Raw genomic sequence first — 144,179 nt, 5'->3', positions numbered from 1 at the left:
GGCAAATAATCTCTATTGTGCATGAAGTCCATGGTTGAGTATGTATTTGGGCAGGTTGCTCCCCCCAACGGGCCGTCTTCACCTGCTGAGGGTGTGTCTCCTGTACGCAGCTCGGCCTTCTGTTTTCTGATCCTGTGTCAGTCATCTTTCTGGATTGTTCATCCATTTTCTCTGGGTGAGCCATGAGTAACCTGACACTCCTTCCTTTACATACGCCTGTTGCGGTTGTCCTTTCTGACATCCTTGTCTTTGTGTGCTACTTTCGGCCTAGTTTCCAGTACATGCCGCCTGCTGCTGTGGCCCCTGCGGCAAGGGCCCACCAAGTTCCCAGATTCTACAACCCACACGCCTCCAAGATGCTCCTCCCTTCCTCCCTGCACCCATTCATTAGGCTGTCATCAGCTTGTCTGTGCCACTGTTGCGGCCACGCGGTGCCAAAGGCAGGACCGTCAGGGCATGCAACGTGCACATTGCACGACCCTCATGTCCTTGCATGACCCACAGCACACAACAGTCTCATGTTGCAGCCACCCTCCAAGCAATGTCCAAACGAAATTAAACCGCCTGCTCTCAGGCATACCCTAAGCGCACACACGTCACCTTCGCATGCTGAGTGTGCAACTCCAACTGCCTACACAGCGCTGCCCCGCCTTCCAGGCCCTGTCACACCAACCAGGTCATGTCCCTCCTACTCCACACCGGCTCCGTCCAACAGCACACCATTGGACTCTGTTATCTCCTCAACACAACAGGCCCACACATCACCTTCATGACAGTGACCTGGATAAAAGCATCCTCAGCACACAACTTCTTCATTGCCATCTCAGACGGATACAAGAGCACCCGCAGGGATGGCACTAACAATCCCAGAGGATGAATTGATATCTATTCACAAGTACGCACTCAGGGTCACAAATCTGGTTTGGCACAAACCCCCTGCAAACCCTCAGAGTAACACTCATCTACAGATATCCATGCCTACATCCACAATTCCGCAAAACCATCAACACGTCCATCGTCACGCACACACTCACATCCACAGGATACATGTGGCTGTGGGCCAGGAACTTCTGGCTGGATGAGAACCACACCAGCATCCATCATTGGTCCATCCACATTAGCATCCGCGTCTCTGACGAGCAACACACTGCCACACACCCCGCTACCAATCCTTCAAAGATGCTTGATGTAAGTCAACACAGACATACTGTGTGGGACACTGGAACCAATACCACCGCCACACCCTGCAACCTCACACACTGGATCAGCAACTGATCCAACAATCTAGCCACGTTGACGGACTTTCCTGTGACGCACATCAACAATTAAGCCACCTGGGACAAGGCAGACCTACTGGACTCATACACGTCTAGCAGGACTCTTGTGCACAGCTTGCAACACAAATAACCATCAGTGGCCTTACAACCCTGGAAAACGGCACACACAGCCATCACCATATCATCAGCAAGGACAATTGGAGATCCTTCAGATGGGGCCGAGGCCAAAAAACCGCACGACATCAAGGAGCTCATCAGCAATGTGAGTGCACTGACATCAGCTCTCCATCCAAAAGACACCCCACCCTTGCAAGGCTGAGCTAATCCCTTGCAACTTTCTACCACTGCAAGCTCATGGACATACACGCAAGCCTTGGCACACAGAGGCTGAACACACTATTATACGCGGGACCAACCCCACTCAGGTTTTGGACTTCCATCATCAGCAGATACAACACCCGGCTCATGTGCAACATCCCCTGGGGATCTCCATCAGGACCCTTCCCACACAACATCTCAACCACATCAGTCCCCATCCTTGTAGCCCCCATCCAGCACGTCATGTATGTATCATTGGAGTTACCCACATTCCATGGTAGATAGAGGCATGCAGTGACCCAGGCCCTTCTTAGACAATGGACGGCAGGAACGCAGGCTCTCAAGGAACATCACTGTGCTTCCCTAGCCAGCAAATGTCATGAGGAAGACAGTCAATGAGCAACTGACAAACTTCCTTCACGCAAAGAGCTCCAGGCAACCTGCACAAGACCGTCTTCCACAGTAATCACCCCACTGCAACCGTCATCATTGCCACCAACACCGACAACTTTGCCCTGCTCAACAATGGTGAGGCCATCCCCCTTTACCTCTCCACAGCATTATACACGATGTGCTCACACACTGTCAGCTCACACATCTCCAACACTGGTATCCAGGGGATGGACCAGGATGAAATCACCAAGTAGCTCACCAGCAAGGCCATGGGAGTGGGACTCAAGCCTTCAGCATGTAGTACAGTGGCTTCATCTGGCACATGGCCCAGGGCTCATCTCTCAGCGTGTCAATTTTCAATGTGTCCAAGACCCCCCTCTCCACCATCACATGCGCACACAACCTCCTCATCATCTCGTATGCCATTGACAGTCAGCTGCTCCTCACCCTCATCAAAGACACAGCCATTGCCAGTTCCAACCTTCAAGAAGGCATGAGGTCTTTTGATGAATGGCTGAACATCAGCCACCTGAGGCTGGACTTGTACAGCACTGAGGTAATCATCTGAGGATTGTCCCCTTACAGCTGGGTCAACTCTTTGTGTCCCACCCACCAGGGCACTGCACCAGCACCCAGTGGCCACGCACGCAAGATGGTGTACATCATGGACTCGTTGCTCACAATTGCCATGCAACTCACCAGCATCTGTACCTCATGCTGCAACACCCTCCGCATGATGCACATGATCCACAGAGAGATCCACTCCAAGGCAAGACAGACCGTCCCCCGGGCCCACGACACCAGCCGTGTCAACTACAGCCCTGCCCTCTACGGAGCAAGTACAGCCAAACTCCCGGAAAACTTGTCCACATCCAGGGTGCATCTGCACACCTCAGCTTCAACATCCTGCGCCCCAGCCACATCACCGTCCACCTGAGATAGCTGCAATGGATCACTGTCTGCTGCAGGATGACCTTCACACTCCTCACCCACACTCAGGAGGCAGTCCTAAACCCCAGACCCCAAAACCAACCTTGGACGTCTGTCATCCAAGACCCCGTTGGGCCAACTATGTGCATCCAACCTTGCCCTCGCCAACATTCTTCACATCCACCGAACTACAGCATGCAGGAGATAGTTCTCCCACCTGGCCAAACATACCTGGGACTCCCTCCCTGGGAACCTCCACATGAGCCATGACCTCTCCGCCTTAATGCTACTCTTCCAAATTGGTCTGTCCGCACAGTATTCCAAGCTCCCCCTCAGCAGCTTGAGGCCATCACGGGTGAGTATTGTGCTCCATGTCTGTTTTGGATGATACGTTGTGACCCATGTGTGTCATGTACTGGACTCAGATCCCAGGGTATGGATGGCTGGAGTTAGTTCAACTCTCAGGCATTGTTTGACATTTCCCCACACGTATGTTGTGGACTCATGCAAAATGACTGCAACATCTAATTAAAGAAATTTTGTTTTATTCTCGGTGGGGGGGCGTGTTTTGTGGGGAAAAATAGGTGCTATACAGTGTGCCTAGAATCCAAAGTTCACAGGGGGAGATGGGATCCTTGGCATTTGAAGTCATCAGAGTCCAGAACACAGTGTTTGTCATCATTGGTCAGACTGTGACCAGCAAGTCCATGTGGCAGAGCATGTCAGTGAATGAGGTGATGCTGTTGCGGATGAAGGCCAGGTGCCAGGCCAGGTGACCTGGGAGATGTGGATGGTCCGCTGCCTCTCACGGTCTTTTCCGTGGACGACCCACCTTCCTCGCAGGACCCTCAGATGCAGGCCTTGATGATGCTTGGGATGCTCCATCGGACGAATCCTCCTCCTCCTCCCCCCCTGTGGCTGGTGGTGGTCTTTGCCTTGTGGCACAGGGATGGTTGCCCATGTTGTCGGCGATCCGACGGAGTGAACGGCTTATGTCCGTTTGCACCGCCAGGAGCTCAGCCAGTCTTGCCTCCATCCGTCCTTGGTGTTCTTGTTGACTGGCGTGTTGCTCGGCCTGCTGGTTCTTAATCTCTGTGAGAGTCTCCACTACCTGGCTGATGGCCCTGGTGTCATGCCGGTATGCGTCCATGATGTTGCGTATGTGTGACATATCGGTCCCTTCAGCTGGCTGGTCAGGTTCTCGCCTCCGCCTGCCTCCACTCCCACCACCCCTGCCCACACGAGCCTGGCCTGCCGTTGTGGGCACATCGGGTCTACAGGACCCCTGAGGGATGGCAGTTGCGGGGTTGTCTGCCTCCTCCTGGGTGCCCGGCGAACCTTGTCCCTCCAGGTCAGACTGGCTCAGTTGTTCACTGCGGGCAGGGCTCCTGGGTGTCTCCTGGGATGTGGCAGGAATGGGGGTGGTGGTTGGCACAGATGTTCCTGAAGCAGGTGCTGCAGGGGCTTGGACACCAGAGGGTCCAGGTGGGTTGGGGCCATCCGCGGAGTGTTGAGAGGCGTCGCTGCCGGTGGGCTCAGGTTCCTCCCGAGCCTGGTACTGTGATTCTTCCCCCCATTGTTGGGGGGAGAGCCATGAGGTTGCCCTGTGTGTGAGAGAGAGACAATGTTAATGCTGTTTCATGCGACATCCATGTTTCATATTCAAGTTAGCACAGTTCTTCCAGGTAGTTGGATGTGCCTAGCATTCTCCTCACTGTTCACTAGTGGATGGGTATGTTGCTGGGGACAGATTCATATGTTCTCATGAGTGTTTGACATGTAGATTTTTGGCTTGGATGCTTCTTTGGCCATGGATTGATCTTGTTGTGTCACATGTCCATTGTGAGAGTGGGTAAATCCATTGCCTGCCCCGGGGGTGTATGCTTGTGTAAGGGGTGTGTGTGACAGGGCCTGCTGCTGGGTGTAGTGTGATTTGGCAGTGGGTCTCCCAGGTGATGTATCTGTCCCCCCATGGAGCATGCTGCTATGACAGTGAGTGTGAGTTCCTGTCCTAGATATCTGAGCTTGTTGAGTTGGTGTTTGAGTTTGCAGTGGTCACAGGAGGGCCCTGTGCTGCCTACAGCAGGGCCAAGTGTCAGCTACCTTGTCAGTACTTTGCCAGTCCCTGTGCATTGAGCATGGTGCATGGGTATGTCCCTGGGCCATATGGGCTGAGGGCAATGGTGTCTGATTCAGAGTTGAACAATGTGTTTTGTGAGCCCCACCCTCCCAGCATCCCGGACATCCAGTCTTGGGTTAGTGCTTCGTGTAGCCTGGGACATGGCATGGCCTTGCTTTGTGAATGGGGCATACACATGTTAGTGGCATGAGCGTTGTTTTTGAGTGTGGTTGTGTCCGGTGAGGGCTTGGGGGTATTTGCGTGCATTTGGTGTAGTCGGGGTGTGGATGCCATTACTCCCATGTTAGGTAAGTTGTTTGTGTACTCACCAGGCTCTGCAACTCCTTCGAGTCCGTGTACTCCCACCGACGGTAGCAGGGCCATCACCTTCTCCCCCAGGGATCTTAATGTACCGGTCTGCGGGGCAGCCCACCTTCAGTGATGTTGCTCTGGGCGTAGTCCTCGTTCATTTTCCGCTTGACTGCCCTCCGCAGATCGTACCACCTGGCTTGGCATTCATTCCTGGTCCTTCTGATGGGTGCAACAGCATTCACCCTATCGACGATCCTCTGCCACAGGCGTGATTTTTCGGCTATGCTGGTCTGTCTGACCAATGTTCCAAAGAGCTGTGGCTCGACTCTGATGACTTCGTTGACAAGGATGTCCAGCTCCTCCCTTGTGAACTTTGGATTCTTGTCTGTGGGCATGGTGTGTGGATAGTTGTGGGTGTGTGGGTGTGAATGTGAAGGTGTGTGTGGGAATGTGAAGAGGGGGTATGTGTGAAGGAGTTTGTGTGGTGTATATGTCAAGGTGTATGGGTGTAGTTATTGGGGTGTGCTCTGTAGCTGCAGTGAGTCTGTTGCAAAGGCTCATGGTTTGTGTGTGTGGGCCCTTTTTATTGGTCCATTTGTGGGTGTGCCTGAGTTTGAAATTTTAGTGGGTGTGTTATAAGAGGTGGTTTGTGAGTTTGGGCCTCTGTTTGCCTGTTTGGATGTGCCAGGTCAATCATTTTGATGTTTTTTCTACTGTAGACGTGTTTTGTGGTGTTGTGCGAGTCAAATTGACCCTCCTTGTGCTGTTTTACAGTGTCCTGGTTCAGTACGAGTCATTTTCGCTTATGTAAGTTGCGTACATACGCGATGTTGTTGTACCGTGCTCGCATACGCAATGTTGTTGTAAGGTCCATACATACGCGATGCTGGGGTACGGTGCTGGGGTATGGTGCGTCCAAGTAGGGGCTGGGGTACGGTGCTGGGGTACGGTGCATCCAAGTACGGGGCTGGGGTACAGTGCTGGGGTACGGTGCGTCCAAGTATGGGGCTGGGGTACGGTGCTGGGGTACGGTGCGTCAAAGTACGGGGCTGGGGTACGGTGCGCCCAAATACGGGGCTGGGGTACGGTGCTGGGATACGGTGCGTACAAGTACGGGGCTGGGGTACGGTGCGTCCAAGTACGGAGCTGGGGTATGGTGCTGGGGTACGGTGCGTACAAGTACGGTGCGTACAAGTACGGGGCTGGGGTACGGTGCTGGGGTACGGTGCGTACAAGTACGGGGCTGGGGTACGGTGCATCCAAGTACGGGGCTGTGGTACGGTGCTGGGGTATGGTGCGACCAAGTATGGGGCTGGGGTATAGTGCTGGGGTACTGTGCGTCCAAGTAGGGGCTGGGGTATGGTGCTGGGGTACGGTGCGTATAAGTACGGGGCTGGGGTACGGTCCATCCAAGTAGGGGCTGGGGAATGGTGCTGGGGTACGGTGCGTCCAAGTACAGGGCTGGGGTACAGTGCTGGGGTACGGTGCGTCCAAGTACGGGGCTGGGGTATGGTGCTGGGGTATGGTGCGTCCAAGTACGGGGCTGGGGTACGGTGCATCCAAGTACGGGGCTGGGGTATGGTGCTGGGGTACGGTGTGTCCAAGTACGGGGCTGGGGTATGGTGCTGGGGTACAGTGCGTACAAGTACGGGGCTGGGGTACGGTTCTGGGGTACGGTGCGTACAAGTACGGGGCTGGGGTACGGTGCATCCAAGTACGGGGCTGGGGTACGGTGCGTACAAGTACGGTGCTGGGGTATGGTGCGGCCAAGTACGGGGCTGGGGTACGGTGCGTACAAGTACGGGGCTGGGGTACGGTGCTGGGGTATGGTGCGTACAAGTACGGGGCTGGGGTACGGTGCTGGGGTATGGTGCGTCCAAGTACGGGGCTGGGGTACAGTGCTGGCGTACGGTGCGTCCAAGTACGGGGCTGGGGTATGGTGCTGGGGTACGGTGCGTACAAGTATGGGGCTGGGGTATGGTGCGTCCAAGTACGGGGCTGGGGTATGGTGCGTACAAGTACGGGGCTGGGGTACGGTGCTGACATACGGGGGGTATGGTGCTGACATACGGGGGTACGTGCGGACATATGCAGGGGGTTGGGAGGGCTGTACGACTCGTATCCCGGGCACAAGTTTACCCGGGATACGAGTGGCACAGAGTTCGCTATGTACGGGACGTTTTACATACGCTTGTGTATTCGGAAGGGCAGTACGGATCGTACTTGTGCGCTCGGACTTCAGTTTTACGATTTGTACGTAAAACTGTCCGGGTACGTCTCGTAGACCTTTTCCCGATGCGATTTGTATGTATCTTTAACGTACGAATCGTACTTCAACGGTGGGACGGGACTTGTACGATTCGTATGTAAAAATATACGGATACGAGCCGTACAGGAAATGTTTTTACCCGATTGGAATCGGCACCTAAATAAATATATGTAACAAATTTTAAAAAAACTTTTGAAATCTTTTTAGATTAATTATATACTACCTTAGCTAAAATAATACAAAGCATATTAGATAGTGGAGGGAATACAATTACTATTCCAACTCCAAACTGTGCAACAGTAGGGTAAATGTTGGATAGCGTAGGTGTTAAAATTACTATTCCCACTCCAATGAGTGCAACAGTAGGGAAGGTGTTGGATAGCGTAGGGGTAAAAATTACTATTCCCACTCCACTGAGTGCAACAGTAGGGTAAATGTTGGCTAGCATTGGTGTTAAAATTACTATTCCCACTCCAATGAGTGCAACTGTAGGGTAAATGTTGGATAGCGTAGAAGTAAACATTACTATTCCCACCCCAGAGAGTGCAACAGTAGGGAAACTGTTGGATAGCGTAGGGATAACAATTACTGTTCCCACTCCAATGAGTGCAACAGTAGGGAAAGTGTGGGATAGTGTAGATGTAAAAATTACTATTCCAACTCCAGTGAGTGCAACAGTAGGGAAAGTGCTGGATAGCGTAGATGTAAAAATTACTATTCCAACTCCAGAGAGTGCCACGGTAGGGAAAGTGTGGGATAGCGTAGGGGTAAAAATTACTATTCCCATTCCAGAGAGAGCAACAGTAGGGAAAGTGTTGGATAGCGTAGGGGTAAAAATTACTATTCCCACTCCAGCGAGTGCAACAGTAGGGAAAGTGTTGGATAGCGTCATAGGGGTAATAATTACTATTCCCACTCCAGTTAGTGCAACATTCGGGAAAGTGTGGGATAGCGTAGGGCTAAAAATTACTATTCCCAATCCAGAGAGTGCATCAGTAGGGAAAGTGTTGGATAGCGTAGGGGTAATAATTACTATTCCCACTCCAGAGAGTGCAACAGTAGGGAAAGTGTTGGATAGCGTAGGGGTAATAATTACTATTCCCACTCCAGAGAGTGCAACGGTAGGGAAAGTGTGGGATAGCGTGGGGGTAAAAATTACTATTCCCACTCCAGAGACAGCAACAGTAGGGAAAGTGTTGGATAGCATAGGGGCAGCGATGGCCGTATAGGGCGTGTTACCAGGGCGGTGACGTGGGGCAGAGGAGAGGCAGGGTGGGGGGTTGCAAAATGCGGCATACGGCCGATTGCAGGTAAGTTATGAAAAAATAAAATAAAATGAATTTCGTTGCGCGTGCAGCATCGCCAAATGCGATGCAGTGCGCACAACAAAATTTGTCTTCTTTATTTTTTCCGAAACTTACCTGCAATCGGCCGTATGCCGCATTTTGAAACCCCCCCACCCTGCCCCTCCTCTGCCCCACGTCACCGCCCCGGTAACACGCCCTATACGGACCGTCACTGCGTAGGGGTAAAAATTACTATACCCACTCCAGTGAGTGCAACAGTAGAGTAAATGTTGGATAGCGTTGGTGTTAAAATTACGAATCCCACTCCAATGAGTGCAACAGTAGGGTAAATGTTGGATAGCGTAGGGGTAAAAATTACTATTCCCACTCCATTGAGTGCAACAGTAGGGAAAGTGTGGGATAGAGTAGAAGTAAAAATTACTATTCCCACTCGAGAGAGTGCAACAGAAGGAAAACTGTTGGATAACGTAGGGGTCAAAATTACTTCCCACGTCAATGAGAGCAACAGTAGGGAAAGTGTGGGATAGAGTAGAAGTAAAAATTACTATTCCCACTCGAGAGAGTGCAACAGTAGGGAAACTGTTGGATAGCGTAGGGGTAAAAATTACTATTCCCACTCCAGATGGAGCAACAGTAGGGAAAGTGTTGGATAGCGTAGGGGTAAAAATTACTATTCCCACTCCAATGAGAGCAACAGTAGGGAAAGTGTGGGATAGAGTAGAAGTAAAAATTACTATTCCCACTCGAGAGAGTGCAACAGTAGGGAAACTGTTGGATAGCGTTGGGGTAAAAATTACTATTCCCACTCCAGAGAGAGCAACAGTAGGGAAAGTGTTGGATAGCGTAGGGGTAATAATTACTATTCCCACTCCAGTTACTGCAACATTCGGGAAAGTGTGGGATAGCGTAGGGCTAAAAATTACTATTCCCACTCCAGAGAGTGCATCAGTAGGGAAAGTGTTGGATAGCGTAGGGGTAAAATGTACTATTCCCACTCCAGTGAGTGCAACAGTAGGGAAAGTGTTGGATAGCGTAGGGGTAATAATTACTATTCCCACTCCAGAGAGTGCAACAGTAGGGAAAGTGTTGGCTAGCGTAGGGGTAATAATTACTGTTCCCACTCCATTGAGTGCAACAGTAGGGAAAGTGTGGGATAGAGTAGAAGTAAAAATTTATATTCCCACTCGAGAGAGTGCAACAGTAGGGAAAGTGTTGGATAGCGTAGGGGTAAAAATTACTATTCCCACTCTAATGAGAGCAACAGTAGGGAAAGGGTGGGATAGAGTAGAAGTAAAAATTACTATTCCCACTCGAGAGAGTGCAACAGTAGGGAAACTGTTGGATAGCGTAGGGGTAAAAATTACTATTCCCACTCCAGTGAGTGCAACAGTACGGAAAGTGTTGGATAGCGTAGGGGTAATAATTACTATTCCCACTCCAGTTAGAGCAACATTCGGGAAAGTGTGGGATAGCGTAGGGCTAAAAATTACTATTCCCACTCCAGAGAGTGCATCAGTAGGGAAAGTGTTGGATAGCGTAGGGGTAACATTTACTATTCCCACTCCAGTGAGTGCAACAGTAGGGAAAGTGTTGGATAGCGTAGGGGTAATAATTACTATTCCCACTCCAGAGAGTGCAACAGTAGGGAAAGTCTTAGATAGCGTAGGGGTTAAAAATAACATACTTATAATTAAAATAATTTTTTAAAATAAATAATTATTTAATTATTACATAACAATAAATTAATCATCAATACCAATGAATAATTAATAAAAAATAATTACCCATTAATAATTAATTAACAATAAATGTAATGATAAATAATTAATTACCAAGTACAGATTAATTACCAACAAATTAATTTTCAATACCAAAAAATAATCATTATTTAAATGTAATTACCAATTAATAATTAACAGTAAATTGATGATAAATACCAATAAATAATAATTGATAAAAATTAATTATCAATTATGATCAATAATAATTAATGAACAATAAAATATTTTCAATACCAAAAAATAATCATTATCAAAAATGTATTACCAATTAATAATTAATGAACAATAAATTAATTATCTATACCCAAAAATAACATTAATAATTACTTAATTAGAATTAAATTACTTCCCACCCTATTCCCCTATAAACTCACAACCTGCTCCAATAATAAATGAATACACTTAATTGAATTACCAATTAATAAAAATTATTACAATTAATACAAATAATTACCAATTAATAATTATTTAACAATAAATTAGTTATCAATACCAATAAATAAAAATAAATAATTACTTAATACAATTAAATTTCTTCCCACCCTATTCCCCTATAAACCCACAACCCACTACAGAACTAAAACGCAAAATTTAATTAAAAATAATCAATATTTCCTAAAAATTATTTATTAATTTACTATAATTAAATTACTTCCTACACTATTCCCCTATAAACCCACAACCCGCTACGGTTCTAAAATGCATAATTTAGTTAAAAAAACATTACTAACTTCTAAAAATTTTATATATATATATTTAAAAAACAGTACAAACTCTAACAAAAAATATATAACACAGACATATAAAATACATAATAAAACACATAACACTCATATAAATATCGATATTAGTAACATCGATATTTTTGCTATTGATATTACTAACTTCGATATTAAGAAAAACTATATTTCTTACCTTCAGGTCGATATTCTGGTTGTCGATATTCTTGATTTCGATATTCTATCCCTACGATATTTAAAACTCGATATTACTGTAGGTCGATATTTAAAACTCAATATTTAGACTGTGCACCTCTCTGAATATACCCATTTTTACCATTTTAGATGTTTTACAGCAAACTCACAAAGGCATACGATACCATATAAAGTATAACTACTGAAGTACTACTTTATGTACTCCGAAATGCTGTTGTGCATAGGCCCCGGAGCGCCAGTGCCGTTAGGAAGAGCCATGAAGAGTTTCACATAACCCAAGTGTGAGCCCACCCACGTTGAAGGAGAACCACACCAAAAGCATTAGGCAGAGTCTTACTGGTCTAGGGAGAATACCAGCCGAAATTATGAATTGCAGTGCTAACATTGGTCTATATAAAATATAACACTTCTCCTAGTACCTAGTACCACCACTGTCCTAATGTGATATATGTATCTGTGTTGGGGAGCAGTACTTAACCTAAGGGAGTTCCTCATTCAGTCAATATTCAAACGTCAAAAAAACCAATGCAATAAAAAGTTCAGTTCACCATGCTCGATGAAGCAGCAGTCTAAAGTGTTTCATTTGCATAACCAAGAGTTGAAGAAAACAAAAAGAGGAACTCAAATTATTGCATGACAGACAAAAGCATGGAGGAGGAGGGCGGAAAGAGTAAGAAAATTGAAGAACAAAGACTATTCTCCTAATAAAAAATCATTGTTTGCCCAGGATATTAATTCAAAAAATTGAAGTGGCGTTCCTGGATGATAACAAATTCAGCAACAGTTTCTGAATTTAGCCAATATCAGCATATGGTTGCATGAGTGCATTTCACGTATTTATTTTTCTCTCCAATTACAAACCAACTCCAAAGGTCAAATATAGGTACACTCTGGCGCTCTTTGTACTGCTGCCTGTGGTTTCCCATCCCCGACTAATGAAATATGTGATTAGTTCTCCTAAATACACAGTGATAGGAGAGTATAGTGTACGCAGAGGTTAAACCAGTTGCATGGGGCTTTCTACATTACAGAGATATGTCATTCAACATTATGCAAATATGGTTAAACTCTTAGCTCTGTTTTTAGAAATTAAAATAATGATTACATTTCTAAGAGTGCTGTTTCAGCTTTGAAATAATTAGAAAAATATGTACACTGGATTATGTGTGTGTACTTTCCAGTTAAGAGCATTAACTGAAGTCAGTAATCTAGTCACACATGAATAATGCATTCTTAAATTGTTAATTAGGAAAAGAAATTCTATAATTTCATTACTTTGCTGCACAGCAGGGTGAATATTCCCAGAGAGAAATGAATAAATGAATTCATGTTGTACTAGTTAGTAAGTTATACATTTTATTATGCTACCAGCTTGCTTTGACTACAGCAAAAGCAACTGAAGTGTATAACGTCGTCGTAAACATCGAAATTATGCGCATTTTCTTTCATTATCCGTCCTAACATATTCTTCTCTCATCCAGCCTTTTCCCCCCTGCTTCGTTTAACATAACCACAGCTCCACACATTGAAGCATGGATGCTGAATCACCGAAATATCTGGGGACGTGGAAGTGATGTCAACAACCCGTTGGTGCTCCATGACATCAAAGGGTTCACCTCTAGTTCCAGCGTTAGTCATACAGATGAAACCTGTTTACCTTCTATTCTCGTTGCTACCCTATTGGTCCCTGACGCCAGAGTATTACGGCAGTGAAAGCAGTACCACAATAGGAGCACGGGTCTACTCCTAATGCACAACACATTGTAGAGCAGATTGACACAAAAAATACTAAAGCATAGTGCTGTGTAGTGTTCAGAACATTACCCAAGTACCTATCACTTCCTTAGCCAGCATGACTCATTCAATTCCTTACTTCATGCTGTGCTAAGGCGCTGCCTCCTACTAGTCACCCTCATAGTCCAGATTTACCAATTTCTAGTGCAGCGCAGTGCGGCGCAGCAGCTGTAAATGCTGCGCTGTGTGAGAAGGAGGGAGCAGGAGAGGGACAAGTTTACTGAAATATGGCACCCCCCCTCTCTAGCGCCGGTGCTGACATCATTAGCTGCTGTGTGCCACGGAGACACCTTTGCCCATAGTGCAAGGGTGTCTTCATGAGTCAAGCGTAGGTTTTGTACTGAAAGAATACCCTTCCAGTACAAAATGCTATGCTTAGACAATTTTTTTTACAGTACAGCATACATGCAAAGTCCAAAAATAAAGGAGAATAAAGCATTTCTCCTTCATAGCTCCTGGTTCAAGAGTGCGCTATTTTCAGACGCTAAACCCTGTTTACTTAATTTAGTAAATTGGTTTTAGCGTCAGAACCATTGGGTTATTGCATGGGAATGCCCATGCACCCATCATGCGACCCCATTGGCGCTAAGTAATTCATAGCGCTGCTTCGCGTTACTTTCACGTTATTCTAAGCGCTAAAGAAGTAGCGCTGCAAAGAAAATCGGACAAAAAGATTTTGCGCCGATTTGCTTCACTTTTGTGACTTGTGACACAAACACGGCGTAAAATCTGCCCCATGTGTCTTTTATTTCTGTTTCTGAAAGTCCCCAGAGAACCCACCACCCTTACAAAGTAAAGGGAAGTGGAATACCATCGCTGCCTATGTATATTTTGTATCCATTCCAGGCAGACTGTTTCAGCACAGTGCATTGATTGATTGGCCTGTGCGAGATGTTAAACTTTTATTTGATTCAGTTTTCCTCTTAAATGAAGATTGTCCTCTTTATATCACAGGCAGTGCATGAGCCTGATCAGTGTGAACGCCTTGGAACATCGGGGGGCCAGTATGGCGTTTTGTTATCAGAGAGGGCTCCAATGTGCCCCTTCGATGAGGAGGAGGCAGGGCCCTTTGCACAGGCAGCACAAGGCTGCAAGTAGTGTGGCGGTTTCTGGGCAATAGTTAGCTTTGTCAGAGCAACGAGTCCACTTCAGAACTGAGCACATTCATAAAAGGAGTGGTGTAGAAGTGTCATTCTCTTTCAAAGTTTGATTTATTTATGGAGTCCGAGCCGGGTAAAATGCCTGCTGGAGTGAGAGAATAGCTGTGACCACAGGCATCGGAATAGACAAAATGGATACTGCCCCTGACAATAATTTACATAACAACGCACAAACACGATCAAAGCTATTGGCCAATTGATTCGTCAGTTATTCTAAAAAAAGCCTTCAAACTTATTTGCATGGTGCGATCACACACAATAGTCACAATGAGATATCGGAGACACAAGAGGTTGATCAAAAGGGGCATCGCTGCTGTGTTCCATCACCAATCAGCGGTCAATAATAAACCAAAGGAGAACAAAAGAAAGAACAGCACTAATTCATAGAGAGATTCATCAAAATGGAGTTACAGATCTTTTACACATATAGTACAGTCCGTGCCCCGGTTCCAACACCTAAGAGTCTAAAGAATCATCTTCGAAGGTGGTTGGACCCAGGGAGCGCGAGACCAACATCCCATTGCAATCTCCATCCCTGTCACTCCTAACTGCAGATGCAGCAAACTGACTGTCTGGAACAAAGTCAGGTTAGCTGAGAGATCTAGTACAAATATTCTGCTACCGCCAGGGAAGAAGCTTTTATCTCTCAGGGAAAGAACAATATTAAAGTAGATACACTAAGCATAGCTTCCCCTTGCCATAGTCCCTTGGTTAGCATGACTGGTGTTTCAGAGGATCAGCAAGAATTGTGGATGCAAGAATAGATCTGTTTGCAGATCACCACAGTGCTCTTCTTCTCTCAGTTCCAGGAGTCAGGTGAGATGGGAGTGGATGCGTTTTATGAGTTTTCATCGAAAAATGTCTTGTAAGTTTTCCCTTATTTCGTAAGAGTCCGTGAGTGGTTTCAGAGAGAGAGGGTGAGCAAAGTTGATTCAGATTGTCCTTACTGACCAAGGAGAAACACTTTTTAAAGGAGTGTTGATAGACGAGATGTGAATACTGCTTCTAGTTCCTTGTCCTCTCTTTTCTATATATCTACAGAGAATGGGTTTGGCGGTTTAGAGGTTCAGAGGGAAAGCGGTCCGCAGTGCCAGTGCTCGGACACTTCAAATGTGTATGTCTGAATGGCTCACCCACAATTCTCATAAGGCAACTTAGTCATAAGTTCTTAGTATATGGTACCAGTGTTGCCCAGGGCCTGAAAGTTAAAGTCTCCCTCGTAGACTTTAGTACTTATTGTGCCAGCTCAAGTGTGACAAAGCAAGGCAAGATGCCCAGCCTGCCATTGCAAGCAGGCAGAGTAGTTTTCAAACTGCTAACTTGACTTTGCCATTTAAACTAATGAAAAATGTCACACCTTCCTTTTAATTAATATGTATAAGTCACACCTAAGGCCATGGGCTTCGATTTCACAAAATGCCTGGGGTAGCGTGGGTGACATCTCATGCTCTTTCACTCCTGATGAAACGGGGTGACATCACAAGACCTTTCTCCCCTAATTACATCACAGGAAGTGATATCACAAGTCTGATTCCCCTTGTTGCTACAGGAAATTATCTCGCATGTCCTTGCACTTGTGGACACTCAAGTAGAGTAAATTTCAAGTGCAAGATCAATAAAATCAATAGAACGTTGTGAAAGCTCATAAAAGTGCATTTTAGTTTGTAACCACAGCTGAAATAATGGGATGCCAGACTATGCCCGAGGTCAGCCATTGTATGCACAAGTACAGCAATTGCATGCATACGGACAACTACATATAACTAGTTGTAGCCTATAATGCCTAGGCACACTCATCATATATTCATACATTGGTTCAAATGTCCACGCAACACTTTCAAATGTTCAGGCCCAGGCCTACCCCAGAGTGTTCCAGAAAGAGAACAGAGCTATCACTGATTGTACTCAGATCTCACAGACTTTGCACAAAAGGGCACCTATTACATATACTGTGCACTTTCACTGTTTGCACCACGGCGCACCTTAAAACAGGTGTACCTACCACAAAGAGGATAAGTGCACACTATTAAATTGTATGCGCTGCCTCCAGGGCATTTGCAAAGACGTGCTGCCTGGGAGCAGCTCATTCAAGTGTAAAATGGAGCGGCTTTGAAGCAGCCTCTCCGTGTTTCACTGTGCAGGCGGCAACCCACCTGCACTTTTAAAGACTTAGAAAGAACTGCTCAGAGATACAGGACTTTATGAAGGAAACTTTGAAAGACTGCAGGAAAGGGACTATGCTGAAAGAGTGATGAAGAAGGCCTAAAAGAGAGCATTGAATTGCAACAGGGACGCCCTATTGGAAAATAACGAGAAACCAGAGCATGACCAATGTGATCTCTGGCACTACCTACAATACTTGCTGCAGCATTAAATGATGGACAGACTGCTGAATGAATAAAACATTCACCCCAGTCAAGATATCTGGGTTAAATCCATCGTACATACGCTCACTATACAGCAAAGTGTCACCAACTGTAACATTCAAATTCAGCATTCATTATTCACGCCCACCATTGTCACCCTTATCCCATGTGACCCCTCAAAAAAAATTAATATTGGGAGGAGATGAACAACACCCTTAAATCGAAATTAAAATCAAATTTAAATTGACATAATTAGGACCCATTTCCATCCCATTCACAATAAATATTCCAGCATATCATATTCAATCCTTTATGGGACACATCACACTTCAGGCCTGCATTGGCTAGGTCTGCAAGAGTGAACTCATACCTAGATATGTATAAAGCCAGGATAACAGCCTAAGTGTTTTCCTACATGTACCCATAGCTCCTCGTCATTATTGAGTTCCCCGGGGGCCTTGGTTGAAAGCTCCACTATGTACCTTGATTCCAGAATCCTAAGTTTTGTAGTTCTGTCACCCCCTCTTAATCCCTTTTCTACTTTACCCAGACAAAAGAATTTCAGAAGGTCCTGATTGCTGTTGCACTCAATCTCAAAATGACAGGCTACTGTATGTGTGGTCCATATTAGTTATAGCCCGTATATATTTGAGCACCCTCTTTTTCGCAGGGTGTGTGGTACTCCCTACTTTTTGTTTCACACAGGGGCATATAAGGCAGTACATAGTGAATTCAGAGCTACATTTTTTCTGTACTCAATAAAATACAATACATCACTTACAGAAGACTTTCCACCTACCAAAATACACTCCACACTTGCTCGTACATCTGTAACTTGGCCTGACTGGGCAGTACTTTAAATGCAAGGCATCCGTTCTCTAATACTATTACTCTACTCAGCAAGCCAACCGGCATACGTTACACAAACCACTTCAAGAGATCTACTGAAAAACGGTCAACCTTTGGTCTCAGTACTGAGGAGAATCAGTGAAAGATTTAAATGTCAAGATGGTCACACTAGCCTCCAACTCACTGTCGCAGTCTTGTACCAAACTATCTTGAAAAACAGTCCATGGCGCTTTCAAGAAAGGCTGGCTTGGACACGGTCAAACCTAGCAGCTCTGCAGTTCTAATCGCAAAGACTTATGAAAGACCTGAGATGCAACCCTATTAGAGTGCTGCACTTAGCAAGCAGACCAGGCTTAGAATCCTATGAGCAAGACTTATGGTCCTTCCCAGCAATGAATTCCATTTGGCTTGGGCTGCTGCTCCTGGGTTTGGCCTTTTCACGTGTTGCAATTATAAAAGTGAGTGTATGCTTCATCTGCTTTGTTGTTGCCCTGAATTCTTACCTGCATGCACACTTTATTGAAGTCGTTGTTTTAAAGCATGGGATTTCAACTTGCAAGATGCCTTGGATTTCTGCTTGACCACCAGAACCCCTATGAACTTGGCTCGGTTTGGGAAGTATTTTGATTTGATATTTTCCACTATTAGACTGCAAAGGAAAGCAGCAATCATTCCTTGATCATGGAAGCATACTTACGCTTGATACATAGGCTACTTGTTTAAATGTTTTGTCAGTTTTTAGTGACTGTCTTTAGTGACTGTCTTGTCTTTTAACTTTTGTATGGACATATCTTACTTGGAAAACCTCATAAAATTACTTTTATCTCTTCTTTTGATGCACACGGTATTGCACCTTACATAGTACAGAGTAGTGCATGCATTCTGATTGAATTTTGTCTCACTATTAAGTATTTTATGTATTTTGTACCAATTTTAATTAATTGATGCAATAAATTAATTCATGCAAAGGCATTCATTCATTCAAGGAACAGCTGGGAGCAGATATTGATGTTGTGGAAGGTGATGGATGGGGCAACAGAGGGCCTTAAAAAGGATAAAATAAAAGTATGATAATATAAAAGTGTAATAGTATAAATGTAAAGTTTACATTTCAATACAATTAAAAGCTGTTCCAAAACACATAGTCAAATATAGTGTTAAGATTTAACAAAACAAGTGACACAAATCCTCTAAAGTATGTTAGTCTAATTGTTAGCATAAGGATATACCGGTGTGTGTGTAGGTCAGCTGTGTTGGAAGACTTGCTTGGTGTGTTGCCCTGCTGCACTTGCCCCAGCTTAAGCAACCAATCTACTTGAAAAAGTAAATGCATGAAAAGAGTGTAAAAAAATGATTAATTAAAAAGCATATGAATTTATAGGGCTTGTGTGAGAGGGTGTTTTTGAATGGTAAATATGTGATGATTGACTAATAAAAAAGGTATGAGTGAAGGACAGATATAGATTGGTACTTGCAGGTTTGCTTTTAGTGATGGAGAGGGTGATCAAGAGAAAGAGAGTGAAGGTTTTAGAATCTTACCATATTAGTGTTGGAAAGAAGCAGCCTTATGGAGGTGCATTGTCCTTTGAGTGGGATGAGATTGAGATCCAGTTGGCCATCCAGGAAGAACCTGGAGAACATCTCCTTCCCCTGCCTCCTCTTATCTTGCCTCTTCCCTTTATTACCCCCCATGGTGTGCGCCTCCTCCCCAGTGTATTAACAGTCTGTCACCTCATTCTATGAGCCTTCTTTCTGTGTTCCACTGAGGGTGAATGGAGGCAGCCCGTGCAGTTTTTTGTAATGTTTTACCACAAATGTAACTTACAAAGGCTAACTCACCCTCAGTGAAATCACTCTAACCTCTTCAGAAGTGTGTTCTGCATACTTCAGGCAGAATGTGGTGGATGCAGATTCTGAAGGCTGAAGGGGGAAAAAGCAGATCTTATGGTGTTAGCAGTATTTATAAATGTCAGAAGAAAATGCGTGTCAGGTGTGTCTCAGTCCCAAGTGCTGAGGTCCCACAAAGTGAGCGGAATGTAAAAAACTGTCATGGAGTTACATGTAGTAACTTTCAGGTCATGAATATTGTTCATTCTGACTCGTCCCCTAAATTGAGGGTGTGAAGTCATGTAATTGTGCACTAAAGTACATTTACACTTCGAAATGATGAATGGCCTAAAATAGAACATGTACTACAAAGTGTAAGAGTAGATTTTCATGGAGATTTACTCACGTCGAAAAGGCCCCTGTGTGTTCAATACAATTCTACGAATCAACGCCTGCCCTTTTGTAATGCCTTGAAGCCTCCTATCTGTGCTATCCTATGGCATGCAGATCGTACTCGTCACAGTGGCACATTGAGAGCTGAAACCTGTGGATCTGCCGGTGTTAACTACACTGGTCACATCAGCCGCTTTACATTCCCTGCTGCCTTTCTTTAACTCGTCAAATGCAACAGCGTGCTGCTTGCCACACTGGATAGTATGTTGCGTCTGTGCTCGCAATTTGATTAAGGGTGGGCGTAGTTCGCGAAGTAGCACTTCGCGAAGCTACGCAAAGTGAAGTTCGCACTACGCGAGCTACGCGTAGCACTTCGCGAACTGCGAAGTAACATGTTCGCACTGTGCAAGATGTTGTTTTCAATGATTGCACAGTGCGGACAAGCAACCGGCACTGTGCAATCATTGAAAATGGCATCTTGCACAGTGCGAGCTGTAGTTTTCTGCTGCTCGAGTAGATTTTTACTCGAGCTGCAGCTTTCTCAACGCGAACTGGTAGTTTCTCATCGCGAGCGGTCGCGAGCATACGCGACCCCTCGCAATGAGAAACCTGACCTTCTCGCGTTGGGAATCTCGCCGGGAGGTTTATTTTCCATGCTCGCGATCGCGAACAAGGAAAAAGTCTCGCCAGGATGTCATTTTGCTTGCTCGCGGTCGCCAACTTGACGTTGAGGACCGCGAGCAAGCAAAAAATGACCGCAGCACTACGCAACACTACGCTACGCGTGTTCGCACTGTGCTACGTGCAGTTCGCGTAGCGCGAAGTAGCGCGAACTTCGCAAACTACGCGAGCGTAGCGTAGTGCTTCGCCCAGGCCTAAATTTGATGACTCCCGTTGCTGTCTTTTGTAAAGAGGACCCTTTTATTGGCTCACTCGAGGTCACACATCTCAAGGTCTTCATTTCTAAACTGTGCGCGTGCATTTGAAACGCTGCAGCATCCCCGCCACGTCCTGCCCTTCAGAAGTGTAAGGGGAGCACACAGTGTACACCCATGTCTTATGCACCTAGAAGCCTGGTAAGGCATAAGGCCACCTAGGGGTTACTGATCTCGTCCTCACAGAAAAAGAGGAACAGAATAACACTGTCTTATTATAATTGCTCTCTTTACTAACATCATATTATTTTTTACGTGCAAGAAAACATGTCATAGATAACTGTGGGTCAGATACTGGAAGATGTAACAACGTGGCAACATGCTCTCGAATTAGATCAGCTGTTCAACAGAATGCTCTGTGGTGTAAGAACAGTAGGTGTGCTTTATTTCAGTGGGACAGGGCATTTTGTGCTGTAATTTCCACATTCCCACAGAGTTAATGGAGCTCTTAAGGGATTTACTGAATGCTCTTCTGCGCCGACGGGTCAGTGACCAATTTGGAGGTTCCTGCTGCTGTAATTTCAGGAGTGGGACACTGCTTTGAACTCACTCGAGGTCACATCCATTATGGTTTTTCACATTTAGGTTGGATTTCTGCTTCATAAGGCTGGCAGGGACTGAAATCGGCAAAGTCAACTGCATTGGCTGTAATTAGTTGACATATTATGAGGACGAGTCTTGTTCACCTAATAAAACTGGTACAAGAGAATGCAGAGTTTTGTGTTTTGTCCCTGATAAGCATGCTTTTCCAAATTAGCACATTATACTGCGGATGAAATGGACTGCGAAGCATACATAAAACAAATTTCATTGCCAATAACTAATGCTCGAAAAGGTAGTGGACACTCTTATGGGAATGTGTGGGGTAATTGTAGGAGAGGTTAATTTGGAGAAAAACGGGTTTCAATGGTTGTCCTACTCGGTCATCCAGGTTGTTTGCAGGGATGGAATGCAAAAAAAAAAACAATAATCAAGATAAAAACACAAGCGAGACCTCTACAGTGGAGACAGGTGACATACTGTGTGATATAAAACCTACACATGCTAAGGTGTAATAACCTATGTTTTGGTATTCGTAAAGAAAGATATGATTGACGCAGATTAATATTTGTCCTCTGGAAAATCAAGGAACGTTCAGGGTAACAAATGCAAAAATAACTACCAGCATTACAAGGGTGAAGGTGGTCTTATAGAGTGCAATATATATATATATATATATATATATATATATATATATATATATATATATATATTTTAAGACTTTTACATAGCATAAACTAGACCCAAGGATATCAGGTATCAGAGCGCTTTACATGAGCACCAGTTTCATTACAGAGGGACACATTCATTTTTGTTAGGCACGGGGAGATGAAGTGATTTGCCCAGAATCACAGGATGTTGAGCGTCAAGCTGACGAGACTCTGACCCAGTTGCCCAGTTTCGAGGTCGACCGCTCTAGCCGTAAGGCTACATCCTCTCCCCATTAATGAGTAATGGATCACAACAAGAGGTAGCTGGAATACCTCTATTCAACATATGCCACTGATTCGAGTAATTAGGGCATATTGGCTAAATAACATGGACACCTCGCAAGTGAAGCACGCAAGGAACCATATGCACTTGATTAAATGGTCCATGATAGTTTTGGACCTTGGATACTTTCCTCGGAATGGATGCAAAATTACTATCAATGTGTTTGGTCGGCGCCACAGGAGGAGAATCCCTGATTACATTCTAATTATATTTTATTGATGTGAAGACCCATATGAGCTGAACTTTAACATGAAGTTAGGATAACAATTCCTTTAGTAAGTAAGTGCCTAATATGAGAATGGGAGTGTATGATCGTCTTGTTATGATTGGTGACCTCTACTAGCATGTTACTATGTACAGTGGCAGGTACCATGATACATTCTTCACATCATTGGTCCCCATTGATATGAATGGCTATTGCGTTGTATGGTATTAAGTTCTGAGCCTGTTTTTGTAGTGATAGTACTCCTTCATTGAATATTTATAAATGCATTGTTTTCTATTTATATTTTCTATTCTTAGAGTCAACAATACTATTTTTAATAGATGAATCTGTCCTGAAGAAGGTGGTGTCAACCATTTTCAGGCCACCGACACGCCGCATCGACAACTGTTCTCTTTACATAAAATTGTTTTTAAAGTTTTAGAGTGATTATTGGATATTGTGTAGGCCTGTCTATTGCCTTTTTTCAACTTGTATATTTTGTATGCTAGTATATATAGAAACATTAATACATTTGTCTCAGTGGTATTTGATTGCTAACACCGGAATTTTCGAATATGATAACCTACAGAATTGTGTTTATTTTAATTTTAAAATGCACTGATTGAAACATGTTGTGTAGATAAATGTTTACGAGACATATGTGAGAGAGCTGATAATAACAGAATTGTGTCCTCTCCTTTAATGATATTTCATGTATTGATTTTGGTGTTTTCAAAAAGGTGTTTTTATATTTAAAAATAATTCAATAAAAGAGGTGATATTTTTACAAAGATACAGGCTCATAATCTGTATGGTGAGTATGAGTGAACGGGAATGATGTTGTAATAGGCAGTGAGTAGAGAAACAACAACATCGGGAACATTTTCGTGTTACTAGGTACTTAAACCCAGTTCCCTTTGCATCTGAAGGGTTTCTCTAGTTAGGTTTTATGATTTCATTCATACCCACCATTAGGGAATTACCATAATCCAGGTGGCTCACTATCAGAGTCTGGGTCAAGGTTTTTCTTTTTTAAATGCATCCCACTTTCCCCTAAGGTAAACGAGCTGAATTAAAAAAAAAGAACTGCTTTCTTTAAAAGCAGTCCCAGACATGGTGGTCTGCTGACCCCAGCAGGCCACCATACCTGGGAGTGCAAGTCATTCCCAATGGGGTCACAAATTGCGAAATCCTCATTAATATTCATGAGGTATACAACTTGTGACCACATTTGGAATCACAAACAGTGTCTGAGACACTGTTGTACATTAAGTTTAGTGAGTCGCAAATTGCGAGTCGCAATATTGAGCAATTTGCGACTCTCTAAACTTAATGGTCGTACCTCTGGCCCCCAAAGGTGCTACTCACTTAGAATTGTTTGCACATACATTCCAAGATGTAAATTACATATTTCGCATTGCAATTGATACTCTGTCTAACATTGTATTGTCTGCCATCTGTGCCTAGAAACTGTTTCTTTTTATCAACGGCCCATCTAAATGCCCCACAGTTAACACATCTATGAAAAACAATTGTAAGTTGACTCAGCCAGTTTTCAGTTAATATCCATCTAGGGTAGCTTGGGCTCAGTTGTAACCTCAATGTCTTGCCCTTTCTGTATGTAATACTGGGTTTTTCTGTCATGCAACCGTCCAATGACCTACCTGATCGCAATATGTGCCAGTGTTTATACATGCTCTTTCTGAGTACCTTTGACAAGTCTGTAGTCTGTAATACACCTTATTATCTCCGTGTCTGTAGTTCTGGTAGTTCTGGTACATTTATCGCTTAGAGTGTCAATTCTTTTAATTTTCTGAATTTTCCGTTCAGCAGTCCTAATGGTGTGTGAGTCAAAACCCATTGCCCTGAATCATGTTTTCATGTTTTCCACACATATTGAGAAATCTTTGTCAGTACTACAATTCCTTCTCACCCTGACTAGTTCCCAATAAGGAATAGCTTGGATCTGGTGTCTAGGGTGTGCACATCTTGCATGTAACAGGGCATTGCAAGTGGTGGGTTTCCGATGCAGCCTACTCTGTATCTGATTGTTCTCGATGAAGAGTTACACATCTAAGAACACAACCTCTGTCCGGTTATAAATACTAGTATGTGAATTTTATCCCCATATCATTGTTGTTCAAATACTCACAGAAGTAATTCAACTTTATCATTGGGCCTGACCAGGTCATAATACAGTCATCTATATATCTCCCCCAATAGATGATTGAGTTACACCATTCCGTTCCCTTGGGTCCCCAGATCCACTCATCCTCCAACCATCCCATAAAGAGATTTGCGTAGGGTGGTGAGAATCTGGAGCCCATGGCCACTAATTATTTTGTCTGTACCAATCTCTACCAAATAAGAAAACATTATTAGAAAGAATTAGCTCTATCAATTGTTTTGATCATTTCTGTGTATTCCCATTGTGTTGCTGGTCTTGTGTTCAAATAACGCTAATAGCTTGCATACCCAGATATGCTTTGATACTTTTATATAATGCAGTCATGTCAAGTGTTGTCAGAATCCTTCCCATATCACATCTGCTAGTAGGCTAAGGATATGTTTCATTTCCTTGATGTAAAAAGGAAGATTGTGAACTAACGGCTGTAAATAAAGATCAACATAGTGCAGCAATTGTTTGGTTGGTCCACCTATACCAGAGATAATGGGTCTGCCTGGTGGAAATGGCATGTTTTTGTGAACCTTAGGTAGAGTGTACATACATGGAAACCTAGGTCTCACCACTTTTAGGTACATGTATTCATCATTGTCAATCAGACATTTATCATGACAAGTTTTTAGATGGCTATTTATTTTGTCTGATAGTTGCCCAATAGTATTGCATCTCAATTTCTCATAACAAGTTGTATCCGACAAGTGTGATTATATTTCTTGGTTATATTCACTGGTATTCATGACCACTATGTTTCCACCCTTATCCACTTCCCTGATAGTAATACCTCCATCCTGTGTTAACTCTACCAATGCTAGTCATTAAGTCTCCCTCTATGAGTTAGTTGTCTCACATTGTATTTGTTCAGAGCACCCAGTACTAACACCATACCATAGCTACCTATATTCTGTACTATATAAAATATAGGGACACATTTATTTTTGGGATTGGTTATGTGGTGGCACAATAGACAAAAATAATTATGAGTGATGGTTTATTATTCGATCTGACATCCAAAGCTGATAGTAATAGGCAAGTATATTTTTATAGCCTTGATTCTGTTAAATCAGTATGGGAATATTGCCTACACTAGATCGCTTTGACATTTTTTTACAGGGCGCATACACTGACAAGAGTAGAAACCGGTTAGATAGGATGGGGGGAATACAACTGTAACACACCTAAGATGGCGCCTATAATGGGCCCAACTAACGTATATCACACCATAGAAGCTACCTCTCATTTCTGGGTTAAATATCACTTTCGATATTACCGCGCCAGAATGACAGGAGATACAACGCTGGGAGGACGATCAACAGGTATGAGCGAATTGGGTATTTGAGGATAGCTAGTCTATATATTGGTAAAAGTTGAAATACGGAATTGGATACAAGCTCTGATATTTAATCATTTTCTGATTTTAGATCATGGGAATGTAAAATACGGCCGAATCAAGGTTAATAATGATTTGGGAAATTTCACTTATGAATATTAACTGAGGAAGGATATTGGAAATTACAAAGTTGGAATACATACGTTTATACGTGAATGAAATATATTTACAGTATTGCAGGGACGGAAGTACAACTTGTGTTAAGGTAGGACTCCATAATAGATATATTTAATATATGGTTGTGGTGTCAGTGAGGAGGAGATATTGACATTTTGTAAATCATGAACTACCATATAGGTGTATTATGCGAAAGTCAAGAGGAAGAGAGGTGTGCGCCGTATCATATATTGGGCTATAACTGAGCAACTCCCCCTTTTTTGATCACAGATCAATCTTTTTAGAAGTATGGCATTCAGGCCCACTAGTAGGTGTTTCCTTTCTCACAATTACTCTAATTTATTATGGATAATGAATTCCACCGCGTCCCGCATAACTATGTGCATGCATTCTTAATATTGTGAGTGAACCACTGTAGATACATATATACACTCCGTATCAAGGATGATGTCTTACACCCAAATGAAATTGGTGATATGTGAAAGCATGAACAATGACAGTATAATTTGGGAATACACCCCTACACTTGGGACAACCTTCTCTGGTTTCTACCATTGTTATGAATATTGGTATGTGGTGTGTGTGTTCACACACTACAACCTAAAACATATGTTATTGTATTTTAGCCCCGAGGAAGTCATGGGAAAATACCCAATACGACGAAACATGTGCTGGCTGGGCACTAAAGAAAAAAAGAAAATAAAGAACAAAAGACAAAGAATTCCACAGTCGCTGTGTATTTTGTATATAATTGAATCCTAAGTGTGTGTTTAAGTTTTATGAAATTGTCATACGCATTCAATCAATAATAACATTATTCTACACAAAACAACCTTGAGATGAAAAGTATTTTTAGCAAAAGTAACTAACCAGTTCAAAGTGTTATTGCCTGTCATCAATAATTTGTGAACATCTCAAGTCAATAAATTTAAAATATATATGTAGTATCAAAATTGCATTTCTTGTCCCACTTTTTGTGGTGATGACACGATAAGTGTCTATAAGAGCTACTCTTGAGGATGTGCTCTCTACCTTATAGCAAAGAGGGATAAGCAGGTGGCTGCAGCACAGTTCATTGCAAAACCCTACACTTGAATGAAATCCCTCTAAAGTGGGTTTCTACATTGGTCCTTCAATTCCAGTATCCCTGGCAGTAAATGTTGACACGTTTCGACCCCTATGTTTTAGGGGATATCTTTAGGACTGGGAAGTGGGACAAGTTTTGGGAAATAGTAATAAAGTGCATCATTTTTAAGTAGAATGAAAATATTGTGTCACCCATGTGAAATGTGCTACTTAGTTGACACAATATCTTGACAGTAATTTAAGTATATGGAATAGTGAGTGATGTCTGTAACAGAGAAGCAAAAAAGGTGTTTATTAACAGTATGGCTAGTTCCATGAAGCTGTAGGAGGAACACGATCTATTCAATTAGATTCACTATCTTAGTGGTCATAGTCGTGTAATATGGCAGGAAATGGACTGTGTAGGAGTGGAAGACTGAATCACTTGCTGAATGCTAAAAGAGACAAACCCAATAATTACTTGTTTTGAATTATACATCGTCATGCTTGTTCCCACTGTTACCTTTTATATCACTGTAACTTGATAGAGCTTCATTGTTCTTTTCTCTTTCTGACTTGATTTGCTTTTGGCCTTCCATCATGGGACGCATCATCTAGACTAATTATCAGGAGACTTTAGCATTTGCTTAATGGCCTTTTCATATGAAAGTTCAAACACTTTGCCTCATGACGTCATTCCGGGAGTATGGGAGTTGTAGTGCAATCACATATGCTACTTCTCAATGTATTTAGATGCTTCCAGCATTTGAGCATAGGCAATGAGCATGTATGGAATTTCACTGAACAGAGCACATGGGTAGATGGTATAAGCTTTGCATTCTTTCTTCTATATCTCCTAGAATTAGACTGGAAACCATCTCCCACCTAGTTTAAAAACAACCTGAGTCAGGAAACAAAGTGTAGGATTAACAGCAGCATATGTAGCAGGTGTAATTTATCAACATATCTCTTGGGACAGGCTGCACCAATTGCTGGCCACTTGACTGAAGATGGAGAGATGGAAGCAATTTCTATCCTGATATGATGGTCCATGAAAAACGCCACACAAATAAATCAATCTGCACAGGAGGATTCAAGGAAACATTTTGGCCTCAGAGATTGGTAACATAATCTGTGGATGATTTGAACCTTAGAAAATATTGTGCTGGTGGCTTGTGGTAGCTTGAGCAGGTGGAGTGGCTTAGGACTAACTCTACTCTTAAGGCTTACATTCATTTAGGCGAGGACTGCATGTTTTGTAGGTAGTGCTCCCCCATATAAGGCTAAGTGGCTGCAATGGATAAGAGCATAATCTAGAATGATCTGGCACTGAGCATGATTGTAGTCGGCTAATAAGGATATTTGGGAGAGCAGCACCTATAGCTTCTAAAGTGTGCCTGCCCTGTGTGTTGGACTCCCACACCAAAGGCATGAGTACCCTACCTGGGCTACCCATTAAAGGGAATGGGTAGTGGAGAATTGTACCTGTTCCCTTCTACCAAAGCACTTTTGCTATTCCAAACACTAATGAAGGGAGACAAGAAAAAAAAGAGGCAGAGAAAGAAACAGGAAGATGGGGAGAGAACATAAGATAGTTGTAAAAGGAGACACAAAAGATTGAAGTAAATGCCAATAAGAGTGCTGGGTCAAGACATTAGAGAGGTAGGGGGTTTAATGGGATGGTTAGTCAATGGCATGTGAGGATGAAATCGCCTCAACTTATTTTCGATGATTACTGAACTCCTCTCTATCAGCTCCCAGTATTTAGCCTTGTCAGATCATAGCTTAATTATTTTCTCTAATTAAAGTGGGGAGAGGATGTAGTCTTACGGCTGGAGTGGTCAACCTCGATGCTGGGTAACCAGGTTCGAGATTCTGCAACAACGCTCAACGTCCTGTGAGTTTACAAATAATCTCAACCATGTAAAACACCAAGGCAGAGCACTGGATGGACATTTAATTAAAACAAACCTACTATCTCACCACACCACTTGCAGCGTATACTGTAGAGGTTACAAATCATCTTGCATCAGTGCTAAAAAATAATATTTCCAAATCTGGATTACTGAGGTGGATTATTCAACAAAAGAACCTTTTCATATCTACAAGGAGACGCTAACCCTAATCTAATGGCAAGCCTTTTTGTCAGTGGTATCTCTAGAGGAGGGAGCCAAATTAAGTCTGTGCCCCTGCTCTCTGTGGCCTGGCCCCCTTTGTGACCCACCACTGAATGTGTCAGAAGGCAACACAGGCAAAATAAACTGCACCTTGTCAGACACATTCATGTGTTCTTTCATTGCAAGGCAGTGTTCTTTGATTGAAATTATACATATATATATATATAGGACTCACATCTTTACGACAGGGAACAGAGACACACTCTCCTTCAAAGCGGATTTTAATCCAATTTAGCAGCAGTCCAGGTACAAAATAATCAATGCAGGCCCAACGTGTTTCAAACTAACACAGTCCTTGATAACGGGCCATTAAAGACACTGCGGATATGCCGCACTTTATAATCCCTAATTTGCATATCTTCAATCATGCTCATGTTAGCGTAGTACTATATTCTGGGACCATGAGTCTGCGGCAAGGAAATCAGTCTCCATCATCCTGAAATAGGTAAGTATAGTGCTTAATCAATAGGCATATTTACCCAGACTGTCTCTGCACTGACAAAAATCACCGAAGGTAACGTTCAGACGCTCTATTCAATGCCTCACGTACTCGCTACATCCTGTGATGGTGCTGTCTCTTGGCTGGCAACCGTTTTATATTAGGACTCACATCTCTACCACAGGGAACAGAGACGCACTCTCCTTCAACGCTTATTTTAATCCAATTGAGCAGCAATCCAGGTGCAAAATAATCAATGCAGGCCCAACGCATTTCTAACTAACACAGTTCTTGATCACGGGCCATTTAAGACACTGCGGACATGCCGCTGTGAAGAGGTGTCTGCCGACTCCTCATATATGCAAAGCAATCTTGTCTTTCCAATAAATGAAAGCAAGCACTGCACTCCAACGTGGTTCCCAAAGAGTTTTATTGTGGTATGAGCTTGTGTCAACACGTTTCGGTTGTCACATACAACCTTGTTGATGACAAAAGAGCGCATTACTCGTAATACGCACATCAAGTGATCAAACACAATTTCATGGAATCTAACAGGTGTAACTGCATTTTCATGCGCTATCTTTTAACATAAAACTTAATTCGCCATACACACTAATATATGTTTGATACTTATTAAAATCAAAATTGGGGCATATCCTTGCAACATAGCAAAAAAAATAACTGCACGTTTAGTTATTTCAAGGCAAAAAACGATTAATGATCAACATATGTAAAGTGCAAGTGCTTATATGGCTGGGAATTCCTCCTGGATGCTGAGGGACCTTGGGGGCCAAGAAGCCTTTCTGTTACCTCCAGTAAGTCCCTTACAGTAGGATTCCTCAGAGCTGGTGGGAGGCCCGCCCCCTTTTCCCACCACTCTGCAAATGCGACTACTATTTAAAAAACATTGAAATTCACACAAAAAAAAAACAAAGGTTACAGGTACATTATAGTTAGGAAGTAGAATTTGAAAAATCTGAGAAATTGACTTAAAACCAAAGGTTACAGGAACGTTATAGTTAGGCTCAGATTTCACTCGGACAAAGCCTGTGAAATTCAGCAGTCATAGTTACCTGAGCTAACTATAACTTAAGCCCCTGCAATGTACTTCTTATGAGCTGGCATATTACATCACGGATAACATGGTCTCTGACATCACAGATGACATCTCAAATGATATCACCGATGAAATCACTGATGACTTTATTCACAGAACCACTGACCCACTCACTCACATCCCCATACAACCTCTCGTATGCTCACGCACACACCCACACAACCACTCACAGACCCATACCAGTACCCACATACCCACTCACTCCTTCATAGAGGCACTCACACGCCCACTCTCTCACTCATACACCAAGTCACACAACCATTCACTCACCCATACAGCCACTCATATAACCAGTCTCTCACCCATATAGCCACTCACATAGCCACACACCCACCCATACAGCTACTCACACACCCACTCACTCACCCATACAGCCTCTTAACACTGCCACTCACTCACCCATACAAACACTCACACACTCACTCACACACCCACACAACCACTTGCATACCCATTCACACATCCGATCACTCAACCATACAGCCATTCACACAGACACTTACTCTCGAATACAGCCACTCACACACCAACTCACTTAACCAAATACCCACTCAAACAGCCACTCATGCACCCATACAGAGACTTACACACTGAGTCACTCACTCATATAACCATTCAGACACCTACTCACTCACCCATACAGTCACTATACACCCACATACCTAGCCATAGAGCCACTCACACCGCCACTCACTCACCCATACAGCTACTCACACACCCACCTATACACCCATACAGCCACTTACACACCCATACACACAAGGATACAGTCCCACAGTCCCTCACATAAAATATGATAGAAGTAGTATCATTCAGTAGTAGTGCACGTAAAATACTAATTTAACGTTTGTAGTAGGTTATTATATATGTTTAACACCCATAAAGTCATAAAAACACTTACACTCTCTTGATGATGTCATCAGTGATGTAATTTGAGACGTCATCTGTGATGTAATCAGTGATGTCACTGACCATGTCATAAGTGATGTAATATGTGAGGTCATAAGCAGTGTATTGTGGGGGTGTAATTTATAGTTTGCTCAGGTAACTAAAATGCTGTATTTCAATGGATTTTGTACGAGTGAAATCTGAGCCTAACTATAACATCCCTTATATAAATACGACAGAGTACACTTTGGTTTCACTGTATGATTCAAGGTGTAATATTGGCAATATATTATGGCAAAGCAATTAAATAACTTTGAATAAGCACACAGACAAGTAATGTGGTTTATCAAGATCGTTGTTTACTGACGATTTTACTTCAACTATGTACTCTGGCAACTTCATTTGATTTGTGTGATTGCTTGGTACTACAAAATGGCGCTTGTGTTCATGCTTTTAACAGGTCTGTGTGGAAAATGGCACTGTTTTCTATGTTAGCTATTGTGCTATTTCACTCCAGGTTGTTCTTTCTTCCTGTTACCCATGACAAAGACTACGGCCGAAACGCATCAGAAGAAGCCAGCCATTATTAAACAGAACTTTGCAAATTGCAGGCGCATGTGTGCATATCCTTTTTGTTGAAGGTACATAGGGTTGGCATTAACCAAATAAATGCACTAAACAGGTTTGGTGGTAGAAAGATGAAAACGCCTTGGTTGAGAGTGTGCTAGAAGAAAGGTCATAAACTGGTATTAGGCATTTAACCAACAGGTCTCAGGAAAGAAGAATAGAGCTAAACAGCAGGAGGGCTAGTCCAAAGCCACTGGAAGGAAAGCTTTAGCCATCTTTTGAAAAATAAAAAAAATCGGATTCCAATGTAGAAATAGAGGTAGAAGGTTCCCCAGGTGTCAGTGTTGTACATTTCCAAATAGCAAGACAGAGAGACGGACAGTAAGCTAAGACTGGAAGAGGTTAGACATCTAGGCCTGCATTAAATATATGGTCCTTGTTTGTGCCTTGGCACTCCTTATAATGTGTGCACCGGGTGCAACCTGAAACACCCCTCCCTATTACAGTAAACACTCTGCCCTCAGCACAGGTGACTGTGTGCCAGCCCTGGGGCAGTGCGTGAGTGAAAGCCATACTTGCTGTTTGAAGCTGCTGGTCCACCTTTCAGTCCTCAAGTGTCAAACCCGTCTGCAGTTGGGAGAGGGCAGAGATACTACTGCAGGTGAGTGCAGTGAGTGGCTGCACCTTCATGGGGAAATGCCTGGGGTGTCACACTGACATCTTTTTTCCCTTTTCAAGTAGCAACCTGGTGAGGCGCACTTACTGTGTGTCACCTCAATGTGACGCACAGTCACTGCACCTCCTGGCAGTCTTTTTGCTAGGTGCCAGTATCTGTAATAGGGGGCACAGAAGCAAATTGTACCCTTATTTTCATGGGGCCGGGTTTCCATTCAAATGAGTAAATATCCTCCTGAGATAGTGCACTATATGTTCACTGGAGCAATTTGTGTTGCAAAAGAGCCATGCAAAAGTCTCTGAGCTTATGTAATAACAAAGTGCTCTGGGATTGCAGAAAGCAGGCGTAAATGTTTGTTGCCACCTCCCAGGCACCAATTGTAATATGGCCCCTGGTGGGCAGCTGATGGACAAATGACATTGACATGTAATTCAGAGCTTGGCTATGCAAGACTTTGTGCATAGGCAGAAAAAATTGAAAATTCCTCTTTCCTTTACTGGGTACCTTTGAAGGGCCTTCATGGCAGTCTTGATATGCACATGGTTTTTAGGCCATAGTTCTGGATGTTTTGGAGTTTGCATATTGATTTAATAGAGTTTACGGATTCCAGTCTACAGGCTATTCCAAAAGTGAATGTGAGAAATTTTTGTTAAAGAGTTGGGGAATGCTTCTCTTACATCAAACAGTAGTGAACATTTTTTCTAAACATATTAACAATTCAGCTTAGAAAGGAAGAACATGCATATCAAGCAATATCTTCTATGTCTTTCTGGTTTAGCACGTCCTTCACTACTGTATCAACTGTCTGCATGCAGTACTGCATGACAGAACGTTCCTTCATTCTCCTGCAGGGTTTTTGCTGGGCAGGCAAGTAACCACAGCCTGCTTGCCCACTGGCCGCACCCATCCACATCACATGTTGGTGCTTCAGGTGGAATTTCATAATGCAAGAGTGGAGGGTGTCTCCCAAAACAAAGGTTCACTATGCCTTGCTCCTTAGTGCTCACCAGGCACACTACATGTGTTTTCATATGGAAAAATAAAACAAAAGGCTTTCTTCAAAGAACTGAGAAATATGGATGACACCGGACAATAACAAAGTTAACCTTTACACATCCATCAAATGTAATATCTAACAAAATAGCAACATTTGAACAAGATGTGACGACAAAATAACAGTTGCAGAACTTGACCAGATATGAACAAGCAGCATTGGAATCCGTGAGTATAGAAAAGAACATCATTATAAAATCAATAGACAACAGGGGAGCAATGGGGATTCTGAACCTCAATGATTACAATACAGAAATCCTGCAGCTGCTGGCAGATAGAAGGAATGATCAGATTTTGGAAGAGTATCCAACCCCGGGTCTTAGGACCAAGTTTCACACACTCGCAGAGGATGTAGAGACAAATGGCTGGAGAGAGGCTGACCACCAGCATTTTACACTTTACCTATCAAACATAAAGGGAATGTTTCTATTCCAGGCAATCTCATATTGTCTGGTATTAACTCAGTACTAGAACCACTCTTTAAATTCAGTGACATCAAGGATACCAAGGACCTCTTACTGCAGAATCGGGTTATCTCATTTGATCCTTTGTGATATGTTAAAGAATCAAAGTTTCTGCTAGTGTTGTGAACCACAGGGTATTTATTACGTTGTCATTAGGTAATCGGCATCTCAATATCCTCTCTTTAGGTGTGCCTTTTATAAAACATGCAGTAAATGGCTGTCGTGTTTTCCCATAGTTTGGAAGCAAAGGATACTGGCCAGGGATGGGGTGTGTTTTATAGTGTGATTTGCAGGTGTGTCCACTTGCCAAAACAAATCAGGTGTGTTAATTTTAATTCCATCCAATGGTCACTGTTTTGTATTTTATTTTGGTGTGTACTGCGGCGGTCAATCGTCGTTGGGTAACCGCCGCTTGTTGAGCACCGCTGTGAGACGACTGTGTAGTCATTATATGCTCAGTTGGTGGACTGCGGACCTGGTGGCATCGTTGGACGTGCAGCCGACATTTTAGACCACTGCGGTCCCACCAGGTAGACCGCTGTGGTCACAGTCAGTGTTTCAGACAGCCCAACTCGTAAAATGGCGGGTGGTAGAGCGCCTGCACAGCGGTGGGGTGAACGATGCAGTTCTCGGGCAGTTGGACAGCCAATCTCATATTATGTCCCAATGTGCTGTGAGTTTATTTCTTAGTAGTCTATCCAGTAAAAGAGCTTTTAGAATCAAAGGACAAGAGAAGCTGCGTGCGTGCAACTTTTCCAGCAGAAAACACTCTATTAACTTCACAAATGCATACAATAGATAAAAATATTCTTATTTCAAATTAAAATGAGCCGGTTAAAGACGAACATTTTTATATATGTTCAATCGTTTTTGCATGTCCGAATACATAGCAGTTGAATCAATTTGGAGAAAAATGTAAAACTACTGGATGCTGCTGATTAAGATGAAGGAAAACAAAAGGCAAAAAGTTAACACAAGGGGGCGTGGCCAAGCGGTCCAACATGGCGGACGCGCTTTAGACGAGCTCCGGAGGCCCGATGTATATCCTGTTAATATCCTGTGTCATCAGCCCATATTCTTCCCCCAATATCCCATACATATTGCCCCTATGCTCCCGCCATCCTGTGGAGGTGAACAATGGCCGAATTGAAGACGGAACGGCCAGATAGCGATGCCGCTTACCAGCCGGTGACTTGGAGCCCGGGCCCTCATTACACAGAACTCTGGCTCCTCCGACGTACCTAGGCACCTGGGAGTCGCAAGGACTGCACGGGGACAGCCTGAGCAGGGATCAAGCCGTGTAAGACCCGAGGATTATGGGGAGAGTGCACCAGAGGCTGCAAAGATACGCTGCCAGCCCCGTGCGGTGAGAAGATAATTGCAGTGGGCCCGCGATCGGATGCTACACACCGCCAGTACAACTCATCGTCTGCCCGTCTGGTAGATCAGGCGACAGCGGAAGAAAGTGAATACATTTTAAATAAATAAAAGCAGACCCCAGGGGCGGGGACGATGACACCGCGCTGGGCTGTAGCCGAGCGTCGAGCCACCGAGCCGAGACTCTGCCGGAGGACATCACTACCGGCGGGCTTGGAGGCTAGCGGCGCTGGGCCCAGCTACACTGATATGATGCGGCCTTCACTGTGCCGCAGGAAAAGGCGTGCAGCATCTTGAATGTGCCTCGTGGCTGCTGGAGGGGTGACCGACCTTTCATGGCTCTCCTAAGTTCAGTGATTGTGGTCCCATTCGGGCATACATTGCACTCAGGTATCCTAAAGCCAGTGACTGTGGCCCCCCCAGGCATAGATTACAGCCCAGGAGTCCCTGGATGCTTCCCTGGGCTGCCTCAACCCTGCCTGAGGCTCATGACTGCGCCTGATACGGGGCTGACTCGGGATCCTTGGTGAGCTTTCCTTCGTGCCCCCTGATATTGGCGAGGTGGTAGTGTGGGGCAACGGTATTCATGCTGGGCCAGCACAGTAGTACTCACATGGCCCAATTGACAACTAAGGGCCCTCGGTGTCTGTTGTGGACTGAAGTTGGCCTGCGCTCTATAGGGCCTGGCCCCCCATAACCTTGTGGCTCAGAGGAGGTGATGGGGTGGGTGTCTGCAACACACGCTGTGCCCTACACGCACCCAGCCCCCTTACAATAAGGATCCTGCAAGAGGACTGCCTCCTCACAAACTTAACTGGGCTTGGAGGAGCGCTGCTGCGGGAGTGAGCTGGGGACCACTACACTTTTATCACGATTAATGAGGAGCACCCCCGCATGCAAACTGCATGGCGCTGCAGAGTCTAGCTGGACAGGGGCACCCATTAGCGGGGTTGGGAGGTGCCTGCGTGCATAAGTGGCTGGGCTGGGTCCTGGTGCAGCCTGTGTGTGGGTAGCCTCCACGTCTGCCTTCCTGCCTGCCTTGTAGGCAAAAGTTATCCTGATTGCTTGCTGTGGGGAGTCCCCTCCGCCCTCCAATTGTTAATACCACCACGACTGCCGACTGGGGCATGATCTCTGCTTACTGACTCTTGCGGAACTGTGCCGGCGCCGTGAAGGCCCAAATACCACTACTTAACATGGCTCAAGACAAATTGCTGGGCACCAAACAAAGCACGTTGGACCGCTATGCGGATGCCGGGGCACAGACGGTGGATCCGGCGAATCAGACCTCTACTGGTCCAGACAAAGCTGCATTGATGGCGGCAATAACGCAGTCTCAAGATGCGCTGGAGGCCAAGATCGGGGCAGTAGGGTCAGATATTATGCTGATCCACCTACTGAATAACAAAATCCGAAATCCGGATATCACCCACGGACCACACAGTCGTATCCCTCCAAAAGGGGGTGTCCTCTCTGGAATAATTCCTCACCATGTGGATGGCGGGTTGGATCCCTCAGACTTCTCTGTCTCAATGTTTCATCATTGGACGTGCACACCGTGCCCTGATGCAAAAGCCTCCACGGGGTCCAGACCTCGGCCCATTATAGATTGATTCTTAAACTTTCATGACCGCGATGCAATCCTAATGCAGACCAGATTGGCGGGAAAACTTCAGTGTGACTCCCGTCATATTTTAATCTTTCCAGACTACACGAGACTGGTGCAACAATGTCGCCAATCATTCACGGCCCCTAAAGCCCAGATGCGGGACTTAAAAATCCAGTATGTATCGCTCTTCCCGGCCCGGTAGAGAGTAATCTACAAATCATGTACGGTTTTCTTTGACACTCTTGAAGAAGTGTTCGCCTGGATGGATGAAAGTCAGAAGCTCAAGTCGCACACCCCGCCACGCTTTGACTCGGAGTCGTCCTCTGGAGAAGCCGCACGGAAGCTTGCCAAACTTAAAGGGAAAACAAATCGCAGATCACGCTCAAGGCGCCGCTCAAAATCACGAGGTGCATCCAGCTCCCGAGTAAATGAAGGTCGACAAGTTTCGTCACCGTCACAATATGGAGACTGAGGGTCACAAACATGATCTCTGGGCAGGCCAGACTGGGTGGCAAACCCCAATTCGAACCTCATCATATCCTAATTTTTCTGGACTAAACGAGACTGGTACAGGGACGTTGCCAGTGATCTACGGCTGCTAAAGCTCGGCTACGTGAGCTCAGAATCCAGAATGCACTGCTCTTTCCTGCCTGACTGCGAGTTGTCTACAAGTCACGCACTCACTTCTTTGACACTCCGGAGGAGGTCTTCGCCTGGACAGATGAGAGACGGTGACCCAGGCCACATACCCCACCACAGTTCGATTCCAAATCTTCATCCGGAGAAGCCACGAGACAGGCGGTTAAGCCCAAGGTGAAGCCAGCTCAGAGGTCGTGCTCGAGGCACCGTTCAAAGTCATGGAGTGCTTCTGGCTCCCGGGTGGGGGTTGCCCAGCAAGACCCATCACCAGCGTGACATGGGGTTTGAGAACTTAGACTTACTAAGCTGATATCACCTTCCAAGGGCCTACGTGAGGCCTTCCCCTATAACTCATTTCTCAGTATCTGAGAACATTGTATCTGGGACAGTTTCATGGGGAACCTTAGTTATGTGCCCTGCTCATGTTGGGGCAGAGGTATGATGCCTACCGTGACAGATGCTTCTACTGTTTTGAGGTATTGGGTGGAGCGGGTGAGAGAGGAGTTGGGGTTGTTAAATTGTTTGATGTTATCTATTAATGCCACCATGTCTTCTGCTATGTGCGACTGTCAATGTCACTCAACTCATTACTTTCCTCTATATATGCCACAACCAACTATGCCGCAGGATTTAGCTGGGGTCGGGAGTACAGAAATCTGAGTCATTAGTTGGAATACAAACCGCCTGCTTGATAAGATCAAGCGGGGAGCTATGCTGCGCCAAGCTAAGCGTCACAGGGCAAGCGTCCTCCTCCTGCAGGAGACCCACTTAGCGGGCACTAAGACACCTTGCTTGGGAAGGTTTGGCTTTGCACACACTTATCACGCCGAATTCACTAGAGGATCCCGGGGGGTTGCAATCCTTATACACTACAGCGTCCCCTTTGTCCATAGTTGAACGTGGTCGGACCCCCAGGGTAGATTCATTGTGATATATGGGACACTGTATGGGGAACCCATTCTTCTGGGTAGTGTCTACGCCCCCCCCCCTCTCTCGTGGTCCCTGGTTGAAAAACTGACGACGCTCTGGCCTGAACATCCATCGGGGCTGACCCTGGTTGATGGGGATTGAAATTATGTTATGTACCTGTCGCAAGATAGGTGGCGTGCCACAGCCCGAGTTGTAGGGACCCTGGACTCTAAATTATTGCCTCTAAATCAGGGCTTTGGGTGGGTTGACTCGTGGAGGACCATACACCCCACCATGCGTGCTTACACCTATTTCTCTGGAGCGCACGCCCATAGATTGACCTCGGCCGAATTTCTCCCCAGGGATTTATCTGACCATTCACCGGTGTCCATCCTCTTTTCTCTAGATCACAGGCGCTTCCAGTTTCGGGGGCGTTTGTCACCGTGGCTTCTGCGGGACAATAACTATAGAGTGCATATTCATAAATCTTTAGCGGACTATCTATTACAAAACACAGGGACAGTGGATTCTCCAGTCATTCTGTGGGAGGCCAAGAAGCCCACTCTCAGGGGAGCGGATATTGCCTTTTGTAATGCGAAACGCCAACAGCGCCGTGACAAACTACTACAAATTGAGGCCCAGCTGCTCGATCTGGAGCGTGCAGGTAGGGATCACAGCGGGACGGGTCGCGTGCAGACAACTATTGAACAGACAACAAACGTACGCCAGAGAGCTCCTGGACGAAGCCCAGCTCTATTGGCTCGCCACCCATAGCCGGATATACCAATGGGGAGACAAATCTAGTGCCTTGTGGCATTACCTGTGTCAACAGACGCTGCTTCCCCAGATGCTCCCGTGCATACGCGGCCCCAACGAGACTGCTCCTACAGACCCGTCCGCCATTGCTGATTGCTTTGCCTCTTATTTCGCAGACTTGTATGCTTCCCATAAAGTTCTGCCCGCCGCCCTAGTTCAGAAATTTATTGACGACTTACCACTTCTGGACTTATCGGAGGCGGTGCTAAACACGTTGGACGCTCCCTTGTCGGTGGATGAACTGCTGACTGAGCTGCTTGCTATGTTTCTCCAGAAATATCTCTTGCAACTATTAAAACCTTACCTAGTTGTTCTTGAGGCTTCCTCAGAGAGTGGTGGTCTCCCGCTGGATTGGTGGCATGCTGAAATTGTTGTGTTCTTGTAGCCGGGTCGTCCACCCGAAGAATACTCGTGGTACCGCCCAATTTCTTTACTTAATGTAGAAGCTAAGCTTCTGGCCAAGGTGCTCGCTAACCGCCTGGTCCCGCATATTACAGATCTGGTTCACCCGGATCAGGCAGGCTTTATGCCGGGCCGTACTACGTGGCATAATATCAGGCGTACGCATAATGCCATAGTTGATAAGCTTAGTGGACATGAATAAGGCCTTTGATTCCCTCAGCTGGACTTATCTTTTTGCCTTGCTCAGCCTTCTAAACATCGGCCCCCGGTTACTAAATCTTATTCACCTGCTATAAACAGACATAACCGCCTCGGTCCGAGTGGCCGACTCGGTTTCCAGAAGCTTTCCTATCTGGCGGGGGACGTGCCTGGGCTTCCCACTCTCCCCTTATCTTTTCGCACTCACCATTGAGCCGCTTGCGGCTTGGATACATATAGACGCGCAGATGCACCGTTTCAAATGGGTACCAGGTGTTTCCGATCGCATAGCGCTCTATTGCAGAGGATGTTTTGTTTTTTCTCACGAATCTCGACCGGACTGGTCCACGTCTTCTTCGTATTATGCAGATCTTTGGCGAGACCTCCAGCCTCTATATGAATCGGGGAAAATCCTTTTTGTGGCCGCTGTGGGGCGGGGATCGGCTGGGCGACTGGTCGCAGGAAGTAGTACTAGTCCCAGACAGCTTTAAGTATCTGGGAGTATTTCTCTCAGCGTCCCAGACATTGGCGTGGAACAAGAACCTCGCCCCCTTATGGATGCAGGTGAGCGACCAAACGCGTGTGTGGTCCCACCTGCCCCATCTCTCTTTGGTAGGTATTTTTAAAATGATTTCCCTACCTCGTCTCCTCTATCAATTGCAGAATCACCCCTATCCAATAAACCCAATGTGGTTTCGCCAATTAAACACTATTCTAGCCTGCTTTCTTTGGGGGGGGGCAGTGCATCGTGAGTAGCCCAGACGACCTGCTTCCAGCCTACCTACTCCAGGGGAGTAGCCACTCCGGACGTAAAAGCATACCAAATGGCCTCACACCTGCTCGTCCTCAATGATAGGTGGTAAGGTGACCCCGATGACCCGGCGTATGCTGTAGAACGCTGGCTGCTGGGAGACAATGCCGTCCACATGGTTCTCTATTCAGCGGCACTGCTTGAGGGGCTACCGCCCGCTACAGCCACGATTTATAAAATGTGGAAGTCTGCACTCCATCTGATGGGTTGGTGGGGGAGACTCACCAGGGAAACTCCACTGTGGAAAAACGGACAGCTACCACAGCTGGTGCAATTGTCCGGCTTTCAGGGCTGGGGAGCCATCGGAATGAACATGAAGGGGGCAATTGTACGTGGATGCGTTCTCAAGTCCTTTCTTGACATACAAACGGAATATGATATGCCCTACACGCAATTCTACCACTATCTTCAATTCAGGCATGTCTTCACCCCATATATATCACACCTAACAGAGATTCCCAAATTTAACCCCATCGAGGCCAAAGTCTTTATGGGCAAATTGGAGGACCATAAGATAACCAAAATATACCGTACACTTATCAATAACACACCTACTACACAAAACTAGAGAGGCATGGCAGCAGGATCTGGGTCCCTTAGAGGAAGATGTCTGGGTAGAGGCCCTGGAATCCCCGCGCAGTGCAGCAATCGCAGCCCGCCTGCGTCTTATCCAGTTTAAGTACCTGCATACAGCCTATTATACCAGGCGCAGACTGTGGCATGTTGGGCTAATTGCATGGGGGGTGTTTGCATGTCTCTCTGAGGTTTTGGGGTGGGACGTTCCATCCTCACCGAGGCTGGCCATGTTGCATGTTAGGGAGGACCAGGGTGGAAACCGGTACAAGCGTCACCTCTTATTTCTAGGCCTCAAGCTGGCGAAAAGAGATATTGCCGGGCCTGAAAAGATTAATCCCCACCATCGATCCGGGTATGGAAGAGGGGTCTGGACTTTTGTATGGGCTTGGAAATCCCAGTCTTCAAAGCGTGGGGGTGCCCTCAGAAACAATACAAAATTTGGAAAAGGTGGGCTGATTATAGGGGACTATATCTGGAGCCTCCTCCCCCCCGTCTGATACTTAAGAACCATTGCAATGTCTCTAGTGGACTGGCGTTTGCGTAGTGCACATGCTGGATGTGACTACGGGTGGCAAAAACTCTCCCTATATCTAAGACTATTCTACTTGTCAAACAGAGGCAATGTGGCGAAATTGTTTATTTTATCTTTTTTCTTATCATTTTCCTTCGCAATCTATTCTTTGTATGATCAATATTATATCATTGTTGAAAATGTTGATATCCGTATATGTCATTTTTGTATGCATGCTTCGGGTACCCTGTGAGGCACTCTTTCTGTCTAGGCTGTCAACAATAAAATTATGTTGTGAAAAACAAAAAAATTAATACAAGACAGCATTCTTTGTTAAAGAAATAACTTCGTTCTCCAGGGCCTGAACTATTTCTTCTTTGACTAAATTTGTTCAGTGTGCAAAGGCAAGGGACAGCGAGGGCGCCCACACAAACCACAGCCCTCTATAGGACCCCTTGCTGATCGGAAATAAATTCTAGTCTGAACAGGAGGCAAGTGCACAGGGGAGACGTGAGTCAACAAGCCCCTTCCCGACAGCTAGCACTACATCTAGCAGCAGCGTGGCCTCAAACGAGTGTGAAAGTGTCCCTTGTTCTGCAAAACAGCGCATTGACCCTTTTTGATAGTTATTTAGGGGACAACGTGCTTTCCTGTGAAATTCGCACGCGCAGAGGCGATAATTTCCCACCTAACTGCCAGACATTTTTCTGCAACAAATCACACAATGTTCATTTATAAATGGTTGGCTAATTTGCAGCTCATTGTTTTACGGTCAGAGTCAAACACTTACGTGCCTCATTCAAAAGGAAAGAAGAAGGACTTCGGAATACTGATTCCTTTGTGCAGTATCCATCAGAAAACAATTTCCCTTTGCGTGCTAGCCTCCAGTGTAATCCTGCGAAACGCGTTTGGTGCTTTCACGCTCTATCTTGCCAGTCTATTTATGGGACTGCTGTAACCAGAATGTCAGATTTGTGTAGTCGAAGATATGACTCTGCCTATTGCCTGAGTGGTGAGATGCCACCGTTTACAGAGAGCTGAACCTTCACATTCAACAAAGGATGTATTCTGAGCAGCAATCTGTTTGGCCTGAGAACAGAATCAATGCCAGATTTTTCTATCACTTGAGATGTCGTAGGCAAAGCTGCTAAGATCTGTGTAACATGAGAGCTAGTTCATCTGTCTAAAGACCACAGTCGTGTGCCACAAGAGTGGTCGTGTAGCTCTGCTGGGTGAGATTTGAATCTGTAAGGTTTGTGAACCTCGGGATATAACTCTATTCTCTAGGGACTAATGCTTGTCTGACTCCTGCAACCCAAAGGATAAATCAGCTGTCTAAAGATCATGGGCCTGGTTCACAAAAGAAGGAGTACCTAACATAGGACGTGAGTAATACTACTTCCTGTACTACAAAACACAATTCTGATAAGGAAATGATTACTAGAAAATGAATGGGTTTAAGGGAGATTTAAGGAGGGATTTAGAGAGGGATATGCAAACACAAAACATACACACATAACAGCAAGACAATTGGTATTCATAAAATACTCCTCTAATTCTACAACATGCCTAATAGTGACTTACAAATGCACACTGACCCAGCATTGGAGTAAATCAAACTCAACACATGGCCAACCACTGGTACGGTATATAAGCACACAATTGTTTCAAGTTACAAAAATGTAAATATACTTAAAGGTCATTTAAAATATTTTTTTCAATATAATCATGCACTAACATGTAATACGAGTTAAATTAATTATTTAACTTAGGTATAAAATCCAAACAAAATGTAACATTATTTCCTAATTGATTTTATGTGAAATCCCTACCTCCATTATCCTGCAAGGGATTCATTAGGTCCCACTACCAGAGGCTGGGCATGTGCGGTGCTAGACCTACTACTACTTTGGCAAAAGTAACATCAACTCGTAAATTTCGCTGCCCCCTTTCTGAGAAGAAGTAGTAAACTTACTCAAAAGGGCAAATTACTCAAAAGCATAAGTTGCTTTTGTGACTCAGCCCCATGGAACATTGTCAAAGTAAATTTATTGGATGGGCAAACAAGTTGTACTGTAGAAGAAGATTAATTGGAAACTGAGACCACTAAAGTATACATCTTGTTGCTGCAGCATTCATTTTGTCATATACAGACTTAAATGAGAGGGGCACTTGTAAGTCCTTCAGTACTACTGGGGTTGTGGCTGGGAAAGTACAAAATTGTAAATCCAAAGCTGACCTGGCAAATTCGTCAAGATTCCACCTTGCATTCATTGTGGCTGCCGGGCTCAGATATATATCATTCTTTTGTTATTGACATTTCGTATAAAGGAATAGAGATGTGCCATCCATTGCATTGTTCACACATAGTCAAATTCGTAAGAATCATAGATGTTTCTGTTTCATTGTTACATTTATTTAGTTTCAGAAGAGTTTGCTCAATGCATTTCATGACATGCATGTCTCCAGGAGCATCATTGCTAAAAACAAATAGTAAAAATAAACATATTGATCATTGTTATATGCAGTTAACATGCACTTAATCTGCACATAACAATACCATGATTCTATTGTTACTCTTTTTATGATCATTCAATCACAAATTTATAATAACCATTGCTGAATTGGTAAGCAGGAATTTCATAGGTTTATTGCATCATGCTTAATAAAAACTGAATAGAAGGAAGGTAAACACAATGAGTACAAATCAAATTCTGACTTAAGACCATGATAACCTAGCCACTTTCAATGAGTTTAGAACGCTTGACCACCGGCTAGTTGCCAGGTTAACTCATGTATGTGGTACCTTTCAATGAGCAGCAGATTCATATAGATGAAAATGAAAAGCTGAGACGACAATGGACAGCGAACTCCTTAAGGTAAACTGTCCCACCAGTGAGGAAACCAGTAGAAACACAAGATCCACAACTATGCATAACCTCTCAAAGGGCCAATGTTTTTCCACTAGATTTAGATAGAACTAAACACATACATCCACTCATAATACATCCTGGGTTTCCCTGTCAAAGCTTGTTTCAAACAGTATGTGAAACGGACTATGTGATTTGTGAATTTGCACAAGCCCCATGATGTACAATAAGTGTTGAACAAACAGAGTTTGCTCTATTTTGTCCTACTTGCCTTTGTATTTTTAAACAATGACAAATGTGTCTTTTTTTATTTTGTTTACATCAATCAAGGGTTGTTTTCCTTTAAAAATATCAAATAAGATTCGTGCTCATTATAACAGAATCAACAAGTGAATTAGTTACTAGTCTGGTAGTGACTGCTATCAGTTTGTGATTGAATTATTGAACAAAGAGTAGCAGCAGCATCATGGTATTATTATGTGTAGATGAAGTACAGGCTAACTGAACAAAATGGCCATTTTAGGCTTATGTTGAATGGATTACAAACATCAAAGACATGACAGTAAAAACATACAGACAACCAAGCTTGAACAGGGTATCCTCCAGAGACAAAAAAGCTACTTTTCCATGTTTAAACCAAACACGTTGTTCAAATGTCCTTAAGAGGAATAGGCCACACTGCCCAACAACAGGTGAAGCTATCATACAGAAAGCATATGGTACTTGTGATACCTCAGGTTGCATATATTTAATCAATGTCCCTGTGGACATCTATGTGTAGGGAATACTACCTGAAAGATCAAGATTTCCATTGGAAAGCAAAAGAGCAATTTCAGAACTTAAAATCAGAAATCACCATTAGGGGTTCATTAAACAGAAGTGAGACAACACTGGAACCAACTTAGATTCCATGTTCTGGAAGTAAAGCACAAAATGGAAAGAAGTGTGGATCTAGCAAGAGTGGTTTTGCAAAAAGATCACTCCAGGATGAGGACACTCAACACCCTACCATACAGGTGAAATGACAAAAGTGGAAATTAAATATTTTTGTGTCATTTTTCTCCAGCTTAGTTAGGACAGTAAACAAATCTGTAGTTTTGCTGTTACCAACAAAAGGAACAATATATAATGGGATACTACCCAAGATATGTACTTAGGTCTGAGTTGAATATGATAATACGATCCAACAGATATGCATTGCATGTATTTGTTTTACAGTATCCACTTAGTTTATTAAGGCTATTAGAAGTTGAAAAGCACCACCACCATTTAGGTGGGTCAAGAAGGTAGCTTTGGGTCAAGGCTTTGACCGCCCATTCAGATGTGATACACATCTGGGGAATAATAGTCAGCAACACAATTTCATTTAGGACGTTTAATATTATCTTTGTATACCATAGCACAGTAGTAGAAGATGGAGGTTATATTTATATGTATAGAAATGCAAATTCCCTAAAACTGGTGATGATGGTTTCTTTTTTTTTTTTTAAGTTTTTAATTTTCAAAAATCAAGCAGCCTACAGACACTTGATCATTACATACTATCGTGCAGTTCCTGAAATCAACAGCTATACTGAAAGTGAGGTCACAGTCAAAAAAAATATCTAATAAGATGACAGTTGACTTACCCAGTAGAATTGGAGCTCATCATATTCGCGTAGGTAATCAAGTCCTGGTTCAAGAGAATTTGTGAATCTATGAAAACAAGCTGTCACTATTGCCTCACAGTAGCAGCCTCTATCAGACTAATTCAAAAGACAGGGTGAGCAATATTCTATGTGGGACTTGGGTATATATGAGAAGGTGCCATGGGAAGCATTTAAAAAAAGGTAGAATGCTTTGGAGCAATTGTGTTTGATGAGCCCACAGAGCCTATACATTCAATCCTAGAGATAGTCTGTGTTTAATTAAACATTAATTATATATATAAAATATTACCTACTGGGAGTCGCCAGTAGGTAGTTATAGTTAGGACCAAAGTGTACATAGGAAAAGTGTTTTTTGTTTTGCCAAGCGAGGGCCGAGGAAAAAGGGAGGTCCCGAAACACTTTTTCCCCATGTTATGTCTAGGGGGGTTTTCCTTTTTTCAACACAACTACAGGCCGAACCGCTGAACGGAATTACACCAAATTTGGCAGAAAGCTATATGTTGGTCCAGAAAGCATGCTTTTGTGATATGGTGTAAATCTGTTTAGTGCATTAAAAGAAATGAAAGTTTAAAAGATATAGATATCTGGGGACACGAATCCTTGCAGTGGACTCGCAAATCCTATTAAAATTTGATTGGCTGCCAACACATCAACCAGGAGTTGATGTTGTGGCCAACAAGCAATCGTGGGACTTGGCTTGAAGCCGAGTCCCAGAATAAATGTACAAAAGAAAGAAAAGGGGGCAGGGTAGGAATACCCTGACACCCCAGATATGGTGGGGGGGGGGACCACAGGGACCCTCCTGGGGTTTAAAACTTGTTTTTGTTTTTGCTGCAGACTCGCAGGTTGATCCACAAATCCAGAGCAATTTATCTTTTTTGTAATCCCCAGTAGGTAATCAAGGAGGGGGACTCCAGGGACTGCCACAACCCCTGGGCTCTCAATTCTGAAAATACGGGGGTGCTCAGCACCCCTGCACCCCAGGGATGCCACCTCCCTGGGGCACATATTATTTTTAAAACATGGCAGTGAGGCTCTACGGCCTCCTCCACAGTTCTGGGGACCACCACTTTCCTGGGGCAGTCATATTATGCGGAGGAGCCGTGTGGCTCCCCCGCTGCCCTGGTGACCGCCATCTCCCCGGGGCTCTGTAGTCTACAAATGCAGGGGAGCCCACTCGACCCCCCTGCTACCCCGGGGACTGCCACCTCCCCAGGGTAATTAAATGTTTTATTAATTAGAATGCAGAGGACCTCCCCGGGGATCAAATAACATATTTGCGGTAGAGCCTACCTCCTCTGTGGGGCTACAATGAAAAAATGAAGGCGGTCTGTTTCGGCCCCCCGGCCCCAGAGGTAGCCACCTCCCCAGGCCAAATTCAAAGAAAAGTGGGGGGCTGTACGGTCCCTCTCCTGGAGCCCTAGATGGCCCTGGGGACTGACACAACCTAGAGCCGGCTCCAGCAATGGCCCGGACTGCACACCCCCGGAACATTGAAATTTGCTGTGGCTTGACAGGAGCACCGCTCTCACCAACTTATAGCAAACTCAGCTGCTTTCAAAAAGTGAAAACAGAAAATGCTCTTGCTAGTTGAAAGCAGAGCATATCTGTTTCCATGCCCACTGTCAAGCGAACAGGGAAACCGCCATTGCTTTGAGATCCAGGGAGCTGCATTTGAGCAATTTAAAAAAATAAAAAAGGCTGGGCCCCGGGGACAGGGTCCCCGGAGCCAAAATCAGCCTAGGAGAGGGGCCGCACAGCCCCCTCCTGGTTTTTAATTTTTTTTTTTTTTTAAATGGGCAGGCCGCCGGGATAGGGTCCCCAGGCCCAAAATTGGCCCAGGGAAGGGGGGCTATGTGACCCCCCTTCCTGTAAATAAAAAGAAAGTTTAAAAAAAAAGTAGAAACACTGAGCCCCAGGTGAAGGGGTCCCTGGGGTCTTTATCGGCCCAGGGAAGAAGGCCGCATGGTCCCCCTCCCATTCCAAAAATGCCTGGCCGGGGGAATGGGGTCCCTGGGGCCAAATTCAGCCCAGGGAAGGGGGCTATATGGCCCTCCTCCCATAAAAAAAAATCCTCCTGCAAATAACAGGAGGCCCGCCCCCTTTCTCCACCACTCTGCAAACACACCTCTCGATGGACTGGTGATGGGAGAATCTTACCCCTTACCTCGAGAGGGCTTCAGAACGAAAGTAGACATCTTCCCCCAACCAGTAGTGCACCAGGGGGCATGGTCTTTGAAAACTTTGCAGCAAACCCACTTTGTGAGATTTACTGGAGGTAACAAGAGCGGTATATATATATATATATATATATATATATATATATATATATATATATATATATATATATATATATATATATATATATATATATATATATATATATATATATATATATATATATATATATATATATATATCAATAAAGTTTTCAGCTCCAGTAAGCAAAACACGCACTCAGAAAGGTACAGCTCGTTGGCGATTTATTCACAAGGTAACGCTACGCGTTTCAGCACAAAAGTGCCTTGATCACACGTTAACCTTCTACCAATCAGAAACATCTTATGTACAAACACCAGGACTCGTCAATTGAAAACAACATGGTGGAGGGACACTCGCAAGAAAAATAATGATTCGGCCATATTGAAATGGTTCCTTTCCATTAAATCCCTATTGCATCATAGAGATATGTAATACAAAACAATGAGTCCGATTAATTCAAGTGAAAGATCTGGACTACATCTCATATGAAAAATACAAGAATAACGTAAATATGCGCATACTGAGTAATATCGCATATATGCATCAGAAACAACATTGTACTCGGTCTAGTGCCCGAAAGGAGTCAGTTTCTGAATTTCGATCAAAGGCGAGTAACTAACGTGTCCAATATCAGTAAGGTGATCCCAATGGGTGTGACTGGGGATGTTCCAACATGGTAATTAGAGTGCATCTAGATCCGAGGATCAAGAAAAAAAAAAAATAAAATTTAATTAATTTTTTTTCAACAGAAAAGGGGGAAAAAAAAGGGGGGGTAAAAGTAACAAAAGTGACAAAGTGTATCTTAGCTTTATCGTGGTGAGGTGATAGTCTTCTATTCAATTCAGAATGTGAAGATCAGTGCAGTGCTCAGGTTTTCTAAGGAGTGACGTGCCCCCGGCTGACTCCTAGAAGGAAGTGACAAAAACATTGATTAAAATGGATTAAAAACAGTATCATCAGTTAATATTTAGCAAGAACAATCAGAGAACAATCAAGCATCATCTAGGACACATATGGACAATAATTAGATAAATTAATCAGTATGTAAATGGGTTGCAAGTTCTTCGTCCAAATTATGCCCCCCAGGGAATTTGGTCTCTAATTCCAATATCCATTTAGATTCTCTAGTCCTGAGGGCAAGTTCTCGATTCCCTCCACGCCTACCCACATTGACCTGTTCAATCGCATAGTATCTCAAAAGATCGCTGTTTGATTGGTGTACATTTTGGAAGTGTCTGGCAATGGGGTATTTGGGGTCTTTGTTATAGATGGCTCTCAAGTGTTCCTGGACTCTCTTTTTGGCCATGCACGACGTGCTGCCCACATACATTTTTTGACAAGGACATTCCAAAACGTAGACTACATAAGTAGAGCTACAGGTAAGAAATTGTCTGATCTGTTTTTTTGTTTGGGTCCCTGGTATTGCAAACTCTTTAACCATCACACTAGACCGGCAGGCCCTGCAATGTCCACATGGATAAAATCCACTGAGTCCTTGGATATGTTGGCCCCTTTTATCAGTGATGTCACTTTTCACCAACATGTCCCTAAGGTTGCGGCCTCTTCTGTATGTTATGAGTGGTCTATTGGTCAATTTAGGGCCTAAGATGGAATCTGATTTTAAAATTTTCCAATTATCGGCCACTATTTTTTGGACTTGTTTAGATTTTTGGTTGTAGGTAGTTATTATTCTAGGTGGTTGTGATGAGACAATGGGTTTGGGTATAGGGTTCAGGGTCTCTGATCTCTGGATGATCGATGCTTTGGAAAGGGCTTTAGTCAGTACCCACTCAGGGTATCCCCTGTCCCGAAACCGTTGGAGTATGTTGCTACTCTCGTGTATGTAATCTGTCTCTTTAGTGCAATTTCTTTTAGCTCTTAAGAGCTCCCCATAAGGGATGCTCCATTTGAGTGATTCAGGATGGGAACTCAGGGCATGGAGAAGGCTGTTGCCTGCCGTGTCCTTTCTATGGAGTTTGGAAATGAGTCTACCCTCTTGGATCGTGATGCTGGTGTCTAAAAAATCCACATGATGTTCACTAATGTTGTATGTCAGAAGTATATTGTAGCTGTTTTGATTGAGCTTTGCAATGAAGCTGACAGCCTCTTCAATGGTGCCCTGCCAGATGACAAAAAGGTCATCAATGTATCTTGACCAAAATTGTACCTTGGTAAAGTGCTCTTTGAGATCTTCATTGGACCTAATTTCTTCTTCCCACTTCCCCAAAAATAAATTCGCGAAGTTAGGAGAAAACGCCGAACCCATGGCAGCGCCACGGATTTGCTTAAAAAAGGTTCCGTCAAACGTAAATATATTGTTACGTAGACAGAGTTTCATCATCTCTATAAGCATAGCAGTATGGTCTCTAAATCCTATTTCACGATTTTTTAAGTAATAGTAACAAGCCTCCATACCCTGGGTATGATCAATGACAGTATAGAGGGCACTGACATCCATTGTGATAAGCATGGAACCTTCAGACAATGTAATGGTCTCAATTTTTTTCAGAAAGTCAGTAGTGTCCTTGATGAAGGAAGGGAGTTGGAAAACATATTCTTTCAGGAAGTGATCTACGTACACTGACAGATTTTCGTTGACACTTCCTATGGAAGATATGATGGGTCTGCCTGGGGGTTCTAAGAGGTTTTTATGAACTTTAGGCAGTAAATAGAAAATAGGGAGTTTAGGAAAATCACGTTTAAGGAAGCAGAATTCATGCCAAGAAAGGAGCCCTTCAATTTGCCAATCGTGAAGTCTATTCCATGTTTCCTCTATACTCATATTGTATTCGTTGGAGTTGGATTTGATGTAAAAGACATCACCTTCAAGTTGTCTGAGGGCTTCTTTGACATAGAGATCCCTGCCCCAGAGAACAATATTGCCTCCCTTATCAGAGGGTCTGAGTATAACAGAGTTATCGTCAGCCAGAGACAGGATGAAGTCACGGTCCTGTTTGGACAAATTTCTATTCCTGTTCTCTCTGTTGTATTGTTTATGTTTAAGCTTGGCAAGTTCTTTGCTTACTACTTCTTGGAAGGTATCTATAGGGTCATGTGGCATGATGGGGTAAAAGACTGATTTCGGTCTGAAGCTAGTACATGCAGCCCTGTTCATATTTGTTTCCCTCACACCCACAATAGAATCATCAGGTTGGCTATCAGATGATATACCTCCTAATACATACATATCTAGAAGAAGGTTTTGGTCATGAATATTAAGTTCAGGTGTATCTAATATTGCCATGGATTGAGGAGTATCTTTTATAGATCTTAATGAATGCCATTTCTGGAGTTTTAGTTTCCTGCCAAATTTGTACAAATCTATTCGGGTATCAGGATAACTAAACAGTTCACTGGGGCAAAAAGTCAATCCCAAGCAGAGAGTACGTTTTTCCTTTATAGTCAAAGTTCTAGACGATAAGTTTATGATTGTTTTATTTACCATGTCGTCATCCATGGTTAACGTCTTCGTCTGTAGCCGCCTCTTTTGGATCCCACCGGCTTTATACTCTTTGCGTTTTCTCTGCTGGAACTTGAATCTTCTCTTCTGTGATCTGCTCTTCCTCTTGCTTGTCCTCTTGGTCTCCCACGAGTTGGTGTTTTCTGGGAGGACTGTTGTTGTTGGTGTGATTCGGCTTCTTTTTTCCGTCTGGTCCGTAGAACCCTGAACTCTTCTAAAAAAGTCGCCGGTTTCTTAACAACTATTTCAGTCTCGGATGCAGTGCTGACAGAATTTCTCGAGATATCTGTCATTTAATACCCATACGTCTGCTACTGTTTCTCTGGCTACACAAACTATCATACGGTATCAGGAACTGCCAATTGTGGCAGGGAAAGGTAACAGCATCGAGACATTAAACGGAAATATACACCAATATTTCACAAGGTATAACCTATGAGTGCATCCCATGTCATATTCGCACAGAACAATCATATAGCAATATAAGCATGGAGGAAGAGGACGAAAGAAGAAGGGAGGCTGCCACATTATTTGCACGCGGACCGGGGCAAGCAGGAACCGGCCCCGTGACAATTGAAAAGACAGAAAGCAGTTTATTGATATTTCAATTGAGAAAATATGAGAAATTGAGGAAACAAGAAACATCAAAATGGTGGGAGGCTACATCCCTTCAGGATTATGTGGATAAGGGCATGGTACCCCGGGGACTGAGGATTTACATCACCCCATCGCACGAATCACCAAATGCGCAAATGTTAGAAGAATGGTCGCAGAACTCAGCCACCAGTAGCAAGAACATGTTGTGCATCCTTATTAAATATGCGTGGGAAGACCGTGCCACCATAATCAAACAGTTGAAAGATCTTGAGGATGAATTTAGTAAACACCCCAACCAAGATACGATTAACAAATTTAAGGACGAGCTCAAAGGGCGCTTAAAAAAGAACGAGGAGGACATTAAATATCGTAAACAACGCAAGCTACATAGAGATTGCGGGGACTATGATAGTGGACGGATACTCACCTATAGTCCAAAATATGATTACTTATATAAACAAGAAAATCCCCCAACTGAGATTCTTGATGTACACGACACTGAGGAAGCATGTTCTTCAAATGCCATGGTCAGTGAACCAGATTCGGATATCTCGAGAAATTCTGTCAGCACTGCATCCGAGACTGAAATAGTTGTTAAGAAACCGGCGACTTTTTTAGAAGAGTTCAGGGTTCTACGGACCAGACGGAAAAAAGAAGCCGAATCACACCAACAACAACAGTCCTCCCAGAAAACACCAACTCGTGGGAGACCAAGAGGACAAGCAAGAGGAAGAGCAGATCACAGAAGAGAAGATTCAAGTTCCAGCAGAGAAAACGCAAAGAGTATAAAGCCGGTGGGATCCAAAAGAGGCGGCTACAGACGAAGACGTTAACCATGGATGACGACATGGTAAATAAAACAATCATAAACTTATCGTCTAGAACTTTGACTATAAAGGAAAAACGTACTCTCTGCTTGGGATTGACTTTTTGCCCCAGTGAACTGTTTAGTTATCCTGATACCCGAATAGATTTGTACACATTTGGCAGGAAACTAAAACTCCAGAAATGGCATTCATTAAGATCTATAAAAGATACTCCTCAATCCATGGCAATATTAGATACACCTGAACTTAATATTCATGACCAAAACCTTCTTCTAGATATGTATGTATTAGGAGGTATATCATCTGATAGCCAACCTGATGATTCTATTGTGGGTGTGAGGGAAACAAATATGAACAGGGCTGCATGTACTAGCTTCAGACCGAAATCAGTCTTTTACCCCATCATGCCACATGACCCTATAGATACCTTCCAAGAAGTAGTAAGCAAAGAACTTGCCAAGCTTAAACATAAACAATACAACAGAGAGAACAGGAATAGAAATTTGTCCAAACAGGACCGTGACTTCATCCTGTCTCTGGCTGACGATAACTCTGTTATACTCAGACCCTCTGATAAGGGAGGCAATATTGTTCTCTGGGGCAGGGATCTCTATGTCAAAGAAGCCCTCAGACAACTTGAAGGTGATGTCTTTTACATCAAATCCAACTCCAACGAATACAATATGAGTATAGAGGAAACATGGAATAGACTTCACGATTGGCAAATTGAAGGGCTCCTTTCTTGGCATGAATTCTGCTTCCTTAAACGTGATTTTCCTAAACTACCTATTTTCTATTTACTGCCTAAAGTTCATAAAAACCTCTTAGAACCCCCAGGCAGACCCATCATATCTTCCATAGGAAGTGTCAACGAAAATCTGTCAGTGTACGTAGATCACTTCCTGAAAGAATATGTTTTCCAACTCCCTTCCTTCATCAAGGACACTACTGACTTTCTGAAAAAAATTGAGACCATTACATTGTCTGAAGGTTCCATGCTTATCACAATGGATGTCAGTGCCCTCTATACTGTCATTGATCATACCCAGGGTATGGAGGCTTGTTACTATTACTTAAAAAATCGTGAAATAGGATTTAGAGACCATACTGCTATGCTTATAGAGATGATGAAACTCTGTCTACGTAACAATATATTTACGTTTGACGGAACCTTTTTTAAGCAAATCTGTGGCGCTGCCATGGGTTCGGCGTTTTCTCCTAACTTCGCTAATTTATTTTTGGGGAAGTGGGAAGAAGAAATTAGGTCCAATGAAGATCTCAAAGAGCACTTTACCAAGGTACAATTTTGGTCAAGATACATTGATGACCTTTTTGTCATCTGGCAGGGCACCATTGAAGAGGCTGTCAGCTTCATTGCAAAGCTCAATCAAAACAGCTACAATATACTTCTGACATACAACATTAGTGAACATCATGTGGATTTTTTAGACACCAGCATCACGGTCCAAGAGGGTAGACTCATTTCCAAACTCCATAGAAAGGACACGGCAGGCAACAGCCTTCTCCATGCCCTGAGTTCCCATCCTGAATCACTCAAATGGAGCATCCCTTATGGGGAGCTCTTAAGAGCTAAAAGAAATTGCACTAAAGAGACAGATTACATACACGAGAGTAGCAACATACTCCAACGGTTTCGGGACAGGGGATACCCTGAGTGGGTACTGACTAAAGCCCTTTCCAAAGCATCGATCATCCAGAGATCAGAGACCCTGAACCCTATACCCAAACCCATTGTCTCATCACAACCACCTAGAATAATAACTACCTACAACCAAAAATCTAAACAAGTCCAAAAAATAGTGGCCGATAATTGGAAAATTTTAAAATCAGATTCCATCTGAGGCCCTAAATTGACCAATAGACCACTCATAACATACAGAAGAGGCCGCAACCTTAGGGACATGTTGGTGAAAAGTGACATCACTGATAAAAGGGGCCAACATATCCAAGGACTCAGTGGATTTTATCCATGTGGACATTGCAGGGCCTGCCGGTCTAGTGTGATGGTTAAAGAGTTTGCAATACCAGGGACCCAAACAAAAAAACAGATCAGACAATTTCTTACCTGTAGCTCTACTTATGTAGTCTACGTTTTGGAATGTCCTTGTCAAAAAATGTATGTGGGCAGCACGTCGTGCATGGCCAAAAAGAGAGTCCAGGAACACTTGAGAGCCATCTATAACAAAGACCCCAAATACCCCATTGCCAGACACTTCCAAAATGTACACCAATCAAACAGCGATCTTTTGAGATACTATGCGATTGAACAGGTCAATGTGGGTAGGCGTGGAGGGAATCGAGAACTTGCCCTCAGGACTAGAGAATCTAAATGGATATTGGAATTAGAGACCAAATTCCCTGGGGGGCATAATTTGGACGAGGAACTTGCAACCCATTTACATACTGATTAATTTATCTAATTATTGTCCATATGTGTCCTAGATGATGCTTGATTGTTCTCTGATTGTTCTTGCTAAATATTAACTGATGATACTGTTTTTAATCCATTTTAATCAATGTTTTTGTCACTTCCTTCTAGGAGTCAGCCGGGGGCACGTCACTCCTTAGAAAACCTGAGCACTGCACTGATCTTCACATTCTGAATTGAATAGAAGACTATCACCTCACCACGATAAAGCTAAGATACACTTTGTCACTTTTGTTACTTTTACCCCCCCTTTTTTTCCCCCCTTTTCTGTTGAAAAAAAATTAATTTAAATTTTTTTTTTTTTTTCTTGATCCTCGGATCTAGATGCACTCTAATTACCATGTTGGAACATCCCCAGTCACACCCATTGGGATCACCTTACTGATATTGGACACGTTAGTTACTCGCCTTTGATCGAAATTCAGAAACTGACTCCTTTCGGGCACTAGACCGAGTACAATGTTGTTTCTGATGCATATATGCGATATTACTCAGTATGCGCATATTTACGTTATTCTTGTATTTTTCATATGAGATGTAGTCCAGATCTTTCACTTGAATTAATCGGACTCATTGTTTTGTATTACATATCTCTATGATGCAATAGGGATTTAATGGAAAGGAACCATTTCAATATGGCCGAATCATTATTTTTCTTGCGAGTGTCCCTCCAACATGTTGTTTTCAATTGACGAGTCCTGGTGTTTGTACAGAAGATGTTTCTGATTGGTAGAAGGTTAACGTGTGATCAAGGCACTTTTGTGCTGAAACGCGTAGCGTTACCTTGTGAATAAATCGCCAACGAGCTGTACCTTTCTGAGTGCGTGTTTTGCTTACTGGAGCTGAAAACTTTATTGATTCTGAACTCGGCGGTGGGATTGGCCGAGTACAACACGCCACCTGACTATGGGAGATGGATCCCGGAAACGAATCCTGTTGTGAAATGATGGAATATATATATATATATATATATATATATATATATATATATATTACCTACTGGCGGTCGCCAGTAGGTAGTTATAGTTAGGACCACGTTTCCATAGGAAATCCGCAACATTCTATTTTGAATAACTTTTGCGCCGGTCGAGGAATCCTCGCGAATTTTTCAAAATAGGTGGGGCGCTACGCTCCGCTCCTACCCTGAAAGTCTCGGGGGGATTCGTCAAGCGGGGGCTGAGATAAAAGGGGGGTCCCAAAACGCATTTTTCCCATGCATTTTTCCATAGGATCTTTAGACACAGCTACAGCCCGAACGGCTGAACAGAATTACTTGAAATTTGGCAGAGAGGTAGTCCTCAGGTCAAGGAAGTGCCTTTTGTAGGTTTGGTGTAAATCTGTTCAGTAGATTCTGAGAAAATAGCCTTTAAATCAATATATATATCTGAGCCAGCTTACGGTGCGCTTACGGTGCGCTTACCGTACGCGTACGGTGGCGTGCGCGAGCGCGTTTCTGATTGGCCCTTAGATCTTAGTAAACATTCGAATCGGTCGAAACCAGGAAGTGGCGGCCGCCATTTTCTGTCTCGCACTCTGAGGGGGGAGCTGATAAACAAATGCCAAAAACATATAAAGGGGCTGTTTAGACAGCGCCCATGCACATAACCATGTTAGTTGAGTCTTCAAAGATCCCCCAAGGCAAAAAACGGTAATTTTTTATTTTTCGATAATTTCGCCGATTACGCTTACCGTACGCTTACCGTACGCGTACGGTAAAAAAAATTTTTAAAAAAAAATCCACACTCTCTCCACCCCGTGTGCAAAAGGTGGCCGAAGGCCACCATTTGTGCATGGCATATAAGAGCACAGCATTTCCCCAAAAAATTTCAACAGATTACCTATCACAAGGAAGCGCATAATATGTCCTCCATGTGCGCACGGTGCGCGAAGCGCATCGTGCGTACATGGCCCATCTAGCGAAACGTGGGCACGCGGTGCGCGTGGCGCACCGCGCGTGCACGGCACTAACTGCGTAAAGTGGGCGCGCGGTGCGCAAAGCGCACCGCGTGCTCACTGTGCGCGCACGGTGCGCGAAGCGCACCGTGCGCGCACAGAACGAACTGCGTTAAGTGGGCGCGCACGCCACGAATGGCGCAAAGTAACTTAGCATTTAAAAAAACGTACAAATTCACTGAAAAAACCATAGGTTTCACACACGTTATAGTTAGGAATTAGCATTTAAAAAACCTTGCAAATTCACTGAAAAAACCATAGGTTTCACACATGTTATAGTTAGCTGTACATTTTACTGATAAAAAACCAATGAAATTCCCCCGTTATAGTTACTGTAGGCAACTATAACTCACGCGACCGTAATCCTCTGCTGATTACATATGTGTCTTTATGAAAAAAAAATATTTGTAATATATGTATAGCTAAAATTTAATGGAAGAAGACATGGGCAAATAAGTGTCTAAATACAGTATTAGCATCAGCAGAGGATTGCGGTCGCGTGAGTTATAGTTGCCTACAGTAACTATAATGGGGGAATTTCATTGGTTTTTTATCAGTAAAATGTACAGCTAACTATAACATGTGTGAAACCTATGGTTTTTTCAGTGAATATATATATATATATATATATATATATGTATATATGTATATATATATATATATAAATAAAAAGTATTCCTTTTGGAGAGTTACTCCGCATTAAGAGAATCTGTAGCCAAGAACAAGATTTAAAGAAATGCACAAACGAAGCAATTACAAGATTCAGAGAAAGAGGCTATGATGAGACTGTCCTCCAAGAAGCACAGGCTAAAGTTAAATTAAGAAACAGAGAAGGACTACTTGAACCTGTATATGACAATGTCCAAACAACAAAAAATGACGATTCTGAGCCTAGACTGATTTTTACCTATAATCAGCAAGAGAGAAAAATTAAATCAATTCTCAAGCGCAATTGGCCCATAATCCTCACAGATGCGGTACTGGCACCTTATTTGTCGGATAACCCTACAATCACATTTAGGAAAGGCAAATCTATGAGAACACAGCTGGTTAAAAATAGTCCAGAGATCTGCCACAATAGAATGTGGTTGCAACTAGGGGTGGGCGGAATTTGCGAAATCCACTTTCGCAAATTATCGCGAAAATGTTTAAAATTATTGCAAACAAGCGGAAATATCGCGAAGATGCGGAAGTTTTTTTTCCGCATGTTCGCAAGATTTTCTGCATGGTTGCGGGTCGCCAACTTACCCATCTGGTTGCTCGCGGGCGCGGCCATCTTGTTTTGAGTTGTCTCGCGGTGCATGATCGCGAGAAGAAAGACGTGATCGCGCGACGCATGATGTCACTGCGGGCGCGAACTGTCGCGAGACAGCGCAAATGGCTAAAAAATACAACATCTCATGGAGAACGCGACCGGATCAAGAAAACTTGTCGGCAAACGCAGGGATTCAGGTAAGGCGATCGCGCGCGAGAATGTATTATTTTACAGCGCGAGCAAGAAACAAATTATCGCCAAGCTGCGGAAAGCGGAAATTTTGACATTTTCGCGCTCTCCGCGGAACGCGAAAATGTCAAATTATCGCAATTTCCGCAAACGGAACGAAATTTTAGCCCAGGCCTAGTTGCAACCACAACAGGGTTTTTTTAAATGCTCGAGTTGCAGAGCCTGCAAGTTTGGGATTAACACAACTAGTTATGTTACCCCATTCAACGTTGGGCCCAAGCGAATTATAGGCAACTACAATTGCAAAACCGAGTTTGCTGTATATGTCCTGGCTTGCACCTGTGGGCTGAGATATGTGGGCAGCACGAAACTGCAGGTGCATGTCAGGATTTTGCAGCACATCCGGGCAATTGTCAACAATGACGATGCTTACCCAGTTGCCAGGCATTAAACAATTCCACAATAACAATCTCAGTTGCCTAAGCTACTTCGTTATTAGTTCAATATCAAAGCCACGTAGGGGAGGCAACAGAGAACGGTCTTTACGACAATCTGAATCACGGTTCATTATTGAATTAGACAGCAAACATCCGAACGGTCTTAACAACACAGAAGACCTTCACAACTTTTTATAACTTCTTACAATTTGAGAAATTGATCCTACATCATGTTTCCATATAAAGCCTACACAATGATATTTTAATCGCTCGTGTACTGATCACCACGCAGCATAGCTAGCTTCCCCCAGGTTAAGATGCAGTACGAATACCACAACATTCAATACTATCAATATAAAAACATGATTTTATAATGTTTTTTTACAGTTCATTACTAGCTGCTATTCCCCTTATTTTCTCTTGTTTTCTTTTTTTCTTTGATGTTTACAGTTAAGCACCTGAACTTTATGCACTTTTGCACTAGCACTTTTAATCAATCAAGGCAGCACTAAGCACTTTAAATATAACATGCTATCATACCAATAGAGTCTGGACAGTTAGAAAAGATAAGCAATGAGACATTCATGCCCCTTACGTCAATTAAAATGGTAGTAACTAGTTGAACAACTAATAAATCACAGGAATTCTGTGCACTAAATCATAATCTACAAGTTTTCAAGCATTTATGCAATAATATACAGGCACATGCTATAATATGTGTTTTAACTAATACAAACAAATTATGTATTGGTAAATCTGTTTATATATGTATTTATATGTATTTATATTTATTTATTATTTTGGTTTTAACCCTTTGGGTGCCACGCCTTTTCCCCCTCCTGTGCCGGGCGTTTCCTTAGTGGGTGGGTGTCATGACGAGATAGTCTCGTCATGGGCACAGCGCGACTGTGCTCCATGACGAGACCATCTTGTCATGGGCACAGAAGAGGTTAAATTAACCATGATTTTAATAAACAGTATTAAAATATGTTGATGAAAAAACTATTGCACTTCTGCAAATTAGAGACATTTGAGTAGCATAATGACTGTGGTAGCAATTCACACTTTGTGCATGTATATTCAACTATGTTTACCTATAACAGTGGTAAAAAGAGCCACTACAACGATATCAATGGCATAATATCGCCATTGCCGACTCAAAGAGTATTGTGAATGACAGTATGTTGTTTATGTTTATCACGGGTGTAGTTCATTAAAAGATATAAAAACAGAAAGCGGACTGCGTTTCCGCATGTGATCAAGGGCACAATGTATGCCCGAAACGCGTCATATGGCTTATTGAATAAAACAGTTTCAGCCAAGTTTGGGTCCGTGACTCCTTGTGCGTGCAAACAGACAACATGCAAGAGTCGTCCTGCAGATATATATAAATATATATATACAACCGCACACTATCACAAGGATGATGTCATCAGTAATGTCATGAGTGATGCCACTGACCATGTCATGAGTGATGTAATATGTGACGTCATGAGCAGTGGATTGCGGGCGCGCGAGTTATAGTTATCTGAACTAACTATAACGGGGGAATTTCATTGGTTTTTTACGAGTGAAATGTCCACCTAACTATAACATGTGTGAAACCCATGTTTTTTTAAGTTAATTTGGAAGGTTTTTTAAATGCTAATTCCTAACTATAACGTGTGTGAAACCTATGGTTTTTTCAGTGAATATATATATATATATATATATATATTCACTGAAAAAACCATAGGTTTCACACACGTTATAGTTAGGAATTAGCATTTAAAAAACCTTGCAAATTCACTGAAAAAAACATAGGTTTCACACATGTTATAGTTAGCGGAAATTTTACTGATAAAAAACCAATGAAATTCCCCCGTTATAGTTAGTGCAGGCAACTATAACTCACGCGACCGCAATCTCCTGCTGATGCTAATACTGTATTTAGACACTTATTTGCCCATGTCTTCTTCCATAAATTTTTAGCTATACATATATTACAAATATTTTTTTTTCATAAAGACACATATGTCATCAGCAGAAGATTGCGGTCGCGTGAGTTATAGTTGCCTGCACTAACTATAACGGGGGAATTTCATTGGTTTTTTTATCAGTAAAATTTCCGCTAACTATAACATGTGTGAAACCTATGTTTTTTTCAGTGAATTTGCAAGGTTTTTTAAATGCTAATTCCTAACTATAACGTGTGTGAAACCTATGGTTTTTTCAGTGAATTTGTACGGTTTTTTAAATGCTAAGTTACTTTACGCCATTCGTGGCGTGCGCGCCCACTTAACGCAGTTCGTTCCGTGCGCGCACGGTGCGCTTCGCACACCGCGCGCCCACTTTACGCAGTTAGTGCCGTGCACGCACGGTGGGCACGCGGTGCGCTACGCGCACCGCGTGCCCACGTTACGCTAGATGGGCCATGTACGCACGATGCGCTTCGCGCACCGTGCGCACATGGAGGACATATGATGCACTTCGTTTTGAAAGGTAATATTTAAATTTTTCACACCTCTTCTAAGCCATGCACAAATGGTGCCCTTCGGGCACCATTTGCACACGGGGTGGGGAGAGTGTGGATAATTTTTTTTTTTATTATTTTTTTACCGTACGCGTACGGTAAGCGTAATCGGCGAAATTAGCGAAAAAATAAAAATTCCGTTTTTGGCCTTGGGGGATCTTTGGGGACTCCCTCAACATGGCTAGGTGTTTTGGAGCTGTCCAAACAGCCCCTTTACATGTTTTTGTGCTTTGTATTTTAATCCACACTCTCAGTGCGAGAGAGAAAATGGCGGCCGCCGCTTCCTGGTTTCGGCCGATTCGAATGTTTACTAAGGTCTAAGAGCCAATCAGAATCGCGCTCGCGTACGCCACCGTACGCGTACGGTAAGCGTACCGTAAGCGCACCGTAAGCTGGCTCAGATATATATATTGATTTAAAGGCTATTTTCTCAGAATCTACTGAACAGATTTACACCAAACCTACAAAAGGCACTTCCTTGACCTGAGGACTACCTCTCTGCCAAATTTCTAGTAATTCTGTTCAGCCGTTCGGGCTGTAGCTGTGTCTAAAGGTCCTATGGAAAAATGCATGGGAAAAACGCGTTTTGGGACCCCCCTTTTATCTCAGCCCCTGCTTGACGAATCCCCCCGAGACTTTCAGGGTAGGAGCGGAGTGTAGCGCCCCACCTATTTTGAAAAATTCGCGAGGATTCGTCGACCGGCGCCAAAGTTATTCAAAATAGAATGTTGTGGATTTCCTATGGAAACGTGGTCCTAACTATAACTACCTACTGGCGACCGCCAGTAGGTAATATATATATATATATTACATAGGTATTTTACATTCTTCATAAGGAACAAAGAGAGGCAGAACAACCTAAAACATATACTGAAAAAGTGCATGTGGTGCATTGAACAGTGGTGCCTAATATCTATTTATTTATTTTATTTATTTATTTATTTTGCAGGTTTTATATAGCGCGGGTATCAGAGCGCTTTACATGTCATATATTGGAAACAAGTATAAGCATAAAAACATACAATTAGAGATGATTTAGATATAAGGTGCTCAAAAGCACAAACTAGTAATTACAAGACGGTGCTCAATAATACAGACTTATCATTAGAATACAGGAATAAGTAAGTAATTCAAGTGAATTTAGCCATGAGAATCGCTTTCACTTCTTTTTTGAAGGAGGCATTGGAGGGGTTCAGTCTAGTTTCTGTGGGCAAAGCATTCCAGATCCCGGGAGCCATTCCAGAGAAGGATCGGTTGTAAGTTTTTTTTCTTGGCAAAACGTTGTGGTTTCAGTAGAAGATTCTTGGAGCTTCTGGAGGCTCTATTCCCAGCATAAAGTACCAGTTCAGTTTCTGAGCTAGATAAATCTGAGAATTGTAGTGTAAGGCCTTGTGTGTCAACCATGCAATTTTCAGATGAATTCTAGCTTCAAATGGGAGCCAGTTAAGGGCTCTAATTTCAGGAGAGATGTGAGAGGTTCTTCTTGAACCTGTGATGTGTCTCGCAGCTGAATTGATAGCGGCTCTTAGAGGGGCTGTCATCGACCTGGGGAGGCCGCCTAAGGTTACAGCCCCATATTCCACTCTTGGGATTACTAGGGCTTGAACTGCATGTTTGAAGTCGTTTGCTGGCAGGAAGGGTTTCAGTTTTCGCAGGGTGTTCATGTGGAAATGTGCTCCTTTTGTGGTGGCGCTGATATACTTCTGCATCTTTAAGTTACTGTCCAGTGTTACACCTAGCGATTTCGCTGATTCAACAATGAGAGGTTGCCCTTTGAGTGCTGCTAGGTGCTTCATCCATTCCAGGATAGTGGATGATTTGTTGGGGGGGCGATTAGGAGGAACTCCGTTTTGAGGGAGTTTAGTTTCAAATGGTTTTCGACCAACTATGTTTGAGTTGTTTGTAGCATTGTATTGAGAGATTTGATGTCCTCAAGTGAATGGATCTTGATGTAGAGTTGGGTGTCATCTGCGTACATATGGAAATAGATCTCGGAGAGACTGAGAAGTTCAGTGAGTGGTTCCATGAAAAGGTTGAAAAGTGTGGGTGAAAGGGAAGAGCCTTGTGGTACTCCTAACGTGACTGGTACGGGGTTGGATAAGGATTGATTGACCTTGAATCTTTGAGATCTATTTTGGAGAAAAGAAGTAAACCAACTAAGTACAGATCCAAATATTCCCATTCTGTGTTTCAGCAGTTCTAGCAGGTTGTCGTGTTTGACAGTGTCAAATGCCGATGACAAGTCGAGTAAGCTTAGTAAACAGGCTTCGTTTTGGTCAAGGATTTTTAGAGCGTCATCAATTATGTGTGTCATGGCTGATTCAGTACTGTGACCTGCTTGGAATTAGTTAAGCAGGTTGATTGTTCAATGTGGTTGCTAAGCTAGGTGTGAACACATTTTTCCAAGAGTTTGGCTAGAGTGGAGATGTTGGATATAGGGTGATAATTATTTAAGTCCGATGGGTCAGCTGTGGTTTCTTTAGGATAGGGGATACCTGCCCTGTTTCCAGGCTTTCTGGGATGATTCCTTGAAGGAGGGAGATATTTATGATCTTGGTCCAGAGAGGTAATAACAGTGGAATGAAGTCTTTTAAATAGTTAACGGGAAGCAGGTCTGTGCAGTGGTTGGAGGAATTCAGGACGGTTAGCATCTTTAGTATAGTGTCTTCAGTGTAGGGGTTGAAGTAGGACCAAGTTGCGTTGTTTTTAAGGTTGAATTTTGTGGAACATTTGACTGGGATACCTATCGGGGGCAATGTGGAGTTCTTTTGCGTGTTCATGAGGGATAAAAGGTCATTGAGTAGGTCGGTTTTTATGGATTCTGATATTGTAGTGAAAAAGGAGGCACATTTTTCACAGTTGGGGAGAGTGTCAGGGTATCCTTGGGGTGGATGGGTGCATTCTTGGTTTGGAGTTTGATTAGATCGAATCGTTTTTTGGCACGGTCTTGGCTTGGTCTAGTCGATTCCTGAAGAAGTCGGTTTTTGATCTTCTGATCTTTCTGAAGTAGGAGTTTCTGGTGGTTCTAATTTGCTTGAGGTGGTCAGCTGAAGGTGCGGATCTCCATCGTTGTTCGATTACTCTAAGTGAGCGTCTGTCTTCATTTAGCCTGCCATCATACCAGGGTTTTAAGTCTTTGTGGTGGTTCTTTTCTATTGTAGAGGGGCTATTTTGTCTAATAGGCTGTTCATGGAGTGGAAGTAGTGGTTGGTCACATCTTGTACATCGACTAGGTTTTAGTGGGGACATAGGATGTTTGGATTAGAGGATATTAGTTGGTCGGAGCCAATGTTTTTCAGATTTCTCTTCCAGATCTTTGTTCTTAAGGGTTGTGTCGAAGAACTTTTAATTGATACCATGATTTGGAATGTAATGATGTGATGGTCAGACCAATCAGAGGGGAGGATCGAGTCAAGCTGAGTGGAGTCAACTTTGGAGATTACTAGGTCAATGGTTGTGCCTTAGTCGTGAGTGGGGCTGTTACAGATTTGGTTAAGATTAAGGTCTGAAAGGGAAGCTTTGAGGATGTTGACCCCAGGGTCATTCTGGTCATCCCAGTGGAGGTTGCAGTCGCCCAGGAAAATTTGCATATTATGTTGGCAGTCATTTGTAGCTAGAATGTCCATGAGGTGTTCTATGAATGTGATATTATCTCCTGGTGGGTGGTAGAATGTGTGTAATGAACATATTTGTTTGTTATTACAAGAGATGTTTAAACAAAGGTATTCACAGGAGGATGGTGCTGGGGCATTGGAATTGATCACTGTTAGATTGCTCTGATGTATGCAAGTGATCCCACCACCAACCTATCAATTCTGTCAAGTCTGGTGATGTCATAATTAGGGGGTGCTAGTATGTCCAGGATGGGTGTAGATGATTCATTTAGCCATGATTCCGCAAGGATTAGAATGTCTGGTTCGTTAGTGAGTAGAAGGTCAGCTATATCGGCTGCGTGTCTAGATGTGGACCTGCAGTTTAGGAGTATACATTTTAGCCACGTCTTGTTGGATAATGTGGAGGGTTCGAATGTTAGAGGGATTCGCGTTAGGTTGTTTTCAACTATGCCTCTGGAATTGTGTCTTATAGCTCTGTGTGTGTTGATGGGGATAGACTGGATTAAGGAATCTATATGTGCATTATCTGGGTGCACAGAAATGTGTGGGATGTAAGATAGCTCGTAGGAGCGGAGTAAGGCACCTAATTCTTTAGATGATAACAAATCTTTCATCCTGATAGGGTGGGATAAGGCATTGGAGTAAGGCACTGTACTCCATCTTGGTGGCTCATGATGTTGGGGGCTTACGTGTAGATGTTGGGTGCGAATAGAATTTTTGAACTAGATAAGTGAAGCAAAGCTGATAATGTATTAGTACAGATATTCTCTTGTTCTTGTTTCTTTCTTATCCCTTTAAGAAAATAAATGCCTTTTTGTAAAATGATGATTTAAAGCTATAACTGAACTGTAGAACCTGACATTTTTTGTGAAATGTGCTGTTTGCAGCTAAATGTATTACTTTCCTTCCTCACATCATGTGACTTTATTATATTTTAGATTGCTTCCAATGCCATATGCTTATAATGAACACGTATATTAATGAAAGAAATCTATCAATCAATCAATCAAAACATTTGTATAGCGCACTACTCACCCGGTGGGTCTCAAGGCGCTGGGGATGGGGGGTCCGCTACTGTTCGAACAGCCAGGTCTTGAGCTGCTTCCTGAAGGCGAGGTGGTCCTGGGTCAGGCGGAGGTGGGTCGGGAGGGAATTCCAGGTCTTGGCGGCCAGGTAGGAGAAGGACCTTCCTCCTGTTGTGGCTCTTCGGATGCGGGGGACGGTGGCGAGGGCGTGGCTGGTCGACCGAAGCTGGCGGGTGGGAGTGTAGCAGTTGAGGCGGCTGTTGAGGTATCTTGGGCCTTGGTTGTGTAGGGCTTTGTGAGCGTGGGTGAGGAGACGGAAGGTGATTCTCTTGTTGACCGGGAGCCAGTGCAGGTCTCTCAAGTGTCCGGAGATATGGCTGTGTCGGGGGATGTCGAGGATGAGTCTTGCTGAGGCGTTCTGGATCCGCTGAAGTCTTTTCTGGAGCTTGGCGGTGGTTCCGGTGTAGAGGGCGTTGCCGTAGTCAAGTCGGCTGGTGACGAGGGCCTGGGTGACCGTCTTCCTGGTCTCGGTGGGGATCCACCGGAAGATCTTACGTAGCATGCGCAGGATATTGAAGCAAGACGAGGAGACGGCGTTGACTTGTCTGGTCATGGAGAGGGAGGAGTCCAGGATGAAGCCCAGGTTGCGTGCGTGGTCTGTTGGTTTGGGTGCGCTGCCCAAGGCGGGGGGCCACCAGGAGTCGTCCCAGGCGGAGGGTGAGGGGCCCAGGATGAGAACTTCCGTCTTGTCTGAGTTCAGTTTCAAGCGGCTGGTCGTCATCCACTCGGCTACATCTGTCATCCCTTCGTGTAGGTTGGCTCTGGCGGTGGCGGGGTCCTTGGTGAGGGAGAGGATCAGCTGAGTGTCGTCGGCGTAGGAGATGATGTTGAGGTTGTGTTGGCGTGCGATGGCCGCGAGGGGGCTCATGTAGACATTGAAGAGGGTGGGGCTGAGCGAGGAGCCCTGAGGAACGCCGCAGATGACTTCGGTGGCTTCTGATCTGAACGGGGGTAGGCGGACTCTCTGTGTCCTCCCGGCGAGGAAGGAGATGATCCAATCCCGTGCCTTCTCCTGGATTCCGACGTTGCTGAGGCGCTGCACTAGGGTGCGGTGGCAGACAGTGTTGAATGCCGCGGAGAGGTCCAGGAAGAAATGCTCATTGTAGATTTAAATTCCAGTATCTAACCAGGAAATGCTAGATATTAATGTTTCATTTCATAGCAAAATGGCCGCCGGAAGGTTGAGCCACAAAGGGGCTCCCAGGCTAGGCATCATCTTTTGATTAAAATATCCCTCTGTTAGCCTGTAACCTGCTTACCTGTTGCGCCTCTCGCTGTGATGCAGTCTGGTTGGCAGATCATTGCACTCTCCCGAAGTACCGTGGACCACGTCAGGACTCCTCCAGACTGGTGGGTCTCTCTCCCGGTAATGATTTGAGAGGGGGGGAGTGACCTCGATGACTCAACGACCTGCGTTCCTAGGTGGAACCTCCATTGACATATTGAAGGTGAATGACACCTTCACTCAGGAGTTTTGACTTTCGCTGGCACCTCTCTCCAGGGGATTCGTTAACTTTCTATCTTAGGGGGGAGCGAGCCGTCATCTTCCAGATTCGTGTTTCGAGTCTAGGTGCCTGTTTGGGGTCTGGTGCCATCCTCTTGATCCCATAGCTCTACAGCCCGGAGGGCCCCCTCCGAGCGACTTGAGTTCACATGCCCTGATGAAGCCAGTAGCTCTCTGGCCGGGCCCCACTGAGCGACCAACATTTCATAGGTCCAGGTGTCCTAGCAGGCTGTTGCCTCATGGGCAGCTTGCCTGAGCTCATCATTCGACCCAGATCTCCTCAGCCCTGTTGGCCCCACATAGAAACCTTGCCCTCATCGGACATCACCAGTGAGAGGTGGGTGGCTTGCTTGAGCTTGCAGATTCATCAGAGTCTGTAGACCGGAGGTTTTTGGGCTACACCGTAATCACAATACAACCTGCTGCCCTGTGACCTGACACCCCAAAAGCTGTAGCACCCCCACTTGCCTGCTCGGGGTTGCTTCTGTTTCACCAGCTGAAGGATTTGATCAGCATCCCAAGACGGGCTGTGGTATGTTAGTGCCTTTTATTATTCTGAATTTTCTGTTGTGGTCTATTGATTGAATTTTTTGGTTTTTGAAGGATGCAGTGACTATCGCTTTTATGTTGCATACGTTTTTGCTTCATTTTGGAGGGTCCTTTTTTACAAACCTGTACTTGCAGTCTGTTCTACTCAAGATATAGGCCAGAACAAGCTGACAGAAACAAACATAGGACTAGTTGTACAATCAGCCAGTTTATGAAAGGAGTGGAAAGCAGGACTTCTCTCATTAACAATTTGTAGCATACATTTTTGAATGGTGCATCTGTTTTAAGTCTTTGCTCTGTTAAGTTTACAGCATTCTTTTTTCAACAAAAAGGCTGTATATCTCTATAACGTATCTGTAGGCACTACATTCTCTAACCTATGCCTCACACATTACACCTTGTTGTTTACATCTCCACCATGACGCCTATTTTCACTTTCTCTAATTTTGGTTCATAATTCATTTAAGATTGTTTACCCCCCTAACTTATTGAAAAAAGCTGCCAAGAGCTTCAAACACAACCTTCTCAAAAGGTTCCCGGAATCGCTAGTATCTGTAATGTAATGTAATGTAATGTAACCCTAGCTCTACTAATTACCTTTCCACTACCCCTCCTGCTCCCCAAAGAAGGACACACCCTTCCACCGTTCCACCTTGTCCACAGGTGCTCTACTCCTCGTATCCCTCACTCATTCTCATCCTCCAGTACACCATCCTCTAGCACGCAATTACAGGGCTCCTTCCCTTCCGCACTGCTCCCCACTTATCAGGAACAGCAACTGCCCTCCATTAACCCCTTCCACGAGGGGCCCCATTTACTATCCATCCCTAGTCCTGCATCACACACTACTAACGTGCCCTCCATTGAGAATAAGCTGACTGACCTCAAGCATGATCTTCAACTTTTTATAGATAATCTGCAGAACCTATTGCACACCTTACTGAAGTTGGAAACATTTTGGAAGATCAGTTCGAGCCTTGAGGCCAATCAACCCTGTCCTCTGGCAACATATATGCAATGCAGGAGAGAAACCTCATCCAGGGGAAGCCCATTCTGTTCTCTTGGGAAAACAAGGCCTAATCTTAATCACCACTCCAGGCCCCTTAGGTGTACTTCATTCTGTCAGATGATGACATCCACTTCCTTCTTCCATCTTACAACGAGTCTCATAGCAATTCCCCCCCTCACCACACAGTATCCCTACTATTCCCTCCACCCCATTTAGAGAATTTAGTGTCAATCACAGAGCCGAGAACAAGGATAACCTAGTCCATATTCACACATCAAACCTGGAAGCAGCGGTTAAATCGATGCTCCTTAACTGCAGCTCAGTGGTCAAACACGCAGCTTATATTGCCGACCTCTTTCTCACACACAAACTGGACATCATGATCTTAACTGAAACCTGGCTTAATGACTCCTCCTCCCCAATTTTAGACATCCTAGTACCTCCTGAATAGGACATCATTAGACTGGATAGATCTGTTAAAGTTGGGGGTGGCATTGCTTGCAGCTATCGCTCCAGTCTAACCCTGAGACTTGTACACATGGTGCCGATGTCTTCCTATGAACACCTAGTCATTGAAATCTGGAACAATGACAAGATAGTTTGTTTGCTCCACACAAAATACCATCCCCCGGGGGACAATATTCTCTTCATTGAACAAATTATGGAATCCATAGCTTCAAACTCTGACCGACCATATCTCCCTTTGGGATTTCAATTTGCACTAGAATGACTCACCTGATCCCTCAAGGCCTTCCTCTCCAACCTAAACTTCTCCCAGGTCTGCAATGAACCCACACACAACAAGGGCTCCACCCTTGATTTAATCATAGCAAAAGATAACTTGATACAACTTGAAAGCATATCACCGTGTGACTAGTCAGATCACTACATAATCTCTTTTCACATCTTGGTAAGGATTCTGTTGAGACAAGGTCAATGCATAAGGCTAAACAGTGGTTGCATAATCTAAGGGACAGTAACATAAATGACCTAACATTTATTAGAAATAAGCAACTTCCCCCACTACCTAACATGACCGATCTGGACGATCTCACTGATCACTACATCCATACCATGACAAATATATTTGACACTGTTGCCCCGAAGCAACTCAAAAGGATGCCGATCAAAAAGTCCAAACCCTGGTTCAACGACCTTCTCATTGAGGAAAGATGCAAACTTAGGCTCGCAGAGAGATCATGGAGGAACGCTCCTTCCATAACAAACCTCAAACAGTTGAGGATGACTAGAAGCTCTTACAACAAACACATCCGTAGTATGAAAGCAGAACAGTTTAAGTCTCAGCTTGACAATGCCTAAAACAAACCCCAAAAACTTTTTGAAATCATCAAACAACAAGTTGACCACTCAACCAACCATCTGCACCCACGATATCACTCCCTAGCGATAAAAAGTTCTCAGCACACTTTATCGAAAAGGCGAGAAGGATTAAACTTGAACTGCATCTAGCTTCACGAAAACCGCATCATTAGTCCCAGCACATTGCTTCATCAGGTCAGACTTCTGAGAGTGCCCAGACTTCCTACTCCATGGATCAGACTCCGAAAAACATGCATCGTGGAACACCTTTATACTACAAGCGATGTTGAGCTACTGAGAACTATAGCTTCATTAAAACCCTCAAACCATTTAATTGATCCTTTGTTTGCCAAAGTCATCAATGAGCTTAGATTTGCCATTCTTCCTCTCCGGTCCTTGATTATCCATGAATCGCTGGTACAGGGTAGGATTTCTGATTGCCTAAAGATAGGACAAGTCACACCCATACCTAAATAGTTTAATGCAGATCCCAACAACTTCCGACCAGTTTCCACTATCAGGACTCAAGCCAAACTTCTTGAGAAAGTCGTACACAAAAAACTATGCAATCACATCAAAAAGTTCCAGCTCCTTGACCAATATCAATTGGGTTTTAGAGCAGGTCATAGCACTGAAACTGCTCTTACTCACATTGTTGATGATGCCCTGAGATTGCTGGACCGAAATGAACCATGCCTATTTATTCTTCTGGATCTGTCCTCAGCATTTGACACTGTCAAACACGAAAACCTGATTGATCTTCTTGAAAAAAGGATTGCTTTTCCTCGTTCCTACATATTAGAATGCAAGGAATCAAAGTTGACCATTCCCTCACAAACAGTACGTCCAGTCTCAATTGGAGTACCTCAAGGTTCAACACTCTCTCCCACGCTTTTACAACTTGTTCATTTAACCCGTCACCGATATTCTGAAGTGTTCAAACATACAATACCACATGTATGCTGATTACACCCAACTGTATATGAAAATTGCCTCACCGGATGACATCAAAATTCTGAACAGTGTACTTCTGAAAACTCAACAATGGTTAGCTCACAGTCACCTTTTGATAAAAAATACTCTCAAAACGGAATTCCTCCTGATTGCGCCCCACAACCACTCGGCACCCATCCAAGACTGGCTCAAACAACTTACTACTCTCTTTTGCGATACACATGTAGTTGACTCCTCAAGATCGTTAGGCATAACTGTGGACAAAGACTTGAATATGCAAGAACACATCAGTGCAACAACTAGGGTAGCTAACCACACTTAGGAAAATCAAGCTGTTCCTGCCTCCTAAAGACCTGAAACTAGCAGTCCAATCCCTAGTTATCTCCAGACTGGAATATGGAATTGTGACCCTGGCAGAGTTGCCCAAAGCTAGACTGCCCCCTTAAGGGCCACTCTGAACTCTGCTGATAGATTCATCATGGGCTCAAGAAAATATGATCACATCACTCCTGACCTAGTACAGCTCAATTGGCTATCGCTGGATGCTAGGATTCGGTTCAAGATGGCCTGCCTGATGCACAAGGCTCTCCATTATAGCACCCGCCTTTACCTGCCAAAAACAGTCAAACTTTCTGGTCTGAATCAGGACCTTAAAAGCTCTAACACGCTCTTGCTAAAACCTCACAAATTTAAAAGAAAAGAACCTACAACCTTCTCCAGTCATAGCCCGAGAATTTGGAACACTCTTCCTCCCGAAATCAGATTGAACTCTTCGTCCTACTCATTCAAGAAACAAGTCAAATGGTTATTAACTGAATAACCAGTTGCAACAATCGACCTGAAAACTCCATGATCACTTTTGTTACTTGTCTACAACATGGGTCTCTCATGCAATGTGTCAATTTTTGTAACTTTACAGGTACTACAAGTTTGATTTGCTCTTTTTTGTACATGTGCTTGTTGATTTACCTTATGTTTATTATGTACGCTTTTCTTGTCAATCTTATCTGCTTCTTTGTACAGCCCTCTGATACTCTTACGGGTCATGTTCACGCTATGTAAAACTTTTCAAATGTAATGTAAAAAGCATTTATTAAGCGCGCATACACCAACGGTTTCTTGTCGCTCAAAGGAGGATCAAGGCAGTGACAGGGGGATTGCTTTAATCAGTGTATGCTTGAGTAAACAACCAGGTCTTTAGCTGTTTCCTGAATTGGTCCAGAGAAGTCGAAGAGCTAATCTCCGCCGGAAGGGAGTTCCAAAATTGTGGAGCAAGAACGGAGAATCTTAGTCCGCCATGCTTTTTTCGCTTGGCTGTAGGAACTTCCAACAGATTCAGGTGAGAGGATCTAAGATTACGAGAGGGGGTATAGCGGTGCAGACGGGCCGAAATAAAGACCGGACCGATGCAATGTAGCGCTTTAAAAATGGTGCAACCCATCTTAAAGGCGCAGCGCATGCTCACTGGGAGCCAATGGAGGCTTTTCATTAGAGGACTGACATGATGCCATTTAGGCTGAAAAAGATCAGCCTGGCCGTCTGGTTCTGAACTAGTTGGAGATGCCTTAGTTGGTAAACTGGAATGCCAACATACAATGAGTTGGCATAATCCAGGCGAGAGATCACTAGAGCGAGAGTGGCTAGAATCATAGCTTCCCTGCTCAAAAAAATCTACTGATCTTCTTTAGTCTGCGCAGCTGAAAGAAGCCAGCAGAGACAACCGAGCTAATCTGAGCCTTCATAGAGAGATCATTAATAATAGTGATCCCCAAACTCTAGGAAGAGGCAGCAGGCACGGGGGGATTACCAAGTTTAGGGGGCCAGAAATTAGTATGCCATAGGTTTGCTGCCCCTCCCGTTAAAATCAGCTCAGTTTTATCCGGGTTCAGCTTCAACTGGTTGTTGTTCATCCAGTCACTTATGAAAACCATTGTGTCTTGGACGTTGGATTCAGATGAGGCAGAGGTATTAATATTAAACACCAGTTGAAGATCGTCTGCATAATTAAAAATTCCAACATTCTTTTTCCTCAATGAATGAATTAAGGGAAGGAGATAAAGATTGAAAAGGAGCGGGGAAAGAGAAGAACCCTGAGGAACCCCACAGGTAATATCCCTTTTTTTGGAAGAGAAACCAGCGAGGCGCACTGCTTGGAACTGATTGCTCAGAAAGGAGGACAGCCACCCCAGAGCCAGACCCTGAATTCTGGCATTGTTGACAAGGTTGATCAAAATATCATGATCGACCGTGTTAAAAGCTGCCGAAAGTTCCAAGAGAATCAGGGCCTGAGGGATGCCTAAATCCGCCCCCTCCCTGAGCACATCCATAACCGTAAGGATGACTGACTCTGTCGAATGTGCTGGTCTGAAACCGGCCTGGTGAGAGTCTAGGACCTGGAAATGTTCAACAAAGGAGCTCAGGCAGTTAGCTACATGGGTCTCTAGGAGCTTACCCAGATAGGGCAGCAAAGAAATAGGGCGATAGTTGCTAAGAACTGATGGATCAGCACCCGTTTTTTTCAAGATTGGAATAATTTCAGGCCTTTTGAAGGAATCTGGGACCATACCTTGCTTAAGCGAGTTATTCAGAAATGATCTAGGTGAGTCAGGGCATATGGTGAAGGCTTCCCGGCGAATATGAGGGGGACAACAGTCCAAGGGAGAGCCTGAGGTGACCTTATTTATAACGTTCACAAAAGTCTCCTCCGGGATGGGGGGAATTCGGTCGAGGCGATGTAGGCTCAGATCGCTGTTGGGGTCATGGTGAGCACACACCCCAGAAGGCATACTAGCCTTGATGGTGGCTATCTTCTCTATGAAATATGAGTTGAGAGAGTCACATAGAGATTGAGAAGGGACAGGTTTAGACGTGACTCTATCAGGTTTGGAGAGTTGGTCGACTATAGAGAAAATCTCTTTAGATTTATTAGAGGCAGTAATAATTTTTTTGCGAGAAATAATTAGCCTTGGTTTGAATAATCAGATTTTTATATTCTTTCCTCGGGGCTAAGTAGAAGACTTTTTTTTCTGAGAGATAATGACGACGCCATTGGCGTTCAGCTTGTATGAGTTCAAGTTTCTTTGATTTAAGAGCTTCTGAGAACCACCGTTGAGCGTCGTAAGGTCTCACAGTCTTAATTTTTTTTAAGGGGGCGACTTGATCGCTGGCCGACTTCAACCATAATTCAATTCTCTCTGCCTGGCTCTGGAAGTCTTCTAATATAGAGGGGGAAGTGCTTGTTAAGCATGACCGAAAATGGCCCATATCTGCTCGTCTCCAATTTCTGGACAGTTGGTTCTCTATTAGTTGGGGTTTAGGAGAAGGAATACATCAGAGAGTGAATCGAATCAGATAATGATCGGACCAGACACACGGGATATCAAAGGAGTAGAAATCTCTAAGTTAGAGTTCCATACTTGATCTAAGATATGTCCTTTTATGTGGGTGGCATCCCTCACGTGTGAGATACAATTCATCCCTAAGAGTAGGTCAGCGAATTTCCTCGAGCTAGGACTCTCCCGATTATCGGAGGGCCAATAATTAAAATCCCCAATTATGAGAATCCTGGCTTAGTTGATGACATGGTGAGAAATCATCTCTCCCAGTGCCTGAGGAAAGGTGGGCATGTTACCAGGGGGTCTATAAAAGAGGGCGCAGATAAAAGATAACTGAGGGGAATCAAACTTTAAAATCAGGAAGTCCGTTGAGGACAAACCAGTGGACTCTAAGCTGGAGAACTGATGCTCCTTACGTATTATGGCAGCAACCCCACCTCCGGCTGTCCCCAGAGGTCGATTAGCCTGAAGGATATAGTAGCCATCCGGGATAGCTGCTAGGATATCTGGGGCACAATCAGCGGTCAGCCAAGTTTCCGTTAATAGGAGAATATCTGGGGTTTCTGATTGTAGAAGCAGTAAGATTTCGGCTTGGTGCTTCACCAAGGATCGAGTATTTAGATAGCAGACTGTGAGTCCTGTAGGTTTCCGAACCTGAGGAGGGGAACGGGTGGGTCGCAATGGATTTTTGATAGGGTGACTATCTAAAATAAGTTCTGGGAAGTCAGTTCGATGTATATAAATTCCCTCTTGTTCAAGAATGAATTTATTTTCCTCAGTAATTTGAGAATTACCCTGTCACACTTTCAATACCTTTGGGGAATAAAAGTATTTAATAAAATGGCCATTAGGAGTGGCCCCTGGCCCCGGTCGGCCGCGGACAGGCGCAGACGGGCTTGCATTAGGCGCGCCATTGGCGCGCCGCCGGCACACCCGCTGCGTGCGTCCGCTGTGCGTCCGGGAAAGCATTTTGGTTTAAGCTTTCCAAGATCCCGCCAAGCAGCCCGCCAATCAACACGAAGTCGGGGTGGTCTGGAAGATAGAGGGAGTGAGCCTAGCGCGTTTCTCCGTGCAATCGGCACCATGTAGCTGTGACGGACCGGAAACGTGAGCACAGGCGAGTAAACAACTATGTGTGAGAGCGGCAGAAAAATAATACAAATTGTGCAAAACACGCAATTCTTTTTAAAAATAACGTTCTTTCAAAGTAGCAGTTAATAAGTTAAAACACAATCAGACACTTTTTAAGATGCGGTCCGAAATGCCCCAACCCTGCCCACAGACCTTAATCTAGATAGAATATAAATATAGAGCAGACTATTGTTACATAATGGGACACTGAACAGCTAACAACGTAGGCTTACAAAGGTTCTCATGAGAACCTTCCTAGATGTATCTTTTTGTAATACGCTGTAGCCACGTTCAAATAACTATATGTTGACATGGACATTTACCATGGGAATCGAGGGAGAAGGTGACGTACCATCCGAAGATCCTTCCTCATTGGCTATAGATGACATAACCACCTGTTTTTGCGCACATGTTTTGTGTTTTCTATATAGAATATGTTCCTAGCTAGAGAGTTAAGGCATTCTATGCACCTCTACCCTGTCATGTCCCTTAGCACTTTGTTTTGCTAACCTGAATTACAGTCAGCTACTACTAACAGTGATTTCTTTGTTTTCATTACAATTTGTGAGGTAACTTTCTATCTTATGCTGATCATAGCTACTGCTGTGATTAGGACCTGTTTTAACGGTTGCTACTGCAGAAGTTTGGGAACTCGGCTGAGTTTCCAGAACTACTCTCTATGGGGAGTACGACCTTTTCATAGCTATTAGCCTTTTCCTCTAATAATGTCACTTTCCAAAAGGAACTCTTTATCGGTTCTTACCTAGAATAGGTTAGGTTCATTAGGTTAGGATAGTGACTAATTCTTTATGGAACGCGCTGTAATTTTGTATGCTTGTTCTAACCAAATGTTGTTGAAAAATTGATTTCTTTGACTAACCTGAATAAAAAGACAAAAATTCTGACTAATATCTTAAAGAGAAAATAAACTTCTAAAAAGGTCACCAACTCTCTCATCATTGACTGAATATCTAATGTTGAAAACGCTGTTTACTTTAGAGATATGTTTTGGTTGTGCTCCATTCTAATACGGAGGCAAAGATTCATTGATCCAAAGAGGCATGGAAATTGGAAGTTCGCTTAGTGAGTTTGAAGTAGAGTTACTTATAAAAAATGTATGAGAATATTGCGCTCACACCGATAAAGTTACAAAGCAGCAGGTTTCTAGTGTAACCTAGAAATGTTTTGTGAATTCCTGAAATGGGTACATCTACAGCCATGGAAGATTGTGGATACCTGGCTCACATTTACAAATGTATTTGTGTTTAAGGTTCACTCTCCACTCTTCGATCAGACTCTGTTCTATAGCAGGAGAATTAAAAAATCCAGAATGTATGACCACTCTTTAAAGTACTTAGCATCCTCTGACTGGAATACCTTGCCTCTTAATCTTCACCTGACCTCGGATCAGCTATGTTTTCAGAAGATGTTGAAAACCTGTTGGTTACAACTTTAATGGCTTTGTAGTGTATGGAGTTTGTGTAACTGAGTCCTTGATCCAGGGGATGATGATGACGCGCTTTGTAAATACTATAAATCAATAAATAAATGTTCCTATTTTTTTATAATGTAGGCCATGTACGAACGCTAGTATTATTGCTGCAACTAGTACAGGACACTTCAATATAAAAGAGAGCAAAATAGCACAGTTCTTACAAAAATAACCTACTGGTTCAAATTAACAGATGTAGAAATATATGACAACACAGTGCTTCATGCCATCAGGCTTCAAAAATTAAATGGTGTTGAGTTTTGATATGTTCTTTATTTTTCCATGATTACCGCCTTCTTATGTTGAAAGCTGACTACCATGGCAATCATTATGGTCTGACTTTACTGCGCAGTTGTCATCGGACAATCATGTGATACTTACTGGATAGGGGTTTTGGCTCCACCCACATGTCGGCGGCCAGGAGTACTTGTTTTGATTGGATAGAAGTTGTGGGCTTCAACAAAAAAGTGCTTGTCCACCATACAGCTGTGATCATTTTGTTTATTTGTCCAGTTGCCTTAGCTTGAACCCTTAGGGGCACACACATAACATTGTAATGTTATTGACGTGTCTTAGATAGCTAGATAATTTAGTTTTTTTTAATCTGGCAGCAGCACGGATGGAAGGTGGGCACTCATTAACCAACATTAATTTTTAGGTCTGGCTTGCTAGTGAAACTGTCACCTGACCTTTTAACCTACACCAACAATATTCTACAGTTCTTTGTTTCCACACAAAATGTGCTTTTAGGTCATGTCGCTCCAGTGGCCTTGTTTGGGTTTTTTCATTTGCTGAACTGCGAAATAAGATAGAAGTACTTAAATCAAAGCATTTTAAGTAAAGCAAAACCACATGACAGCCATTCACATTGGGAAACAGATTTTCTTTAATCCTTATGTTTGCTTTGACGGTGAGAAGCCAGTCATGTTTGGTATTGTTTCTAAACTAGTTTAGATGGCTTTTATTTAAAACTGACCACCATAGATAGTTTGCCGTGACTACAGATTAAATTACTTGTGTGTGCTACCATACTTAGGGGCTTCCAAGACAAACCAGTATGAAGTTGAATAGAATCACTGAGGCGTACGTGACAGCCTAGCTTAACAAATCGCTGGGAAATATGCACGTCGCTGTTTTCACTTGTTATGAAAAATGCAGCAGACAGTTATACAAATCATGTGTGTTTTAAGAACTGTGTTCCTCTTTAATACATTATAATATATATGTGTGTCTGTGTGTGTACATACATATATATTCCCTGATAAAAACAAAAATAGGTCAAACTCTATAAAAAAAACTCACAATTTTACAGAAAAAACAAAAGTTAAAGTGGGGTTACAGTTAGGCAAAATGCATGTTAAAGCATAACGTTTTAAACTACAAAAAACACTTAGATTTATCAGTTATAGTTTAATCAAGTAACTGGTGAATTTCAGTGTTTTTTAAAAGTTTAAAGCGTGAATGTCTTAACTTACATTTTAACCTAACCATAACATCACTTTAAACTTTGTTTGTTTCAGAGAGTTACTGTGTTGTTTTTTTAAAGCCAGTGGTTAGACAAATTGCCTTTTGTGTGTTTCATAATAACTATAATGTCACTTTGCCCTTTGTTTTTTCAGTGAATTTCTAGGGTTCTTTTAACATAAAGAAAATAGTATTACTATTCCCACCCACCACAAGTAGCTTCCCCGCCACACACAGCCAAAAGCCTTACACGGTGTTGGGTTGGCCACTGCACCTGGTCTGTGACCAGGCCTTGTGTTCAAAAACCTCGAAGGCAGCCATTTGGCATGGGGTCGGGGACAGGGCCTGGCATGCAGCCAGGCCCTGTGTTCAACCCCCCACGGGCAACTGAAGCCGCACCAGGCCTGCGTCAGGGTGTATGCTGTGTATAGTAGGGTTTGGTGAGGGACTGGCCTTTATACAGGGCTAAGGCTCTCTGTGGCATCATTTTGTGTTTATTGTTTATAATTTGTTTGCGTCTCACCAGACTCCTGCTGAATGCCAGCAGGCCCACAAGGGCCCACTCTGAGTCCCCCCGGACTTTGACAACATTTTATATATAATTTTAAATTTTGTGGTCACGGTTATCTGAGCTTATATGAATTATATCCCTTTTTAAAAAACTTTTCAGGGCTGAGACTTGTAATGGTGGTCACAATATATTTCTCTGTTGAAGCCAGCCAATCACATTGGTCGGTCCTGCGAGACTCCCATGGCATAAGCCTATCACATCGCTTATGTAGGTGCAGGAATCCTGCAGGAGTACATCAGGAGTACTGCATCGCTAGACATCTATACATTTTGAACCATAATTACTAAAAATCTACTGAACGGATTTACACCAAATCACAAAAAGCAAGCTTTTTGAGTAAAATCAAACTTTCTACTACATTTAGTGCAATTATATTCAGCTGCTTTGGTTGTAGCTTTATCTAAAGTTCCTATGGAGATGGGAAAACGTATTTTAGAACTTCTTTATACTCAGCCTCCCACTTGACGGATCACCCTGAAACTTTTCAGAAAGGAGGTGAGGTGGATGAACCTTCTTTAGGGAAAATTTGGTGAAGCCAAGTAACTATAACTTGTGGCGAAAGTAACTATAACTCGTGCCCTTGGCATACAGTCCTAACTACCCCACATATTACATCACTCATGGCATTACCTATGATATCATTGTTAACATGACTGCAAAATTTGAAATGACAACATTGATGAAAAGACTGTGCCTGGTGAGGGCGTGAGCTATAGTTACTTTAAGACGCAATTATAGTTACTGGAGATAACTATAACTAGTGAATTGTATTGTTGTTTATTTGTTTAAAATGTTATGTTGTGTATTTGCACAGTTCGCTTTCATCCGATAGTGGTGAAAAATAGATCCGCTTCAGATCCAGCAAAGTTTAATTTTGGGCAGAAGACAGATAACTTGCTTTGGTCTATCCCAGATCTTGGTCACATGACCACAAGTTTGTTTGAGGGCACTCAAACTGCATAACACAGATGTGACCGTGAAGAAAACAGTGAAAAGACTACACATTTTTTTTAAACTTAAAATTACAGTTACACTGAAAATAAAAGAACAGTGTTTCTTTTAACCTACTGTCAGTTAATACGTTGTGAAGGCATAAAAATAGTTGGTGAGTAAAAGTACTGCACGGTGTATACAACATTTTGTGATACACGGTCATATGGTGGGATGACACTTTTAATGGCTGAAAGTTGCCAGAGACTACACAAACCATAATCACTCTGATTTGTGGAAATCTACAAAAAATGTCATAAAATGCATACAGTTCCTGATACAACTTTATTGCCAATGTAACATTTTTCTTGATCATTGCAGTGATACACAATTATAACATTTTGATTCTGTCTGTATTGTCACGGTTTTCATTTTTATTAATAGTCCTGGCAAACGCGTTTCAGCAATTTCACCTTCTTCAGTGCCTTTAAATTGAATTGTAATATTCACTCCACGTTTTAAACATCCCTGTCCCGTACCATTGGACAGGCGTGACGTCGTGATGGACAACAGACTACACATTCATTATTTCTTGTTTCTTTTGTGTCCTCCATCTTTGACCTGTCAATTGGACTCACAGTGAGTATTCCTGCCTCGTATTTTCGTTACTGTAACGATTTCTTTAGTGGAAATATATCATGCAGGAAATATTGTTTCTTTATGGCAGGTCAGTTTCCATCAATAAACGCGGGGCTCGTACCTTCGCTCTGCCGTGCTCTGAACCCTGAGGGGTCCCACATTCCAACTGAACAGAAACTCCAAAAGACAGAGAGAAGTCACGCACACTCCCAGCAGGTTAATAGTCCAAGTAAGTTTTATTTGGCAACACACTCAGTGTGTTTCGACATCAACAGTTTCTTGATCATGAGTGGTTAGTCAAAAGCGACAACATACATAAAAAATAACCAAGGTGCATAGATAAATGCAAAGGATAAAATGGTGCATAAGAATGTGGGTGCCATCTAGGAGTGCTGTCAAGAAACAGAATGTCAAAATAAATGAATCATTTAGAGCCAAAATACATGCATCCAAACTAGATAGTCAATTATATACAAACATTGTACCATAACATTGGAAGGTTCTGAGTCCATACTAATGCAAAAAGAACAGATGATGTCAGAATGCTGGGGCAATCAAACATTCTCCCCCTGTCACAGATCAGGGTTAAATCCATTGTTTATTTATATGCCAAGCCATTCCAGTTTAGACCAAGCCATATGCAAATCAGTCTTTACCCTGCTCACCATGGGAACAGTATAGCCCAAACGGCTAGGCCAGGTCCTCCCTGGACCAGAAACAAGGATACTGGCACCGGTTTCAGGGTTTTACCCCTCATCAGCCAGGCTAGCTTGAATCTGGTGGCATAGTGAACACGGGACCCATGTCTGGGCAGACCCTTTCCACTTAGGGAGACAAATGCAAAAAGAACAGATAATGGACAAAATGCTGAGCCAATCAAACATTCAGTTCTTTTTCTCATTTTTTTGCTGTGTTGTGTTATTTTTATTCTGAGATGCAGGTGGAAAGCGCCGGGACACTCTTTTCGAGTAGCCGTGCGCTATAAAAGAACGCTGTAACATAACATAACATAACATTCTCCCCAGTCACAGACTTGGGTTAATCCATTGTTTATTTGCATAACACGCTATTCCAGTTTAGACTCAGCCATATGCAAATCAGTCTTGACCCTGCTCCTCATGGGAACAGTCCAGCCCAAAGTCCTAGGCGAAGGTCCTCCCTGGACTGGACACAGGCATCCTGGGACCGGTTTCGGGGTGTCACCCCTCATTAACCAGGCTAGCTTGAATCTGGTGGCATGGCGAGTGACACTCGGCCCCTTGTGGTTGCTTGCTTTTCGCCCTAAGTTGGCAGGGTATGCCCAGACGTGGTTCCCTTGCTCACTTTGCCACTGGATTCAAGCTACCCTGGCTGATGAGGGCTGTTTTCCTGAAACCAGTCCCAAGATGCTTGTTTCCGGCCCAGGGAAGACATGACTTGGCAGTTCAGCTGGACAGTTTCCATGAGGCACAGGGTCAAGGCTGATTTGCATATAGCTGTGTCTGAACTGGGGTGGCGAAGTGAGCTAAAGAACGATGATGGATTCAACCCAGATCTGTGACTGGGGGTGAGTGTCTGAAAAGTTTAGCGCTCCGTCCATCATCTCCTTGTGTTTGCTTTGTTCGCCCTAAGTTGGCAGGGTATACCCAGACGTGGGTCCCGTGTTCACTTTGCCACTGGATTCAAGCTAGCCTGGCTTATGAGGGCTGTTAGCTCGAAACCGGTCCCAGGATGCTTGTTTCCCGTCCAGGAAAGACATGGCTTTGAAGTTCGGGCTGGACTGATCCCATAAGGCACAGGTTCAAGACTGATTTACATATAGTTGTAATTCAACAAGGAGCTTCAGAGGGAAACTGAACGCCAGGCCACCCACCAATCAACACATAATTAAACAACAAAGGCCTGGCATCGGCAGGCACTTTAAACAAATTGTGTAAGTAAATACGTAGAAATACATATAGGGCGATGTACTTATCTATTCCCCTAATAGGTAGTTCTTTTAATGTACTCTAACCTATTCCCCTGTGCCTTACTAAATACTTATTTTTATTATAAAAAAATCCAGCAATCGGGAGACGCACCAGTCAAAGACAAAAAACACAAGTCACTCAAAGTGGCACCAGTCAACATATGCATCTATATGTATCGTGTAGATAGACAGGTGCAAAAAAGTGTAGGAAAAATGAGAAAGTATCACATGTGCGCACCACCAGAGGAGCTACTGGCAGGTTCTCACCAGTTTGTCCACGTCTTTATCATCATCAATAACTTTCTCATATAAAAATAACAAAGTGTCCAGTGTAGGAAAGGTGTATGAATTGAAAGAAAAAAATAAGACCCCAAAAAAAGAAAGAGACCAAAGAGGTCTCAAAAAAACAGGGTTCCCCTCACAAACGCACTCATAGCTTTTTTATTCCACAGCGTGGTTTGGCCCAGTATTAAAAACACAATATGTTGTTAACCACTTTAAGGATGGCCAACATGTTTCATTGCCTTATCACAGGTAACGGCAAACTCATCAGGGCAACCGAGGTCAGCAATCACCTCCCTGGACCTTTGTACATCAAAAAAGAGTGACTGACCACAGAGACAAAACAAAAAACAAAAAATGACTATTAAATCGTGAGACACACCACCCAATTCTGTCTGTTGATTCAGAACAGGTAGTCACTAAAATATATACTGTACTCCAAAAATAGTCACAAGTACAATATTTACGGTAAACATTTATGACACATATTTACCTAGTGAGAACCACGGGCCCACATATCAGCTCTCACTTAGTCAAAGGGATGTGTATCATTTATACTTTCATACCTTCCAATAAGCACCTCTGTTGCTCACACCTTCATCTGTGGAGACAGATACATAAAATTCCACTCAAGACTGTGTATCATTTTGGATCTCTTCATACAGATTTAAATTATACCAGTCCCCCAACATGAAACCATACTTCATGTCACATATTATACTCATAATAAGTCATAGACACTTAACCTTCGACGGACTTCACTTGCAGATTAGCCTTTTATAGATACCAAAAGCACAAGGACCAAGAACAAACGTTATCTCTTTAATTCACACATGGCTCTAATCCGTGTCTTATTTCCCCCATTGCCATGTTCCTCGTATAAATCATGCTGAAAAGTGCCAGGTCATTTAAAAATACTGCGCTCTCGCTATATAGCGACATCAAACCCAACACAATTCCCTCACTTATCTGTGCCGTTGGGCTTTGTTACAACTTGTATTCAATCGTCATGCATGCAAATCTCACAGCATACCCTGACCGTTTAGAAAGTATCACTGCGCAGTCAATCATCCCGGTGTTTTGCCGAGCTGCACGCGTCCTCATTTTAAAACAAACCAAAGGCACTCCTCATTGCGTGCCGCGTCACCACGGCGGTCACTTGACCACTTTTTGCCAGCAAACAACAAAGCTTCAAGAACCAAGTTACTAACGACGTGGCCATTTTTAAATGAACGACTGCTTATACCACTGCTTATACTACTGGGCTATACCCATGGCACACCATATCATCAATTTGCCTCGTTTGTTTGAAAATAGGTCATATAAATTTTGCAAAATAAACCAATCATTTTTCCTCAGTGTCCTCCTTTCATTCCAAGAAATTAGTCATCCCTCATTAATCATGAATGTTTCCGGGCATATATATATTTTAAACAACTCTCAACAGGCACAACTATCTCGATCTTAAAAGTGAACATTTTTGAAAAAAACTTTATCAAATGTGTGGTCACAAAACCAATCATCACAGTGGCCTTATCAGATAGCCACCCATAGCAACATACACAAACACTATACCCAGGGACCGCTGGCATATAGCAAGTGTCATTAAAAACAAAGGACAGCCAAAATCGGTGACCATAAACTCCATGTAGTATGATTATATCTACTACTAAACTTTGCGTCTCAACGCAACCCCCCTATGTCCCTACAATTGGAGACCCAGGTGGAGTGTAAACCAGCCAAATATTGTCGTCCCCAAAGGAGCAGCACTAAACAGGATATTGATCACTGCCTACTAATCTTATTTCACTCGATTTGGTCATTAAGGCCAATCTGGTCCACCTTCTCAGAATAAATCCAGCGTGCCTCTATCATAGCGAGTGTTTTTTCAATGTTACAGGGGTCACTCATTACCTTTTCTAAGACCACCCATTTCACAGCTCTGGGGTCATGTTGTTCATCTCGGTAGTGCTGGACCAATCTAGTGGTCAGCTTCCCATTTTTAATGGTACTAAGATGCTCTTGCACCCTGAACGACTGCTTATACCACTGGGCTATACCCATGGCACACCACATCATCAATTTGCCTCGTTTGCTTGAAAATAGGTCATATAAATTTTGCAAAATAAACCAATCATTTTTCCTCAGTGTCCTCCTTTCATTCCAAGAAATTAGTCATCCCTCATTAATCATGAATGTTTCCGGGCATATATATATTTTAAACAACTCTCAACAGGCACAACTATTTCGATCTTAAAAGTGAAAATTTTTAACCCCTTCGCCGCGGCGCTGGGGGGTTTTGCGGTGAGCGCTGCGCCGCCATGCTCATGACGGAACCACACCGTCATGAGTCACGGGCGAGCTGTGCTCATGACGGAGTGGTTCCGTCATGGCGCCGCCCACTTACGTTGGACGCCCGCACAGGCAGGGAAAACGCCCCGCGTGGGCGGAGCGGCAGCCAACGGCCGCGGCATGACGGAACCACTCCGTCATGAGCACAGCGTGACCGTGGGTCATGACGGAGTGGTTCCGTCATGAGCAGGGAAGGGGTTAAAAAATACTTTATCAAACGTGTGGTCACAAAACCAATCATCACAGTGGCCTTATCAGATAGCCACCCATAGCAACATACACAAACACTATACCCAGGGACCGCTGGCATATAGCAAATGTCATTAAGAACAAAGGAAAGCCAAAATCGGTGACCATAAACTCCATGTAGTAAGATTATATCTACTACTAAACTTTGCGTCTCAATGCAACCCCCCTAGGTCCCTAAAATTGAAGACCCAGGTGGAGTGTAAACCAGCCAAATATTGTCGTCCACAAAGGAGCAGCACTAAACAGGATTTTGATCACTGCCTACTAATCTTATTTCACTCGATTTGGTCATGAAGGCCAATCTGGTCCACCTTCTCAGAATAAATCCAGCGTGCCTCTATCATAGCGAGTGTTTTTTCAATGTTACAGGGGTCACTCATTACCTTTTCTAAGACCACCCATTTCACAGCTCTGGGGTCATGTTGTTCATCTCGGTAGTGCTGGACCAATCTAGTGGTCAGCTTCCCATTTTTAATGGTACTAAGATGCTCTTGCACCCTAACTTTGATCTTTCTGGACGTAAGACCAATATAGTGCAGCCCACACTGGCATGTCAATCTGTAAATGACTTTCACAGAATTGCAATTACTAAACCTATTAAGGTACCATGTTCTTCCATTCTGCAGCTGCACACTCGTGGTTTTGTCTGTCAATTCACACACAGAGCACCCCCCACACGGGTAGTGCCCTGATGGAATGGAGGTCTTCACTGTCTGTTGCATCTGCCTCATGTGGACAAGCCTGTCCTTCAAATTCTGGGCACGTTTAAAAGCAAACCTGGGTTGTGGCATCTGGTAATCATTAGTAGACAAAAAGGACCAATGCTTCCTTATCACCTGACAAATCTCCGTAGATAAAGGATCATACGTCAATACCACTGGTAGACTTTCATTAGATTCTTTGGAATTTCTTTCAAATAAAGCCTCTCGTGGAGTATTATGTGCCCTCTTTTAGGCTCTATTGACAATCCTCCTAGGATACGAACGTTGTACCAATCTTTCAGTAATATTCTCAGATTGTTGCAGATAGTCAGCAGCCTCTGGAAGAGGTATATTGATGAGGTTTTTTGTGTATGATCAGGGTCTGAGAGCCATCTTCTTAAATTTTTTGAGTGGCTGAACGGTCGTGATGACTCTTTGAAGTTTACATGGAGCATAAGTAATGCAAAGGCAACGTATCTTGATTTGGATATTGGAGTGAATAATAACAAACTCACTTCAATTGTTACATCAGAAACCTACAGACAAGAATTCTTTGTTGCATTACCAATCATTTCACCCCAGAGCTTTGAGGGATAACCTCCCAGTGGGGCAGTTTCTTCATTACCGGAGGAACTGCTCCTCCACTGCTGACTATCTGCAACAATCTGAGAATCTTACTAAAAGATTGTTACAACATTCGTATCCTAGGAGGATTGAGTGAGTGCCGGTATGTGGGCCCATGGTTCTCACTAGGTAAATATTTGTCGTAAATGTTTACCGTAAATATTGTACTTGTGGCTATTTTTGGAGTACAGTACATATTTTAATGACTACCTGTTCTGAATCAACAGACAGAATTGGGTGATTTGTCTCACCATTTACCAGTCATTTTTTGTTTTTTGTTTTTGTTTTGTCTCTGTGTGTGTGTCAGTCACTCTTTTTTGATGTAAAAAGGTACAGGGAGGTGATTGCTGACCTCGGTTGCCATGATGAATTTGCCGTTACCTGTGATAAGGCAATGAAACATGTTGGCCATCCTTAAAGTGGTTAACAACATATTGTGTTTTTAATACTGGGCCACCTCACGCTGTGGAATAAAAAAGCTACGGGTGCGTTTGTGAGGTGTACCCTGTTTTATTTGAGACCTCTTTGGTCTCTTTTTTTTTGGGGGGGTCTTATTTCTTTCTTTCAATTCTTACACCTTTCCTACACTGGACACTTTGATATTTTTATATGAGAAAGTTATCGATGATGATAAAGACGTGGGCAAACTGGTGAGAACCTGCCAGTAGCTCCTCTGGTGGTGCGCACGTGAGATACTTTATCATTTTTCCTACACTTTTTTGCACCTGTCTATCTATGCGATACATATAGATTCATATGTTGACTGGTGCCAGTTTGAGTGACTTGTGTTTTTTGTCTTTGTGTTTCTTTGACTGGTATGTCTCCCGATTGCGGGGTTTTTTGTAATAAAAAGAAGTATTTAGTAAGGCACAGGAGAATAGGTTAGAGTTCATTAAAAGAACTACCTATTAGGGGAATAGATAAGTATATCGCCCTATAAGTATTCCTACGTATTTACTTACAGAATTTGTTTAAAGTGCCTACCGATGCCAGGCGTTTGTTGTTAAATTTTGCATATAGCTCTGTCTGAACTGGGGTGCCGAAATGAGCTAAAGAACGATGATGGATTCAACCCAGATCTGTGACTGGGGGTGAGTGTCTGAAAAGTTTCAGCGCACCGTCCATCATCTCCTTGTGGTTGCCAATTTCATTTCTTTTGCCAGCATTGAAAAAGGCAGTTTTGCCAAAACGAATCTGCTGTGAATAAAAGGAATTTCTTACCCAGTGAGTGCTCCGTACTGCTTCTTGAAGCCTGTTGATGAATATTTACGTGAACCCTCCCTTGCGCTGTGGAGGTACCCGCCAGTGAGTTAGACAGGAAAGGGTAGAATTGTGTTTGCAGTGTCTATTTGTTCCTGTCTGAACTGCCGCATTTGAAGTTAAGAAGGCACAGAGGTAGAAAATTATCGAATTTTGGTATGCACAGCGATTTGACAGACACCTGGGAACAGTGCAACGTGATGTTTTCAAGGTGCGGCAGGATGAGGGGTGCATTCTTTGAAATTATTCAGCATGAGAATGAGATAAGTGACAGCCCATTTCAGGGTGTAATTTTGAGGCAGGACTGTATTAATATTGCTAGCAGCATGACAGCGAGAAAATGCTTACCTAATGTTTTTCAACCAATCAAGGTGAAAGGAATTATTGGTATATTGGAACCTTTATTTGTGATGATTTGAAACATGGGTATTTCCATTGGGATTAAATATGAAAAACACTGTGCTGACATGGCGGCCAAAAATATTTGAACTCAGATGGCAACAGTCCTTTCTCACTTGTCACTCTACAATCTTCCAATGGGAGCCGTGCATATGATTTTTAAACAAACATGATAGTGTCAATTTCATTTATCATGACAGCATTGGAAAAGGCAGTTTTGCCGAAACACATCTGCTGTGAATAAAAGGAATTTCTTACCCCGGGAGTGCTCCATGCTGCTTCTTGAAGCCTGTTGATGAATGTGTGTGTGGGTGTGCGTGTGTGTGTATATGTATATATAACGTCCTAATGAAGCGGAAATGGACATGCGCGATGAAGGGATTCGGGCAGGTTGCCATCACGCACATTGGTATTATATTTGAGAACTTTCAGCTTGTTATTTTGAAAAGACTATACAATGCACTGTGGGAACTGAAGTTTAGACTTTCAGTCATGTGACTTTGCTTTTTTAAAGCACGCACAAGCGCACTTCTGTGTTTGTCTTTCACCCGTGAGCAAGGCTATTGTGCCGAAACGTTGGGATATGAAAGCAGACGCTGCTGAACACTGAATTAAACTATGTTGCCACTATTGGGCCTCAGTTTGTTGTTTTACACGGTGGTGTTTGATGGGCTGCTCCGTGCCCATTGTCCTGAGGCTGCCCTGTAGGGTCGGGGGCTCCAGAACGAGAGAACTGTGCTTAGTATATATGTATATATATATGTATGTATATATGTATGTCCAGGAGTAATCCCGATAATGTCAAACTTCATAAGAAGCGGGCACGGACTCCAAATGATGCGGTGCTCAAAATGATACATTTATTACATTTAGTTGAAGTGTCCATGACGCGTTGCGTCCGCACCAAAATGGCCTTGATCACATGATCACGCTACGGCATATCCGGTTTCTTAAAGCATACAAACAAAACCACATGACATGCATAAATGCACTTGAGGATAACAACAGACTAAATACTGGCTGGTAGTTCATATAACAAGAAAAGCAGGAAATGCAATGCACTCATAATAATTCCAATTGTAATTTACATAATGTAGAATAAAATAAAATGAACATTTGATAAAACCTAGGTAAGAGTTTAAGCAAAAATAGGATATCCCATCACATTAATTGGCAAGCACTGGTCAAGTATTAATTGATTAATCGATGTATATGGCCAGGTGATAGACATATCTTATACATTCCTAAGTGCATGTTGCATATGAACTATGCTAAGATAAAAATTGCATGAATTAAAAAAAAAAATATATATATATATATATATATATATAAAATACATGCAATTCTGTAATCTCATATATAAATATACATGTGATTCTGTAATCCCTGTATAAACTAATCACTAATTTCTTTATAATCGGCGACTTGTGACACACCAAGTCGTTGATTATTAATCAGTCAGTATTTGTAGAGCGCATCCCTAGGGGCATCGGGGTGCCGAGGTGCTCTGTCTCTGTCAAAACAAAGCCAGATTTTCAGCTTATTTTTTAACTCCGTCTGGGAGGGAGCTGTACAGAGGTGGGGGCTAGGGTGTTCCAGGTCTCTCTGGTGATGTAAGAGAAGGAGTAGCCCCCGCTGTGGCTGTGATGGATGCCCAGGGTGTGCAAGGGTGAGCGAGGTGGAGTGCAGGTGGAAGTTCAGTCGATGGTTGATGTAGGATGGTCCTTGGTTGTGTTGAACTTTGTAGGATTGTGTTAGGATCTCAAACTGGCATCCCTTCTTGATGGGGAGCCAGTGGAGGTCTCTGAGGTAATGTGGTTCTGTTTGAGGAGGTCCAAGATGATTCTGGCTGTGGTGTTCTGTATGGTTTGGAGTCTTTTGAGGCTTTGGGTGGAGATTCCTGCATGGAGAGCATTGCCGTAGTCAAGGTGGCTGATGACAAGGGCCTGCGTGACGGTCTTTCTGGTGTTGATAGGGATCCATCTAAAGAGTCTACAGAGCATGTCGAGGGTGTGGAAGCATGAGGAGCAAACAGCATTAACTTGTCATTTCATTGTTAGCTGGCTGTCGAAGATGATGCCAAGGTTACGTCCATGGTCTGTTGGTCGGGACGTTGGTCCAAGTTCTGCTGGTCACCAGATGTGGTCCCATACGGAGGTGTTCTTCCCCAAGATCAGTACTTTTGTTTTGTCGGAGTTGAGCTTGAGACAGCTGCCTCTTATTCATTTGGTTACATCTGTCATGGTTCTGCGGAAGTTGGTTTTGATGTTGGTATGGTCCTCAGTGGGTGAGAGGATGAGTTGAGTGTCTTCGGTGTAGAAGGTTATGTTGAGGCTGTGGGATCGGATGACGTCTGCGAGGGGGGTCATGTAAATGTTGAATAGGGTGGGGCTGAGTGATGAACCTTGAGGTTTGCTGCAGGTGATGTCCTTGGGTGCAGAGGTGAAGGAAGTGTGTGTGTCCTGAAAGGAAAGAAGTTATCCATTTGAAGGTGTATTGCTGTATGCCGACGATGGGAGATGGTGTTAAACACAGTGGATAGGTTGAGGAGGATCAGGGCCATAGTTTCTGCATGGTCAAGGAGAGATCTGATGTTGTCTGTGGTGGCGATCAGTGCTGCCTCTGTGCTGTAGTTGGCACGGTTTCCAGATTGTGAGGCATCAAGAAGTTGGTTGAGTTCCAGGTATTCGGGGAGCTGTTGGTTGATGGCTTTCTCAATTACTTTGGCTGGGAAGGGGAGCAGGGAGATCAGTCAGAGGTCTTTGAGGTCATTGGGGTCAGCCGAGAGTTTTTTTCAGGTGGAGCCTGACCTCTGCATGTTTCCATCCATTTAGAAAAGTTGCTGTGGAAATGGAGGTGTTGAGGATGCTGGTGAGCTCTGTGCTGATAAGGTTGGCTCCGAGGTTGAAGAGATGGTGGGGGCAGGGGTAGGTTGGTGCCCCAGAGTGGATGGATTACATGATGGTACAGGTGGTCTGTGCAGTGAGTGGAGACCAGGTAGTTGGCATTTGGCTGGTAATTGCTGGTTGCTTGAGGTTGTCAGGCTAGGGGTGGTGGGTTGGGGTCCAAATTTGTTGTAGAACATGAATATCTTGCTGTGGAAGTAGTCCAAGAGGGATTCACGGAGTTCTTGGGAGGGGTGGATGGTGTTCTCTGTGGCTAGAGAGTTGGCAAATTCCTTAACATTCTTGAATAGTTCCTTTTTTGTGTTTGGCCACGTTGTCCATGCAGTCAGTGGCAGCTACTCTCTTTGCTTCCTTGATGCACTGGTGGTAGTTGTTAAGGGCTGCTTTGTGGGCGGCTCTGTTGGAGGGGTCGTTGGAAGCACTACATGGCTTCTCGTGTCTGTAGCAGTTGCCCTTGGTGGTTTTGAGCTCTGGGGTGTACCAGCTGTTTTTTTTTAGGCTTTGTTGGTTTTGGCTGGTTTCAGTAGTGCAACTTCATAGGCGCATTTGCTAATCCAGTTGACAAAGTTCTGGACGACCTGGTTGAGATTTGCAGAGGTTTCAGGTTGTGTGGAGCTGAGGGATTGGGTCCAATTCATCTTGGCAACTTTTCCCCAACTGCAGTGGGTGGCACTGTGGTGCTTGGTGGTTGTATGATGAGTTCTGCAGGAGATCATAAAGTGGAATGATGGCCTGGTCGATCCAGGTGAGCTCTCTGATATGGAGGTGAATATGGCATTGAGTGTGTGTCTGGCTTTGTATGTGGGTTCGGTGACTAATTGGGTGAGGCCGATATTGTTGAGGTTCTCTAGGAGCAAGGCAGTGGTGGTGTTGTCGAGGTGGAAATTGAGATCGCCGAGCAGGACTTAGTGGTGGGAGTCAATGAACAGGAGGTCCGGTGCAGGCCGGTGGTCCTGTCCAGCATGAGGAGAGGCAGTGGTGGCAGTTGAAGGGTCCTTTGGATGATCACGTGGAGGTCGTGAAGCAGTTGTGGTTACGGCGTCCAGGGTCTCGGGCCAGGACATGCTTTGCAGTGTAGCGGTGGATGGTGGGATCAGGGGTTCTGGTACAGGGTGCCGAACAGGCATGGATGGCACAGATGGGCTTGCCCTTGGAATGCCATCAGACCACCAGTGGTGCAGCAGCCTCCATAGGTAATCTGTGGTGTGGGAGGGGTCAAGTGGGAGAAGGAAGATTGGGCGAAAACAGTGGGAGTGGGGATAGCAGGAAATGGCAGTGAAAGAACAACAACAGTGCACCTGGACAAGGGGAAACCACAAACAATGAAATACCAGTACCACTAGTTTAGAAACAGCTCAGTCTTAAGAAGCTTTCTAAATTTAAAGTAATCTGTGCACTTCCGTAAATGTATGGGTAGTTTTTTCCATTACCAGGGGGCCAAGTAGAAAAAAGATTTACCACCCAAACGTGATTTTCTAATTCAAGCAATGGTAAGAAAGGATTTGTCTGTGGATCTTAAGAGTCTGTCTAGCTGATAAAGTGTAAGCTTCATGGCCAGATTACTAGGTCCGATGCCATTCAGTGATTTATGTGTTATGCAGCAGATGTTAAAAATTTATTGTTTTACGCACCGGGTGCCAATGGAGTGAGCATAAAAGGAGAATAGAGGCTGCCCTGGAAGGGATATTTTGGATGAGGTGAGCCGCTGTAATTTGGACCACTTGAAGTTTGGTAAGTAGAGACACATTTGTAGCAGTTAATAGGGCATTACAATAGGCCAAGCAGCTTATAACCAATACTTGGACCAAAGATTTGCGCACTGAGAGTGGAAGTAAAGGAAAGACTCTTCGAAACAGATGCATCATGTGAAAGCAGGTGCCAATGGTAGCCACTACCTGATCTTTCATGGTCAGTGTCTGATCTAAGCGAATGCCCAGATTTTTTACTGTTACTTTAGGGGTAGGTGCTGTGTCTAATTCTGTGGGCCATCAGTCAGGGCAGGACAGGGCAGTTGGGCTCTGCCAAAGAGCTTCATCTCCATTTTTCAGAAATTCAGCTGGACAAAGTTCTCTGTCATCCAAGAAGAGATGGCTTTCATCCCAGCTGCAAAACAGGCTTTCATATTATGAAGGTCATTATCAACAGAGATAAGAATTTGAGTGTCAACCCCATATGAAAGAGGTGTGAAAACAAAAGCTCCGATGGTTTCGGCAAGGAGGGCTTCATAGATAAAGAAATAATGTGGGGCTAAGACAAGAGCCCTGGGGCACCCCCTTGCTGAGCTCTGCGGTGCGTGATATAAATAGATCTAGGTTGGTGGTCTGGGTTCTATGTGATAGAAAGCTTGTGAACCATTGAAGAGCCATGCCACAGATTCCCATTGTCTTTAGCCTCCGACTTAATCTATGGTGAGACACCTTGACAAATGCTGCTGACAAGTTAAGCAGCACAAGTAGCAATCACTTATTTTCATCCACAGAGCAACTAATGTAGTTCGTAACTGCAATGAGCACAGTTTCAGGGCTGTGCATGGGTCTGTACCTGGATTGGGAGGGGTCCAGATTCCTATTAGATTCTAGAAACTCCATAAGTTGACTATTAATTTGACCTTTCAGTAATTTACTCAATAAGGAAAGCAGCGAGATAGAACAATAACTGGACAGGTCTGTGGCTGGAAGATTAGCCTTCTTGTGAGAAGGGATAACCTGGGCGGCTTTCCAGGCTAGCAGAATATTCCCAGAGTTGATTAAAAGGTTGAGTAAATGACCGGTGTGAGCTGATTAGACAGAGCTGCTCAGATCCTGGTTTGAGCGACGTCCAGGGGAGACCCTGATTTTGCTGTTTTCAGTGCTTTACAAACGGAGTCTGGCCTAAGAGGTGTGAAATTCTCTAGGGTGCAGATACGATCAGCAGTTGAGGGGTTAATATTGGACTCTAGGTGCATTTGAATCGCCGGTCAGAGGTTGTTATAAATTACATTAGCTTTCTCTTCAAAGTGATTCGCAAGAGCATCACATAGCACTGGCGAAGGTTGGGTGTCAGAAGAGCAGGCATAAGGGTTTAAGAAAGTGTTGAGAACTTTGTAAGGATACAGGTATTGCAAGTCATCTCGGAGTTTCATAACTATATATTTGGTCTATAAACTTTCCTCATAATGCAAAATGTATACATGAGCGGCATACATTTTGATACTATAAATGACTACATGATGATTGTGCCTTAATTTGGGCAAATGGAACCGCTGACTACATGTCGATCAGTTTCCAACCTGCTGCCATGGAAATTAGGCCCACTGCATTCACATAATTGGAGAGCAGATCCTTTTTGATATCCCTTTAGATCGCTTTAGAGATTTTCACTCTGAATGCTTAGAGCAGTTTCCCTGGACATTGAGACGTTTGGACCTCTATATTTCCTTGATTCTTTGCTGAGTGTGGCTAGGCTAACACTTATCAATCAATCAATCAATCATAGCATTTGTAAAGCGCACTATATACCCGTGAGGGTCTCAAGGCGCCAGGAGGGGATGCTGCTACTGTTCGAAGAGCCACGTCTTGAGGGGTCTCCTGAAGGTTAGAAGGTCTTCGGTCTGCTGTAGGCGGATGGGGAGGGTGTTCCACGTCTTGGCGGCGAGGTGGGAGAATGATCTGCCGGCAGTCATTCTTAGGATGTGGGGGATGGTGGCGAGGGCATGGTCTGCTGAGCGGAGCTGGCGGGCAGGGGTGTAGAGGCTGAGTCGTCTGTTGAGGTACGCTGGTCCGGTGTCGTGGAGTGCCTTGTGTGCGTGGGTGAGGAGCTTGAAGGTTATCCTCTTGTTGATGGGGAGCCAGTGCAGGTCTTTCAGCTGGGGTGTGATGTGGCTGCGGCGGGGGATGTTCAGGATCAGGCGAGCGGAGGCGTTCTGGATGTGTTGGAGTCGTTTCAGGAGTTTGGCCGGGGCTCCTGCATACAGCGCTTTCTCTACTATTGTAGAAATTGGAGTGGGAATACTATATTTATTATTTATATAGTTTAATTTATTTGTTAATATTGTTTAAATATATTTTATTATGTGTTTGTGTATTTAAATTAATATTTTTATATATAAATGTGTGTAATGTTTAAGATGTTTTTAATAAAACGTATTTTTATATATTGTGTACTCCTATGTATAATTAAAATATATAGAAATATATATAATTGTTATATTGGTAAATGTAAAAATAATTATTACATTATAATAAAGGTATAATTAATATGTTTAAATATAGTTTTACATTATGTATCTTTATGTAAACATACGCACTTTGATTTGTATGTGTGTGTGTTTGTTTAAATTAGTATATATATATATATATATTTAAATATTACTTAAACATATTTAATTGACATCATGTTAATGTTATTTGTTATAATATTTTAGTTTTACTTATTTAAACTACATATGTAGTAAAAACAACTATTTTTATATATATTTTTTGATATTAGTGTAAAACAATATTTTCTTTCAATATTTTGTACTTACCATTATATGTATAGAAAAATGATATTTTTGTGATCGATATTTTTGACACAATATTTTGGTATCACGATATTTATGGTTTTGATATTGTGTCAGTGAACGCCTACCTTTCTCTTAGATCCCCAACCTCATTTAGAGAATGGGGGAATTTAGCGTTAAGGATGGTAGCACTATTGTCATACGCATCATCAGAAAAACTCTATTTGCAGAGCCATCAGGAGTGACAACAGCTTCCTCCCTGTCTTTGACACCGATGTAAAATGTGGCAGTCCCAGGCAGAATAAATGGTCCCCTATGCACTAGGAGAAAACTTCCCTTAAATAGGTACACGTTAATTAATAATTGTCCTGAACATGGACCCTGTTTTAATTGTGTCGCTTCAGAAATAGCTTCATTGATCTGTCCACCATACCAACATTCCATAGTGAACCCGCTGCCACAGTTTTTTGACCTAATGCTTTTCCTGCCCAGAATGCAAGAGCAGTTTTAGTGGGACATCCAATCCACATATCTGGAAATGAGGATGTTATTATTCGTTATATGGCAAGTCAATTACAAACATGTTCATATCAATCAATTGATACGAGCACCAAGTGACTTCTTAATTGCTAATCTCCATCAGGGGATGTTGTCTACAAGCTGTTCTGAATGACTCTTGAGATAAGTTCAGTATCAGCACTACTTCTACATGATCTAAAAGATCTGGGATTGTATCATTATGGGCTCTACTGGCTCAGCACAGAGCTGAGAGCTTGTGTTTCTGTCCCTGTAGGGTATTAAAGGGAATTTGTGCTACCCTGTAGTTCTTTATGTTACTGCATTATTTTTGACAGTACTGCTCAGAAACAGAAGAGGCAAATCCTGCTCACTGTTTCCAACCTGAACTGTATAAAGAAATCAAGCCCTAGCTCAGAGAAATATTGGCTTATGTGACTTTACTTTATGCACTGCAGGGGCAGAAAAACAGGTGTTGAGCCAGTGATGATATGGCCCCTGTACTTTCAATTATGGTTTGATTCATCATTTTTGTCAAACTACTGGAAACTGAAAGATAATCAATTCACTTACGTTATAATCTTTCATGAGATCTTTTAGACAAGCTCTGCCTTTGTGATTGTTTGTCTATCTGTAGTTACTTCTGTCCACAAGAGACTCGGTGGTTAGTTAAAGCTACTCTTATAATTCCTTGACTGTTCACTTAGGTTGCTGTCAAGAGGCAGGGCTTACTGTTGGGTTTTAGGAGCGCGCAGGAACTTTATGCGTTGAGTGTTTTCCAAAGACAGGGAGCTAACGGTTCCAGTGTCAATGTGGACTGGCGAAAGGCTTTTTGCTCATGGAGGCTGAATTACTCAACACCAGTAAATCAGAAATGACAGTTCTCAGGAGTCCACCAAGTCTCACAACATTTGGAGATGGCAACAGACATCTTGCACTACAGGCTACAACTTCCCTCCTGTTTCTTTCTAGGCAAACGAGTTTCTATGCTGCTGTAGCGTATCCCTTGCTTCCTGAACTTCAGAATTGTGAGGCAGAAACCATGAGGCATATCACTAAGGGGCCTATTACAAGTCTGGCAGTCCGAGGACCCCAGACTTGTGGTGGCGCGGCAGTGGTATTACGATCCTAGCGGTCGTGCCGCCCTGAGACCGCTGACTCTGGCAGGGAACTGCAATTCCCTGGTGGTGTTGCAGTGGTCCAAAGGCACCATAATACTAGGCGGGACCACTGCGGTCCCGGCAGGCATTTTACGACTTTCATTACCACCACTGTTTTCATGGAGGTCTTTCCTCCATGAAAACAGTGGCATTGAGGAAAGAAAAAGGGCCCTTTGTGCCTCACGCCTTGTGGATGCATACGGGGGGGGGCACAACATGTGCCCCCTGTGTGCATGAACAGAAGGTCCAGCACGGCATGGACTTTTCAGTCCATGCCCATGCCATGCTGGGACTTCCTTTGACATTCCCATTGTCGTGGAAATTACTTAAAAAGTAATAATTGGGTGGGCGGTCTCGACATGGATTTGGTGGGGTGGCTGTGGGGCGGTCCTGCCGCTGCACCGTCAAACTTGTAATTGGGCCCTAAAAGTGAGTGTTGGGAGTTATAAGTGAAAGCACAGTCTCTGCCATAGTTCTGGGATGACTGCTGCCTTAAGTAGTTGAAGATCTGGAGCAGTGCAATTTTACCACCAGAGGCAGTGGTAAATGTTGCTTGTCACATGAAATTTCAAGGCTTTTGGCTGAAAACATAGCAGCATTTATTGACATATCTAAAGTAAACAATGGAACATAATACTATAACTTACATTAAGCAACATAACAACACAATTAACACATAGTAGAGCATATCACAAAAAAACATTTCAAACAGAATGCAACGCAACGTTTGCAGTACAACTCAGGGGAATCATATTGCAATGATACTTTACAACAACGCAGCAGCACAAAAAAGCAATTGAACTATTCACCACCAAAACAAAGTACCACATAACGAATGTTCTTCTTTCACATTATTACCTTCAGAATCCTGTTTTCGTATTATGGTGGGAAGGGTGTTGGAACACGCACTGCCTTATCTTGCTCACAAGGACATGAAATAGGGCCAGTCAAAAATATTTTGGGTCCAATACCTTTAGAAAGGAGTTTCCTGAGAAGGCATCATTATTTACAGAGGAACATTCTGGAAGCCGAGCTACGTGTGAAAACTTGAATTTGTATTTGGTAAATACGCATTCGCTAATGTTAGAGGTGTACCTTCTATCATCATGTTGTCTTTCTTTTATTTCTTTTATTCATTTTATATTTTTATGTAGCACCAAAAGTCAGGTGCCAGTGTGCTTTGCATGAAAATGGCAGTAGACATCAAGAAGAAAATTGGAAAACATTTGTGATGTCCATCTTTGTAAAATTATCCAAAGTGTAAGGCACCTGCTTGAGAAAGAGAGGGCTCGCCCAGCATCTACGAATAGGAGCAAACAGTTTTATAGGTACACACTGTTTGAAACATGTATGTTTTTCGAACTTTAGGAGGTTAGTTTGACATCAGAGCTCTTCGGGTGATGAGTTACAAAGAGAAATGACCACCTATAAGAAAGAGTTAGCAGCCATCCAAGATTCGTTTGTTACAAGGAGTGCAAATAAGAAAGATGCTCGACTTAGCACTATATAATAGAACATTAATAGGTTTGGAAAACCCATTTCACATTTTTTACAGCAAAGAGGTATAAAAACGATCCATTAGACCCCACAAAAATCCTAATGCATCCTTGCTCATGGGCGTTTTGTTTCTCCTTGGGAGGTTTAGAGAGGAGATGAGGTAGCAATGACGAGCATTGAAAGTGATCCAGGCTAACTGGGATTTAATTCTGGCTTTGAGCATCAGCCAGTGAAACCCATAGCTGGGCAGGGGGTGATCCTGCTTTGTGATTTCAGACACGAATCTGGCAGCAATATGAAGCTCAGCTTTCTTAGGTGACAGGGAAGTGTTAGTGAGACCTATTAGTCAAGGTGACTACCTTCCTCAGTCATTATGGGCGCTGAGCTATTGGCCCTCGTTTACATGCACATTTCATTCCAAGGAGCAAAGTAAGGGAGCCTACCTCCCTAAAAAAGGAAAAACACGGGGTCAAATAGTACATTTTACAGCCCTATTGTCACTCAAACTTTCTAACAAAACAAAGGCTCTGACAGGGCACTCATGAACAATTTCAATATTTTCAGTGTTTGGATGTCAGTATAAATACCACGGAGCTCAGGACCAGGATTAAAAGGAATTGGCAGCGCTAAGAGCACAAATTAGTTGTTGTTCTCTAAGATGTGGGACCCACACTTACCTCTGCCCTGCAGAGAGCCCTTGTTGTTGAATACCCAGATGCTTAATTAGCATGACTTGATATACAGCCCTGACAACAGCTAATGGGCAATGTAGGGGTCTATGCTTAGGATAGGGTTATGGCAGCTCATCCTTCCCTGAAGCCACCTAGCCTGCAGCCCACATGTAAAGTGCAAAATGTCAAGTGCCGGGATAGCCAGTCCGGCCGTGAATGACCCCCAGTCATGATCTTCAGGATCGATGTCAATAAGTCAGTCCTGTAATTCACAGATTTCTGGAGATAGGACATTTTTCGGATCAACGGGTTTTGAAACTCCCTACATTAGGCACATGCTTCAAGTCAACACTGTTCGATTTGATGTTTTGAAATAGATTTTTCTGTATGCTTGGAGTCAAGCTTAGGTGCTGATACTATCAAGCTCGTAATTTTTCTTGCTACCTTTTGTGTTGATGAGAGCATCATGTAGGCTGGTTCGAACTCTACATTATCTCCCATTTAGAGGGTTTTTCCTTTTAGAAAACAGTTTGCCTCAGAAGCAAGGGTCACACATATTGAGTGTAGACTTTTTTACTTTAAGGGAGCTTTCTTTTATTCCAAAGAATGTTGAATGGTTTTGTAATATTTCTTGAAGGTAGCAAGAATCGAGTATCTGATACTGTAGATGTGACTTCATTTAAGGCTTGAAATTAGTATGTTTTCTAATGAATGACAAAATGAGCTTCTCAGTCATTGTTCGCATTGTTAATGTTTATCTCTCACATCTTGCCAGGTTCTGAGTATTTTCACTCTAGCATGAGCTTCATATCACAGCCTAACCCTAAAAACGACGCCAACTGGTCATCCTTTGCGACATACTCCGAAGAAGCCATAAGTAAAATACTTGGGGACATGAACCCTGCCAATCACTTTGCCGATCCTCTACCCGCAAACGCCGTTAAAGACCTAACTCCATTACTTCTGCCCCTCTGGACTAAGATCATAAACAGTTCACTTCAACAAGGCTGCATCCCGGACACCCTCAAGATGGGGCAGGTCTCACCCATTCTAAAGAAACCCACGGCGGACCCGACAGACCTAAACAACTATCGCCCTATCTCCAACATCCCTACACTAGCCAAACTCTTGTAAAAATGTGTACACCTCCAACTGACAAGGCATATTGACCACTTTGACTTTCTGAATAAATTCCAATCAGGATTCCGAGTCGGTTACAGTACTGAATCAGCCATGACACACATAATTGATGACGCGCTACAAATCCTGGATCAAAACGGAGCCTGCCTACTCATCCTGCTAGACTTATCATCAGCTTTTGATACGGTCAAGCACAAGAACCTGCTGGATCTCCTGAAGCATAGAATGGGTTTATCAGGTGCAGTGTTAAACTGGTTTACCTCATTTCTCCAAAATCGAACACAACAATTCAAGGCCAACAACACCATGTCAAAACCCGTACCAGTTACACTAGGAGTACCGCAAGGGTCCTCTTTATCCCCGACTTTGTTTAACCTGTTCATGGAACCCCTCACCGAACTTCTTCAAGCATCTAACGTGCACTATCACATGTACGCGGATGACACGCAACTATACCTCAAGATCAACACTTTAGAAGACATCAAACTGCTCAACACAACGCTTGGGGACACTCAGATATGGCTGGCAAAAAACCATCTAAAATTAAATGCCCAAAAAACCGAATTCCTGCTTATAGCTCCACCCACCCAAGTCCCTGTAATGCAAGAGTGGATAAAACACCTGACGGCACTCAATGTTCAACCTACCATCGTTGACTCAGCTAAATCACTGGGAATAACTCTTGACAATAGCCTCAATATGCAAAAACATATCAGCAATGCTACAAAGGGAGCTAACTACCAGATCAACACACTGAGGAAGCTGAAACCTTTCCTACCAAGCAAGGACTTCAAGCAAGCAGTACAAGCACTAGTTATCCCCAGAGTGGATTACGGAAGCGTCTCTCTCTGCGGCCTTCCCAAAGCAACTACGGCACCACTAAGAGCCTCAATCAATGCCGCAGCGAGACTTATCACCGGCTTGAAAAGAAATGTACACATCTCACCAGACCTCAAATCACTGAACTGGCTTCCCCTGGAAGCCAGAATTCACTTGAAGATAGCGTGTATGACGCACAAAGCCATGCACCACAACGCACCTAGATATCTAACACAGAAGCTGACTATCTCTGGTGGGCTCAGATCCTCCAGAAGTGCGGAAAAACTATTACTAAAACCACAGCGATTCAACAAGAAAAAAACATAGAACCGTACCTTCTCAGGAATGGCCCCAAGAATCTGGAATGCTTTACCAGCTGAAACCAGACTTAACCCCTCTACTGTCTCATTCAAAAAGAAAGTAAAATCAATCCTCATGGCCAAATTCACCTGAATAAGGCCCAATGTTTTGTGACGAACTACCACAGCGCGGCCATTTCCCTGACTAGGACAAGGGACCGGCTAAGCAATCTGGACATTCCATATTCCTGTTGCTTATCGCATGAGGATAGCGTGCTGTTGTACCTAATCACCTTGCTTGTGTAACATGTTTTCTTTATTGATGCTTCAACTCGTCTTTTGTTTATGTATAAAAACTTTACTTCTGTTAAGCGCTCTGATACCCGCAAGGGTCTTGTCCGCGCTCTATAAAACTCTCAAATAAATAAATAAAATAAATATAAGATAGTATCACCTCTTTTCTCCAAAAACGTATTATGTATAAATCACCTAAACATTGTGTGTGCTAAAACAAAATATAAGGAAAAAATATTGAAACAAGTACATATATGTGAATAGATTATAACAAAACGAAGGGAAATAATGTTGATACACTTAAAATAACTACCTCTCCAAGTTGAGATTAAAAGCCTCCTAATGCTAAGTACTGATAAAGAAGGAAAAGACTATGCATAAAGGGCCTTATTCAGAAGGCTGTGTGCATGTGTACGTTTTGCTACAGTGCTTGAGGTGGTGGTTGTAAAACAACACTTATTTTTCATCATCAGACTTTGATCCAGAGTAAGAAACACAAACACAAAGAAGAATGAAGAGAAAATGAGAAAAGCTTGTAATGAATCGAAAAAGCACAGATGACAAATAACCCTCAAGTGTGAGCTGAAGAGGTAAGGAGTGTCTGGTAGTTGATTAAAGAGGCATGAGGTGGATTCAAGATGGGCGTGGCTAGAGAGGCAAGTAAGTTAGATGCATCTTGATAGGACCCCCATGCCTAATGCTCATGAAAGCTGCCTTACCCTGCTGTATCCACCTACATGTGGTGCCAAGGTAGCATTTAGCTGTGGGGGACTCTGGGTTCAATGAGCCCCTGCAGGTGCAGTGGCCAACTGAGTGTCAACATAGCTGGTTTAGAGGCCAATCTCTACAGACCTCATGGTTGTGACCGCCTGACCGTTGTTGCAGGGAGGTCTAAAGTACCCTACACCACATCAAAACACCTCAAAGACCTGGCGAGTCTCTGGTAGCTGGGCCTGGCCTGTACTGCTTGAAAGAACTTGGCAGGCCCATTTTATTTTTAGGCACACCCGCATCGTGCGAGCACCCGATCTCCTCACACTGGGCCCCGCTGACAAGCTGACAAGTTGGCACACTTGAGGGGATGGTGGACCCCCGGGTGAGACCAGTTGTTGGACACTATTAAGACATTAATGGGCAAGGGCAGGTGAGCTGCAACAACCGGCTAAGAAGTTGGAGGTAGGGCACTGTTATACCGCCTGCTCAGCCTGTGTGTCTGTGGAGTGGAATGTTGGTGTGAGAGCTGGTTATGGAATATTGGATGAAAAAGAGTGTCAGTTGGAGGAAGGGCTGAGAAGCAGGGTCTTTACTACATATTTTGGTGACGATTTATGGAATAACCTGCCTCTGCTACCTTAATTGATTGTTTCTGAGAAGCTTTAAACTACTCCAAGGTAAAGAACCTCTTTAATCTACAAGCTATGGATTTAAAAGCAAACTGGCACCCCTGAGCCCCACCAGTGACTTCATCGGTTGCCCACAACTCAAGAGTGCCAGTTCCTGTGGATTTCAGCCTGCTGTCTTGGAAATATTGTAGAAGTGTCTACCCTGCTTCTTTGGAAGATCTGTTCCTGTCCTGCTGCTTTATCCTTTTTCCTGCCTGCCGTAACCTGCATTGGTAGAGTCTCATCTGTGACCTGGATATTAGCTGCCAGCACTAGAGTGTACTGTTTCTTTTGGACTTATTCTAGTGGTCGTGTCATCATTTCAGCTGTTTTGGTAGAAATTGACAATTTCTGATGACTGCTTCCACCGTGAATTCAAGACACTAGCTTGGAACATTTCTTCATATATCTACAAGTGTTTTACTGTTCTGCTGAGCAGCTACAAATTCAGCTGTGTGCCCTCATGTTACTTGATTTGCTTGTTCCCTGTCTTACATGTTTTACAAGCTGCGTGCTCCTGAGCAGTTCACTGAGCGTTGCCTTGTTGTCATCCTGACAGGAGTCAGATAATTGGCACCCCTGGTGAGTTAATGTGTCTGTTTGTGATGGGAAAGTTGATGCCGGTGTTCCCATCAGTAACTATGCCTACTTTACCATCAGTAACTATGAGGCCACAGAGTTTTTGGCCATTGCACTGCGCAACATTTGAAAGGCTGCAACATTCCATTTACCGTTCGCGCACACCTTACCTTTCCTGTGCTGTCGTGTGTCTTTCTTGTGGAGATTCATGCCACCTTGATGACGTCCTTGCTTCCTTGGTTTGTTGCTGCTTACGGCGGACGCCCATCTGCTTCAACGTGCCGTGAGCCATCTGCCGTAACGTGCAGTACGTGCTGCCATCTTTGGTTTGGAGGCATTACTTTTGTCACTTACTGTTCTGCCTTACAGATTTACGGTACATTTCTGACAACCATGTTTTTTTTCAATAAAGTTCATTGGAGATTTCATTGGGAAGAGTAACATCACTGTGGCTCCTTACGCTTCATTTGTTTCAGGATGGTTTTCTGGAGTACCGATTAATTTAAAGTACTCTCTCTTTCTTCATTCTACGTAATTGGAGAATCTGCTGATCGAAGTGTGAAATGTCAAACTTCAGGATCATATCGTCTTCACTATGGGACACTGCCTATATTTCAGGTGAGAGGTCGCTCAGCAGTGTTTAGTGCTCATTGTACTTTGTGTTTAAAAAAAGTTTTTCCACGGTAACCATTGTGCATTACCGATTTTAATGCCTATGTACTTTCTTTCATGATTATTTGTCACACTTTTGTAGTGTGTGTGCCTGTAGTACCTGATAGGACTATTGTTGTAGGCATTTTACAGTTTCTCTGTGTACATGTTGTTTTCCAGGCAGTTTTCTGAACCTGATTTCTAATTCTGCTAATATTTGAAGTTCTGCACTCGTTTTATTTGATACGTTGCATGTGTGCTGTGTTTTGTATCCCAGAGAGGTTTACCTTACATTTCTTGATGTTATGCATGGCTCATGATGTGCTGTGCTCATGATTCATGTTAAATGTGCATTTTGCAGGTGTTCCGTGTGGAGCGTATTTTCCACATGTCACAACCCAAACTTCAGTTTAGGTGGAGTTTCTGGTTGCTTTTATTAAGGTTCCGTGTGGAGTTTTTCTCTACACGTCACAACCCAGATTTCAGTTTGGGTGGAGTTTCTGCTTGGTGTCTGGTCTTCCAGGATATGTTTTTGGATGAAAGGTTTATTCAACCTTGCGGTTGTGTTGGTGCAGTGTGTTACACCCTTACAGGTTCCGTGTGGAGCGTACTTTTCCATACATCACAACCCACATTTTTTGTTTGGGTGGAGTTTCTGGTTGGTATGTTCATGTTCTGTGTGGAGTGTATTTTCCATATGTCACAACCCAAATTTTTGTTTGGGTGTAGTGTATGCTTGCTTTTCTTCAGGTTCCGTGTGGAGTGCATTTTCCACACATCACAACCCAGCTTTCAGTTTGGGTGGAGTTTATGGTTGGTGACTGGTGTTATGTGACTGGTGTGACCTTTGCGAGTTCCATGTAGTTAGTTTCTACACATCACACCCCATTTGTTTCGTGAGGGAATTACTGAATTCATTGTATCTGATTGATGTTTCCTGTTGAGCCTTTTAGTTGGGACCCTTCCTACCTCTTGTTGGCCTGGCCAGCCTTCTCGTTTGTTTTTTTGGGTTCAGTTTGTGTTTTGCTGGCGTGTTATTGTATATGTTGCTTTGGCTTGGTTTTAAGGGAGCGTGGATTTAGGTTTTTTTGTATGAGAAAGGGAGAAGTGGTGAGTGTCAGAATTGCTGGATTGCGTAATCTTTTACTTCTTCCAAATGTTTATCTTTTTGCTATTTTGTATACATGTATTTCGCCATCCACATGTATTGCATTTTGCCCCTCTCTTGCATGTAATTATTATTGCCATCTTATACATGCATCTATTTTTTGTGATTCTTTTGCTGTTGATTTTCATTGGTATTAAGAAAGAGAGATGTGTTATACCTCCTGCTCAGCCTGTATGTCTGCGGAGTGGAATGTTGGTGTGAGAGCTGCTTATGGAATGTTGGATGAGAGAGAGTGTCAGTTGGAGGAAGGGCTGAGCAGCAGGGAGGCTGCTCCTGGTGGGGCTCTGCATAGGATCTTGACTTGAAATAAATCTACATAAAGAAACTACATGGAATGGACCTACTTATTTACAACAGGCATGCTGGATTGTGGAGGTGGCCTGATGTACGGACTATTAAAACATGATTAGTTTGTCAAAGTGCGTTGCCTACTACCCTCTCAATGGAGTTGATCTAGACAGTAGATAAAGTTGAGTGTGCTGTGGTTTCTGGCTTCTCTAACCTTGACGAAAGCTGGTGGTTGCAATCAGGCCTGATGGAGGTCAACTGCAACTCTTTATTTGTGCTGTGAAGCTCCCCCCACTACATGCTGATTTACTTTAGGCCCCTCTACACCTAGCCATTAACACTACGCAACAAAGTCTCAAAGTGGGCAAAATAGACATGGCTAGGCTGAAGTAAGCCAGATCCAGTGCCCAGCTATCAGTGAGGTATCAATATCTCTCAGCAATGGAACCTTTTGCTGCCAAAGAGGACAAGCTTGACACAATCATGAAGGCTATATGGACAACCAGGGCATCCCTCAAGGTAAAGATTGATGCCGTCACCATCAATGTTGGTCTGTTGCTGGATGATCACAGGTGACTGACTTAAAGGGTCACCTAATCAGACATGGCACTACAGGAGGTACAGCCACAAATTATTCTAAGACCACGCAGGGGCTGCTGTACTCGGCTTAGCCGCGTTATGTTTCGGAGGACGGTGTATTGACATTTGACAACCATACCAATAGCCTACTGTGAATTTGACGTAGTGCGTGGAAACAGGAAATGAGAGAATTTTGCTATATCACTGTCCAAAAGTAGAACACTGTGTGGTCTGGAATTTGTACCACATTTCAAATTCATGATTAAACGAGGAATTTAGCCTTGAGGAAGTCGTGGGACCACAATCCCTACACGACAAAACACGTGTTGGCTGTGGAGTTTCTTATGAAGCTTCTTGAATAAAAGAAAAGAAGAAGACTTGACTCATGACTCTTCGACTTGTTTGGCTTGCTATGATTGTCATTAACAGACAAAGACTTTGATGTTTTTATATTCACGTGTGCTGGGGAATTAGAATAATTTGTGCTCGCTTTGCTTCCCTCTGTAGAGTTTGTGGTTCTCTACACCTTACAGCACCATCATAGAAGTGGAGAACAGGAAACTAGAGTGTAAATCTTTTAGCGGCGCCAACATACCTATGAACAATACCACGTTGCTATTTGTACAGCCACATACATCACACCTATAGCAGCAGATTCAAGATCTAACAGACCAAGTTTGATTTCCTGAGTGTAGGGCGGAGGATGTGGAGGGCCACTCCCACTCACCAATAACAGTGAGTGGTTGGTGTAGTTTTGACCAGTAGGTTGATGTGGCATTCCAGGAAAACTGGATAAAGAGCTATGTGGCTGCTCACAAGCTTTCCTCCTTCCTCTTTATTAAGAGAGCACAACAAGTCCCAGCATATCAATCCCATCCTGGTACCTCACCGCAGAAGATAGTCATTAATTTATTACACTTTAATGATTGAGACAAAATATTACAGGCCACATTGAAAAGGACAACCACAGCTCCTTGTCTTCCCAGATTACAAGCTGGCTGTTCAACATCAAGAGGAAACAGGGAGATGAGATGGGCCTGAAGCATTGGCTGCTATTCCTAGCCAAGCTCAAGGTCCTATCAGGGCAAAGCACCCTCTTCTTTACTGAGCTGGAGTTTCCTTGGGATTGGGCTCCATGTCAGGGCAATTTGTCACAGGTGGACACATTGCAAAGATGGGAAAATGAGTTAGCCAGATATTAACACCGCAAGGCAAGACCCCAGTTGCAGCACCTTCACAAGAACAGGCCAGAGACTGTAGGTGTTTGATGCTGGTGACTTCAGCCGCCTTTCAAACTCCGACTGATGCACCAACCTCCACTTCCTCTGAAGACTCCAAAGACAATGACAGATCATCCCTCTCGATGCCCTTCCAGGTGACTCCTCAATATGCAGAAGATCTCATCTATGGGAGGAGGGCCCCCTTCCCCACGGTGGCCTAGAAGGGGACACCCTTCCATGTCTCTTTATCTTGAGTCTCTTCATGCTGAAAAATATTGAACCAATCCTTGGAATAGGCCTGTCTACCGAGCGATTTAATGATTAACATACCTGCTGTGGGTGCTCTCTGCCCACACTCAGTGAGCATTCTCACATTTTTATGCTAACTGGTTGTGGCTTTATGATGGCTGCAATGGTGAGTTGTTTGAAACTGGCATAGCTTGACCTGGCAGGGGCCATCAGCTCCTTTGTTGATTAGATATGGGTGCACCGGGGCAAGTCTTCAGGTTAAATCAAGATGCTCAACACCCCACATGCTGTTTGTCAAATAGCTAATTTCCACTGGATGTTCAGCCATTTGTCCTCTGTCCTCAGTAGTGGTTGCTCTTACTTTTAAGTTTCTTTGGTTGGGGGCAGTACGGATCTGTACACTTTTTTATAGATGTCCTGGGAACAGAGGTACACCACCTCGGTAGGTAAGGCAATGTGGGGTTGGAGGCTCCTTATATTACAAGCACACACACTACTACCACCCTATGGTATGTTCTGGTGGCTTCTATTTAAAAATATGTCACATCCGAGAAATGAACACTGCCAACAATCAATACAGAATTCACTCATTTCTTAACTGGAAGGGGGTCCATATAGGTTTCAAGAACCCCATATAACATTGATGAAGGGAGCGGAGCTGCAGAAGTGCAGGTGAGGTCAGAACTTTGCTACTAATTTATACGCTTATGGTAGGGCCCTGATTTGAGCAGGGGTCCCATTTTAGCCATGGCAGATCGTGAAGGCTGATTTGTCCTGGTTGAGGGTATGATAGATGGTGAGCCAGTTGTCATAGGAAGTATTCATGCTCTAAACACAGAATAGCAGGCCTTCCTCAATCACCTGTTGGAACTGTTAGCAAGATGGTTAGAAATCCGAGGGATCTTAGAGGGTAGTGTACTGGATATTAAGCTGCACAGGTCAAATCCACAGGGCCAGAGGGTCCATAATGCAAAGGCATTGTCACTTTGGCTTAAGCAAGGGTCTCTAGTACATTATTGGTTACTCCACAATCGTAATGTTAGGCTCTCCTCATTTCACTCTCTTCTATATGACCTATCTTTGCGGTTACACAAAATTGTTCGCTCTGCTCAGCGGAGGCTGCTTATCTCCTCCTCTAACTACAGGAGGAGGGAGATTTGTTATCACAACCCTTTGCAGATCACTTTGATCTGTGGCAAAATCCTCTCTCCCATTCCTTCATGGCGCCACTTGGGCTCCCTGTTAGAAGATGCTGCTTTCCACTGAACTATAGCAGAGAGGATACAGGAGTATTTCAAGATGAATGATGGTTCTACCTTTACAGCTCACTAAACATGTCAACACTTCTGCCACTTAAATCCCCTTCCTCATCTATCTAAGTGCACTTTATAATTGGTTATTTGACCCACTGGGAAGCCCCAGGAATTACGCCGCTGGGTGATATTGTTTCATGCCGTCAGCTCCTGTCCTTTAAGTTGCTCAATTGCTCAAGGAACAGTGTGATATACACAGAGGACAGTCCCTGATCCACCAAGTTCAGATGCATGACCTCCAGACCAAATGGTCCATTACTGATGGAGAACCAGAAGCTCACTCTCTTCTCTAGACCTTTTTTATGATGGGGGCATCAGGAGGCACCTTAGTTGGTTGTACAAAGCCTTTCAGCACCATACACAATAGTCAATGCAGCCCCTGTAAGACATTGGGAAACAAAAACAGGGTTAGTAAGTCATGATAAGGAATTGGCCAGAGGCCCTGTCTAGCCACACTATTTGGGAGGCCTTTTTGCTATGGTTATCTAAAAGACCCAAAAAGAATAGGGTGCTGCTCACTCCTTAGATCCTGCTTTGCTGATGGCAAAACAAGGTATTACTATGAACTCGAAGAAAACAGTCACCCTGCATATGGGTTCTGGCGCCAGATCACTGAAAAATGGGCTGAGAGCAAATTCTTGCATAGGAAATAGTCCAGGAGCTACGTAAACAACCGACTGACAGAGGTTGGGTCAAAATGTTCCCCAGCTTGGAGGGTGAACCCAACAAATATGATGTGTTACTACCGTATATCCCTTGAGTCGCCTTTCTCAAGACTCCAGCGGATCCTCAGCCTTGGTGTAGGTATTTAGATGAATTAGACGCAAAGTGCCCTCTGGTTCTCCTGATGAGTCGGCCCTGGTTTCAAATGTTACCGCCTCCTACTACTTGTCTCCACCCTCAGGGGCAAGATAAGCTTTCATTAGCCTGGAGATTATATCAAACACCTCCCAAGTAGAGGTGATTTGTGCCCACTCCTTTACTAATTAATCTTTCAGTTTCAGATTTCCACCCGCCCCTGCTCCTAGTTACATTGTTTTGTGTTACCAATTGTAGTCACAGCACTCATGGCCTAGTCCTCTTATAATTATGAGCAACGAGCAGATACTTGCACAGAATGGTTGCTTTTACCTTTTGGAACAGGCACATGCCGTTTATGATGTGCATGACAACTACTTTACTGTTTTTTGCATCAGCCCTGCAGAGCGAACAGTGTTCATTATTTTTATGACTGTTTATATGATTATTAAAAAATGCCCATGAAGATGATTTTAAAAATGAGGTGGAATCAGGCTTATGCAGACTTGGTGTTTGTCACACTGACATTCAATAGAGCCGGCTGCGGGCTTCTGGTCTGGACTTTAGGCCTCTGCAGTTATTCTTTTTTTTTAATTCTATTAATGTTTTTCAAGCATATCATAATACAGAGCAGTCTGCCAATTACCCCATAGGCGCCTATTACATGCAGGCAATTGATCATCATGCTCTGTTGGCTGTACATCTCAGCGAGAAAACATCACACAATTGCAAGGGAGTATCTTCAAATGCTATATATTTCCCTTGGTTTTGTCTCAAGTTTGTGTTGAATTAATCTCCTCTCGTGCCACTGAATATTGTCTCAGTGACTCCCAGATCTCTGATTCTTTTCCATATCGAGCATCTATTTGCTTACACATCAGATTAGCCTTTTTACTTAACCAAAATCATTTTTGAATTCACAACACTCCGGTTTACACTTGTAAAATTATTTATTCACAGAAATATGGTCAGTTTGCAGTTGGAAAATGCCTTACTCACAGAAAAATGGTCAGCTCACACAGGCAGAAGGGCGAGATCCCAATTACTGAAGTGTACATGGAGTCAAAATGCAGTTGTTGATACATTCTATGATGCCTCCTCAAAAATGTCCCAATTTGTCTGTCTTCTAAGAATTTTGTGGGTAGAACCATGTATATTTCACACACCATGCCATAAACAAATTGACATAAAAGCACATCTGAAAATACTGAGATGTATTCTGTATTTTTTCCTGAGAATGGAACATTAGCTCCATGAAGTATTCTAGAATATTCCACATTATTGTCTTGGGTGGATATGTTTGATGATAATTACCTTTAAAAAGAACGGCACAGAAACAAACCTACTTTAGACATGCCCAATCTATTGATCACAACCCAAAAAGGAAAACACTCCTTGTGTTCTTCTCATTTTGAACATCTGTTTCAGGGTTCACTAAATATTCTAATCCTAAGTATAAAGCCTTACTTAATGTAAAAGATGTTGTTCTGCTCCCTGTAAAGTGCACTGACGCTGCTTTGGTTATGCTGTGCTATATAAAATCACCATTCTCCTAAGAAAAAACTATACCTTAGTTCTGACTTATAAGTGGGTCTGCGTTCTGATTGGAAACATAGATCATTCCCTCTGTCGTCCCCCATTATTCAGTACTTGTTTAGTTTTTTATGAGATTGGCCTTTGCTACTACAGTGGTAAAAGAGAGAGTTGTCATCCCCCTTTTACAGAAACCAATACCCCAGCCTCCCTGTTCTTACTTTCATCCAACCACAAGCATCCATATTTAGGCCAAGATACTACTGAAAATGATGGTTACCCACTAAAAGACATTTCTGATTTTCCGCAAATATTATCCCCACTTCAATCAGGATTTTGACCCCAGTGCCGAATGAGAACTGCGTTGATTTATTAAGCTTTACTGCTAAACCCCTGTCCACCACTTGCAGCAATATGGGAGAGCAGATAATCTTTCCCTCCGACAGACAGAAGTGGGGACACTGGGGGGAATTGTCGATTCTGGCGCTCTTGTATCCTTGCATCAAATTGTGCAATACTCGTTGTGCAGGCCTTAGACTCCATAAGGCCACACAATGGAGCTGTTTGATTCCTCCTGTGAAAAGACAAACCGATACATCTACCTGTGTAAAGGTATTCTTACAATTCTGAGTATCTTTACTACTTGTGGCTATTCACCATTTACATGTGTAAAGTTATTCAAACGTGTAGACTTACATGTCCCACCCACTGAAATAGGGGGTGGCGTCAGTACAATCATCAAATACAACCATAAAGTTACTAATAGCAGTGACTTTACGACCATATTTGATGTTCCACACACTTGATGGAGATCTCCACAATCGTTTAGAGATCTACCTATGGTAAAGGATAGGGAAATTATTAGTTAAAAGTTTATTAAAGTTTAAAAACACAATTATCATTTTTTTATGTTACATTTTAGGGCCCGATTACGATGTCGGATGGAACGATTTTAGCAGCTTACACAGCAACCCCACACATTTTCCTACTCCCTGCTGACGAGAGGCAACTACCTCGAAACACGTGTCCAGGGATGGCACACGCCACGCATACTTGCACGCACTCTTGAGCATAGGTGTATCCGCCGACGCTGACCTTCAGGGACCATTTTCATTGGGGGAACACGCCTGGTAGGTGTAGCAGTGTGCGACCAATCTGGTTTAACGATGTCGGATGGACCTAAGTCTGTCTGACATCGTTTGGGAACTGGGACCGACCAACCTCGTTTAGTCGGTCCCAACCCAACAATTAGGATGTGACCAAACACTGTTCGGTCGCAATCCTATACTTTACAATGGGAGCTTGCATTCCAAATGGAATGCATGCTCTCAGTGTAAAGAGACAAGGTGCAGTTCTTCCCTGCACCCCATGGCAGGCACCTCGGCTGCAGGGATCAACAGGGGGGCACCATGGGTGCCCCCCATGCCTCTATAAGGAGGCCTTGCACCCATGGGGGCCCTGCCGGGGGCCCCCAAAGTTGGATTCCCACAGCCTTTCGTAAAGGCTGACACAGAAAGGCTGTGGGAATCTGCCATCGTAATCCCTCGGGTGGAAAGAGCCGCCCTTGGGATTACAGGACCCTCTCCGAATGGCAGACGGGCTCTCCAAGCCCATCGTAAGCCATTCGGAAATCCTGTTTGGATTGAATTCGGACCGACTCCATCAAAATGGGTCAGTCGGAAGTTAATCCAAACAGGAGATTACGATGCCGCTACGGCATCATAATCGGCCCCTTAATGTTAAATAATTTTATATATCTATTTAAAATGTGTTTTAATACATTTGTATATTAAATTAAACTATTACATATTGCATTTTTGTAACATGTTCCCTTCTCTATATGTCCCGTTACCCAGCCCACTTGGGCTTTATATGTATATGATGTGATTATGAAGTATGATAAAATTGGTGTTCCCAGGTATGACATGGCTGCAATCAGTTTTCACACTCTTTGCTTTCTAGGTATACATGGTATGCGGTCCATATGCTCTATTGGTGTTAGATGTATTATATATGTATACACACAGTGTACTATTGCAAGATAACGCCCACGTTATTCTATTAGGCTGTGTCCTTTTATGTTGTTTATCACCTTAGGCAGTTTAGGAGAGGAGAATGTGGCACTACGGGTCATGTGATCAATGCCGTGTGGCCGAAACCCATCACGGGTGTTTTGCCACCAAAAAAGGTTTCGAATCTCTACACTGTACTTCTACCGACTTTTGATTTTGAACCTGGTTAATTGATAAATAGATAGATAGATATAGATATAGATATAGATATATATTCATATATATCATTATTTCCTATGGGGCTTAATATATTATTATTTCCCATGGGGTTTTATTTTATTCTACTTCTACTATTTTCTATGGGAGGGTGTTGCAGTACCAGTGAGTGGTCATGTGTGGTGCTGGAGTTAATCAAGCTCTGAGCTGAAGCATATTTACAATAGTTTTTGGTCCCTCTCAACTTTAGAAGTGCAGTTTGAGAATGGGAAGTGGCTTGCTGTTGTGTGGGTGGGTGAATGACCTTCCCTAAACCCCTCCCTAGCTCTCCCTTAACCCTTCCCCCCCAGTTGTAAATATTCCCCATTTTCCAGCCACTCCTGAGTCCCCCATACATTTATTACTAAAACGCATACCTATATGTGCGGAGACCTCTGAAGTGGGGAGGAGATCTCCTGTTGGAAATGGGGGTGTCTAGTTGGCAGGTTGTTTCCCTGTCTAGGTAAGGAATCTTCTTCCTAGTCAGGATAAGGGTGATTTCATGTCTAAAATAACCTCTGCTCCCCCCCTTGGTAGCTTGGTACGAGCAGTCATGCGTTTCTCGGGAGCAACGTGTAAAGCATTTGCACATAACACACATAAATACAGTGGAACCACTACAGAAGAACACTCCACCAATTCTAGAAAAATAGCCAATATTTATCTGTGTAAAACAAGACCAAAACGATACAAATCCAACATGCAGTTATTCAAAAATATCAACAAGCCAAAAATAGACTTTAAAACAGTCCCTTGAAGTCAATAGCTCCATCGGGGGCTATCAAGGCGTCGTGAACAAACAAACTGGCCCGTGACACAGCAGTGTCACGGGCCAGCTACGGTGTCGGGAAGAACTGCAAACAGTACCTTTAAAAATGTAGGGCATCGGGGACCTCGTGAAGAGTTCTGAAGAGCCATCATCGGCACCCGTTAGTTCCAGAGGTCAGTGCAGGAATCGTCAGGCCCTTGAAGTCACAAGCGTTGCAGATTGAACTCTGTGCGGTTGAAGGCGGGAGTGTCGGTGTTGGCAGGCGTCGGGGATGTGGTGCAAAGTGCAGCGGTGTGGGGTGTGGTGTACTCAGGTTGCGGTGCAGGCAGCTGCTCATTGACGGCATCCAGTGGCATCGGTGAGACCAGGGATGTGATGTGAAGTAGTACGGTGCTTGTCATGGTGCTGGCAGGTCACGTGCAGGCAGCGTCGTCATTCTTTCAGGTGCTGTAATTTGTTGACAAACTGGAGTCGATGGTGCCAATGTCGGTGGGCCAAGACTGCAGTGTGGGACAGGGCAGTGCATCGTATAACTTACAAGCAGTGCCCCCAAACCACAATGCAGGCAGCGGCATCGATGTTGGCGTGGAGTTACCTTTCTACTCTGTGGCAGCTGAAACAGCCAGTTCCAGAAGCCCAGAAAAAGTTGAGGTTTTTGATTTCCCTGAGACTTCCAACAGGAGGCAAGCTCTACATAAAGCCCTTGGAGATACTTAGTATGGAGAAAGAACAGTCCAGTCCTTTCTCTGCCCAAGACAGAAGATGCAACTGCAGGCCAACCGAACAAAGCAACAACAGCAAAGGGGCAGTACTCCTCCTGGCAGCTCTTCCACCTCTTCTTCCTGGCAGGTTCCTTAGTCTAGCAGTAATCTAAAGTTCTAGGGTCAGGGCCCCAATATGTATACCACATTTCCCTTTGAAGTTGGTACAGCCAAAGTTCCTCTGGCACACATAAAGCAGTTCTGCCTGATCCAGGCCAGGTTCCCTACAGAAGGTGGAGACAGCTTTTTGGGAGGCAGCCGCAGTCCATTCAGGTGTAAGTGACAACTCCTCCCACTACTCTAAATGCAGCCAGATCTATTCAGCCTGGCTAAGAGTCAGACAGGAAAGGCAAGACACCCCTTGCAATAGTGAAAAATGAAATGCACAGCATTTCACTATCAGGACATGTAATAAACACCAGTACATGTCCTACCTTTCCCCCACACCGCACCATGCCCGCAGGGGTGTCTTGGGCCTACCTTAGGGGTGTCTTATATGTGAGAAAAGGGACGATTAGGGACTGGCACGTGGGTACACTTAGTTAAAAACTGCCACTTAGAGGCTGATTATGATGCAGCCTGTTAATGCTCTGACAGACGGTCTGAGCTTTCAGGGCAGCAACATAATCGACCCCTAGGTTTACTTTCTGATCGGCACATTACAATGCTTGCCGCCGGAAACTAAACCGGCCGGTGTTCCGGCTGGCTTACGATGGGCGTCGGCCAGTCAGAACCTGCTTGCAATCCCAAAAGGCGGGCCTTTCCACCCTTGGGATTACAATGCACGGTTTCCTGTTTAGTTTCCATGCCAGCCTGTCCAACATGGAAACCATGTCGGAAAGCGTGTTTGGGGGCCCCCAGTAGGGCCACCTTGGTGCGCGTCCTCCGGTTGTAGCCCAAGGGTAATCCATGCACCCTGTGGCAGGCACCTTGAGGTGCCTGCCACTGGTTGCAGGGATAAACTGCACCTACCATTTCCCTATGGGGTCATGTATTACGGCGGGTATACGGCTGTAATGCATTCTCCCTTAGGGAAATGTAGAAATGCGCATTGGTTTGCATCCTAATTTGGCAGTTGGGACCACCGACCAGAGGTCGGTTGGTCTCAGGACCGAGACGGTGTCGGGCGGACCTAAATCTGCCCAACATCATAATTAGCACCTTAATGTTTACCTGCTTGCAAGCCAATGTTAACAAGCTATTTTGTTTGGTTGTGGTTCCACCGGAATAAACTAGCATCAGTGTCTGTAGGTGTGTACCTTGAACAGTCATTTCTATTTTTCTGTTCCTCCACTACACTGTGGCACTTTCAATAAAGATAGAGAGAAGTGACACCTCAAGAACTTTTCCTCAAATAACCCCCACTCTAAGGGGTGGCATGCCTGTCCCTTTAATTGAGGTATTTCCTGATGTTTACCTGATGGAGGTTGATATGGTCATGTGCTTCTTCACTTTCTTTGTGGCACTGGTACCTAACTTTGTTGCCTGGGACGCTGAAGCTAACTTCAGGTTGCTGGAATACACTCCTGTTTTCCGATTATACATTGGGTGGGTCAGTGTACATCCCCAATGCACACAGCTGGGAAAGTGCCTGTACTGAAGATAATGTAGCATTGAAAGATGCAGCAGTGGTTCTAGAACTAACACAGTCTTGCCTCAAACACTTCTTGCACATCATCCAGACCTGGATGACCAGCACCTACCTGAAACTCAAACTTTCTGCTATTTGCCAAGAAAAACAATCAAGAAACAGTCCAAACATGGGTAATGACATGAACCTTGAAGGCTTCTAACTCGAAATTTCACTGAACGCCAAGTCACTTAAATTCAATCTGGATATCAACCTTACCCTAAAGGAACACATTGTCAAAAACGTAATGATGGCCTGGTGTCAGCCCTCTCTTCTAAATAAAATGAAACGGTTTCTTCCAGAATGCACCTTTACAACTGCTGTTTAAGTCTTCATACTCTAGCATCTCGATAGTGATGACACAATGCTCTATGGCCTTCCAGACTCCACTTTGGCACACATAAACGGCGTACTACACTGCACAGCATGTCTTTTCTAGAGCTGGAGCAAATACGATCAGATCACCCTCATCCTGATGACACTCCATTGAAAACCGTTGCTGGCCTGCGCCATCTTCAAAACCATCGGCATTTCTTATAAAACCATCATGACCAGCACCCCCGCTTACCTTGCAGGCAAGCTTACCATCTCCTAGGACTCTCAGCACACTCACAAACAGGACATCATCAGACTGGAGACCAAGAAGTGTGAAAACTGGAAAACAAGACAGCTGGTGTTTTCCTTTGATGCAACTAGGATCTGGAACAACATCCACGCATCCATCAGGACTGCCCCAGAACTGCTCCACTTTAACATTACAATCCATTACCTGTCCACAACCCAACTTACTCTATGCTATATCTTTAACCATGACCAGCTTTCTGCTGCCTTTTGGCTTGGTTTGTGCTGTAGAAATACCATAAACATACATAGAAGCAGCCATATACACAGGTTTTCCAAAAGGTTTTTCATTACCACAATGGTGTGTATATTTTGTCTATTTACTTATAATTTTTCATTTTCTATTTACTTTTTATTAAGGGCCTAATTACAATAGCGGTCGGATAGCAACCAACAGCTATTTTATTGCAGTCTGACCGCCATCCGCTGCTGCGGTCTGACTGGCGCATTAGGATGCCTGCGGTCAGAGGGACCGACCGATATTTCCGACTTAGCCCATCGGTTGGTCGTAAACTCCTCATAATCCCTTAGGGACGCCATTTCTGTCGTCGGGATTATGATGCAGGTTTCCGACAGCCAATCCATGTCGGCCTTTCTGACATGGATTGGCTATCAGAATCTGACTTTGGGGCCCCTAGCAGGGCCCTCTTGCCTCCTGGCCCTCTGTATTTGGACCTGTATCCCTGTGCTGTGTGGCAGACACCGCGAGGTGCCTGCCACACGGTGCAGGGATGTTTACAAACTTCCATTTTTCATTGGGAGCTTGTGAAGTGGACGTTTTCAGCCCACCGCACAAGCTCCCATTGAAAAATGGATTGCATCCAAATTAGGGTGTCGGAACTGCCGACCTTTGGTCGGGCGGTTCCTTCTCCACAACAGTCATCGTAATGAGAGCCTATGTTTTAATGTTGTGATTTTTCATTTAAAATTTTAATTACATTAATTTAAATGTATTTTATTTATCTCATGTATTGTGTGGTTTTTTTTTTAGTGGGAATATTATTATACGTTTCATTTGTTAAATATTTCTTAATTTGATTCTATTTGATATTTTTTAATATTCAGCTTAGGAAATAGTAAATGTGATTTATTTTTAGAGTTCTAATCTTTTTCTACTGGTTTCACATTGGATTAGAATATTAACACTTTCTCTTTTGTTGTTTAGGTTGGAGTAGTAATAGTAAATCTGACCTCTCCAAAGTCCAACACTTATCCTACTGTTGCTTACATTGGAGTGGGAGTGGTAAATCTGACTCGACCAAAGTGAATACGTTCCCTAACATTTACTAAGTTGCAGTTAGAGTAGTACATTTTAATTTCTTTATGTGTTTTAATATCTTCTTGTTTGTATGAAGTTATAATAGTACATTGTTTTTTTATTGTGTATTGTGTATCATAATTAGTTTTTTAATGGAATGCTTTTAAAGATTCATATTTGGTTTAGTATGGTCAAGATATATTTTTGTTATTGAATATTACATTTTCTTTTTGAAGTAATACTTTTATTTACATTTTATGTGCTTTTCTTTGTGTTTTATTTTTTTGAGAAATGCTACTTTTATATATATATTTTTATATTGAATTGTTATGATGTAATATTAATGTCATAATTTTGATTTAGTCTATTTTAATATATATATATATATATATATAATTTACCAGAATTTATATGAAATATAAGAAGTTATATTAGTATATTTTTCAGTTGAAAAAGAAAACTAATATCAATAACTTATAAAAAAACTACATGTGCGCACATATATATGTATAGATACAAATGTGTATCTGTTTTTATAGTTTATATATGTACTAGTAATACGTATACATTAGTAATATGTATATATATATATATATTCATATATATTTATAGTTTTTAAACTTATGCTTTTTTAAATTTTTTTATTTTTAATGTTCAATAGTTTAAAATATATTCACTTACCTATGTATTTTAGATATTTTTGTCCATGATATTCATGTAGTCAATATTATTGCACTTTATATAGTAAGTATGTAAAGTCAGTATTTTCTTCCTCAATATTTTTACTGTGATTTGTTTGTATTTCAACATTGTTAACCTCCAAGTGCTTGTGGGGGGTGAGAACATGTGTACCACAATATGAATGTTTGGGGTATCTCTTGTCACGTTGGATGTACAGCACATACTATCTACTAGTCTATCAATACTTTATCTTATTCTGTTAAGAAGAATTTCACCCAGACCGATGAGGCAGTGGTGCAAAATGTGGTGGGCCAACCAGAGAAATGACAACAGAGTAGGTTCAGCTGAAATTACTGCTTGTGTAGCTTAACTCATTGCTCCCGTACTCTTTATTCCTACTTCTTCCAAAAACAGGTGTCCTAGTTTTGACATCAGAGCAATACATCTAGGCCTCTTGACAGTACATGATCATCATTCAATAGGCCACAAATATGCAAGACCATATGATCCTGGGACCTACAGCCATGTTGCATACATTAAAATGAATAATATATTCTTGGCAATGGTTTTGGCCAATAGATGTCTTAATAGTGCATTATTGGTCCACAAAGACTAAATTTGCTTCATTTAGGAAGAAAGCTTTTAAATATGAATACTATTGACTGCTGTGGAGGAATAGGGCACTGGTAAAAAACATTAAAAGGGCACAATTACTTTACAAAAAACAATGGCTAGAGTTTTTGGTATAGCCATGGAACCTCTGGTCAACAAAGTTACCTGTATTTGTGCAGAGTGAGCCCTTAAGCATCAAGCTACAGTCTTCTGCCAATTTTTCTTTTACCACGAGTCCCTGCTTGCCATCCCCCAACATAAAATGGTCGAGAGAAGTGGCATAGGATGGGTAAATGAGCCCTGTCCTCCAGTGCCGAGGCCCAGACAGTTGTGAGAATACTTTTCAGCGCAGCATAATAGAAATCGAGTTTGAACCGTTGCATATATAAGCCCTAAAAAGGAAGAAGTGTTGCAACCCATTTGAAAGAACCTTAATTTTTACTCAGCTTCCCAGGAATATATAGGTTTAATATGGTTGTCTTGAACACCAGTAATAAAAAAATAAACTCTGAAACTCTAAGCTTAATATAAGGAAAATGCATTTAACCACATAAGTTGGAGGCTTCTTAGAGCCTTACTTTCCAAGTTAGGCTTCAACTAAGGGCCTGATTTAGATCTTGGCGGTTGTGCCGCCATCCCCCCTTGGCGGCGGTCCCAAGTGCTCCGCCAAGTTGATGGCCTTTTGCTGCCATATTTAGATGCATACAGGCTGGCTCACCATCCGTGTTGTGACTCTCACCCAGACCACCATCGACCAAGTCTTGGGAGCCTATCATCAGTTCCAAGACATGATGGGCCAGGTACTCACGAGCTCTGGGAGATGAAGCAGTTGCAGAGGGAGCATAATTATTAGATGGAGGCTCACAGCTCCAACATGGGCTCCTTGACTGGGTACTGCAGGACATTTTCACCAATATGTACAGGGCTTCCCCAGCACCATCTACCCATTCCTGTGGTCCTGCATCATCTGGCCCATCTACATCTGCCACAGGAAGGGAGGCCCTGTCAAAGGAAGACCCTCCTGCAGCCACCCCAGGCCCTGCAACTGTGGATCCCCCCTCACCCACAGGAGGGAGGTCCACCCAGATTATCAGGAGGTGAGGATGACAAGACCTCTACCACCTCCAGCAAGAAACCCCTACCCTACATTCCTCCAGTCTGTGATTACCATTCACTCTGTGGACTATTTCTGGACACATTTACCTTTCTGATGCCAGTCATATTTTAGACATGGACTTCAAACAATATTGGCTCTCCAACTACGCTTCCTTCCTATGAACTGTAGGAAGGCAGTGGTGCATGCCCTTATCACCTCCCAACTCGACTACGCCAACAGCTTGTACATTGGCCTTCTGGATTACTTGATGGGAAGACTGCAGCGTATCCAAAACGCTGCAGCCAGGCTTCTGAGGAATGTGCCTTTACGGTATCACATCTCGCCTCATCTGCAAAGCTTGCACTGGTTACCGGTAAGGAAAAGAGTGCAGTTTAAGGCCCTTGTGTTGGCTCATAAAGCAACGAGAGGGGTTGGCCCCCGATATCTGAAACAGAGACTGCAGAAATGTTCTCCCCCTAGAACTCTTAGATCCTGCAATCAAAATCTTCTGATCATTCCGCGGTTTAGAAAGGCTAGGACAGGTGGACGTGCGTTCTCAGTGAAAACGGCAACGTTATGGAATACCCTACCCAATGATCTCAGACAGTTTGCCTTAGAGACTGCTGCTATCCTCTCCTCGCTTTATCCCCTGTGCCTGTAGGACGCTAGCGCCGGGACACTTCCGTTGGAAGTAGCTGTCGCGCTTTATAAATATTAATAAATAAAAAAACTATGGCTTCATTGACAATAACTGACTTCTTCACGTTTTCGTTTTCTTTTTTCATTTTCACCCTGTTTAATTTATTCATGTTTAGTTCAATAAATTCACAGCTCAAAAACTCATAGACGGGTGTTGTATAGCTCAACTCTATCAATGCATTTGTTTCCTTCGATCATAACTTTACTATAACAAAAATCAAATGATTGTGTAAACATTGATAATATGCAAGCAGGTAATGTTTTTCTTAAGTTCCCAACCATGACTCCTAAAAATATAAAACATTAAATCATCTACTACTATGTTTATTCCTTTTCACCAATAACTGTCAACATTTTCACTAACATAACAATCCATACATGACACTAATACTCAGTGCCAGTTTTCACATTTCCAGTTCCAGACCTGCCAACATGGAAGAAGGGGATGTATAAAAAATATCAGGTTGAAAAGGCATATTATCATTGACTCATGTCATCATTTGGAGCCAGATCTTCTGGCTCACATAAGGAATCCCGCACAAAAAACACCAATAGACAGAAACATGGCAGTACTGCATTTTATAGATACAGGATCGTTCCAGTCCACTGTTCTGGGTTATTTGGAAGGCAGTCGTTAGGAAGGTGCAGACCCTGGTGGTCTACAAGTAGCACAGCATCCATTGCCGCAAGAGATGGGAGGCACTGCGACGCTGGACCAGAAATTCAATTGTAGTCCAACTGAAGCAGTCCTCCCAACATGGGAAGTGCATGCATCGCACCTTTACCCCCCAAATGGCGTGCATTCTTTCCGCTGCCTTTCCGGAACTTGCTGGGCAGTTGACTGCTCAAAAGTGCAAACAACAGGGGTATACCCAATTGACCCTTTATAAACCTGGGTAAGTTACGTAATATCATACAAAGCAAAATGGTCTAAAGGAATTAATACTCAGAGAAAATTTTTGAGTAGAGCACGTTTAATTACTCTCTCTTAGGTAATTACTCTAAAAAGATTCTATCAAAATATTTTTCAAACTACATAGAAAATGACATCTGCTCATGAAGAAGAACATGTATACACAAAAAAAAAAAATGTACATACACAATGACATGACATAAATCAAAACATACAGTAAGACATCAATACTAACCCTAAAACCAACTGTTTTCTACTAGTGTCCTCCTTACAATTTCTGAGAGGGCCACTAGGAGGTAGTCTAGATAATACACTGAGGTCTCTTAACTAGTATAGACCATCCTAGTGTACCATTAAACAAAATCAACACAATATTATATTTCCGCGACTCCTCCTTTTGAAGTGTCTACGCAATCGCGTTTCGGCCTTACTCCTTCTTCGGCCTCCTCAGGACAGGGTTAACACATAACTGCTGACATATTCAAATAAAGAAATCCCACCGCCACAATTTGAAAATAAGGCGCTAAATCGAATTGACAGGGTCCTAGGCAGTCTGTAGTACCTCCCTAACTCAAATGACGGCTCACTGCCAGCCCACAGCGCAAAGGGTCGCTATCAGTATTCGTTTCCTTCGCTGGAAGAGAACGTCACAATCACTTGGTAAAGCACGGGTTGGTTCACAATTCCAAACTCCGATGTCCGCCCACCATCCGGAAGCGGAAGTGATTTACATTTGAATCTTTGAAGTATTTATGATATATGAATCAGTGTATGTAATAATTACTGTAAAGTTCTACACATAATTTGACTGCAGTGAAAGCCAACATAAATAGTGGATCGATTTCACAATGATGAAACAAACTTCAAATAACTAGAGATATTTAGGAGTCAAATGTGAAAACCTGGTTGCTCTGTATTGAAGTGTATTAGAAATGTTTCAATTGTTATGTATTTACTTATGTTGTAGTAGTCATTTTTCAATCCACCCAATTATGTGTTTCTTACTGTCTTCAACAGCATAGGTATCTACATAGTATGTGATGCAGTGCTAAGCTACTTCAGTACAGAATTCTGTTATGATGTTTGACATTGGACATGTACGTTAGGGACTTAAAGTAAGTGTTACCATTGTGAAATGTCCAAACAAAGGTAACCTACTTTCAGTTTATGCTAATATTGGTACAATGTTTCAGTATTTGTTAACACACATGTATTCATATTTTACTTATTGAGAATAAAAAGTATGCAGATTTAAGAGCCTTGTGAACACACTTGCAAAAAAGTAATTTTGGCTGATATTCTTTTTGGTGATATCAGTTCACTATTCTAAACTACAAAGACCAACCATTCAGAGGTGTGAAACAGTTCCTGGAGAGACAAAATAATGGATAAGACACAGAGCTATCATGGGGAATTACATAACTGTAACCAAATGTTTTCTGACGATGCTGCCTACATGCATGGGCTTATGCTAATGTAAAACCAAAGTCTGAGAGCCTTGAAGCAGGTGAAATCTGAAAACTTGGGAACAGTTTTGTGATCAAAGGTCATGACCAGTTGTGTTTACACAGATTCACCTGGCCACTGTGGTTTGTGTGCAGACACCACTGACACCAAGGGATCCTGGGACAAAGAGGATGAGGGGAGTGCAATGAATGTGTGCAACTCCTCAACATCATCTTTGGAGGCCTCCTCCAGCGAGCACTTTCTACTAGTGGTGGACCCAACAGGAAGTCTACCACCTGCATCTTTCTCTGCCACCTAAAGTACCATCTTCACCCTTCCTCTTGCTCCCCCAAGTTGGCCAAACCCACCCCCCTAAAAGGGGTGGCTTCTCCTTAGATGCAGGCACCTCAGCCCCGCCACTGTCCTTACAGCTGCACTAAGTGAGGAGGCTATTGGCCTCTCCAAGAACATTTCCGTATGCCAGACTGCACTACTGAATGCCATCCAGGGGCTTGACTGACAATTGCAACAAATCATAGCCTATCTGGAAGGCATTCACACTGAAATGTCTGGCCTACAGAGGTATTTTCAAGGTCTAGCCTCCTCACTGACCACATCCACCCAACCATCCTAATCTTGTGCCTTACCTCCTGCCCCTTACCCATTCAAATTCCCTATTCCCAGACCTGTCCCAAGAACACTCACACACTTACACACCCCCACTCAAACACACACAAGCAGCACACCCACATAGAAATACAAACACCACAAAAAAACACAGGCACACAAGCAAACATAGAGCCAGCGAGCCACAGCAGCCACCACCACACCCACATGCACCTCAACCACAACCAGCATCTCCACAGACACATCATCCACCACCACCCACATTCACCACTGCCACCACAGACACCACAACCACCACCACACACACACATGCATGACCGCCACCACCAGCACACCCATAGACACCACACCCACATGTACCACAACCACACCTAGCACCTCCACAGACACTGCAGTCACCACCACCACCACATCTAGATGCACCACAACCATACCCAGCACCTCGACAGCAAACCCATCCACTCACTCACCTCAGAATGCATACCTAAAAAACTCAAACGACCACACTCAAGCAAACTACAGACACCTAGTAAGTACGACACACCCAAACACCAGACCCACAGGCACCTGCAACCTCAACAGACACATGCACAGCGGACACTGCCTCTCCCTCTACCTCCCAAAACCAACTCCCTGCTGAAAACCCTACCCATTTTCCTATAGAAGATGTCCTTTTTATCCTTACCCTAACCCCTTCCAAACCCCAACCCACCCCTAGCAAAGCCAAATGGACCCCTTCCTCACCCCATCCCATCCCTTTTTTTAATTAAAGATATTTCTCTCACTGGAAGGATGAATTCACTGATCCAGAAACAGGATTTGCAGCACTTGCAGCTGAAATTTACAGCTCTAAAATGTTTTCTAAGAACAAGGCATTTTTTGCATTTGTTATGATGTCATAACTTTTGGGTACTCCAAATCGTTCTAGTTATGTATCACACAAAATTACCACACACATAGCTTAAACCAGGGTGAAATAAGTTGCACATTCAGGGCCAGATTTATAAGTTGGTGGACGGATTAAATTACTCCATTGCTCTGATGGTCAAATTATAAAATGTCCATTGGCCAGGTGAACATTTCAAGCATTGACAAGAACCGCCATTGTGGTGGTTCCAGCCAATGCATTTTAACTTTGCCAAACATCTCCATCAAATATGACAGAGCCTTACAGCAAAGCTATAATTTGCAAAGTGGGGTTATTTTTAAAAATAAATGTCCCTCCTCGTCATTGGAGTTTCCTTTCATAGCAAGGGGGGCATTGAGCACATTTCAGTGCCCTTGCCACCAGGTTTTTCCTGGCAGTGACAGGCATGAAAGACGGCATTACATCTGCCCATCTAATTTAGGTGGGTGCACATATAGCCAGGGCCCGGGCCAAGGGCCCGACAAAGTGGTAGGTTTGACCGTGGCGGACCATGGCAGAGATACAGTAGTCACCACAGTCATCAAACTATGCGAGAGGATCATATTCTTGGAGGGAAGGGAACTCCAGTTGCAAAGTTGAAAAAGGAATGGCATTTTTTCTAAACTGACAAATAAGACTAAAAAAGTAAAACCATCAAATGTCTGCCAAATATATTCCGGCTAGTGGTCAAAACCACTATGCTAATTTGTACAGCTTCACAATGGACTTCCCTACTCTATACGTGTGTGCATATTGGCTGGAAAATCTTGCAAATGGTGTTTTGTAAGCGGTTTGACAGTCTATGAAGCCTGGCAGCACTAACGTAAACTACATTTAAATGTAGCAAAATAAATATATGGCCTTTAATTTACAAAATCGCTTTTGACACCAGTAGTGAGCCAAGTGCAGAAATGTTACCTCCATGGGAAAGGTCATATTAATTGTCTGATTTTACCTGCGTTTCCAAAGAGGCTGCTAATGGATTGCCCAATGTGTATGTATTTCTAGTTGTAACTCGATGACTTTTCTTCATGAATGCGCCATTCAGCAGCAAGCAAGGCAACTTAACTGTTGACATGAGCAGTTTAGACTAGCGAAAATTCCCATCAGCATGGTGAATATTAGCATTGAAGGCTCTTTTGTAGCTGTTTATGGGCTATCACATACTTAAGCTTGTCAGCCAGGGAGGTATGCTCGACCCAGACTCTGCGCCGGAGAGGAGGTGCCATGTTTGTGCAAGAGGCAGACGTTTACTTTCAGTAAATACCAAAAACAAACACTGCCACAGAGCGCCTTGCCCTGGTGGCATCCACGCTGCTTCTTAGCAAGGCGTGAGGGAATTCTCGAATGCCTCGTCTCGAGAAACAATTCATGTTTACGATATTTAAATATGCAATAGAAAAGGTGCGCCCCTGATAACTGTAAAGCCACACAGCATCCAACATCACAACAACTCTTTAAGTCGCAGGTACTTTCATCTTCAACTACACATTAAAATTCATTAAGATACGGCGGTAAGCAGGTCGGCTTTAGAGGGCTCCTTTGCATTTCCTGTTGATGTAGAAATTGCTAAAAGAATTAAACATACAATTTATCAACAACACAGATACCCGCCCCCTGCTTCACATCGTATGGAATCAAACTATATGGGACCAAAGTTCATTCCCACTCCTTTGCTTGCCAGTGTCTTTTCTGTGAACATAGGCCTCAGGGCCTAAATAGTTCTATCGTCTATTTTAAAACCAAAAATACTAGGTTGGTGAGGCAAATGCTTCTGTCACACGTATACTGGTATATCACCATCACTGACCACACATGGAGGAAGATTACGAGATATCAGGGGTGTCCAATATAGGTCGAGAAGGGTCGATTCCCTAAGCTTTCTGGATACCCACAGTATACTTGTGCATTCTATTTCAGAGAGGTAAACTCAATGAAGTAATGGAAAGTCAGGTGTTTTGGGCCTCATCCTATTACACCATGATGCAATGAAGCCATAGTTATGCACACTATAGGCCTCCCACCCCCCACACCCCCCAATACCCCTCAGGTCCACTGCTTCTCTCCAGTTGTTAGAGACCTCTGGGGGAAGAGAACAAGAGAACGAATGAGAGCTACTGATTCCCTCACAAACTGTGATGTCACATCTTCACGTAAAATGGAAAAATACATATTTTGCACTGTGACAAAGAAAGACATCCAGTGTTTAATAATGATCGTCAATGAGTCCAGTTAAGCTTCAACCTGTTTATTAACCATACATGACAAGCATCAATGAAGAACTCGAAATAAATGCAAATGCAGAATCTAACATTGTAAAACTCTGCAGAGGGTTATACTGGTTTTAAAGGCCCTGAGTCCAAGTTGCGACTCTGACCTATAATGATGGTGAGGGCCTTTAACAACAGGTACATCCGGAGGCAGGGGGGCTATATGGCTCTGATTTACAAAGGGAGAAGCAGAAAGATAAACTTGGAATGTTGGAGCAGAAGGCTTGCATCACCCATTACAAGCCCAGAGTCCCTTCATTGTCTTCAATGGAACACTCAATACACCAATGTTCTAAAATAGAATTCAATAACTGAGCAATTATCAACAAAATACCCTGGTACTAGCATGCTTCAGAACAGGGAAGGCAGTAAATCAGGTCTCATTAAATGTAGCCTGTGTAGAAAAGCATGCAGTTAGATTTTAACAAATACATCTTCATCTAGGAATAACCCTTTCTTCAAAGACTAGAGCCGCCTTGTTTAACACTTACTCGGCTAAGACAAGACAGGACCAGGACATAACGATATAACCTCAAACATAGCCCATATTTCACAATGGAATTGTCCCCACTTTTATTTCATGTAAATAAAATAAAAAGTAGTGAGTCAGGTTATTTTTTGCAAATATAGCAATGTGTTTGAAATTGTGATTTCGCTGTCGTGTACTGGTACAATGTTTGGTGATACAGCTGCAGATATTGACATCTGCTTAGGATGCAGCAGTCCGTTGATGGTGAGGAGGGTAGAGGGAAGCATCGATTCCTAAACTGAGAACCTTTTCTATGTCACAATTGAGATCTCCGACAGGAACTGTAAACATAATACATTAAACCTCAGTCTCTTAATTTGATTCCTGCGGTTTATCTATATGGGTGTAGAAACATAGGACAGGTATATGTAGCGGTTACAATATGTTCTTTTCTGATGATGAAAACTGGAATGAATGAAAAGTCATGAAAATAACATAGAATCAATTACACTTCTCCCAGAAGAATATTTGGAACGGGAAGAAGATGGGGGGAGTAAAAACAAAGAATATGAATATTCTGAAAATGTATATATAAAAGGTAGAACTAAATTAGGCACATGGAAGAGTGGACGACACTGCGCTTTTCTTCCTGTGCAAATCATTAGATATCACCTACAGGTCCTCGTATCTTGTTTAATTTCTGTTATAAATGTAGACTATTCATAGTTGGATATAGTTGTGGAGATTTGAATTGTGTTGTCTTGTAGAATCCCATTTTCAACATTTGCTCTATTCTTAGAATTCTGCAATTGCCGGTTGTCCTCAATAAAAGCAGGATTCGAGTTGTAAGGTTCAGGTGAGGTTATTTACAGGGCGCAAGTCCAAAAAAAGAAGTGGGGGGACTGACCAAGTCAGGCAGCATGCAAGTGACATCGTGACGCCTGCTATCAAAGCTCATGACGTCACGGCGCGTGACATTCCATGTGGCATCACAGGAAATGACATCACTGGAAGTGACGCTCTAATATGTGTATGTTATAATATATGCCAACTGAAAATGCAATAAAATATCTTTTTTTTTAAATGTCTCCTGCAAAGCATATCATGTAACATGCAGATCACTGATTTTTGTGTTCAAAATATTTAATTGAGTTTTCATATTTACAATAAACAAAGACAATACAGAAAAAATATTATTGAACAAATCTACCTAATCACAATATGGAGATACAAGGATATCAAATGAATTACAATAGGTAACAACAGTACAAATATTCATTGAAAAATAAAAAGGGGAGGGAAAGGAAACAGCTATAAAACTATTGCATTAACTATAAAATAGAGCTACTTATACCGTGGATATTTGTCTATTATAATAGCAATGAAAGAAAAAAACTAGATATAAATATATAATTAAGAAGATAAATAAATATCAACAGGTTTCCAAAAAGAGTGATGAGAGAAGGAATTATGATTAATACCAGACAAGGATAACTGAGCTCCTCTTCTTGTAAAAATCACCCATGACCACCAAGCATGAACTGATAATAGCGAAACATCTTTCCAACAGAATGTAATGGATTTTAAAGCAACTGATATCAGAAAATAAAAAAGTTTACCATCTAAGTCATTTAAGTTTTGCAAAAGAACAGCAGATTTACATATTAACATTTTGAATGAAACATCATCATGAATATTTAATATCTTTTTTATAATATCCCAAACTTCAGTCCAAAATTGAAAAATTAAAGGACAATCAAAAAACATATGTTGTAATGTACCAGGATGTCATTTACAGAGCCAACAAGATGAAGATTGAAGAAGTTTAGCTTAAAATAAACGTAATGGAGTCCATAAACAGTTGAATAAGATATAAGAATTAGTTTGATAGAGCGAGACAGGTAACCAACCAGAAATACTGCTAAGCCAAATATCTTTCCATGCATCAACAGATAAGGAGATTGAAAGTTCATTATTCCACAATACTGAAATCATATTAATGTTGGATCCTATAGAATTAGATAATTTGTTGTATAAAATAGAAACACCATGAGATGATGTGGAAACAGTATGAATATAAATTGAAAAATCGGCTTTAACATTGGAAGGAATAACATAAGGAAATGAATCTAAAATAGAATTACACAAATATTCATATTTGGTAAGGTCAGACTGAGGTAAACGAAATTTTGTTTGTAAAGCCTCAAATGATACGAAAGCATTGTTGTAATAGACATCTTTAAGATAAAAAATACCAGCATTAATCCATGAATACCAGAAACATATATTTCTATTTAATTTAATAACTGTGCTATGACATAACAACATGCCTTATGTGTTAAACATGGGAGATTGAACAATTGAATCTAAATCATTAAAAATCATTTTAGTGGATTTAAGAAGAACAGATTTATGAAAAAATGGTGATTTATTAGACATGGTTAACAAAGTGGGTAATGGAGATGGTTTAACTATTGATTTCTTGATAAGAAGCCAATTAGGTGGATTATTTAAAAAGGAATGGTTAAACCATATCGAACTTTGTTTTAAAATTAAAGTTGTATGGTAATGAAAAAAATCAGGTAAACCAAAACATGAATTACTTTTGGGCATTTTTTATTTTTTATAACTAATATGAGGTGACTTGTTATTCTAAAGAAATTTGGAGAGAAGTTTGTCAGCAGTCTTATAAAATGTATTGAAAATTGTGTACGAATCATAGCAAGGGTGTAAAAGGTTTTAGGAGCAATAGTCATTTTAATACAATCTATTCTTCCCCACCATGAAAGGTGAAGTGAAGACCATTTGGATGCTTTATCTTTAATATAATTTAAGATAAGGTCACAGTACAATGTTATTGTTGATTTTAAGGATGAGGAGAACAGAATACCAAGATACTTCAATTTATCCTTTTGCCAATTAATTTCATTCATAGGTATCATATCAGGAGCACAATAAATATTTGAATGAAAAAATTCAGTTTTATTAGTATTCAATTTATGTCCAGACACAGTGGAATACTTCAAAATAATCTCTAACAGGGAGGGGAATGAGGATAAAGGATCACTAACAAATAAAAGTACATCATCCGCATAAGCTAAGGTTTTAATAATGACGTCCTTAATATTGATTCCTTTAATATTATCACATTTTCTTATGGAAGTAAGTAAAGATTCAATACCTATAAGAGACAAAAGTGAGGAAAGGGGGTAACCTTGTCTTGTACCTCTAAAAAGGGAGAATTTGTTTGAAACTTGGCCATTAATAATTAAACAAGCAGTAGGAGCAGAATACAAAGCAGAAATCATGCGAATAAATGTGTCACCAAAATTAAACGATAATAATGTATGGAATAAGAATTGCCAGTGAATTTTATCAAAAGCTTTCTCAGCATCTACTGTGAGAATTCCTGATAATAGAGTTAAAGTGGAACCTTGTTCAATATCATGTGGCAACGTTCTTGAGGTAATTCCTGTTGAACCAAAAAGGTAAAAAGTTTAAATAAAAAAGGAATAAGCTGTAATTGAATTTCTTTTTAAAACTCAGCAGGAATACCATCGGGACCAGGAGACTTATTTTTTAAAGAGATTTTATGGCTGATAGAATTTCATCTTGAGTAATGGGTGAGTCAAGCCCAATTTTATCTGATTGTGAAATCTTGGGTAATCCACATTTAGTTAAAAAAGAATCAATTAAGGAGACATCATCAAAATTGGGTTTGTTATAGAGAGTGGAGTAAAAATCCATAAATTCATTAACAATATCATTGTGGGATAAAGCAATTTTACCATTAGGGCCATGAATTGAGTTTATTTGAGTTTTATCTTTTTTAATACGCAAATAATTAGCTAAAAGTCTTCCAGATCTGCTGGCATTAAAATGAAATCTGGATTTAGAATCAGAAATTTGAATGCCAGCTCTTTTGCTAAGGGATGAGTTAAACTCATATCGAAGTTTTTGTAATTTGATTCTATATTGAGGATCATTAGACGTAATAAAAAGTCTCTCAAATTTTGCAGTTTGCTTTTCTAAATTTTTAAAGTTTGCATTAAGGGTTTTCTTTTCGTGGGCCATAAGAGAAATAGTTACACCTCTAATATAAGCTTTAAAAGCGTCCCATCGATTAACCATAGAAGTAGAACCTTCAGGGTTAAGAAGGAAATACTCTTGAATGGCATTTAAGAGCTTAGGTTTTTCAAGTTCATTAAGAACAATGCCAGTATTCATTCACCATCTAGATTGCTTTGTAAAAGTTGCATTTAAATTCAAAACAAAAGAAATCAAAGCATGATCCGAACTATCAATGTTACCAATCATAGGAGTAATCACTGAATTAATTAATTGCTTAGAGACTAATAAATAATCAAGACTAGAATGAGAATTGTGTGGGTTAGAAAAGAATGTAAAACTTTTTTCTGTAGGGAAGTGTAGTCGCCAAATATAAACTAACTTTGTGGTTTGAATAAATGATTTGAAAGCATAAAAAACCTCAGGAGAACAAAGTTTTATAAGAGATAATCTATCTAATAAAGGATCAGATATAACAGTAAAATCACCTCCAACAATTAGATGAACTTTACCTAACTTTAGACCTTCAGTTGTAAGATTAGACCAAAAAGCAGGATCATCCGCAGTAGGACCATAAACATTTAGTAAAAATATAACTAAATCATGAACTTTAATTTTAACTATGACATATCTCCTGTCAGTATCTGAAAATGTGCTCAACATATGACAGTGTAATTTTTTAGCAAAAAGAATAGCCACACCATTTTTTCCCATTTGCAGGAGAAGAGACAATATTATCAACCCACTTTTTTTCATATAATCTAAGATTTTGTCCTCAATATTGGTTTCCTGCATAAAACAAATATCTGCTTTGCAACTACCTAAATAATCTAAAGTTTTTGTACGCTTAACTGGATGACGTAAACCTTTAACATTTAATGAGACTGCTTTAATATTATGAACATTAGCCATGATAGAAAAGAAAGAGAAAAAAGGTCAAGAGGAGGACAGTATGAAAAATATTAGCTCCAGAACAGGCAAAAAGGAAAGAGTAGGAAAAAGAATATGCAAACTAACATACAAAAGACGACAACAAAAACGACAACCACAAAGAAACATCAATAACAAATATGAAACGCACACGCACTTAACAAGCATGACCGATCCGTTGGAGCCCAGCGTGGAGAGAATTGCAAAATTAGTCAGAAATACAAGTTAAAGTATTATTCAAGTAGCAGAGTCATGCGTATCCATAGAATGCTGCGAATGATGTGATTGCTGCTCCAGAACCAATTTTAAATCTTCCAGGCATTGGAAGGACTTAGAAAAATTATCTTTTCAGATTCGCATTGTTGAGGGATCAATTAATCCATACTTAAAACCAAGAGTTCGCAGTTGAGGACGCATGTCAGAGAAATCTTTGCGAATCTTAACAGTCTCTTTGGCAAAGTCTTGGTGGATAAAAATGTTATTGCCATTAACCATTAAGGATGGAATTTCACGTGCCGCTTTCCTTATCAAAACCAAATGATGATGACGTAGGACCTTAAAAATCATTTGTCGTGGCTTGGTATGATGAGGATTGCGATGGGATGGAATCCTTTGCGCTTTATCTATTTCAAATTTCTCTGGAAATTTGATATTTAAAAGACCAGGAATCAAATTCTCCAGATATAGTCTGCAATTGGAGCCTTCAACATCCTCTGGCAAATTAGAAATACGTAGATTGTATTGCCTGTTACGATTTTCCATTTCCAACAATTTAGCAGATATAGGAGAAATTTTAACCACAAGAGGTGTAAAGGCGTTGATTTTAACTTTGTTATCCTGTATTTTAATGGAATTATCAGAAACCTTCATTGACATACTAGCCATATCTTTACGCAGATTTTTTGTTTCTGACGCAATAGTATCAGTGTTGGCACGTAGCGCATGAAGTTCGTCAAGAATTAATGTCAAAGAAGGCTCACTTGACTCCACCACTTTAGACTTAACAGGAGGAGAAGAAATCTGTTGTTTCCTTTTATTATTGGGATTTTGTGCATTTTTAACCTCCATTTTCGTATTATAAAAAATGCAGAAGTATATAACTTCAAAGCACAAAGAAAGAGGATAAATGCAGAAAAATGCAGCAAAGAAAAGGCTGGTTCAGTAGCTAAAGTAGACTGTGGGAGTGGTTAGGCCAAAGCCAGGCCCTTTCCTGAATGCTCCGCCCCCCTGACAGGAAATCTGGGCAGTGCCTTATGAGGAGCTCCAAGCAGACACCAGAGGAAGAAAAGCACTGTTCCCGATATCTACAGCGCCGGAAAAACAACACCACAACAACAGGTAGGCTCCATAGGGCTGTCAGCACACTCTCTGTAATCTCTTCACACAAAATTCGCAGTTCGTCGGCAAAAAATGGGCCCCCAAACGCAGAGCTCACATCGCGGCTGCAATTTTGTTTTCGCACACTCGCGCTAATCTGAAGATCACTGATTTTTATTTTACGTAGATAGGTAAGTGGATTACTTCTTTGAACACAGAGATCCTTTTGTTAATTTGCAGTTAGTAAATTGTAATCCTTCGAGTAGACCACAGTGAGCTATGAAGGACATGTGACTCCTACACCTTGAAACCCTGACTGTCTCATGTACCACATCATGTACATTAATTTACACACTTACATGATCTATTTGGAATGGATAATGTGTATGTTATGTAAAGTGCTCTGATACTCTGCATTGGGATGAGTAGCGCTATAAAAGAAATAAAATAGTGCTATTTGAATTTTTATTTGTGTAAATACTGAGACAGACCAACCCATCTGACATTTTTACAGTGCATGCACTTATATACAACAAAGTAAAAATCATGCATCTCTTAAGTACCTGTGAAGAGATAACAAGCAGTGTGCTTTTGTTTTCTCACCTCCGGTCCCAAACTCGATCAAAAGAAGGCCTGATGGCCCCTTAACGTCTGTCTTTATCGTTGCCCAGCTGGAGGTGGGAAAAAAGCACACTTGCTGCCTGCACGTTGCTGCTGGGAATCGAAAGCAGACAACTTGCAGGAGCTGATGAACGTTTCCGGTGTTTCAAAATTACACTGGGACAAGTTCAACATATATCTGTGGGACCCAACTTCTTAGCAGAGGGGACGGCGTCCACCCTGTGAAAAGAGTGGGTGGATGCCTTGTACCCAGTGCTTTAAATGGGCCGGTACTCACCGGTACTGTGTACCGGCACTTTTTATTTTTTCCAAGCCGAGGACCGGCACTTCTCCTCTATCAAGCAGAGTACTGGTACTCAGGGTTAGATTGATGAGTTGGGCACTAGACTGGTGCGTGCCCTTTTTTTGGCAGCATGTTGGCCGTCTGTCTATATTATTCAGCTGTGGCAAGCTGCCAGATGGGGCCTGAATGGCCTATTGGATGCCTACTGCAGGAGGAAGAGGGCCTCTGCTCCGTTTCTACCGAAATGGAAGCTCTCCTTGTCCTCACCACCCCCCTGCCCAGCGTCAATGCTAGGTCGTGTTGTTAATGTTTGGGTCATTGGCGAGGGCCTGTGCCTGAGTGGCCGTGGATAAGCCCAGGTAAAAAGGTCCATTTTCACCCCTTGGCCTCCCACTGAGTCTGACTGTCTTTCTCCTGACTCACGTGGCCCTTCAAATCCACCCCACCCCGCCCGCCTGCTGGGACATTGAGTCCATGATGGGCGGGAATGAGGTGGTGAAGATGGCCTAAGCTGCTGCCTTGGTGGCGAGAAGAGGTCAGAGGAGGTCAACTGAACTTCCCATCGGAGGCCAGTATTGTTGTTCACCTGACCTCTACCCTGGTGAAATTTGCATGTGCTCAGGACCCAGCAGTGTTCACTGTCTGCCACTGCAACCTCTACGGCCGTGGTTCCTTCCACCGAGGGGAGAGGTGGGAGAATAGGGGTGAGTGAAGGTGAAGAGTGAGGAGGAAGGAGACGCGAGTTTAAAGTAGGGCAAGATAGAGAGGCAGAAGGGGAAAGCGCAGATAGAGATAGGGAAGAGATCCAGGTGGCTATGGAAAGCAGAAGACAGGCGCGGAGAATTCAAATTAGAAATAGAAAGAGTAATGGTAAAGTGAGGGGTGCAGAATTAGCCACAAACGGAAGAGAAGTGAGCGTTGGAGGGATCGGGAGATTAGAGATCTGAAGACAGATAGAGAGTGTATGTTTGTCTGTGAGAGGCAAACAAAACCAGATAGGAAGAGAAGCAGCAGGTATTTGAAAAGAAATGTGTGGAATGCTTATTTGTGTATGTGCACTTTTGAATATATAAGGATTGCGCCAAATACAAGAAAGTAGGAAGATTAGAATGATTATGATATGAAGAAGCTGCAAATTTTACAAAACAAAGAAACATCAACATTTGTTGTTTGGCCTCCATTTTGTGTAACGAGCACATTTTGTTTAAACGGATATATTTTTCACATGTTTTGTTCTGTCCCACAACCAGTGTAAGTACCAGAGTCTCTCCCGTCCTAGACATTGATTAGCCTGAAAGTGCTAATAGTACTGTTGATGGCTTGGCTCATTCAGGATTTCAGCTGTTAATCTGGGCATATGGAAAGTCTGAAACCCCTATCCAGGGCAACGCAAGGTCAAAATGAATACTCAATAGAAGTGTTTTGTATCATCTTGTCTCACTCGCCTTTAGCCACGCCCCTAGCTCAATTTAATGAGTAACTGCACTTATTTTTTCCCATTCAAAGCGCTGCTTGTACCCGCGTGTACCCCCCGACCCATGCCCTGGTTGTTTACCCCCAAAGCTTCTGGAGTTTGTCACAGTATAGCACGCGCTTCATAGAAGGGTGAGCGCTGTGCTAGTTGTGCTTGTATTGTTCTTTATGAAGTGCAAGGCAGTTAAGTGAACACTTCAGGTGTTTACTGATTTTTAAACAGTGTTCTTTCTCCAAGTAATAGTTTTAATTTGTATGTGCTTTTCCAGGTTGATGTAGCTGTTGGTGTGGTCTTTAAGAAGGCAGGAAAGCCTTAAGTAATTTAGGTCCTGATGTAAAAAGGCATTTTGCTTTTTTAAACCCTTCGATTTCCAAAATTACAGGATTTATGACAGCAAAACTGCTTTCTGATATGTATGAAATCCATTTTGCGAGTTTTTAAACCTAAAACCCAAAATGGGTTTGATGACCGACATCGAAGTGCAATTATAATGCAGAGTGTAAGTGGTGCTCCTTTCTAATTGTGATTCAGTATTGTATGTATCAATCGATTCTAGCTGCAAACCATTGATCAGTTACCAACAAATCAAAGGAGGTGGCAACTGATTTGCAAAGGGAAAGAGGTCCATGGGCATGGTAGCAGCAGCCTAACCGACACTCCTACCTACTGCGGCTGATGTTTTCCTAAATGCAGTGCTGGCTTTTTAAGGAACACAAGCGGCTTGAAAAATTCCCATTCGGGAATGTGAGTGCAAGGATTGTGGCCTCTTGCTCCTTGCAGGCCACCTTCCCCTGCGTTTATAGTGAATTGCAGGAGGTCACAAGGACAGACCTGCCTAATTAACATTCAATAGACTGGTTGTTCTGCGACCAAACATTTTTAATCATAGCGTATTAGAGCATAAGTAACATCCCCAGATCAGAGGCTGTTCAAAAATATTGTGCCCCTCATTTATAAAGCGCCTAAGGCTCCTTGCTCCATCGGATCGTCACTTTTTGTGATGCTCCGTGGTGCAGGAGCCAGCTCCATATTTACGAGGCAGCACTAAGCCACTTTTTTTGGGCTTAATGCTTCCTCGTAAATATTGACCCCTTTCACACAGTTTTCTACGTTAAAAGGTGTGCAATGTGTGTTGCTGGGGGTCTTCCCAGCAACCTCCATGGCATTTTGACACTGCCCCATATTTACGAGAAATCGTAAATCTGAGGCAGCACCAAAAACTTACGCCTCCCCAGGGGAGGAGTAAGGGAGGCACAACTAGGAGAAATATCTTTAATTCTCCTTGTTTTTCCTTTTTCTATATGTGCTGCATTCAGCAGTACACACAGAAAGAGGAAAATGTCTCTTGTGATTGTTTTTGTGCAGGAAGGTTTCCCTTCCTGCACAAAAACAATCATCCCCTCAACGCAGGCACCCTTGCACCATGGTGAAAATGGGACTGCGTTGGCTCACGGCAGCCTATTGTTCACCGGCACAGGGAAAAAGGACAGGAATGCGCCTAGATATGGCTCATTCCTCCCCATTTCATTTGCTGTAGGGCAGCGCAGCAGGAAGGCCTGCTGCGCTGCCCTACTGCACAAACACATAAATGAGGCCCTCTGTGCAAAGGCACTAGAAGTGGGGGTCCTTTGGGGTGCCACAGTACTCCCAGAAATAATCATGCTGGAGTGCAAAAGATGAATGAACAATAAAGATGCCTTTAAAGTTTGCCTTATTTCTTGTCACATTTGCTCCTTGTTCAAAGATAAAGGTCAAATGTCAGGCTATAATTTCTAACAAGCTGCTACTCATTCAGAAACTGGGCAGGGGCGGTGCGTCCATTAGGGCGCTTGGGCGTTGCCCCACCGAGCGCTGCCGTCACTCTCTAACTCTGACTCTCTCACTCACACAATGCAATCATCCCAGGGATTGCATTGTGTGAGTGAGAGAGTCAGAGTTAGAGATCAGATTCACAGGCCGTCGGAGGCAGTTGGCTTAGAAGGGGGTGGGGCAGCACTACAGGAGTTCAGCGCAAGTCACAGTGTCTGATTGACATCAACAGATTCCACACGTATCACAGGTGGTCGGCGGAGCGCACAGCAAGAATGCGCTGTTCTGTTTTGGGCTTAAACATTTTGCGACCAGTCCTGAACATGCGCACACTAGGCTGCTTATTAGAAGAGTGCGGGTTGTTCCATACCGCTCTTCTGATGAGCAGCCTAGTGCGCATGTTCGGGCTGGTCGCGAAATGTTTTAAGCCCTAAACAGAACATGCGCACTACTGCTCAAGTCAATCCGGGCGCTGCTGCTGGAGCAGCGTCTGGATTGGCTGAGAGCAGGCGGTACTTGCCAAGGCGCCAACACTGGAGTCGGCCCCGGCCCAGGAGGACTCGCAGAGGCGATGCGGATCCGGTAAGTTTAGTGTTCTTAATAATAGTGCTTTATTTTAATCTCACCCGCGCCGCGCGCAACCCCTAACACTCTCCCCCCCGCGAGTATTGGAGCACAAGCCGCGACTGTCTACCATACAGAAGGAGCAGGGTACCATGCACGAAGACCAAGGATGACGTGCTGATTTGTGTGACAGATTGAGAGTGTGTACATTTAGAAATGAATGTGTGTCTGTCTCTCTGTGTGTACACGGGGACTGATGTACTATTTGACAAGGAAAGAGAGGCCTCTGTCTGATAAGGCCCTTCAAATTGAATTGGAAAAGTGTATGGAGAGGATGTGGACCTTTGACCTGACCAACCAGGTTTGAGTCTCGGCATCCTGTAATTCTGTGCAAAATCACTTTAAAAACCTTAACCTGTCCTTGTGTAGTGTAATTAATTCTCAAGTAAAACGCTCCGATACATTTAGATCTGAACTTAATATGTTCCTCACACTGTTTTTCTTAGTTCGTTTTACATAAAGTACGTGACCTAAGTTAAACAATGACCTACCGTCAAGTCAGGTTAAATACGTGATCATTCATGTCTTCTTTGCGGCACAATCAGGTGGAGATTGAACCACCCAATGCGTCTCTGTGGCCTTCCCAAATTTCACTTTTAAACAGCTTCGGGATGGCGTGCAAGTGGCCACGCGTAGACATTAAAAACATTCCACCATCAAAGTACCTAAGAGACCCGTATTTTACCCCAATGCCCAAACCACCAAATGATAAGTATTTCAGAAGAACTATATGTTTTTAGAGCTAGCATTGTGTGCTTATGTTTTAAAGCGCACTGATAACTTTTTTATAACAACACCAGCTGATTTGACTCACCCCAGCATTGACAAACTGCCCTTAGTTGCTTCATGGCCCATTATTTTAGTAGCAGAGCCTGAACAATCATTTAATTTCAACGTCCATTGCACTAGTAGCCATCATCACTAAAAAAAGTTCTATAGCAACATGTACAAAAAAAATGCACAGCCTGAAAAACATGAACAGCCATAAACGAATGTCAAATAATGCTGGTAAGAAAAGTATAAAGTTAAATGGGACTATAAATATTACAGTGAAAACGGCATGTTAAGAACCCATGCTTACATTTCCCTGCCTAGTAAATGCAGAGACCATACCCTTTTCTATTTTGGCACCACTAAATGAAGTAGCTGTATTACTTTGCATGGAGGTTGTAAGCTGGTATTTTGTGTTGATTTTTATTTTTAAAAAGCCCTTTTCCGCAAATGCTTGTTAGTCACTCTACAGCCTTTGTAACACATGCCTGAATCAGTCTTGTAAAATGTCTCAACTAGTGAATAGCAAGTAGAAGTTTGATGAATTGGTGTGCAAGTCTAAATGTATTCCATCGTTTATTATACAGTGTTTACTATAGCGCTGATAATTCTTTTCTCGCTCCTCTACACCATCACGTCTTGGTACCACAGGCTTGCATATACTTCTCCTACTGACTTTGTCAGGGCCAAAGGCAGTCCTTTTCGCTAGCACAAATGAAGACTTTTTTGTAAGTCTGAAATGTGATGGAAACAAAGATATTAGTAAGTTCACAACAAATCTAGGGGCATATGTATGAAACTCCCGTTTTGCGAATCTCAAATTGCGATATTTTGCGATTTACAGTTAGAGATTCGCAAATCGGGATGTAAATAAAAAATCGCGAATGTTTAGCGATTTATTAATAATCGCAAAAAAGTCTCAGAAACATGATTTGCGATTCCTTAATTGCGAAATTTGCAAATTAAGAAATCGCTAAAACGGGAATCTGCCATACAGATGCAGCCTGATGACATCACAACCAGGAAGTGGGAGTGATTTGCTGCACCTGCTTACCTGAGCCACACCCAGAGGCTGTTTGGAGAGTATGAGGAGGCATCCCAGGAGAGAACAAACCCCAATGGAGTCCCAGAAGCAACACGAGGGCAAGGAGGCTGA

Source organism: Triturus cristatus, chromosome 2_1, assembly GCF_964204655.1.
Source record: "Triturus cristatus chromosome 2_1, aTriCri1.1, whole genome shotgun sequence".
In the NCBI taxonomy this organism is placed as follows: Eukaryota; Metazoa; Chordata; class Amphibia; order Caudata; family Salamandridae; genus Triturus; species Triturus cristatus.
Note: the sequence above shows the minus strand (reverse complement) of the source record.